The sequence below is a fragment of the Pseudorasbora parva genome, chromosome 25 (genome assembly GCF_024679245.1).
Source record: "Pseudorasbora parva isolate DD20220531a chromosome 25, ASM2467924v1, whole genome shotgun sequence".
Taxonomy (NCBI): Eukaryota; Metazoa; Chordata; class Actinopteri; order Cypriniformes; family Gobionidae; genus Pseudorasbora; species Pseudorasbora parva.
In genome coordinates, this window is record NC_090196.1 from 9,223,408 (window position 1) to 9,367,586 (window position 144,179).

General features: G+C 40.2%; 2 protein-coding genes across 4 annotated transcripts; both read right to left on the reverse strand.

Annotated features, from left to right (window-relative positions):
* Window positions 1-23,264: 23,264 nt before the first annotated feature.
* hic1l (hypermethylated in cancer 1 like) lies at window positions 23,265-35,609 on the reverse strand. The gene is made up of 2 exons (XM_067436118.1): window positions 35,484-35,609; window positions 23,265-28,726 (listed from the first exon to the last, which is right to left on the reverse strand). The coding sequence occupies exon 2, from the start codon at window positions 28,693-28,695 to the stop codon at window positions 27,328-27,330; it is 1,368 nt and encodes a 455-aa protein (XP_067292219.1). The 5' UTR covers window positions 28,696-28,726; window positions 35,484-35,609; the 3' UTR covers window positions 23,265-27,327.
* A 257-nt stretch (window positions 35,610-35,866) lies between these two features.
* LOC137064829 (FYVE, RhoGEF and PH domain-containing protein 6-like) lies at window positions 35,867-96,751 on the reverse strand. 3 transcript variants are annotated; one of them, XM_067436357.1, is made up of 21 exons: window positions 96,612-96,751; window positions 91,618-93,469; window positions 90,598-90,697; window positions 89,815-89,876; window positions 89,464-89,494; window positions 85,216-85,367; window positions 78,444-78,600; window positions 78,191-78,278; window positions 59,668-59,718; window positions 59,483-59,541; window positions 59,293-59,364; window positions 59,140-59,208; window positions 58,135-58,218; window positions 51,536-51,615; window positions 47,808-47,898; window positions 47,557-47,703; window positions 41,578-41,686; window positions 41,371-41,471; window positions 40,035-40,163; window positions 36,300-36,442; window positions 35,867-36,123 (listed from the first exon to the last, which is right to left on the reverse strand). In XM_067436357.1, exons 1-21 carry the CDS (start codon window positions 96,622-96,624, stop codon window positions 36,087-36,089), a joined length of 3,627 nt encoding a protein of 1,208 aa, XP_067292458.1. In that variant the 5' UTR covers window positions 96,625-96,751; the 3' UTR covers window positions 35,867-36,086. The 3 variants fall into 3 exon arrangements, with proteins under 3 accessions (XP_067292458.1, XP_067292460.1, XP_067292459.1); XM_067436359.1 differs by lacking the exon at window positions 91,618-93,469 and having other exon boundaries at window positions 96,612-96,690; XM_067436358.1 differs by lacking the exons at window positions 35,867-36,123; window positions 36,300-36,442 and having other exon boundaries at window positions 40,034-40,163; window positions 41,371-41,431.
* Between the last annotated feature and the right edge of the window lie 47,428 nt (window positions 96,752-144,179).

Here is a 144,179-nt window from a genome sequence, read left to right on the forward strand (position 1 = left end):
AGTTTTCATTGTTATGCTGACGATACTCAGCTCTATATTTCCTCACGCCCTGATGAAACCTACCAATTCACAAGATTAACAGAATGCATAGCTGATATAAAAAATTGGATGAATAGTAATTTTCTGCAACTTAATTCAGATAAAACTGAATTTTTAATTATTGGACAGAAAAGCTCCACAAGTAGTAACCGAGAATACTGTCTAACACTTGATGACTGCTCTGTCAAGCCCTCGTCGTCACTGAGGAACCTGGGTGTGCTCTTTGATACCAATCTTTCATTTGAAAGCCACGTCTCTAGCATCTGTAAAACTGCATTCTATCATCTTAAAAATATATCTAAATTACGGCACATGCTTTCAATGCAAAATGCTGAACAGTTAGTACATGCGTTCATGAGCTCAAGGCTAGATTATTGTAATGCTCTACTGGGTGGTTGCCCTGCTCGCTTAATAAACAAACTCCAGCTAGTCCAAAATGCAGCAGCTAGAGTTCTTACTAGAACCAGGAAGTATGATCATATTAGTCCAGTTCTGTCAACACTGCACTGGCTCCCTATTAAACATCGCATACATTTTAAAATCTTGCTTATTACTTACAAAGCACTAAATAGTTTAGCTCCCCGGTACTTAAGCGAGCTCTTAACGCATTATACCCCATCACGTCGATTGCGGTCTCAAAACTCTGGCCAGTTGATAATACCTAGAATATCTAAATCAACTGCAGGCGGTCGATCATTTTCCTATTTAGCTCCTAAATTGTGGAATAGTCTTCCTAGCATTGTTCGGGAAGCAGACACACTCTGTCAGTTTAAATCTAGACTAAAAACACATCTCTTTACTATGGCATACACATAGAACATTTTTAACTTTCATTATTCAATTCAATTGACTGATTGTTAGGCTGCATTAACTAGGTCAGCCGGAACCGGGAACACTTCCCATAACACCTGATGTACTCGTTACATCATAAAAAGAGTGACATCTACGCTAATGTTAGTCTCTCTGTTTATCCCGAGGTTTATCCCGGATCTGGGCCCTGTCCGGATCGGATGGTGGACCTGCCTGGACATGACCAACGCATCCTGGAGTGTCTGTTGAGCCGTGTCAAATGGTGTCTCCTCCGAATTTGCCTCACTGGCACGACATGCTCAAAACCCGTCTTCGGCGCAATAATTCCGATCTTTCATGTATTCATACTCTTGTGTAATTGACGCCCCATCCTAAATGAATCTGTCTCTTCCGTGATACCCTGAAAATTTTGAATAATCCGATCTAATATGATTTCCGACCTGTAAGGTTGCCAGAATAATAATCTTACACGGTGTGTTAATAGGCCAGAGGAGAACTGGCACCCCGACTGAGTCTGGTTTCTCCCAAGGTTTATTTTTCTCCATCATGCCCCGATGGAGTTTTGGTTCCTTGCCACTGTCGCCTTTGGCTTGGCTTGCTCAGTTGGGGACACTAAAATATGATTAAAGTTATTCAACTTATTATACAAATAAAATATATGAATTAGGTCTTATTTAATTCTATAAACTATAATACTGATCTGCCAACATTGTCGCTATATGATAAATTAAAATAAGCTGATAACATCACTGTTTTCTCCAGTACGACTGTACAGCCAAATCTAATTTTGTCGCAATATTATCCTGTTTGACACTGTGAAGCTGCTTTGACACAATCGTGATTGTAAAAGCGCTATATAAATAAAGTTGATTGATTGATTGATTGACTAAGGAAAGCATCGCAGTTCAAATGCATTGAACAGCGCAAGTATTAAGAGCACCTGCTGGGCAAGCTGCTTTAAACTAAACATGTTAACTATATCTTACCAGTTATTTTGAAGTCCTTAATATGTGTCATGTTTAGGACAAATTGTATCATTTTCCCTACATTAGCTCATTTTGCATACTCCACAATTTTCAGATGCGTTCATATCAATTGACTGTATATATAAATGGTATTGCTATACTGTTTTTTAAAAATATATATTATATTGCACAAACTTGATTTAGGCCTACTGCTCAGCCCTGTTTTAGTAGTGAGGAAATATATATATATATATATATATATATATATATATATATATATATATATATATATATATATATATATATATATATATATATATATATACAGGTCCTTCTAAAAAAAAAAGTAAATTGTAATAAAAGTTCATTATTTTCCATAACATAATGATAAAAAATTAAACTTTCATATATTTTAGATTCATTGCACACCAACTGAAATATTTCAGGTCTTTTATTGTTTTAATACTGATGATTTTGGCATACAGCTCATGAAAACCCAAAATTCCTATCTCAAAGAATTAGCATATTTCATCTGACCAATAAAAGAAAAGTGTTTTTAATACAAAAATAGTCAACCTTCAAATAATTATGTTCAGTTATGCACTCAATACTTGGTCGGGAATCCTTTTGCAGAAATGACTGCTTCAATGCAGCGTGGCATGGAGGCAATCAGCCTGTGACTTCCACTGAGGTGCCTTGATACAGCACTCTGGAAACAGCCTATTCATGCAGAAATTTCTTTCTGTGTCTTACCCTCTCACTTGAGGGTGTCAATGATGGCCTTCTGGACAGGGTTTGGGTCGGCAGTCTTACCCATGATTGCGGTTTTGAGTGATGAACCAGGCTGGGAGTTTTTAAAAGCCTCAGGAATCTTTTGTAGGTGTTTAGAGTTAATTAGTTGATTCAGATTATTAGGTTAATAGCTCATTTAGAGAACCTTTTCATTATATGCTAATTTTTTGAGATTTTTTGAGAAATTTTGGGTTTTCATGAGCTGTCTGCCAAAATCATCAGTATTAAAACAATAAAAGACCTTAAATATTTCAGCTGGTGTGCAATTAATTATTTATTTATTTATTTTTATTTAGGCCACTTATTGATTGTTATCAGGGTGAGAAGAGTTTTAACCAGTATAACAAAAAAGTGTTTATGGAAAAAATTGCCTACCCTACCTTTAAGTTTCAAGTTTAAGAAAATCTAGTCAGATTTTTTTTTTCTCCGAATTTTATTACAAATAATTTGACATGCATGCTTTTAACATGCTAATTTCATAAGAAAATCAATTACGGTTGCCAAAATCTGTTGCCAACATTAGTGAATAACTAGCCTGACAAGCCAAACCCACATCAAGATGTTTGGTCTGGAAACTCACCAAACTCACAAGAGCTCAATCATACCAGAGCGCAATGGATAGCGCTACAACCAACCAGAGCAACGAAGGTGAAGCGGAGCTCGTTGAAAGATTAAACTTTTGCGTCAGAAAGATTAAACTTTTCCGGTCAGCAAAACTCAGAACACCTCTTCCCATTTTAAGAATGACTTCAGTGCCGTTCTTTGTTCTTTTCTCAGAGAAAAGCTTAACTCCAAGTCTTCCAGAGTCGCGGTCAAAGCTAATTCGTAAGGCCGCCGTTCGCCAGCTTCTGTTTAGCACGCAAGTTTTGATTGATTGGGCCATCATTATGTTATTTGCAAAATGTTTAAGACTAGTTTTGTTAGATTTTGTAAGCAAAAAAAAAGGGATGTGCACTGATTGGGAGTAAAATGCATGTTATTCACTAGAAATCTAGATGCACCCTAGTGGCAGCAAATCTAATCTGCAGCGAGTGTCGTCTAGCAACTCTCAATACACATCTGAGCTGTAAAAGCCAAACTTTGGTCGGGCCAATCACATCGTGTATAGAGTCGGTGGGCGGGGCTTAACATAATGATGGCAGAATTGCACTTTGCATGCTAAACAGAAGCTGAAAAAACAGCGGTGTTTCGAATCAGTTTTGACCAGTACAGACTTCAGATGACCTTTGTAGTCCCTTCATTCTCAGCCTGCATTGGTTCAAAAAAGTTAAAGCTGCTATGCAAAACCTGGTTCTGTGTACTACCTGAGGGCTCAACATTTACAATTAACAAGCCTGTGAGAGCTTGTGCCGTTCTCAAGCACTAAAGGGTTTAGAGGAGAAGACTGGAACTTCCCTGACGTCAAACACACAGGAAAAAGAGTTAGCAAAAAATTCTGGAGGTCATATTACTGTCTATGAGAAGCTGAAAACAAACAAAATCTTATTGGTTGGGATGTGATTTTACAGAGAGAAATTGTATTGAAAATGCATTCCTATAGCTCAAACAGAGCATGACACTAGCAATGCCAAAGTTGGGTTCGAATAACCAGGGAAAACAAGAATTGACAAATTTGTTTAAAAAAAATATGTGTACCTTTAATGCATAGTAAGTCGCTATGGATAAAAGTCGCTGCCAAATGCATAAATGTAAATGTAAATGTAAATGTATTGCTCAGAGGTTGCACCGTTAATAGCTCAGGAGAAATAATTGAGGTCTAAGATATGTATCAATGTTTTTTGGTAAAATGAAAATAAAAACAAATTATTAATTTGTCTTTTTTTGAGATGTCTTTTTTGTGGCTTTATTATCTTGAGCACAAATCTGTGCACAGTTTGAGACATTGCTGAGATCTCTTTTGGCAAAAAGAAATGTGGGAGGTTACAGTATTGGGCACTTTCTCCATAGAATAAGTAGTCAATGAGAAACATATGAGAAAAAAATCCACTTTGGGGATTTTTCTTATGGCTTCTCAGCTCAGCAAGAAATGTTGTTGTTGTTATATTATTATTATAAAGATAACTGTTATGATACATTTATTAGAACTCTTACCAACAGAAAATAACTTTCTGTTAACTAAATGTTTATTATATACACACTGCAGTTATGTCTAGGACTGGGATTCAGATACAGTGTAGGTATTTTTTTCCTCAGGGGCAAATTGGAGAATCAAGAGACGTCAACACAAGATATTTGAGACATTAAAGAAATTTCATCCAAATCTTTTTTATAGTATATAATTAGGGAGCTTTTACAATGTATGGGCTGCAGTAACATCAGCATACAGATCTGTTACGTGCGTTGCCATAACAAGCTCTTCAAAATGGGCCCCCATTTGATTGCGTCTCACACTGGCGGTTGGGGAGTATGTGCAGTCATTTTTAACGAGCGAGGGGCCTCTTCGCAGTGAGTGCTGAATTGTACCTGACTAATTTGTGTGTGGAGGGACGTGCTCAGTATTGGGCTGCAGGCGCAAGGGATCTTTGTATCTGAGGCGGAGGCCGAGGTCGACCTCGCGGGGCTCTGCTAGGGGCTGGAACAAAAGCCACGGCAGGATAATCCACCCTGGGACAAAGTGTGTGATTAACATGAGAAAGCAGCTCGGCTTGGCACTGCTGCCTTGGGCGGAGAGGGAGAGGAGTGGTGGTCTACCAGCGTTTGAGGGGAGAGACTTTGGAGGCACAGATTAATGCACCGATGCGCAAACAAAAAGGCCTCGAAGGTGGTTCTGTTGATCTAAGATGTTTTCAGATGGTTGTTGGGAGAAATCTTCTCACTTGAATTCCAAACACAAAGTAAATGGATGCAGTTTGGTATCGATGAGTGAAAGACTCGGATCTATCACAAATCCCCAGCCTGCTGTGATGACTAAACTGATCCATTGAGTGTCCGCTGTCCTAAGCCCCCAGCATGTAGATTTCCCCCCTTTCACAAACTTTCTTGGTCCTGCAAATTAAGAGGATGAGCCGAACTCCGCTATGTAAACCCCCTCCACCTCCTGGGTCCCTGGTTTAGAGAGTCACAAGTAGCATTTGTTTTGTCTGGGAATAAATATCCTCTCAGTAAATCTCTTATTCTTTCCATCTTGTCTGAGAGCATTTGATGTATTGAAGCACCCTATCAGATGTCCTAGCAGATGCTGCGATTTCAATTTTGTATCAGTAGCTCTTTTCTCCTAGTATTTCTGAGGCTACATCCTTATTTGCATGCAAAGTAAAGTAGTTTTGAGTAACGTAATGGTCAATGACTTTCATCCAAGGATTACATTTGTGGCAGAACTATTCCTTAAAAGTATGTTTTGTATGTTACTATGACAGTAAAACGTACCAATAGAAACCAATGAAGGCTTGTACCAAAATCAAAGGCCTGTGCCAATAAACTTTTGATTGAATTAATCAGGTTCCTAGCTTATTTCCACTATGGAATAAAACAAGTATATATTACGTTTTAGTACATTTTCACAATTCTTTTTTTTCCTCCTGAATTCTTAGACACCTGACATGCAAAATTCTGAGGAGAAAATAGGCTAACACTTTAAATGGGAAAATAAATGAGGCATCGGTTACAGAAGTGCAAGCCAAAATTCACTGCATTAAAACCTTCAAAACTTAAATAGTTAATAAAAACGTCAAAGCGAACAAAGTCTGCGCAGTAGTGAGCATGAAGTTCTAGAAATGTAGAAATTAAAGTTAAATCTCCTCCTTTTCTTCCTCGAGATCAAGAAAATGTCCGTTAGTGCCTCAGTGACTACTTTGTTCAACTAAAACCAAACATATTTAAAGAACGAACACTTAATCTGATCAAAAAACTGATCAAAATGCTTTGGCTTCACTTTTCAGGACTCGTGTGGCACACTTTGAATAATGCTGCCTTCACGTGCTCACGGACTTATCATAAATGCGAGTTTCCTAGGTAAAAATTGCACATATATATGCGATGAGCTCGTAATTACGACTTCAGAAGTGGGAATTATCAAATTTCCTATAGCACGTGAAGGCGGCATAAACATACTTCAATGGGTACTTCAATACCTACTGCCTCATCATGCACATAGTCATTCAGAAAGACAAATTTACCATTTCATATTTTTTTCTCAGCCTCAAGCACATCAACATACGCCTGGTGCAGATACTTAAGTTAATTAAGCTAGAGGCTTGCATTCGTTCACAGTCCTGGTCCTGGAGTAACTCAAGCACTGCCTAATCGAGCACTCTTGATTTAACTTATGATTTGCATTCTGTTTAGTGTTAGCATCTAGCTAGGTTAGCAGGAAGCTAGGTTTATACATTGAATAACTGTTAGTGCAGCTTCAGGCTTACGATTTCTTTCCAAGTTCCTTTGACTGAAATGGTTGAAACAAACCATTACAAGCTATTTCTTTTCCATGAGGCAACGTTAGCAATATTATCTCACACAAAGTTTGAAATCATTCAGATGCACTAATACTAATGGGACAGGTCAGCACAAATGGGAAGACAGGGTGAGTCTGCCTTCGTAATGCATCAGTAACATGCAAATAATGACCAAATTGCCTTAAATGACTGACATCTGGAGTTATCCGAGGGGTCAGAAGTTCAGCATGCTGCCACCCTGACCAACAATATTTACAGATGCTTATTTGTCTGGGGGTTGCCACTTTGTTTTGCTGCGTGTGGGTGCATGTGCATTACCTTGTGATATTTTACGACTTCATTGTGTTCAGTCTTGTGTCTGCAAGCACCATCTCTTCCTCTTTGGGGTAGAAAGCAGGTCAAAGCTTAAGCAAGACATCTCTCTTAAGTGGTGCATTGTTCTGCTTTTGTCTGTATGAAATAGCTTCGGAGATCACTATAGTAACCTTTACTTGAAGTACAGTTAGAGGAAGACAACACAATTCAGAGTGACAAAGCCTCAATATGTATTGGGCAAAGAAACAGAGTTTTTTTTAACTTTAGATCTCACAAAAGATGTTGGTTGATAAAGTAACTCGTAAAAAGAAAGCGTGTCTGGATATGACTCGTATAGTTGCCAACCATTTGTTTACTTTTTAAAACATGGAAACGGGAAAACTAAAAATGGAGATACTTATTTATATATACAATATTTTACTGTAATTGCAATTCCCAAAATGTTAAAATTCCCAAAATGTTAAATTGTCTTGCCGCCGTATGGTTTTCCATTTTCAATTAACACAAATTCATAATGACTGATTATTACATATGAATAATAATAAAATTAAAAATGTAAGCACTTGACATGCAAATTCTATGCTATTTCAATTTTCCATTTATTTTCCAATGCTGTTTCATTTGAATGACCCCTACCCCTAACCCTGATCCTATACCCGTCACTGTGGTTTAGACAAAACGTACACTGTAAAAAATTGTGTCGTAAAATAACGGTAATCTACTGGCAGCTGTGGTTGCCAGCAATGTACTGCTAATTTACAGCCCTCTACTATTTATATACAGCTCTCCTTTTTTACAGTATTTTACCGTTATAATACCATGAAAGGTAACTTTTCATTTGGAAAACTGATTGCTTCAAACAGTTCTCATTTTAAAACTAGTATTTATAGGTGTTTGTATCGTAAAACTTCATTTGAGTCCTTTCACATGTGTAAGGTGTAGTAGTGAAAGAATTTACAAACATGACTTTAACTTCAATCTTTGCGGTTCATTGTGAGCAATAGCACACGTATGTGATAAATTACTCAACAAACAGCTCATAACTGCATTAGCAAACACAGTCACTGCCGTTAAATAAAGCATCAGGCAGCATATCATCAATGTTTCTCTGCTCATCCTGGACTGAAGCACAGGCTCTACTCTTCAGCACAACGGTAACCCACAAAACTAATGAATTCAACTAAAAGATCTCTTCTATATCATCTAGTGCAACAACACATAAACACAGGTCATTTTAATATTTACTCTCCTTATCAGTTACTGACGTTGCACAACTTTTTTCTAATAACTTTCACTAATATTTCAGTGAAAATATCTTGATTCATCTGGTAAATTTGACTATTACGTTTTACAGTATATTACTGTTTTTTAATAATACTGTAATTTAACGGTAATCTACTGGCAGCTCTGGTTGCCAGTAAAGTGCCGTTTTTTTACAGTACTTTTCCATAAATTATTTTTCAGTTTCTTACCGCTATTTTACGGTTCCCTCTGTGGGTTTTTTTCATCTAACCCCTTTAACCCTTTTAACCCCACAGCAAAATCTTCAGTTTTAAATGAACACTGAGGAGTGTACACACTACAGAGTGTTAGAGTAATTGAAGCATTGATGAAGTTCATGAGATAATTAAGAGATTAATTAAGTGATAACACATGTTAAGTGAACACATGTTAACAAGAATCACTGAAGGACAAAGAAACACAAGAACTACAACTGACTTCGGCCACAGCTTTAGATGAAATCAACTGAAGATAAAAGAAGACATTACATCTTTGAAGATCTCATCAGAGGATTAAACAACTCCACAAACAGCATTACCAGCTTCACACATTACTAACCAGACTGACTTTATTTCTGTCAGACGACTACAGAAGCTCTTATTGGGAATTATCAGATCTTTAGGTGTTGATGTTTTAATAGAAAATATTTGGTCACCATTATCGTGACCAGTGTTTGCTTCAGTTTGGCTTTGTAAAGATAGTCTTTGTAAAGATAGTCTTTCTTTGTCTGCTATAACTGTGTGTTTCTTAAACACATTTTTTGAAGCAAAAAAAAAAACAAGAAAAAAAAAGGGTCAGAAGTTATTGACTATGTTTTGCTATAATTGTAATAGGATGTGTAGTCTGTTAATCTTGTCCAGTGTTTCTTCCCTAAACAAACCCATTCTTTTAAAAACACATAAATTTACTCTTATTTTATGTTATTAAACTGGGACCCTTCTGAAATTATCAACCACTGATTAGGAATTAGTTAAGATTTATAAAGTCATGATTTCAAAAATTAGTTTACTCTCTGCTGTCATTAAGACTCACATAGACATGAAGAATCAGCATATGAATCTCAACAATGGTGACAATCAATAAAAAAAAAATGAACAGATCAATTCTGAACATCACGAAACACTACTTAAAGTCAACACAACAACAGCAGCAAAGATAAAGGCAAATAGTAAGAATTAAAGAAAATAACCAGGCTATTCAGCAGCATAATTGATTCGTGCCGCAGTGCATGCTGGGAGTTTTGAGTGTCACCATGGTTGAGATTCATACGCTGATTCTTGATGCCTATGTGAGTCAGATTGATTCAGATGTTTCGACCACAAGCTGTTCCCATGCTCTTCAAATTATCTGGTTGTTGCAACAATGATGTTATAAAATTGTAGGGTTCAAGTTTTGCAAAAAAAATAAGCATCAACTATATGTTTATAGATAAGACTAGTAAATTATTGGTGAATTAAACTATTATTAAATAGTCAACATAACCAACTCATGGTTTTGTCTCAGCTTAACTTGCTATAACAAATGTATTGAAAACACACCGTCACAGGAGCGAGAGAAAAACTAATGTTATTGTGTCAATGTTCAAGAGCCCAACTAAAGCAACTGATCACCATAATGGTAATGTCAGAAGAAACAATAAAACATCATCTGTTAATTCTCAATAAGAGCTTCTGTAGTCGTCTGACAGAAATAAAGTCAGTCTGGTTAGTAATGTGTGAAGCTGGTAATGCTGTTTGTGGAGTTGTTTAATCCTCTGATGAGATCTTCAGAGATTTAATGTCTTCTTTTATCTTCAGTTGATGAAATCAACTATCTTCTGTTGATGTTTCTCTTTCCTTCAGTGATAACAGCAGGTGTTCATCAGTGTCTGAATTCACTCTTTTCTTTCCTCTCTCGTTCTGTCGAGTGGTCTATATCAGTGAACTAGTGTAGGGAATAGTGAATAAGGGGATAGAGAGTGATTTTGAACACAGCCTCTGAGTGTCGACTTTAAGCGTGTTAATTCACATCATATTACTGTTGGCTATTTTCTCGAAAATGACAAATATTACCCAGAATGCATTGTTTTCTACGGTATATTACTACGGTATATTAGCATATTTACCGTAGTAAATACGGTATATTTCTACAGTATATTAGCATTTTACTGTCAAAATGTGGCCGTTTTTTACAGCATTTTTTTTACAGTGTCCATACAGGTCCTTCTCAAAAATTAGCATATTGTGATAAAGTTCATTATTTTCCATAATGTAATGATACAAATTAAACTTTCATATATTTTAGATTCATTGCACACCAACTGAAATATTTTAGGTCTTTTATTGTTTTAATACTGATGATTTTGGCATGAAAACCCAAAATTCCTATCTCAAAAAACTGCAGCATTTGAACCTATCCTCTTGAGCATAATTCACATACTCCTTATACAGTATAACTATACTACAGATCCAGCAAAATTCCACATTATAGTATTTTTATAATGGTTATTCATGTCTGCTTTGCTGAACGAGTCTGCTTTTGGTGGTCACAAATCAAAAACAAGGTCTAGGCTAAAAATACCTACCCTGGTTCCCCTTTCTCTCCTCTTTTTTCATCTGAATGCATTCATCCCCATACCTGTGGGGAAAAGATGGCAGAATAGTTGATTTATTGAACGAGGACGAAATGATTATGTATATAGTTTTTGGGAAAAAGCAAACAAAGTTTGAGAAAAGAACAAAGTCTAGAAAGGGGCATGATTCAGCAACAGATTAAAATTAAAAATTAATTAAGCAGTCTGCGATTAAATTATAAAACTAAAAACTGGTCCTCACAAAGATATAGCCACACACACACACACACACACACACACACACACACACACACACACACACACACACACACACACAGATTATGCCTATGGAGAGTCCCCACAAAGGTTCACTATCTTTGGGGGGACTCTCCATTGGTGTAATGGTTTTTATACCCTACAAACTGTATACTTTCTATCCCCCTACACAGCCCCTGCACCTAAACCTACCCATCACAGGAAACATTCAGCATTTTTACTTTCTAAAAAAAAACTCATCCTGTATGATTTATAAGCCTTTTGAAAAGTGGGGACCGCTGGCTGTTTCCCACAATGTAGGTAATCTCAGGTTTTACTATCCTTATGGGGACATTTGGACCCCACAATACAACAAGGGCACACACACACACACACACACACACACACACACACACACACACACACACACACACACACACACACACACACACACACACACACACACACACACACACACACACACACACACACACACACACAGGGGGCATGTTTTTGTGAAATATGAGGTAGGTATTACAAGGAGAGGGTGAAATTTGAGGAGACTGGCCATGTCCTCACTTTTGTTTCCTGTGATGGGTAGGTTTAGGGGCATGTAGGGGCAGTGTAGGGGGATAGAAAGTACGATTTGTACAGTATAAAAACATTATGCCTATGGAATATCCCTATATCCCTACATTTCACAAAAACAAACGTTCGTGTGTGCGTGCGTGTGTGAGAGAGATGCCAAAACTGAGCAAAAATATGCAATTTGGTGCATTTGCAACTATGGAATTCTTAGCTTGTAATGTAAACAAAATAGCAGACTACTTACATAAAATGGATATTTATACTTACATTTACAGATTTTCTCAATTGTTTACACACAAATTCTGGTACTTGAGACACAACATGTAACTCATTCACCAGCCCCCTGAACCAATTCTGCTAAACTACAAGCACAGTTTCCTGCTTTACACTCAAATTGCAGTTCTAAAACACACTTTTTTTCAAAACACTACACACAATTCTCTGCTTTTGGCACAAGTTTCATGCAGAAAATATCTTGTTTTCACAAGGAACACACTGCCATTCAAATATGCACACTGACTCATCACAAGGGCAAACACCTGTCACCCAGTTTTACAATTAGCAATCAAAGCTTTAGCATAAAAGGGCAACTTGATGCAGCATTTTTTTTTTTTTTTTTTACTGTCACTGTATACAGTAAATTCTTCTGCTGTTTTGTATGTAGTGTATGTGCAACTTTGTGTTGGTTGGGAATGGGATGTACGTGTACATTGTTTTTGCAGGAAAAAATAAAATAAAATTTTACTGTGTATTTGTGTGTTCTGAGTATAAAAACAATGTTCTCAGATATTTTACAACACACTTATGTTTGTACTGTCTGTAGTACAGTAAGTGTAACACTGAACCAAAAAAGGCTTAAGTCATTATGATGAATGGAGAAGTGTTTTACATTGAGCACATCAGTGTTCAGCTGGTTCTGATAAATATCTATACATATGATAGTTTGAGTGTGTCATTTGAAAACAAAATCCCATTTTGAGAAGAAATAACATTGATTTGAATGTGAAGTTTCATTTTGCAGGAGAATTGAGGGGTTTTGCACATTGTGTGTGGGTTTTTGGGGGATTTGTGTGTAGAGTTCTGAGAACATGAAGCATGCTTTCAGAAAAATTTGTGTAAACAATTGAGAAAAACTGTAAACATATCATAATGCAAAATCAGCAAACAATGATGATTGAGAGATTACTTTATAAAAATCTGAAACAGTTTCACAGCAAAAGACACATGCACCATGACCTGAAGGTTTGATCTAATCATAATATATAGAGGCCTGCATCAAATATAGGGTCAATAAATGCTCAGCTCTACATACAGCTCTGGAAAAAAAATAAGAGACCGCTTAACATTGAGAAATCAGAGATCATTGAGATCTCTTCATTTTTTCCAGAGCTATGATCCTGGACCACCAAACCAGTCATAGGTCACACGGGTATATTTTTGGCAATAGCCAACAATACATTCAATGGGTCAAAATTATACATTTTTTCTTTATGCCAAATCATTAGGATATTAAGTAAAGATCACAATCAATGAAAATATTTTGTACATTTTCTACAGTAAATATATATTTTAAATATTATTAGCAGTAATATGCATAAGGACTTCATTTGTACAACTTAAAAAGCATTTTTTTATGTTTAGATTTTTTTCCACCCTCAGATTTCAGATTTTCAAATAGTTGTATCGTGGCCAAATATTGTATCCTAATAAACCATAAATCAATGGAAAGCTTATTTATAATTTCAGCTGTCATATGATATGTCATATGATGTCATAAATCTCAATTTCAGAAAATGTTTTTTGCTTTTAAAAAACATTTTTGCTTTTAATCTATGCTACACTTACACCTTCGACTTTGACCAAAAAGTTAACATAAACAAACTATTGCATTTTTGCAATGTATATCATTATGATTTATTGGATATTTAATTTGCAATCTGTCAATTTTTTTTTTAAACAGGCTACATTTTTCATTTAAAAAACTTATATTTGTTTAATATTTGTTTATACCATTCTGTTACAGATGCTAAATCAGTCCTTTTCAATTATATTGAAAGCTTTGTTGATTATAATGGGAGCGTTCTAGTTGTGTCACGTCCCGTCAGTCACTTGCAGTGTAGACACAGCGTGTGGAGTGATGGCTGAGTTCAGGGGTGGATCCCACCGGCCCCTTTGACAGGCACAAACAGAGAGAATTGCTGGTGACCAGGACGGACTGAGGGTATGAAGATGCGGGGGGTGTTCGCAAAGCACCACTCCCTCCGCTGAATAGGCCTTCATTCCGCGCCGTTGTCCCGCTGAGGGGAGGGTGTCCCGGGCTAGAGCGAGGAACAAAAGCCCAACTCAAAACCGCATCAGCCCTCTCAGTGCTACACTTTCTGCCTTTTATTCTCCATATTCTTTTGTGTCTGTGTGTTTCTGACCTAGCTACACTCCGGACGTAGAAATATTTATAAAAGAACACACCGAAAGCAGGATGCTGATAAAGCTGTGTTTTTGATAAATGCATCTGCTTGAGCTCGAGAACATGGGCTACACAAGAGTATTCGGTGAGTGCGCACACAGCACATTGCATTTATTACTTATACAGAAACTCATATATCATGAGAAGACAAGAACAGGGCCTTGATAAAGTGTAACACTGGTCATTTGAAACCACACACGTTCTGATTTTACTGCCAACAACCTCTCTCTGCATTATGCGCTTGCCGCTTTCGTTGTGTAGCTTATAAGCCCCATTGACCCTTACACTGTCCTCTATTGTGTGAGGGCCAATTATAGCACATTTTTTGTCTTTTTCAGACAGTTTCCACCTTGCAACCTGGAATGCATAGAACAAAAGTTACATTCGGTATAGTTCTTTGATACGTGTGTCGTAAATTCACAGAACCCGCTTTGTGCTAATGATAGTACAAAACATTCTCTTTTTTACAGTGTTAGATGTGTAATTTATTATGCTAATTCCTGGCCTATTTTTGTCTACTCAAACATTTGTTGTATGGGGGATTTTTTTTAAACTTTTGTGAATACAATAAAGTCTTTAAAATGTTTCTCTTAAAAATAAAGCTTATTTACACAAAGGCCTCCCCAAACTTAAAGCCAGTTTTTCTTAAATAAGTTAATAGATTTCTTCATGGGTTTTTATTTATTTCTGTGGATTTTATTTCTGTATTTCTTTGTCTCAGAAAGAACTATAACTTAAGGCCACAAACATCAACTTGTTACGTCACAAACACACACACTTTCTTTGTGGGGACTCTCTATAGACATAATGGGTTTTATACAGTGCAAACTGTATATTCTCTCCCCTTACACTAACCCTATCTGTCTGTCTGTCTGTCTGTCTGTCTGTGTGCGTGCGTGTGTGTGTGTGTGTGAGAGAGAGAGAAAGAGGTGCTGATTAAGTGATCGCCTGAATACATTTTTATTTAAAAAGGAAAAAAAAAATGTTTTTTTAAAACACTTTGGTAATCACTATCCTCTTGCAGTAGAACTAGCTGAATGCCAAAAAAAGTGGTAGTAGTACCTCAAAAGCAATTTGAATCAAAAAATAACTATTGACCATGCTAAAAAAGTTGAAAAGGAAAGTTTTGAGTGAGAAAAAGAAGGGTTCAATTCTGGCTTTACTGGCAGATGGATACAGTGAGCGATGGGTTGCTTCCATCCTTAAAATTTCAAAGACGGCGGTTCATAAGAACAAGGTCAAGCAGCAGACATTGGGGACAACAAAACCGCCAACTTATTCGAATGTCACTAAACAACCGTAGGATGACATCAAATGACCTACAAAAAGAATGGCAAAAGGCAGTTGGGGTGAAGTGCATGGCAAAGGACGGTTCGAAACAGTCTCTCAGGAAGTCATGCAAAGCTAGAAAAAAGTCCTCCATCAATGAGAGGCAAAGAAGAGCCAGACTGAGGTTTGCAAGGGACCATAAGGATCAGACTGTAGAGGACTGGAGTAAGGTCATCTTCTCTGATGAGTCTAATTTTCAGCTTTGTCCAACACCTGGTCATCTAATGGTTAGATGGAGGCCTGGAGAGGCCCACAAGCCACAGTGCCTCGCACCCACTGTGAAATTTAGTGGAGGATCAGTGATAATCTGGGGGTGCTTCAGCAAGGCTGGAATCGGGCAGATTTGTGTGTATATATATATATATATTAGGGCCGGGACTCGATTAAAAAAATTAATCTAATTAATTAGAGGCTTTGTAATTAATTAATCGAAATTAATCGCATTTTAATTGCATATAAATATTTGACCTGAGAACAATGAGAAGTAATTTTTCACGTGTATTTTTAGTATACCATTGAATAATGACTGAATACATAAGCTTAATCAACAAAATATTGTTTATTTATTTCAGTCCAGCAGTGCAATGTTTGCCATTAAGTTTAGCAAAAGCATATTTCTGATATTTGAGGCTCGATGTGCTGCGGTGATACGCAAATTACTTGTTGTATAGCTTGCACACAACCTTGCTCTTGACGACGCTTCCATTCTTTTGTTTTTTAAAACAAAATTTCCCATCCACGGGGCCAAGCAAAGCGGTCTCATCAGCTTCTTCGTTCATGTTCCCTCATGCCCTGCGTCTCAATCAGCTCCCTAGTTCACTAGTCAGGGCACTGATCAGGACATAAGTCAATGGACTGACTCCCTGATCAGTGCCCTGACAACTGAACTAGGGAGCTGATTGAGACGCACCCATGGTTTGTTGTTGTCGTGACACCGGAGCGGAGCGCTAGTTGGTGTTCCAGTATAATCGGTCCGTCGAAACTCATTCATTGAAAAACGTTCCGCGGTGCAAAAATATGTGGTTAAATTTTTTGTTGTTGTTGCGTAATTAATTAACGCGTTAAAGTCACGTAATTAATTAATCTTAATTAACGCGTTAAAGTCCCGGCCCTAATATATATATATATATATATATATATATATATATATATATATATATATATATATATATATATATATATATATATATATATATATATATATATATATATATATATATATATATATATATATATATATATATATATATATATATATATACAGTCTTGTTCAAAATAATAGCAGTACAATGTGACTAACCAGAATAATCAAGGTTTTTAGTATATTTTTTATTGCTACGTGGCAAACAAGTTACCAGTAGGTTCAGTAGATTGTCAGAAAACAAACAAGACCCAGCATTCATGATATGCACGCTCTTAAGGCTGTGCAATTGGGCAATTAGTTGAGAGGGGTGTGTTCAAAAAAATAGCAGTGTCTACCTTTGACTGTACAAACTCAAAACTATTTTGTACAAACATTTTTTTTTTTCTGGGATTTAGCAATCCTGTGAATCACTAAACTAATATTTAGTTGTATGACCACAGTTTTTTAAAACTGCTTGACATCTGTGTGGCATGGAGTCAACCAACTTGTGGCACCTCTCAGCTGTTATTCCACTCCATGATTCTTTAACAACATTCCACAATTCATTCACATTTCTTGGTTTTGCTTCAGAAACAGCATTTTTGATATCACCCCACAAGTTCTCAATTGGATTAAGGTCTGGAGATTGGGCTGGCCACTCCATAACATTAATTTTGTTTGTTTGGAACCAAGACTTTGCCCGTTTACTAGTGTGTTTTGGGTCATTGTCTTGTTGAAACAACCGTTTCAAGGGCATGTCCTCTTCAGCATAGGGCAACATGACCTCTTCAAGTATTTTAACATATGCAAACTGATCCATGATCCCTGGTATGCGATAAATAGGCCCAACACCATAGTAGGAGAAACATGCCCATATCATGATGCTTGCACCTCCATGCTTCACTGTCTTCACTGTGTACTGTGGCTTGAATTCAGAGTTTGGGGGTCGTCTCACAAACTGCCTGTGGCCCTTGGACCCAAAAAGAACAATTTTACTCTCATCAGTCCACAAAATGTTCCTCCATTTCTCTTTAGGCCAGTTGATGTGTTCTTTGGCAAATTGTAACCTCTTCTGCACATGCCCTTTTTTTAACAGAGGGACTTTGCGGGGGATTCTTGAAAATAGATTAGCTTCACACAGACGTCTTCTAACTGTCACAGTACTTACAGGTAACTCCAGACTGTCTTTGATCATCCTGGAGGTGATCATTGGCTGAGCCTTTGCCATTCTGGTTATTCTTCTATCCATTTTGATGGTTGTCTTCCGTTTTCTTCCACGTCTCTCTGGTTTTGCACTCCATTTTAAGGCATTGGAGATCATTTTAGCTGAACAGCCTATCATTTTTTGTACCTCTTTATAGGTTTTCCCCTCTCTAATCAACTTTTTAATCAAAGTACGCTGTTCTTCTGAACAATGTCTTGAACGACCCATTTTCCTCAGCTTTCAAATGCATGTTCAACAAGTGTTGGCTTCACCCTTAATAGGGGCCACCTGATTCACACCTGTTTCTTCACAAAATTGATGACCTCAGTGATTGAATGCCACACTGCTATTTTTTTTGAACACACCCCTTTCAACTAATTCAACTAATTGCCCAATTGCACAGCCTTAAGAGCGTGCATATCATGAATGCTGGGTCTCATTTGTTTTCTGAGAATCTACTGAACCTACTGGTAACTTGTTTGCCACGTAGCAATAAAAAAATATACGAAAAACCTTGATTATTCTGGTTAGTCACATTGTACTGCTATTATTTTGAACAATACTATATATATATATCAGATCACTAAGTAAAAAACTAAAAAATATCTCTCTCATGTCCATATTGTTTTTACATGTTGTTAAAGGGTTAGTTCACCCAAAAATTAAATGTATGTCATTAATGACTCACTCTAATGTCGTTCGACACCCGTAAGACCTCTGTTCATCTTCAGACACAGATTAAGATATTTTATATTTAGCCAGAGAGCGTATCCAAGTGTATGCACACTATACAGTCCATGTCCAGAAAGGGAATAAAAACATCTTCAAAGTAGTCCATATGTGACATCAGTGGGTTAATTAGAATTTCTTGTCTTGATGCATTGAAAAAACATTTTTGTCCAAAAATAACAAACACTACGACTTTATTCAGCATTGTTCTCTTCCGCGTTTGTTTTAAATCCTCAAATAAAGATTCAAACGGTTATGAATCAGTGGATTGATACATGATTCGGATCACGTGTCAAACTGCTGAAATCCCGTGACAATGGCGATCCGAATCATGAATTGATTCACTGATTCATAACCATTTGAATCTTTATTTGAGGATTGAAAGCAAACAGAGAAGAAGAAGATAATGCTGAATAAAGTCGAAGTTTTTGTGATTTTTTGACCAAAATGTATTTTCGATGCTTCAAGAGATTCTAATTAACCAACTGATGTCACATATGGACTACTTTGATGATGTTTTTATTCCCTTTCTGGACATGGACTGTATAGTGTGCATACACTTGCATATGCTCTCGGATTGAATATAAAATATCTTTAACTGTGTTCCGAAGATGAACGGAGGTCTTACAGGTGTGGAATGACATTAGGGTCAGTCATTAATGACATCAATTTCATTTTTCATGCGGTTTTGAGTTCGGTTCTCTAACCCTTTAAAGAAAACCCTCTCTAACCCAAAAAAAGCTCTGTATCAGGCTCCTTTGTTATTTTAAAATTATGTAACAAAATGTCCACAGAACATTGTGAATTGGCATCTATAACAATGGTTATAACAAGAAAAAAACAATGTGGGTCACTGAAACTTTAACTATGCAAACCCTATGCAAAAGTGAGATAAGACCAAAGTGAGCAAAGACTTCTTATTCAACTGGTCTGAATGTTTCTTTCACTGTGTGCATGTCTGTGTGTGCATAGCACAAGCTGTCCGCTCTCTGATAATGCCACAAAGGGGATTTCTATGTTTGTAGATTTCTTAGTACGCAAGTTCCCACCCTGCTCAGAGTGTCTGCTCTCTCTTTTTGGAGGCTGCACGTGGGATGCTGCCAGCTGTTCTATTCTCTTAGCGACCTGTCCCTGCCACATTCTCTGAAGCCTGTCTGCTTGTCCTACATTGCAGGGCCTGCACGCCATCAGATAAGACCCTCGGCAGAGCCCCTCTGAGGCACTCTGTGCTAACAATACGGCACAGACATTTACATGTGAAAACACTGGGCCTTATCAGTTCAGTTAAGGTTTAGGACAAGAGGACTCAACTTGCTTGTGTGGGGATGCAGATCTGTAACAGGTAGGTCTCTACTGGCAAAATAAGGCTGCAATGAGGCTGCCAGTGCAACAAAGAAGCACTCATACTATAGTTTTCCCATAACCCACAATTTCCTCAAACTGCAAATCACAGAGCTTGATGAATAATAGTAATCACTTCCACCAGTTGTGTGGAGTCTTGCTGCCACCCACTGGACAAGATATGAAACCCCTGTTAGAGCTTTTGACTATTAGTAGTGGACTGCATTTTGTGATGTATTTACTGTATACATTTTTTTATGCTATATAAATGCTATAAAGTTTTTTAGCAGTAAAATCTATTTAGTCATGGATACAGAAAGTTGTTGTTTGACCTTTTTTTATGACTAGCTAATCTAGAATTCAGTTTTGCCCACAAATCATCTAGAATGCTAAAAAAAAAAAAAAAGAATCTTGATCTTTATTTTTATTTAAAAAAAAATATATTTTATATTTCCTTATTTTATTTTATTTAAAAATATTTTACTTTTACTGCATACATTTTTTGTATTGATTTATTGATTTTATTCTCAATAGCCATTAATTATCCCCAAAAATATCTATTTAAATATTATGGTCAATTGCTGGTGACAAATAGTTTTTAAAGATGTTTTAATACTTGCAGTCAGTGCCAGCCCTAGATAAAAAATAAAAAATACCACATATACCAAAAAGTATGTAATATACATTAATTTCATTCTAAGTATACTACAATTTTATTAATTTGCCTTTTTTCCAGCTACAACTGCGTTCCCACGGGACTTCAGCGTGAGACAACAGCTAGCCGTCTAAAACAGTATTTAGGTGATTTTATCGGTTAGGCTGATTCTAAAGGCACATGAACTTTTGGGGCCCCCAGAGATTGGTTTTATTAGTAGTAACAGTACTAGTAGTACTGAAATTGTCTTATTTCTGCATTTCTGGCAAAAAAAAATCCCCAATTCTGTATTTGAATGTATTTTTCACTTGTAAGCAGCAGATCCTTTAAGTCCTGTAAGTTGCAAGGTGGGGCCCTCCATATTCAGACTTGTTAGTACAGCATCCCACAGATGCTCACTTAGATTGAGGTCTGGGGAATTTGGAGGCCAAGTCAACACCTCAAACTCGTTGTTGTTCTCTTCAAACCATTCCTGAACCATTTTTGCTTTGTGGCAGGAGACATTATCCTGCTGAAAAAGGCCACAGTCACCAGAGAATCCCGTTTCTATGAAAGGTTTCCATGGTCTGCAACAATGCTTGTACGTGTCAAAGTAACATCCACATGGATGGCAGGACCCAAAGTTTCCCAGCAGGGCATTGCCCAAAGTATCACACTGCCTCCACCGGCTTGCCTTCTTCCCATAGTGCATCCTGATGCCATGTGTTCCACGGGTGAGAGACAGACACGCACCCGGCCGCGATATTTTTTTCCCCAGGATGGTAATAGGGAAGGTACCGCCTTTTTCGTCTCTGGTTGGCTAGAACGGCTCTCCTCCTATTGGTTATACGTGCGTAATGCTTTCGATCTTGATTCAGTATCAAATTATATCTAGTAAACACTGTAAAAAAAAAAAAAAAAAAAAGAGGCAAATTTTGAACTTTTGCAGTACAATCGACTTGGATGTTTAAGTTATTTCCACTTAAATTATGTTAAACTGATTTTTAAAAATGAGTTACATCTTCTATAACTAATAAAAACAAGTTTAACATTTCTTAACTTATTTGTAAAAACATATGTTGTCATAACTTATTGAACATATCATTTTTACAGTGTACTGTAGGCTACATAATACGAAAAAATATGTTTGTTTTAGCACTAGTTTAAACATTTCTTAGGTCAAATTATGTGCCATTCCTTATTATTCACTTGTGAGTGCTTATATAAGTATCATTATTCATTAAAAATATTAGGATGCAAGTTATTCAAGTTTTGAAATTTCACATTTAAGGAAATCTAGTGTTTGATCATCATATCTAAATATTTATTAGAATGCAAAGACTGCAATATATTTTTGAGCAACTAGATTACATACATGTATATTTATTAGTACATACATACAAGAGCCATAAGGCACCTACTGGGTAATGGCATTACAAATAAACATTAATATTTTTTTAGCCACAAAATGACTCTAATTTGCCTCTTTGAATTGGAATTCTCTATTTTAACCTTAATTACTACACTAATTGTAATATAAATAATAAAAATATTAGAAGAAAAATATTTTAAGTGGTCATTTATTGACAATTATTGCAGGGAGACCAGAGCATGCAACTCCGCCTTTCAACGCCTCTGGCTTTAACATTATGCCACATTAGCGCCAAAACGCTATTTATTGTTTGTAGTTCACATTAAAAAAATAAAACAAAGCTTAGCTTTGTTTAATATCAAAAGCAGGTTTGGCAATTTGGCGTGAGATAGAGTTGGGCGGATTGAGAGCGTGACACAGAGCCTGAAAGCGTGAGTCTCACGCCAGATGCGTGAGAGTTGGCAAGGTTCACAATAAATAAAATCTGTCATAATTAAATCATAGCTACTGTGGTGTCTCTTCTATGAAATTGGTCTCTTCTATTAACTTGACTATAAAATTGTGAACTTAAATCATAAATCTGAACTTCGTTCACTTCTGTTGTAAAGACGATCAAAACCGACTTGGCTGACAGCCTGCAATGAACGTGAGATATATAACCAATCGGAGGACAGCCCTTCTAGCCAATCAGAGACGAAAAGGCGGTACCTTCCCCTACCATCCTGGGGAAAAAAATATCGCCACCCGCCATCCACGTGATTTAAAAGAAAACATGAACGCTTTCAGTGGTGGACAGGGGTCAGCATGGGCCCCCTGCAGGCGGATTTCACGAAAATGCGTATAAATAGTACGAGTGTGGAATGTATACGGCAAAACTCATTTTGGTGTTTTCTCATTACGCTGTTTTTCGCGTGCATATCATACGCACTTTATGGTGTATTATACACACAAATAAATGTATTTAAAATTATGTATTGGAATGCTTTTTTCACTAGGGAGATTATACATATGAAGATATATTTCAGGAGCTTTATTTATTTTGTACATACACATCAATAAAAAAAAAAAAGCAAAAGTGGAGTTATTTGATCAGCATTGAATTTTATTTCATGTCATAAATGAGAACATGTTACAACAGGACCTTAAATTCTTCAAAGAGTGAAAATGTGCTTTGGTTTTCATAAATAGGTGGCAAATACTTTAGTATCATTATTTCTGAACAAAGTACTTGACATTTCAAAAGCATTTGAAAACCACATCAAAACCATACACGTACACACACAAACCTGTACTGCAAATGGAAAGAGCTGCCAAACCTTCTGAAGGCGTATTGTGTCAGTTGTAGAGAATATTGAAACGTGTCTAAAATAAAAAAGCTGCAAAAATATTGGTTAATGGCGCTTTATGGTTCAAAAAGTTAATTGGGATGTACCCTTAAAATCTTCCCTGAGGTTTGCAGAGGATGCAAATGAAAGTGTTGTCACAGTTTTGAAGTTCAGTTTCAAGACCCATTATGTAATAAAAAGTTCCTGAATATTCTAGAATTGTATTGATTTACAGACAAAGTCAAATAATCATCTCAATATAAAGCAAAGAGAGAGAAAGGGGGAAAAAGCAAGCACAAACTGAACAAAGAGTGCCTGTAATGGCAATTCAGCAAATGAAATAATTTGACTAGTTTGTCTATTATTTAAAAGTACCCTTTTTGATATTACCAGAACAGGCAACTAGCTACAAAACAATCTCAAAATTAGGTATTGTTTAAAAAGCCCTCAAAGCATGATGAAAACCTTTGGTACGTACAAAATACCCAACCAGAGGTAGTTTAAAATAAACATGGTTTAGAGATATTAAACATAGAAAGAAAATCATTTAATAACTGAACAAGTAAAAGTTTCAGCAATATATCAACTGATAACATTAAAATGTCATTTACATTAAGATACCCAAAGATATTTACAAGTAGGTTTTGATTTTAAGCTTTTGGTCTCATTTCAACACTAAATGCATGAATACAATTCTGTTAAACCTTAAAAAAAATAACCATAAGAACAATGCACATGCCACAAGCAACATGGACAACATGCTGTATAAATTAAGCCATTGGTTGAAGCATTGGGAAATAATAATAAAATAAAAACCAAAGGAAAGCCCCTGAAAAAAGAAATGAAAAAGATTTATAGTATAAACCTGAATTGAAAGAAGCATAAATTAGACTTAAATATTTAGCAAGAATATAGATTTGGTTATATAGTTTTACAGTATTTCTTCAGCATTTCAACATTCAATATTTCTTTGGAACTGTACATCGAAACACCATAATTGCTCAAGCAATATGACTTCACTCTCTCAGATCGCAACCCTACAGTGAAGTATTACCTGACCCCCTGAAAAGTGTACATTAAAACAGGCAGTGTTTTCTCCTCTGTTCTGGATCATATGTCAGTTTAAGATCATTAATGAAACTAGACAGAGTGACTGTATTATGGAAGACAGCATGTAGTTTTTCTTGTCCAACATGTAGTCTTTAATCTCATACAGGCTAATCAGAGGGTTTGGTTTAATCTGAGGTAGCAAGTTTGTGTATTCAAGTAAACAACCAGATAGCTTTATTATAGCGGTCCGTTTCTGAAGCCTAAACTAGATCACGATTCCTAAATTACATTCGAGAGGTATCGCAAGTCACTGCTGTAAAATAACTGGCATTACCAGGAACATTCGGTTGTTTCAGTTCTGAGAGAATTACTAGCTATTTGAGGTAATTTTTGTTTTAATAGATCAAACTACATCACTAAGAGGATAAACTTGATATTTGTTTAGCTACACACTAACAATAACAAACAATTCATGCACAAGAAGAAGCTTTATAGAAATTCATAGAAAGAGGTATAACAGCAGGTACTGGCTGAAGTTGGCATTTTTATACTTATCAGGAAATGGCGTCGCCATTCTTCTACCAAGATCAAGATAATTCTTTGCAACATTCTAGAGGATTTGCGAGCAAAATTGAACTCTAGATTAGCTTAAAAAAAAGGTAAACTGTAGAGAAACCTTACTGAATCCTAGATTAGACAACAATGGTCTTTTTGAGAGTAGAAAAATGGAATCCTACAAATAATCCTCTAGATCTCTACAGAAGTTTAATTTGCAGCTAGACTGATAGTGGTGTGGGCGAAAATGAAACCTAAATTTGCTCAAACAAAAAGCTAAAAGCAGTGTAGAGAAGACTACCCCGTAAACATTTTTTTTTATAGAATCCTAAAGTACTTCTGTTCCAAACTGAATCCTATATTAGCTCAAGTGGTAAACTCAATTAATCTTCATATAAAGTAATCTAGAGGATTTGTGGCCTAATCTGATCCATAGAATAGGCTACAGATGTTTCCTTTTGAGATAATGTTCCGTTTTATTTAGGGTTGAAGCTAAACTAGATCGGGTTCCTCAAATCCGGCTCTGGAGGGCCACTGCCAAGTTTAGCTCCATCCCTAATCAAAGATATATGAACAAAGAAGTCCGCTGTGCCCTCGTTCAGTACATTACTCCACTAATATAGTCCATTTGAAAGAGTGAATGAAAACGAGTGAGTGAATTTGTACACCGAGTGTGAATAATCATTTGAAATTGGGGCGATTGCGGACACAGCCAATGCCTTCAGTTACAACTAGTTTAGAGTTCACTTTGAGCTGAAATCTGCAGGGCAGTGGCCAACCCTAATCAAACACACCGGAACCAGATAATAAGTTGATTTGAGCAGGGTTGAAAACCAAGGCTGTCTCTGAAATCGCCCCAAGCAGTTTAAATAGAGGACAGCCATTTGTAGTGGTGTCCAAAACCATAGTGGACGCTATCAAGTGCACTTGTTCAATCCCACAATGCATAAGTATACAACTGATGTACGCTCAGTGGTTACGTAGAGAATACCCATAACACACTGTGACGGTCACACTGAATGAATTCCCATGTCTCTTCAGAAGATGGTGCCAGCAGCTGAATCAATCAACCATTTTCCAAACTGAGCTGGTCCATCTTAATAATACAGGTATAAATTCCTTTCTAATTCCATTTTAAATTGTTTAATTACATGCTAGTTTCCATGGCAGAGCTCAAAATAAATCTTTTCATTACTACTGGAGCTGCCAGTTTGATACATTTCAAATAATTGCAAGCTATGCAAAAGTGTTCGCACCCATTTTCATTCACTCTTTCAAGTGGACTATATTAGTGGAGTAATGTAGGGAACAGTGAATGAGGGCATTGGGGGCAATTTCGAACACAGCACAAGTCTTGGAGGTAGCCCTACATGTTGGCTACTCCTAAACCTAGTTCAACCTGTGAGTCCAAATTCAATTTGTGCATATCAAATTAGAATCTGATCATATTTATTAGCAAGTCTGGACGACAAAAAATAAAAATAAAAAATTTACAAATCCATTTTGAACGACATTCATATGTGGGTTGAAATTCTATTCAAATTGCGTTTGAAATCCGTTTCAGTCTGGCCGGCTCTAATCGGATTGAGCATGGTTTATCAATTTCTCTCAGTCACCACAAAAAGTGTAAACATGTCAGACCTTGTTATAAGAAGTATTCAGAATGTCAATGCAAGGTTGTGTTGTTGCAAAGTGTCTGTCAAGCAGAAAACACAATATAATGGATATGTTGAATTTTAAAACTGGCAGAGATGACACAGAATAAACCGCAGCTGTTGTTTTTGCCGTATGCCTACGTCATTGAACCCAATGCAGATTATCATATTACCGAAAATGTGAACATACAATAATTTAGATGCAGAGAATAATTTAGATCTAACAATTGGATGCACAAATATTTGGATTTGGACTGACAGTAAACATAGCCTTACTCTAGATCTTAAGAGGCATCATTTTTGAGCTAGAAGAATCTTTGTAGAATTTAAGAATCTGTGGCAGAACTGTACCCTGGATTAGACTACAGAGGCTTTTGAGCTAGTGGACTCTTTAGAATTGTATAAGATTTGTGGATGAAGCTAAAATTAGCTAATAAAAAAGGAAACCTCTAAAGAAGATCTAGATGAATCTTTGTAGTGTTTTTGAGGGACAACTGAACCCCAATTAAAAGAACATTTGGTATCTGTATTATCCAAGTTTGGGGCTCTTTGACCTGTTCTAAGATGCTGAGGTATGCATCCGCATGTGACTAATGAGGTTTCTTTGTTGCGTAAACTTCCCACCACAGACCTGGCACTTGTACGGTTTCTCCCCTGAATGGACACGCATGTGCTCAGTGAGACGGTACTGCCTGGTGAAGCGCATACCACACTCCTCGCACGCAAACGGCTTTAGACCGAGGTGGCTGCGCATGTGACGGGTCATAGTGCCACGCTGTGTGAACATCTTGCCGCATATGTTGCAAGGGAATGGACGCAGCGTGTCAACATCTTTGAGGGACTTTAGTGGACTTTGCTCCAGGCTTTCAGTAGCTTCTTGCGTGACTCTGGTGACTCCAGGGTCTCCATCACGTTCCTCTTCCTCCTCATCCTCAACCTTCACATCTAGGTCTTCATCTAAATGACTTTCCACATGGGACTTGAGACTCTCGGAGGAGGGAAAACCCTTTTCACATGGTATACAAACGTAAGGGTTGTCCCCTTCAGCTTCTTTGAGAAAGGTCTCCTTTTGATATACAAAATTGGTGCTGCCATTGCTTGGTTTTTGGCTGTCAGTTTCATCTGTTGTCCCTCCAATCCCTTTCTCTTTCTTTACAGACAACTGTAAAGTGAAAGTCTGATTCTGGCTTAGTTGACTTCCAACCCTGCTAAGAGGAATGTAACCATTAACCTTGGATTTTCTTCGAGATCCCTCCCTTTTTCTTTCCTGAGCACCATCCAAAGGAATTATCCACTTCTCTTTCTTTGGAACGCACTTCCCATTTATTCCTAGCTGCATATTATTGGAGATGGTTCTAGAAAGAAAAAACTCATCATTAACTGTTGTCTCAGACTTTACATTTTTCTTAGACAAATCCAACCCCAAGTCCTGCTTTTTTCTGCCTTTACTTTCAACATTATGCCTTTTTTTGGGAGGAGTCATACTGTATGTTTCAGTGTCTGATGAGTGGTCTTCGTACCGGTGAAATGAAGATTTGGAGCTCCCACAAGCTAGGCTATTGAGGGATCCATTTTGGTTAATCTTACTGGAGCACAGGTTTGCGAGGTCATTGAGCTGGAGAAAATTAGCTGTGGTGAGCAGAGAGCTTAAATCCAGACCATCAAATGTGTCATCTGACAATTTGCCGGTGTAAATAAAATCCAAAATTTGCTGGAAAACAGCTGGATCCACCATATCAGGGTCGAGGTGGATAAGGTTATCATGAAGGACAAGGGACTTAAAGTAGTGGCTGGTGGCGGCGAGGACACTTTTGTGGGCTCGGAAAAGCGTATTCTCAACCATGATGATGACATCGCACAGGAAGCCCTTGGAGCGTTGTTGATTGAGCTGGAGAAGCAGTTGACTGGCGTAGTTGGGGAGCTCCATCGCCTACCCTTGATGTTTTGCATTGGTGTCACTGTAAGAAAAGATTACTAAAATGTTATTTTGGTGTGACATGGATCATCAAAAACATCTGCTGTCTGGTGCATCAAAAGATTTTCAAAAAAACGTAGACTTATACAAAATAATGTACTTTCTTATTTTCTTCTTGGATTCCCGTGCTTGGGATATTGAGTCTCCACACAAAAACAATTCGCTAATGTTGCTATTGCCTGTTATCTGTAACTGGAGTCAGATTATTATTATGCATTGTAATTGTTATGATGATGACAATAGTTATTTGTGAACATATAACTATGCATGAAAAAAGGGCAAATAGCTCATCACGCATCTTCCCCGAGGTAGACTTGAGACGGCTGTGTTCTGGTGCTGTTCCGCCCATGAGGAGGGGCCAAGTATGGATGTTGTGTTTACAAACAGTAACTGAAAATCTTGCATAGTTAAACCGTTAACTAAAAAAAAAGGGGGCGACAAGCTGAAGAAAATAAAATACTTAAATTATTGTTTTCAGAATGAGTCTTCACTTTGTATGTTTCATATTATGCAGTTAAATACACCCAGTGTACACCCACTTTTTCAGTGCCCTTGGTCCTAGTATACAACAAGACTTAGTGGCCCTCATATATCAAAAGTGCATACATCAAATTTCCAGCGTACACCCAAAACCACGGTGACTTTGAGCAGGGGCGTAGCCATCTTTTCAGAAGTGAGGGGGACAGAAATGTCGTAATGACATTTTTTTTTTTTTGGACCAATATAATTTATCGCATCTCTTGCTTTTAATTTGGCAAGATATCAAATACACTGCTGAACAATAACCATTAATTAATATCTATAATGTTATTCTCCTATTTTTTATGCCAATTTTATGATTGGTTTATATACTACAAACACTTCTGCATTAAGACTTTACAGATTTTATGCAATGTAAAAAATAAAAAGTATTCTAATGTAAACCATGCTGTTCTCTATGTGAAGATATAGTAAAGTGTAATTTATTCCTGTGATCAAAGCTGAATTTATCATCATTACTCCAGTCTTCAGTGTCACATGATCCTTCACTAATCATTCTCATATGAGGATCTGATGATCAACACACATTTATGATTATTATCAGTTGTGCTGCTCATGGTGATGCTTAATTTTTGTGGAAACCATCTAAACATTTGTGGTAAAATTAAAAAAAGAGCTAAATTAATACTTTTATTGATCAGACATGCATAAAATTGATCGCAAGTGATATTTTTAATATTACAAATTAGATAATAATTGATTTAATAAATGCAAATAAATGCTGTCCATTGAACTTTCTATTCAAAAAATTATATTCAAAAATTCTATAGAATCCTGAAAAATAACATGAAGGCTATCATGGTTTCCACAACATTTTTAAGCAGCACAGCTGTTTTCAACACAGATAATAATCATAAATGTTTCTTGATAATGAAATCCTCATATGAGAATAATTAGTGAAGGATCATGTGACACTGAAGACTGGAGTAATGATGATAAATACAGCTTTGATCACAGGAATAAATTACTATATATTCACATAGGAAAAAGCTGTTTTAATTTGTAATAATGTTTCAAAATATTACTTTTTAAACTATTTTTCATTACATAAATGCAGCTTTGGTGAGCAGAAGATACTAAACATTAATCACATGATAGCCTACTTTATTGTCAATAAATAGCCTACATTCGAGATGACTTGAAAAACACACAAGCATATATTGTCGCAATCGTCTGATTGTCGTCGTCACGTTTCATCTCTCATAACGATTGTTTTCCTTCAGCAGCGTGACTGGGTATTACGAATCCACTATTGGACTTTCTATGTGAGCGCCCTCCTCATATTAGGAATCGAAAAAAATTACAGGTCATGCATAGATTATTTTTTGTCTCTGAATTTAAATCTTGATGTATTCACATTGGTTTCTATGTAAATACACTTGCCCGTGACCTCAAGAAGCACGCTATAAACCGAGGTTAGAGAAGGCTGTTTTTAGTGTCCCTGTTAACTTGGCCGTCGCCGCGTAGGGTAACGCCGGATCGAATCCCGCTCGGAGCGGGTCGACTAGGATCGGTGAGACCCAGTAAAAGTGCGGGGGACGAAAATACATTTTATTAAAAGTGAGGGGGACATGTCCCCCGCGTAATCTACGCCTATGACTTTGAGATTTATCAATATGGACACCCGTTTCTACGCAAGATTGATTAATGAGGGCCATTGAGCTTTGAGATACATCAAGGCTTAGAAACAATCTCAACATTACAATGACAAACTCACTTAAATTAGGCTCTTTTACATTTTGCTTTGAAAACAAATCTTTCGCGATCATCTTGTCTGTCAATTCTTCGATCCAGTGATGAATGAAATCTGCCTACTGCTGCGATTGTGCTGCAACACTCGTTCGGATCATGCTTTATTAAGCAGACACAATCAGTTTTTATTTGTATTGTCTGTGCTCTAACATAATTATTTTATTACTATAAAAAAAAAATCAAAATCACGGTGGGGGGCGGTGCCACAGTGGTGAAGTGATGTAACCGGTGTTGAGTCTGAAGAGTGTAAAAAGGTTTTGCAGAGTTAAGCACTAAAGCCAATTACAGCCAAAAATATGTATTCAAGTTTCTCTGAATCCACTCAACACAGCTGAAAATGCTGGAGTTAGTGAGCTGAGTTCAGCCAAAGCGCATTCACGAATCCTTTCATTATAAAAACACCACAATGTAAATAAGATTGAGTGCAGTCAGATTCACTGATTGGAATGAGAGTTTGTAAGTCAGTGTGTGGGGGGTGGGGGCTTATTTGTATACACTACACATTTGTCATGCTGTTAACTAGGGTTGGGCATCGAGAACCGGTTCTAACTTGGAACCGTTTAAAAAATAACGATGCCATTGGAATTGTTTCGAAACTTGTTTTCGATTCCAAACATCTGTACCAAACGCGCAAGTTTTGGTTTCCGTAGTAGCCACCTGCTTGCCACACCCGCTTGTTCTTGCAGCCATTGAGCACGGTAAGCGGCGCTGTAAAGTGTGGATTTATTTTGCTTTTAAAAAGCCTGGGTGGGCACAGTGCAACTAGTGTTAAAAGTCAAAAATATTGATACTGAAATATCTGAAAAGATACGAAACTCAGTTTCTACAGCTATCGATACCAGCTGCACTCTCCTCTCCGGCTGACAGAGAGTTGACACGCACCCACATATTCTTATTCAGCCCGGTTAACCCTTTGAACACGGCGAATGCGCATTCTGCTGGACTTTTCCTCATGACAGCGTGTCTTTTTAAATTCGTCTTTTTAAATTGAATTTACCATTTGAAATCAAGCTTCTTTGTGCTGTGTGTAAGCTATTGCAACACAATTACCCATTGTAAAAAATACATTGAGTTAGCAAATATTTGAGAGATAATTTTAATAGTAATTGGTCAATGTTTATATATATATTTTTTTAAATGTGACGTGGGTGGAAGGGATGCGGCGGCACCGGGACAGTGTGTGTGTGAGAGCGGCAGAGAGATGCGAATGAGTTGCGGCTCGCAGCTGTTATTTCAAATAGGAAATAGCGCAGCATATTCTAAACTAATCGGTTTCATCCAGCTAATGAGGCTCGGTGGTCGGTCAAGAAAATGTTTAGTTTTCGGCATCCCTAGTTGTAATCAGAAAGAAGGAATGCTTCTCCAGAGAGGATTCCTTTTTTATATTTAAAAATGATCATGTGCCCCTGTGTGTGTGTAATAAGCATAGTGTGCACATGTTGTGCACCCGCACATCATATTACTAACACACTCTCTAAATAGCAAAAAATACTGCGCTATTGACTTTAGCCCAATATTTTCAGTTGGTTGATTAGAATCTGAAGCATCGAAAATAAATTTTGGTCCAAAAATAACAAAAACTACGATTTTATCTTCTTCCACATTTGTTTTCAAACCTCAAATAAAGATTCAAACGGCCATGAATCAGTGAATCGATCAATAATTCGGATCGCCAATGTCACGTGATTTCAGAAGTTTGGCAGTTTGACACGTGATCCAAACTGCTGAAATCACGTGACATTGGCGATCCGAATCATTGATCAATTCACTGATTCATGACCGTTTGAATCTTTATTTGAGGTTTGAAACAAATCCGGAAGAGAAGACGTATAAAATCGTAGTTTTTGATATTTTTGGACCAAAATGTTTGATGCTTAAAGAGATTCTAATCAACCAACTGATGTCACATATGGACTACTTTGATTATGTTTTTATTCCCTTTCTGGACATGGACAGTAAAGTGTGCAAAAAATGCATATGCTCTGGGACTAAAATATAAATTATCTTAAACTGTGTTCTGAAGATGAACGGAGGTCTTACGGGTGTGGAGCGATATTAGGGTGAGTCATTAATGACATCAATTTCATTTTTGGGTGAACTACCCCTTCAAGAATTTAATTCTGGCATCATACAAGTCATACATAAAATTAGCTACAAATCATTTATTCCATATTGTGAATTAACTTATAAAAAAATTGTTTCACAATAAATTTGTTAAGATGCATTTAGAAAATATATAAATTTACATTTCATATCGATTTTAAATTATTTCATGATACAAACTATTCCCATGAATTATTGGAAATACTTAATCAAAAGTTATGGTTAATTAAATTTGAGTGTACCAACTCAAACCGATTACAATGCTTCATGAGGGTTTGGGGGTTGCTGCTGAGTTTGGCTCATAGGCCTGAAAAGTGTATACATTACAATTTTCTCTACTGAAACAAAAAAAGTGTAATGTGTACAGGTGCACCCTATGTGGACAATTGTTTTCAAAGCATTAAGATTAGATAGTAGGGGTGTCAACAATAATCGATTCGGCGATGCATCGCGATGCGGGGCATGAACGATTCAGCATCGATGCGGCAAAGTGCCATAATCGATTATGTCACTGTTTATTTTCTGGCGGACAATAAAGTTGTGAAGTTTCAAATACTTCCGGTTCCGAGCGCAATTCACCTTTATTCCACAAGGTGGCAATGTCTGATACCCAATGATGAAGTGACGTTTCACTCATAGTTACCTCTGACAGAAAACGAAACAATAATTATAATCTGCAAAACTTGAAATGGCTTAGTGATTTACTTCAGAAAGCAAGTACTAAACACAATCATATGTTAGTGTCACTGTCTCTTGATGATGGATGTGGTCAAGAAGCTGTCAGTGATCAAAATATTGATTTTGAAGACATTGAAAATGAGTTTGGAGAATATGCTGGAGATCGCGAATATTAGGCAGACGCTGAAAGTACTGGTAAACGAGCTCTGACGAGGACATATGATGATGGTATTAAACATCTGCTCAAACTGAATCCTTCCAAGCTCCAAAAGGTAACGAAATAGGTTTTATATTATTCCTCTGTAGCTGTTACTCTAACAACAGGAGTTTTATATATTATCACGACAGGTAGAGGTCTATCCATGTTAAATATAGATCTTGGTCGCTAACGACCTGAATATGTAAGAATGTTTGGTGAAACAGTCATGCATTTAAGGGTTAATTGCATTTTATTTAATTACATTTTATTTTATTTAATAACTTTTATGTCAAAGATACAGGAGACACATAGCAGCCAATACAATCTGTTGTTTAATATCTGCTTGTATTGCCTCATGACTGATGAAAAATTTGCTTTGTGTGCAGTAGAATTTTGATGCATCACAATGCATAGTAGAATCGAATTGAATCGAATCGTTACCTGGTGAATCGTAATCGAATCGAATCGTGAAGGCAGTGCCAATGCACACCCCTATTAGATAGATAGATCTGTGTGTGTGTGTGTGTGTGTGTGTGTGTGTGTGTGTGTGTGTGTGTGTGTGTGTGTGTAAAACACCCATAGTAACCAGTTTTTGCCACATGTCACTCAAGCTATTGTCACTAAAATAAAACAGTGGTAACTTTATATCAGCCAAGACTGTCAACAAAAAGGTAAACAGTGAAAAAACAAAGAAACAGATTTATAAAGCTTACACTATTTGAAGTGTAGTGAAATAGTTATGATTTTACAGTACTGATAAAAACGGCACAAACCACGGCATTTTAGCAGAAGCTATGGTCATTTATAAAAGCAGATGGGCATACTTGTCATAAAGTATATTAAGAGTCACATTTAAACACTATGGGTTACAGATTACGAGTAGGCTACATGATGTGGACGACCAAACGCGCATGTGCTAATTAATTGGGGCTGGTCTTTGATTAAAATTGCGAAAATATACGCATTTTAAAATGTGTTTTGGTTTAATTTTATTTACAAATGTTATTACAAAAACATCAACATATACTCGTTGGAAATATCGTGTCGGTGACGCCCGGGCTCGTTAAAGCACACGGTGGGTCCGAGGTAAAAACACACGTAGCCTATCTGTGTCTTAATAAATGCGGAACTGCGGAAACCGATCGTTTACCGACTTGCTTAACGTTACGCGTGTATATCACAAATTAATTATTGTATACTCTCTGCCACGCCTAAATAGTATGGATGGTGGTCTAGATGTTTACAAAGAGACAAACACTGAACAAATTAAAGCTCGTTTAAAGTAAAAAAAACAACAACAAAAAACAACAGGAAATGATACCTTGGACGGCTGCTGTAAGCGGTTTGCGCAATGCATTCAATGCCGTTTGTGTTTTAATAATCAATATTAGTTCTTCAGTTCAAAACAATGCATTTGATTATATTATATATATTCGAAACCAAATATATATGTATTATTTTCAAATACCTTTTAAACAAGGGCAGGGGTCCTTACTTCTCCCGTCGTCATCAAAACGCCATCTTAGGAGCTTGTGACGTAGGTTTGACCCCTGACCCAGTTCAGATCAGTCTCACCCCCCTACCTGTCCTTCTGGAGGCATTACTATAGTATTACCTCAGGTTATTCTCTCGGAGTGACACATAAGCCTTGTAATACTATAAATACGTTCACTTGAGCCTGATGAGTGATAGTTGAATAAAATAAATGAATAATTATCTTAGACTAATTACAATACATTATAAAATATTCTAAAGGATACAAATATTTTAAAACAACATATTCTACAATGACAAAATACTGAAATTAAAGGAAAACCTACATTTATAAAAAATACATTTATTGAGGGCAAATACTGGTTACAATGAATTTGCCATATAAATATAACAGTGTAATAAAATTATCAGATATATTACAAAGCATTTAGCAACTCACTTTACAACACATGCAAATGTGATGAGTCACACATTTAAACAAGATAGTTGTGAGATAACTAATGTGGTATTGTATGATTTTGTTTATTAAGATCTGCTCTGATAGTTATGAAAGTATCACATGTTAAGGAAGAAAAGGTTAGAGAACTGTGGCTTCCTGGATAGCTTCAATCCACCTATAAGAGAGAAAGAAAAAACAAATTATATATATATATGTGTGTGTGTGTGTGTGTGTGTGTGTGTGTGTGTGTGTGTGTGTGTGTGTGTGTGTGTGTGTGTGTGTGTGTGTGTGTGTGTGTGTAATAGAATACAAACACTAAAAGTGTTTGAGTATTTTAAATAATGTATTCACCTTTCACAGAGCTGGCTGTCACTTGCTCTGAAAATGTAGTAGAGGGTGTTTTTATGATAAAGTTTAAAATGCAATGAAGATTCTGGTTTCTCTGTTTGGAGAGAGAATCCGAGAAGGGGTTGACTTTCCAAAGCTGCTACATCCTGGATACAACCAATAAAATAATATAGAAATGCAAAGTAAATAACACAAACATTTATAAAAGGGTATAAAATACATTTATTGAGTGCAATGAACTGGTAACAGTAGATTCATTCGTTGATTATGTGTGGTCATAAAGCAAAAATATAACAGCATAACATGATTTTGACTATATCATGAAAAAAAAAACATCAGATAAATTAAGGAAAAGCACTGAATAACTATAAAACCCTCACTTCACAATACAGTGAGGAAAATAAGTATTTGAACACCCTGCTATTTTGCAAGTTCTCCCACTTAGAAATCATGGAGGGGTCTGAAATTGTCATCGTAGGTGCATCTCCCCTGTGAGAGACATAATCTAAAAAAAATCCAGAAATCACAATGTATTCTTTTTTAACTATTTATTTGTATGATACAGCTGCAAAAAAGTATTTGAACACCTGATAATTTTTTTTATATATATATTTGGTACAGTAGCCTTTGTTTGCAATTACAGAAGTCAAACGTTTCCTGTAGTTTTTCACCAGGTTTGCACACACTGCAGGAGGGATTTTGGCCCACTCCTCCACACAGATCTTCTCTAGATCAGTCAGTTTTCTGGCCTGTCACTGAGAAACACAGAGTTTGAGCTCCCTCCAAAGATTCTCTATTGGGGTTAGGTCTGGAGACTGGCTAGGCCACACCAGAAACTTGATATGCTTCTTACAGAGCCACTCCTTATAATAATAATAATAATAATAATAATAATAATAGTAATAATAATAATAATGCATTCGATTTATATATATATTTATAATATATATATATATATATATATATATATATATATATATATATATATATATATATATATATATATATATATATATATATATATATACATTGAAGGGGGGAATCTTCTCAACCACCACCAATGTGCAGCATCCACCTGGATGATGCGACGGCAGCCATATTGCGCCAGAACGCCCACCACTCACCTGCTGATTGGTGGAGAGGAGACCTAGTGATGAAGCCTATCAGGAGAGGGGGATTAGTTGGAGGCCATGATGGACAGAGGCCAATGGGCAAATTTGGCCAGGATGCCGGGGTTACATCCCTACTCTTTTTCCGAAAGACATCCTGGGATTTTTAATGACCACAGAGAGTCAGGACCTCGGTTTAACGTCTCATCCGAAGGACGGTGCTCTTTGTCAGTATAGTGTCCCCAACACTATACTGGGGTGTTAGGACCCACACAGACCACAGGGTGAGCACCCCCTGCTGGCCTCACTAACACCTCTACCAGCAGCAACCTGGTTTTTCCCAGTTGGTCTCCCATCCAGGTACTGACCAGGCTCAGCCCTGCTTAGCTTCAGTGGGAAACCAGTCTAGGGCTACAGGGTGATATGGCTGCTGGTGTACCACTCCTTGGTTATCCTGGCTTCAGGTCATTGTCATGTTGGAAGACCCAGTCTCGACCCATCTTTAATGCTCTAATTGAGGGAAGGAGGCTTTTCCCCAAAATCTCACAATACATGGCCCCGGTCATCCTTTCCTTAATACAGTGCAGTCACCTTGTCCCATGTGCAGAAAACACCCCCAAAGCATGATGCTACCACCCCCATGCTTCACAGTTGGGATGGTACTCATCATTCTTCTTCCTGCAAACACGTTTAGTGGAATAATGACAAAAAAGTTCTGTTTTGGTCTCATCTGACCACATGACTTTCTCCCATGACTCCTCTGGATCATCCAAATGGTCAATGGCAAACTTAAGACAGGCCTGGACATGTGCTGGTTTAAGCAGGGAAAACTTCATATTTCCCCGTAGCCCTTTCCAGCCTTGTAGAGGTGTACAAAGAGGTGTAGAGATGTCTCTAGTGCCTTTGGACAGCTCATTGGTCTTGGCCATGTTAGTAGTTGGATTCTTACTGATTGTATGGGGTGGACATGTGTCTTTATGCAGCTAAATACCTCAAACAGGTGCATCTAATTTTGGATAATAAATGGAGTGGAGGTGGACATTTTAAAGGCAGACTAACATGTATTTGAGGGTCAGAATTCTAGCTGATAGAAAGGTGTTCAAATACTCATTTGCAGCTGTATCATACAAATAAATAGTTAAAAAATCATATATTGTGATTTCTGGATTTAAAAAAATATATATATATATATATTTCTCTCACAGTTGACACACGCACACACAATGACAATTTCAGACCCCTCCATGATTTCCAAGTGGGAAAACTTGCAAAATAGCAGGGTGTTCAAATACTTATTTTCTTCACTGTATGTAAAAGATACATTTATATTGATAGATTTGCAGTGTACTGCACAAAAAAGTAAAAACCTATTTTTTCTTAATTTTTTGATGAGAAAAATTTAGCTATTCAAAAAAATTGAAACTAAACTGAAAAAGTTCACTCATTTGCTAGATGCACATTAAATTATGATTGGCCAGATTTACTATGTTTGTGCTCAGAAACTTGACTTACCAAGTCACAGAGATAGTGATAGATACTATCATTCCAAAAAACCAGAAGCACTAGAAATAGGGTTAGCATTTTTACCTCCCTGATCATTTCAGTCCAACTTCAAAGTCTAGATGAAATTAAAAAGGACTCCACCTTCTTGGTATTATTGTGCACAATTCATCTGTGCATGCCATGCCAAATTTGAAATGTTTGTCTTAGTCTTTCATCAAAATCTGACTTTCATAAAAATTTATCTATAATTTTCAGGATGACATGCCATGTTCATATTGTTGGGATTTGCAGCAAAATGTCTAATTTTATGAATAGAGATCTCCAAATGAGATATACGTATTTGTTGTCAGAATTATTGGCGCTCATGGTAAATATGATCAAAGAATGCTGTGAAAATAAGTCTGCATGATCCTTTGATCTTTCATTAGCAAATTTAGCCTTTCATTGAAGTTAAACAAATGAAAGTGGAGGAAGATTATATTTTGATGTGTTCCTCTAATATATTTTGGTCACAATGGGAAAAAGCAAAGAATATAGTTCTGATATGTAGCAAAAAGATGTGTTGAGCTTCACAATAGGTCTTCCAAAGCACAAGAAGCTCATTTAGTATATTCCAAAACTGTTATTAATAAAATATAGACTGTTATTCCACTATTCCGTCTCATGAGGCCAAATCAATCCATTTGGATCTAACAGCACCCAAAATATATCGCATAGCAAGAGGGAGGAGTACAGTGAGAAGGGCCTGGTCCCCACAAAATTCGGTAGTAAATAGTATGTCACCCATCAAACATCAGGGCACTAAAGGAAGTCATACCCCAAGAGTTAAACTATATGTGAACATTTGTTGTAGATTACACACTCAATGTCAAGAGCAAAGAGACAAAAATTTTTGGAGGACATACTAGAATATTGCATGTTTCTTTGATTTAAACAAGGTTGACTCCTTTTTGCATCTTTTAATTTAAGCTAAATTGGATAACTTACTTATTTTACAGATACTGATGATATTTTCCCTTTTTAATAGTGATCATTAATACATATATCAATAAAAACATCTTTAAGTTCAGAGGGTGTGTACTAAGTATTTCATAATATGCAATTTTCTGTATTTATATATTCTTACCTCACTGGCAGCATACGTGTACAGAACTTTGTTCATGATGACAAACCAGAACCGTTTCCACTGTTTCCTGTTGGCCTTTGTCCTCTCCAAGTAGCCGCTCATCGAGGACCCATCTGTGTTAGCTGAAACCTAAAATGAATGAATGGATTCAATAAACTGACATGTGGAATATGTTCATAAGTTTGGGATTGGTAAAATAAAGAAATAAAAAGTAATTTTTAACAATAAAAACAATATACACTATATCATGACTAATTTGTATGTATTTGTACAAAGTGGCTAATTTGTATGACCTCACTCGTATTCATACGATTTGTCTAAAAAATGTTACAGTCTACAATCTAAACCTCAGTGACAGGTAGGTTTAGGGGCGGGGTTAGGGGTAGGTAATTCATACAAAATCATACGAATTGGGCAACTCCTCAAAACCGTATGATTTGGCAAAATTCTTATAAAGTAGCCACCTTGTAAAATACATACAAATTGTTGTGAGATTGGGTTGTATAATCAAACAGTTGTGCTGCTTAATATGTTTATGATTCAAAAGAACAGCATTCATTTGAAAATTGTTTGTAACATAATAAATGCATTTATTGTAATTTTTGAGTAATGTAATGCATCCTTGCTGAATAAAAGTATCCCTTTCTCATCTTCAAAAAATTTGACCCCAAACATTTAAACAGTAGAATTAACTCTTTAGCTCAGATTTAGATATCACAAACTACATGTCTTTAAAGGAACACGCCAACTTTTTGGGACTTTGGCTTATTAAGTGTATCCCCCAGAGTTAGATAAGTCCATATTTATCATTCTCATCTCAGTGCATCCCATAACTCAGTCTGACATGCACGCCCGCTAGCCTAGCTTAGCACAGAGACTGGAGGTATATGGCTTCAGCTAGTCTATATTGCTCAAAAGTGACAAAATAATGCCAGCATTTTCCTATTTACATGTTGCAATGTGTATAGTCACAGCGCGTACAAATAACAAGGTTACATGAGACACAGCTATCTTATAAACATATACATACTGTGGACTATATTCTCAGAAGGCGCAGTTCTACGTGTCAGACTGAGTTATGGGATGCACGGAGATAAGAATGATATAAATGGACTTATCTAACTCTGGGGGATATACTTAATAAGCCAAAGTCCCAAAAAGTTGGCGTGTTCCTTTAAGATAGTTTGATGCTTAAGGTGGCACAAGACAATTGTCAATGGCTTGAGCAAGGCAAACCTCAAGTACACTGTGAAGTGGAAACTGCTTTTATAATATAAGGTCAGATTAAGTCAGCTTTGATTGGCATATGAAAAACAATTGGAGTTTTTTCGATCACCTCTTTTAGGGCTGCTGGTATTTTCTTCTGCTTTCTGAATGGAAAGGAACCAGGAGACTTGCTAGTAGGCGAAAGAGGCATATTACTGGGTGCTTGGTCACCTAATATGAGTAAAATGTCATACATGCTCTTATTTGAAATCAATACAAATACATACAAATAAATTAAAGCATACAGAGTTTCTGTGTGAGTGTTTGCATGATAAACCTGAATTGCTCTGTTGCAAAGCAGAAAAGCAGAGATCGCAGACTCGAGCTAGGCCGTTCTTCAGATATTTCAGTGGCTGTTTGTTAGATGAACAGGTCTGACACACAACCTACATGGCAAGAAAAAAGAATGCATAAATATAATTGAACAAACTATAGTCTCATATACCCAGATCTTTATACTCAATAGTCTTAAGTAAACTTCATAATCAAACTATTATAACAGTGCAATTTAACTACCTCATCTCATCTGTCAACATGATACAGGTGAATTGCAGAGCTTGTGCAAACATGTATTATCGAAATATTGCAAATGTACATAATGTGATATGCATATAGCAACGGCTTGCAATACCTTAATGATTGACGAAAAGTCAGTTTTAGGTTGATGCATATAGGAGAGCACAGATTACTTACCTGTGACTTGCTTAAGTTAAAAAGAGTTATTGAGTGCAATAAGTTGGGGAAAACCACTTATTGTAGTTCTCGTGCTGTCTAACAAAAAAACACACACCCAAAGAAAACTGCCTCTCAGGCAGCAAACAATCCAGAATTAAATTCTCTTTTATGGCTTACTGCACATTTGAACGGTCCAATTACACACAGTTATGTCAGAATGCCTGTCTTGGCGAGTAGTGAACATAAGTCAATGATGATAATGATGACGTGCTGCTGTCTGTCAAAAAATAGAAATTCACTCACTGCTCTTGACTGAATAATGTTTGTAACTTTAATATGAATCATTGTATATTTAATAAAGACTATGCTGTGTTTTATTTTTACATTTGATTATTCTGTTGTTTCTATTTTTTTTTTACATTTTCCCCACAACCTCCATGCAAACCCTCTGCCCACCCGTGGAATCAGGTATGTGTCACACAGCACACTCACACCTCTCTTTGGGCCGCGTCCACGAGACAGCCGCCCCGGACCGGTGCCTGTATTCCACCTCGCGTCCCCAGCTCCCCAGTCTGTCTCGCTGGCTCATTCGGACCATCAGGCTTGGCTATGCGATTCAGTTCACCCGGCGTCCCCCGCAGGTTCACGGGCGTCCGCTTCACCTCGGTGAAAGCGACAGAGCCCATGTCCTGCGTGCTGAAATCGCAGTCCTACTGGCGAAGGACGCGATAGAGCTGGTCCCTCCAGCGGATTTGAGGACAGGCTTCTACAGCCCATACTTCATTGTACCCAAGAAAACTGGTGGGTTACGGCCGATCTTGGACCTGCGAGTTCTGAATCGGAGCCTTCACAGGTTACCTTTCAGGATGCTCACGCAGAAACGCATTTTTGAGTGCATCCATTCCCAAGATTGGTTTGCAGTGATCAACCTGAAGGGGCGTGTACTTTCATGTCTCGATTCTCCCCAGACACAGACCATTACTCCGCTTTGCGTTCGAGGGGTGAGCATATCAGTACAAAATCCTACCCTTCGGGTTGGCCCTTTACAAAGGTCACGGAGGGGGCCCTTGTGCCCATGAGAGAACAGGGCGTTCACATTCTCAACTATCTCGACGACTGGCTCATACTAGCACAGTCCCGGGAGCAGTTGTGTGAACACAGGGATATGGTGCTCAGAAACCTCAGCCAGTTGGGTCTTTGGGTCAACTGGGAAAAGAGCAAACTTGCCTCTGTGCAGAGGATCTCTTTTCTCAGTATGGAGTTGGATTCAGTCGAGCGGACTGCGCTCTTCACAGTAGAGCGCGTCCAGTCGATGGTAAACTGCCTGAACACGTTTCAAGGCAGGATGGTGGTTCCACTAAAACAATTTCAGAAGCACCTGGGGTATATGGTGGCTGCGGCAGCAGTTAAAACGCCCGACCTGCTTCATATGAGACCGCTTCAGCATTGGCTTCACGCCCGAGTCCCGAGATGGGCGTGGCAACGCAGCACTCACCGGGTGAGCATCACACTTGCCTGCCGCCAAACCTTTATCCTGTGGTCGGACCCCTTGTTTCTTCGGGCCGGAGTGCTTCTAGAACAGGTGTCCAGGCATGATGTGGTCTTCCCGGATGCCTTGGCCATGGGCTGGGGTGCCACGTACAATGGGCATGCAGTGTCAGGGGTTCGACGGGCCCGCACCTGCATTGGTGCATCAATTGCCTCGAGTTGCTGGCAGGACATTGTGCGATGAGCCGCCTCAAAGGCTGGTTACGGGGCAAAGATGTACTGGTCCGTATGGACAACACTGCGACCATTGCATACATCAACCTTCAAGGTGGTCTACGCTGCCGTCGCATGTCGCAACTTGCCCGCCATCTCCTCCTCTGGAGTCAGAAGTGTTTAAGGTCGCTTCGGGCCATTCATGTCCCTGGTGGGCGCAACCGTGTGGCCGACAAGCTATCATGAGCTGCGCTCCCGGGAGAGTGGCGGCTCCACCCCCAGGTGGTCCAGCTGATCTGGGTTCAGTTCAGGGTGGCACAGGTCAATCTATTTGCTTCCCCAGAAACGTCCCACTGCCGGTGGTTTTTTTTGCTGACCGAGGGCACACTCGGCACGGATGCACTCGCGCACAGCTGGCCCCAGGGCCTGTGCAAATATGTGTTTCCCCCAGTGAGCCTACTTGCACAGACACTGTGCAAGGTCAGGGAGGATGAGGAGCAGGTCCTGCTGGTGGCCCCGCATTAGCCCCACCGGACTTGGTTGCTGGAACTCATGCTCTTGCTCTGAGGAAGGATCTTCTGACTCAAAGACGAGGCAACCTCTGGCACCCACGTCCAGACCTCTTGAAACTTCATGTCTGGTCCCTGGACGGGGCGTGGAGGTTCTAGGTGACTAAGGTAGTTAACACCATCACTTAAGAGGTAGTTAACACCATCGCTTCGGCTAGAGCACTGTCTACAAGACAGGCCTTTGCCTTGAAGGGGAACCTATTCGTCGATTGGTGTTCTTCCCGCCGAGAAGACCCCCCGAGTTGTTCAGTTGCGTCTGTGCTTTCCTTCCTGCAGCAAGGGTTGGAGTGTAGGCTGTCTCCATCCACCCTCAAAGTTCTTCACCCATGGACTGAAAATGAGGGAAGCAGGACTTTCCCTCTCACGTTTTCTGTGTCAACCATAGTAAGGATATTCAGAGAACAGAACAGGTACAGTACACTACTAATTGCAAATTTACTGTACTACACTTTGCTGCTGTTTCAATAGACATTTGTAAAGTTCATCACTGTATATAGTACTGCATATTTTTTTTTTTTTTGTGACTGCACCTCTACTTTTTGTAGAATTGCAAGGCAAAAACAATAAGCACTTTTCACCTGTTTAGACACCACTTGCCAACACATTTTCATTGTGATGCACCCATGCCGCATAATGGTGAGCACAGGTGACAAAAGTCCAACACAATTAAAGCACAGATGTCACCACTTGAAGACAACAACTCAAAATTGATCACACTTATGGCTAATGATGTGAGGGAACATATACAGTGAGCCAGTTCAGAGAGCACTGGTTTGTGAGGCCCTACAATGGATAGAAATCTGAGAGGAAGTGTACTGTAGACAAGTGGCAAACGCATAAGATTTCTTTTTTCAAGTGCTAAATGCATTTTTTTTTTTGCAACATGCATTTAGCCTACAGTGAACAATAAACATTTATTTCTCCAGCTTCATGTCCTGAGCATTGTGTTTTCTATTTCCCTACGTAGTGTTTAGTGACTGTTCAGTAGTGTTTTTAATTTTGATTGACTTGGGGGACGATCTGACAACAGTTCAGTTTTGAGCACAGATTGAACTGTTTTGAGATGAAAGTTTGGCTTTGCAAGAAGAATCTGAGGTTTTGTGAATGTAGGTTGAAAATTGGGTTTTGTGTTCACAGTTTAAAGAAAAGGATACCAGCTTTCAAGATTTGGGTTTTGCAATCGAGAAAAACTGTAACACATACTGTGTGAATCACATTACTCTTCAGTACATACAATGTATGTGTGAATCAGATGTGCATAAAGTAGTAGTATGTGCACTAATTGTACCCTACAGTATAGAACTGTCTCTGTACAACTTACAAAATTCTAAATACAGTATAGTGTATTTCTTCACAGACAATATTTGACTTGGAATCCTTGAACAGACCCCATGAGTTCATCTTTGTCGATGAAGCAGGCAAATGTAACCTAGAGGAGAAGGAGAGGCCGAAACATAATTGGACAACGGGCCATTGTTGAAGTCCCTTCTGCATCACCATGTTACACTCGGGTTATATACTACCCAGCTTCTTCTTAGATTTATTGACAATCTTAGAGATATTTTATTTGAGCAGCTTGTCAAGAGCAGCAGGTTCAAGCGCTAGATGAGAATCCCATTCCCACCTATGTGATATTGTGGGATAATGTCAGTTTCCACCAAGCTGCTCAAGTAAGGGAATGGTTTAACAGCAATGGGCAGTTTATGAACCTGTACCTCCCTCCATACTCACCTTTCCTGAACCCGATTGAGGAGTTTTTCTCCTCTTGGAGATGGAAAGTTTATGATAGACAACCCTACACAAGAGTAAATCTACTACGAGCCAGTGATTTAGCCTGTGGTGATATAGGTGAGGAATCATGTCAGGGCTGGATATGGCACACAAGAGGTTTCTTCAGGAGGTGCCTCAGGAGGGACAATATTGCTTGTGATGTCAATAAAGTGCTCTGGCCTGACCCAGCTCAAAGACAAGAAGCACAATGATCATCACATGTTTACTCCATTCATTTATTAATTAGATTTTATTACAGTACATTGTAGGTTGTATACTGTACAATAAACTAATTGTTTGTACTCTTTGTTTAAAGGTTAAAAAAATACTTTTCCCTGAGAACTATGTTTTGAGCAATGTGTTTTCTATTTTTTTTTACTGATTGCTTGATAGTATTTATCATTTTGATCACTTTGTTTATGATTTGAGAACAGTGATTGATTTTGAACACAAGTAAAATTGTTTTGAGGCGAAAGTTTCATTTTGCAAGATGAGTCAGAGGTTTTGTGAATAGTGCTTGAAGAGGAGGTTTTGTGTTTAATGGTTTCAGAAAATGGAGCAAGGTTTCAGAAATAGTGTTTTAGCAATTGAGAAAAACTGTAAATAGGGAAAACGTGGAGATGTTTGGTCGCTTCTAACTTGAACTGGGCTTAGTGGGCTAAGCGCTTTTAAAATGTCACCGCACATCAGAGCGATTAAGTGTACGCACTGAGACGAGAGAGGAATGTATCAACTCGTTTTAGTTATAAACATAGTTTAATATAAAAAAGGGGTAGAGTATCCCTTTAACCTGGACACTATTTTCTTCTAGAGCTGCTGTAGAGCCCAAACAAACATTGCTGCATTATTTTCCTGTTATCACTGTAATGCTGCTTTATAACAATCTGTATTGTAAATGGAATTATCATGTGCTTTAATGGTCTGGTGGTAGAACTATTGTTAAGCATGTCAGAGAGGTTCTGGGATCGAATCTACCCGTGTATAGTTTTTTTCCCCCATTAAAACCAAAGGTGTTTATCAGTTATTGTATATCAAGAGTATGGCCACGTTTGTGTGCATTTTGTTTTGTGATTTTACTATCATAATGAACAAAGTCTTTGCAAGTGTTCATCTCTGTGAAGACTGTGCACAAGCACCTAGAGTGCACAGTTGCCTTCCGAAACTAATAAGAGTGGCAACGAGCACTCAGCCTTTCAAAAACTACATATTCCAGCGCCAGATTGACTCCACAAACTTTTTTTTGTGGATTTTTTTACCACAAACAAACAAATTGCTAATCAAATGAACATGTTCCTTTTGTAGACTAAAAACAGGTACATCCATGCCACAAGATGTTTCAAAAAGTGGTGGGGACACTATCGACCCTGGCAAAAAGTGTTCTATCCGTCCCATCTGCAAATTATGCCTATGTCAGATAGTGGTTTGACTGACTGGATCACAGTGAACATGCATCACCACACTGGTTTTGCTGGTTGTGATCAGATTACAAAGAATGGATAATATGTGGTCTTTGTTCACTAAAGGGAGCCAGATCTTCTCACCTTCCCACAGGCTCTGCAATGGTGACGCCTCCAAGTGAGGGTGAACTCACAGGTGCAGATCATACACATCGTCGCTCTGGGATCTGGGATCCATATTGGGGCTATAGTTCCCAGCTGGGCCCCAATGTCTAGAACGTCTTGGGTTGCCTGGAAAAGTTATTTAGTTGACAACAAAATTGCACACATGAAAAATTATTATAAAGTTCATGATTTTAAACTCAGTTACAGGTAATTTTAATCAGTCAGTTTACCATCTCATGGTTTCTAACTGAGGTGAAGGTGTTATAATCATTGATTGCTGTAGAAATAGCCTGAAGCCACTCATCTCGACATGCAGCAGAGCTTTGTGGGGAAAAAAACATGAAAGTTTATAAATCAGAAACATATACATTCAATTGTATTGATTTGTTATGGGGCATGAAATAAATAAAGGTCAGTATTCACATATTGACCAGAAAATATTAAAGGTCCTATGGCATGACATTTTTATTTTATGAGGTTTTTCAACATTAACATGAGTTCTCCTAGCCTGAATGTTGTCACCAAGTGGCTAGAAATTTGGATCTGTGTAAACTGAGTTCTGGCTGTCTTTCTCTGCCTTTGGGAAAATGAGAGCCCAGACGAGCTGATCTTGAATTCTCCTGTTATGACATACCAGGAAAGGTTACCGCCCCTTCCTCTGCTTTGCCCACTCAGAGAATTATAGTAGAGAATGGATTCAGTTTATCAGTGGATGTCAGCAGCACAGACTTTACTATATGGATTTAACAGCACCGCCACAAACAGTGAGTAACAGTGTTCATTAATGCCTGATCTGGGATCAGTGAGTTCTGATGTGTAGCTAATCATTCTTTCTAAATCGTTTAATACTGTCAGTCCCGCCGCTGGCCGTCTTGATGCATCAGTGAATTAAGCCAGTGACTAAAACCATTAACTTCACTGGTTTCTGTGAGCAGCATGAAACAAATCTGTTATTTAAACGATTAAACTACAGAGAGCGATCAAAGAACACTCTTTATAATGTTCGGATCGGTCTATCACACGTATATCTCAGTGCACACTTGCCCAAACTGCCATTTGAATGACGCTGCTCATTATGCTCAACAGAAGCTCTTACTGTATTCATGTCGTGTGCTTGCTGTTAGCTGTGGTGAAAGCATTTTGTGAGAGAAATAATGTTGCAAAGTTCACTCGTGTTTATTCAGAGCTCTCAGATACAAACAAAATAAACTTGAGCTCTCAAAAACTCTGTACAGTAACACTTCCTCAGCAATCTTTCCCCTGCTCCTTCTCTTTCTGTGTCTCTCTCTCTCGACTGGCAGCTGCAGCTGCCTGCTCGTGCCTGACTAAACCACGCCCCCTCCGCAGGCAATCTCATTTCAAATGCAAAGATGTCAGCCAATCACAACAGTGGGTGTTTTCACTGAAGACTCACAGCAGACACGCCCCTTGAAACAGAGCATTCAAGCCAGAGGACTAATATCAGTATAGAAAAAACACCTTTTATTTCTAAATTATGACATTTTTGGATGTAAAAACCATACTAACAATATAAGTACACCCCAGGGGACAATATAAAATAATAAAACAACCCATGCCATGCAGGGCTGGACTGGGGCAAAAATTCGGCTCTGGCATAGCCAGCACATCTGGCCCATGAGTTCCCTGTGAATGTTTTTGCTGGGGTTGGGGCCTTAAATTGGAGTATATAAATAAAACTAGGACAGGGACAAATAATGATAGATATTATCGAATTTGCTGCAAATGCAGATCAAATTAATATAGCTTTTTTGTCACACAGAAATGCAACTGACAGTAAAGCACGGATGATTTTGAGCTAGGATTCAGTAAATTTACTTAAATGCTGTCATCATTTAGCCTACTCACTCTCGTGTCCTTCCAAACCTGTATGACTTCTGTGAAACAAAAAAGAAGATGTTTTGAAGAATGTTGGCAACCCAGCCATTTGGGTTAGGCTATTGTATGAACAACAAAAAAAAACAGACAAACATTATTTTATTTTATGCTACACAGCAAATTCACACAAATGTATTTATTCATTTAGGTTTGGAAGGACAATAGGATGAGTAAATGATCACATTTTTGGGTTGAACAATCATATTTTTTAAGAGTTAACACATAATTTAAGAAAGACACTGATATCTGTCTTCCATGAGGCTATTACATTTCATTAAATCTATTTTAAAAAGTTGATAAAACTTTTAAAGAGGAAAAAAAAAGCTTTGTCCTTAATTCATGTTATCCAGACTTTAAAACTGTTTTAGACTGTAGTTTAACTGTAGGCCAGTTTCATTTAATGTAAGATCATGGTAGTCACAGGGTAAAACACATAGACTGTAAAAACCTTGCTGCTCATATGGCTACATGGTTTCTAAAACTATATAAAACATATATAATAAACTATTATATTTGTAAGTTAAAAAAAAGTTCACTTGTAGAAAATACGAAAACAGCCTCTATAAAAGTGATTTATATTCAGCAATATTAATTTAAGTAATAGGCTATAGCAACATTTTTAATAAATGTTTCTTCCAAAACACCATATTTCTTCACTGTTAGCTGCAATGTAAATTGTGGTTCTGCTAAAGTGAAACATTTGTGTGTAGGCTATTGCTGTTTTACACTTTACCTCGTCATGAATACATGCTCGCGGCTGTTTTCAGCTGATTCAACACAGAACCTGTAATGTTTCCATATCATACGATTGTATAAAATTCAGAGTTAAAGTGCCGTATAGAGCAGCATTTAAACAGAGTACGTTCGTCAGCGGCTGTGCGGATATTCGCCTTTTGCAGTTACATGCGCTCAAATACTAATAAATAAATAAATAGAAAAAAGCACCTAATATGGAAGGGAGGTCTCTCTCGCTTCGGCTAGTCAATTCAGAAGACAAACCAATGGGCCCCAAAGTGCATCGGCCCACCGGGCAAATGCCCGGTATGCCAGATTACCAGTCCAGCCCTGATGCCATGGGACCTTTAAAATGTAATCATAATTTGTTTACCCTTTAGTCATACCAGACCTGTAGATTTTTTTTGCTTCTGTGATACACAGATGTAGACTGGGTAAATCCAGCCTGATCTGCCGGTGATTTGATTCCGCCCGACAACTCAGTCTGGAAACCCAAACATTAATTTCTGCTGCTTCTGTTACAATTTTGCGGGAACCAATCACAGACTGGTAGCCTGACAAGCCAGACCCACATCAAGATGTTTGGTCTGGAAACTCATCATAGACAGGGCTCAATCCGAGGGGCGGGAAAACGGTTGTCTTTCAAACTCCCTCTGCATGCGATAGGATAGCGCTACCACCAACCAGAGCAACGAAGGTGAAACAGAGCTTGTTGATAGATTAAACATTCAACGTATCCGGTCGGCTAAACTCCGAACACATCTTCCTTTTTTAAGAATGACTTCGGTGCCGTTCTTTGTTCTTTTCTCAGAGAAAAGCTTAACTCCAAGTCTTCCAGAATCGCAGTCAAAGCTGATTCGAAAGACCGCCGCTGTTCGACAGTTTCTGTGTTTACTAGAAGCACGCAAACGCAACTCGGCCGTTGTCATTATGGCCCTGCCCGCCGACTCTATACACGATGTGATTGGCCCGTCCAGAGTGAGGGGAATACAGCTCAGAAGGGTATTGAGAGTTCCTAGACAACACTTGCGGGCAGATTAAATTTGCTGCCGCTAGGGTGCGTCTAGATTTCTAGGCTAACAGACTGGCTTATCCACCTGGATTGGTGGGTTTAACACGATGACAGATAGAGAAACGATCTCACACCTCTTGTGGTCCGATTGGTCATTGAGCATTGGTCTGGGGAGTCTGCTCTGTGTTTTCTACTGCACAAGAGGCATGATCAATGAGCATTATTTGAATGACTCTATATGCAACTGGACCTATCATCAAAAATGAGCATCACATCATTGACCCACATGATTTAAAACATTTTAAAGATTCTCACCTGGCAGATAAAATGAAAGATCGTTCAACACTCTCAATGTTCAGCTCATTTTGATACCCCTCTTGACTAGGTTTACTAACCTGAGGAAAATACAAACAAAAAATGATTTATGACAGGTATTTAATTTTAAATAAAAATAATAAATGGTTACACTTTATTTGAAGGTGATGTTGTTACAGTGTAATTATGCAAATTATTGATTATTACAAAGTATTGAGCTTTCCTGTATCTCAACCAGTAGAGCGTGGCGCTAGCAACGCCAAGGTCATGGGTTCGATTCCCAGGGAGAGCAAGAACTGACAATAATGTAAAAATGTGTACCTTGAATGCAATGTAAGTCGCTTTGGACAAATGCGTCTGCCAAATGCATAAATGTAAATGTAATGTAATATTAATTAACTACATGTACTAATGGTTTAGGTTTAGTTGATTGTAATTATTGTTTCAATTACTCTACTACAGTGCTAATTGCATGTAACTCGATTTTAGAACTAAAGTTTAGAGAATCAGAAGCACTTCAAAGAAATTTACAGAACTTAAGAAAATGGGCACCAAAGGTTTTAATTCTGATTGTAAAGTTCATCAGCAACTTGACCGGCTACGAACAAAGAGAGAAGCTGAAAAATTAAAAATTCTAGCAGTTTATGCTGGATTTCTAAATTTTTATGGATTTGTAAAATTGGTGGGGTTTACCCCTGAAAGAAAAATACCAAAAGTTACTGAGGGATGGTACAGTCTGATTGCCAAACATGATAAATTGGCCAATCTGTGTGGTCTGAGTAAATGGAGTAAAAACCCTAGAAGCTGATGTTTTGGTTTCAAAAGATAAGATTGAGCTATGCAATAAAACAATTCGCTTATCTGAATCTGGCCCCCACCATGGCTTGATGTGGCTGAAATTACAAGTGTAACAGACACTCAATCTGAGTGGAAATTCATTGTATGGGCAAAAGACAAATATTAAATTATGTTTATTTGAAAAAAAAACATTTAATTTCTAGCCAGGTCTTCTCGCTAGTGTGAAAAGTTATAAGTTAAAAATGCAGTGTACAGGTCCTGGGTTTCTCACAGTCTCTCTTTCAATCAAATAAATTGAAAGCTGATATCTGAGCCTGTGTCATAGGTGATAAGATATGTCTAGTAAAAGCATGAGTGTGAAGCAGCTGTCTGTGAGGCCAGCAGCATCATCGGGGGAGTTGTCACAGATACAGCAGTCTGCCCCAAAAATGTTCCTCCATACCACTCACCTCAAAAAACACACATTTATCGAATTTCTTGTATTTGAATGCTAGAGAATCACCCTGAGGAAAAGTGCTATAATGGGAAGGATTTTTCAAGAGCTGGCTGAGACCATGAGGTAATTGTCATTAACTTTTGTGGAGACCAGAATAAAATGTATTAAACAGTGTCAGTAAAACTGTGTAATATTGAACTCATGTGCCTATCATGAGTTTTACTCCTGAAGGTCATCATCGTCAATCTGCACTGACATTTATATGTGCAAAATAACAGGGTATTGTGGCTTTGAAATCGAGTCCTTTAGGGCTTATTTTTCCAAACTGTCAGTAGTTGTCAGCAAAACAAATGGTGCCTTTTTTCACCTGTCGATAAATATGGAATTACCTTTGTCTCAATAAAACTGAACGAAACTTTATAAAACTGAATGAAATTTTTCAGAAACTATCAAAAATATGCCATTACAAAAGAAGAAAAACACATTGAAAATGAAAAAAATGAACTCAGTCGCACAAATGTAACAGGATATTCAGCATGCTTCATTCTTTGTTAACCCTCTAGGCGCCACGGTCGAGTTTACACAACAAGATGTGTCACTGAATAAAACGGACGATTTTGTCAAATAGGGTGTCAAATTTCATTCAACCTCCCCTCCACTAGATGGTAGACATGTCGTACTTCATCCCTGACTCTACAAGCTACAAGCAAGAGCTTGTAAAATCTACAAGCAAGAGCGCATTCAATCAGTGTAAACAAAAGCGGAGCTGACGTGCGAGTGAGCTGTTTTATCAGAGCATTGTCAACGTCAGCGAGTATTTGCATTAGATTATTATTACTATTATTATTATCTAATGGCATCAATAAAGCTTACCCGCAATGAAGTGTCGGGGCTTCTATTCGCGGACCCTGATTCTGAATGGAAATATGGGATGATGGTGATTCTGAAAGTGAAACTAAACCTAACGTTACACTAAGCACAAATGGTACTCATTTGCCCAATGTAGATGGTCCTTTGCCCCATTTCAATGGTGGGAATAATGTTTCCCAGGGTCAGAGTGTTCAACGCGAAGTTAGAAGGTGTGTTAGTGTTAATATTACACTGTAACTCAAACATACATGTGCACATCTGCACATGTGGGATGTTTGAGTGTGTTTTAAGTACAATTACAAAGCAATTCATTGGTTTTGTTTAACTCTGAAACAATTTTCGAGTTGCGTTGTGGTAAAAATAGCTACAGGTAACGCCAGCTGATTGAGGAGTGCAACCATTCTACGTCATCAACCTAGAACGCAAACAAGATGGCGCCGCCCATTGTCCAAATATAAAATCGATTTTTTAAATAACGCAGATCTTTCATGGGTTTTCTACTACATAATTCAGTAAGAGACATCATTTATGTTATATTAAGCCATACAAGTCTCAACACCAGGGGATCCCTTTAAGGATCAGACCTGTTTGCCCAATAGTGGCAAGACATATATATATATCCATAATTGAACTTGCGCACCTGCTTTTAAAGGGAATGTTGGATGACGCTCTGATTGGTTTATTCACGTTATGCCCAAACCACACCTATGAAAAATGAAGCTACTTCAGACCAATCTATTTTAGATTTGCGCCGGGCGTTTCAGATTGTTAAAATAGGGCCCATTGTGCGATATATTGATATATTGATTATTGCGACAGGCCTACATTGAATAATTCCAAGACATGGTGGTGTCTAAAGATGAGGAAAGCTACTGAAGTTTAAAGAGAAGGTCTGAATTACCAAAGGAGGTAACGCTGTAGATTACGGCCGGGAAAGTACTGCAAAATTAAAGTGAATTTACAGCATACACTCTAAAAAATAATTCAGTGGCTTAGTAAATATCACAGTAATAATTAACTTTATTAACTTAATAAAATTTCTCAATATCATTTACTTGATGGTTTTAGTTAAACATACCAAAATAATTGACTAAAAATCCAACAGTTAATTTTGTCTAAAATGTATAGTTATATTTAAGTTTTTTTCACTAAAATAATTTAGTATTCAAATAACCAATTCTTTATTTTAAATATACTTAATACATTTGTGAAATTTATTTCAAAATATTTGAGAATGGAGAATTAAACCGATCTGTTTCAAGAACCACAAATATTACTTAATTAAAATCAAGATTATTAATATTTAACACACACTGAAGAAAATGAGTAAGTTTACTCGATTAAAACAATGCACCCCTCCCCCACCCTCTGACGCCACGACAGCTCGACGGTTGAGTGCGCGGATATTTGAATTCTCCTCAGTCACCAGAGCAGTTTCTTCTTCTCAGCGTCGCAGAATTGGGGCATTTCCTCTGAAATTCAGGTTTGTATGTTTTTTTTTTTTATCTATATAATCATTACTGTGCTAAAAGGCATTTTATTTAATTCAAAACAACATACAGGGACAGTTTGAGTCACCTTAAGTTAACGTGTGGCGTTGGTCTTTGAAACGCCTGCTGTGTGGCTCAAAACACACAACTTTATTTGTAAAGATAATGAATATAATGAATTTGGACGATAAAATCTTATTAAAACTGGGCACTGTTTGTTTATTGTCAGGTTATGGAGTCTGGCGCCTCGCAGCATCTTTCAGCTACAAATGAAACGCAGGACAGCGGTCTCAAGTTCAAAGTCCACCCGCAGACCGCTAACGTTAGTCCATCTCAGGCTCGAGAAACAGCGCTGATACGGTGGAAATGGGATAACAGACCGGTTGATTACACTTGAATTACTTTTAAATGTTTAATTTTTACTTCTAAAATGTTTTTTACATGAGTTTAAATGTTGTAAAATAACTGTTATTATTTACATGTCAAAACAGTAGCCTAATAACTGTTATATGCTGTAACGTTATTGCTGTACTCGTTGACAATAAAGGCCATGTCATGTATAAGTGTGTTTGTGTGGACTGTGGAGTATTTTACAAAGGTTTAGAGGAAATTAAAGTTATACTATACAAGTTAGTAATACTCATAAATAAAAACAGTTCATATTAGTCATAAATATTGGTTTTTAAAATGCTTTTTACCCAATTTTTTCTACTCAATTGAATTTGTTAATGTAACAAATGCAGTTACTCAGATCTACTTAATTTTTTTACTTACATTTACTCAGTTCTTATGGTGTCTATAATTGATTCCACTGCTTTAAAATGTACTCATTTTTTTAGTGTAAAAATGTTTCACCAAAAAAATTGAGTAAATCATAGTATTAGTTTTTAGAGTGTAATGTTCGGTAATTATAGTGTAACTATTAAAGTAAGTACGTGTCGGTATGAGGGAACAATATAAAAATATTTGGGGAATAAAGGGGTACTATCAAAAAAATTAACAAATTATTTATACTGTAAGTATTTTTTAATTAAGGGGTAATTATCAATGTAGTTACAGGGTAAGTATGCATGTGCGGGCTGTAAATTAAAGTGGCTTTTGTTCCCCTCTTGTTTCATGTAGTTATACACTGTAAAAAAAAATTGTTGGTTTTTGTTGGTTTAACTTAAAAAAGTAAGTAACCTGGTTGCCTTAAAAGTATGAGTTTGAGAATAAATAGAAACTCAAAATATTATTGTATCTGAACCACATAAAAAAAATTGATAAAATAGCACAATTTGGCTGCGTCATCACAAATAAAACATACACAATTACCCAATATGCTTACAAAATCTTTTAATAATACTTTAATAAAGGTTGTCGAATTTCAATTAACTCAAAATTTTAAGGCAACCAGGTAACTTTTTTTCTAAATAATTTTTTACAGTGTAATATACAATAAAAACACAAATACAATCTGATATCACTCATAAATATTAATTTGAAAAACAACTTAATTCAAAACAGATTTATAACCCTTATTCTTTTATTTTTTATAAACTTTTCATTTCATATTATTTATTAAAAGAAAAAGTAGTACACCAAGAAATGCTGTCATAATTTAGTAATCGTTTCATATCCGATCAGCTGTTACCAGGCGTGCATGAGACACTTCAAGCTTTCATGACATTCTCATGTACGTTTTATCTGAAACACACGCGAGAACTGGGGTCTCGTCTTTTATTCTTGTTTGTTTCTAATTGCTAATATCATATATTATGTTATTGTTAGTATACTGTTGTGAGAATTTTTTTTAAAATGAAACCGACAGCATCAGACATCCACATGACCAAAGTTTTTCGATGTGCGCACGTCACGCTTCAAGTTACGTCAAGCGTGAAATCAACCCTCGCATGCACATGCAGATGACTACTGGATGCGATATAGTCTACAGTTTAAAAAATGTAAAATATTGTTATTTTTCTTACAAACACTTATCGTTTTACTTAAGACATTGATTTATCCATTGGGATTGTATGGATTACTGTAGATATTGCTGTATGTGCTGTTTGATGCCTTAACTCTTAGAAACCCAAATTAGTTTGCAGAGATTATTCATTTCTCTGTGTTCATCTGAAGAAAAAAAAAGTTGTATACATCTCGGATGGCATGAGGGTAAAAGAATACTACCATGTGGGATCCTTCTTAAGATTCTTAAGAGGCAAGGAAGAAAAAGAAGAGTCACAAGAGGAGGATGAAGCCAAGCAAGAGAAATGAATGTGTTCTAAACTGAATGTGTGTGAGAAATTGTGTGAGAAAAAGTTTTTATTTTTTTACTTTTCATTTTTTAAATCAAGGCTTCTGAGTGATATCAGATTGTATTTCTGTTTTTATTACTTACCCTGTAATACATGAAACAAGAGGGGAACAAGAGCCACTTTAATATAAAGCCCACACATTCATACTTACCCTGTAACTACACGGATAATTACCCCTTAATTAAAAAATACTTACAGTATAAATCATTTGTTAATTTTCCTGATAGTACCCCTTTATTCCCCCAAAATTACATATTGTTCCCATATACCTACACGTACTTTATAGTTACACTATAATTACCAAAAGATATGCTGTAAATTCACTTTAATTATGCAGTGTCCGGGCCGTAATCTAAAGCGTTACCCAGAAGGTATTGAAACTAAAGATATAAATGGGGGGGAGAGAGAGAGAGAGAGAGAGAGAGAGAGAGAGAGAGAGAGAGAGAGAGAGAGAGAGAGAGAGAGAGAGAGAGAGAGAGAGAGAGAGCTTGGAAGCAGGGATGGTACTCAATACTATAAGAAAAACTGAATAAAATGGATATTCAGCTTGAACCATATAGACAGGTATTTACAGTGCATTGTGGTAACAGTTAATATGACACCTCTTTCAGTAACTACATCACCTTAAAATAAAGTGTTACCTAATAAATAACTGTATTTCATTTTACTATGATAAAGAATAATATCAAGAAAGAATAAACATCTTACCTTTATCTCAGCCAATGACAGTATGTTGTTAAGTTTGAAATTGCCCGATGCTACTATTGTAGTGCAAAGAAGACTATCGTTCAACTATTCAAGAAAAACAAAAATGAGTATTTATAGAGAAAGAAAAACAAACTATTATATATATTGAAAAAAATACCTGTGCAAAAGTTCACATAAGATACATGAGATAAACAAAATAATAAAAAACACAACAAATTCTGCTTTTGATTTTCTTTTCTGTATTGCATAGGCGTGAATAGCATGGGGGTCAGGGGGGTTCTAGACCCACCCCAGCTGAGGATTGCCCTCCCCCCCATCATTAAAAATGTTTCGTTATGTATTTAATCCTCAGTTATGTCCCCTGAAGGAAGGAACGGAGACATGTGTCAGAATGTGAACTGACGAATTGGGATATCACATGAGAGCCTTATCACCTTTGAGTGTGCACTAACTGGCCAATGAATATTGGAACATTGCAGAATTTACATGCAGCACTCCGCCCCCACAGCGCAGGTATAAATAGGAAGTGCCAGCAAATGCACATTTGTCTTTCGTTTTGGAAACGTATGTAGAACGTGACCGACCGAAAAGGAACCACATTTTGTATTGTAAACAATAAGATGATATTTGCTTAAAATAAGAAAATATGTAGTAAATATGAAGTAAAACGATACAAACTCCCCTCTCTCTTGCCTCACAATGGTTTGGTCCACCACGTACCTCATCTACACACACACAAGTCCAATGGATTTACTGCATATTTTACACCCCAACTGTTAGATGAATTTTACGCCAATGCAGTAACCCTAACCCTAACCCTAACCTATTCTATATATATTATATATTCACTTATACTTTTATACCCAAACATCTATGATCAAATAAAGTCCTGTGGTAAAATGATGAAACCCCGCCAAATGAATAGAGCACTTGGAAATATGTCTCAAATACAAAAGTTGTAATTTTTAATCAAATCAAATGAGAAGTTTGACAACTGTCACTTACTAAGAAGAACATTCGAGGCTGCATCCCTTTCCTGGAGAGCTTCATCAATATTCCTTCTTTTAACAAAACCTATAGAAACATGCATGTATATTACAAAATCATTTATTTTTGCAAATAGTTCAATAAAAGAGTGAACCGATGTTGTTTACCTACCCTTCCTGGTTGGACAATCATGTGATTCCCAATTAAGCGGCATTGAACCTCATAGAGCTTCTGGGAGTTATCCTGTAAAAAAAAAAACTTAGCATTTCTCAAGATTTACCTCAAAAAAACTAAAACAACAACAACAACAACAAAGCACAGTTATAATTATTTTAGAAAGAAACAATTAGTTCTGATTTACCTCTTGTCTTACAAATTCATTTGCATGATTAGCCACCTCCTTAACTATCACCAGGGCAGCTGAAAAGATTTATAAAGATAAGAAAATGTCATATAATAGAAGATTCAGATTAAGTTTTTGTTGTACTGTATGCATAGATGATTTAAAGGTATTTCTAATAATGGAATGGAATTTACTAATTTCACCTTCTGCATCTCTGTAGCCTGGGGATTCTTCATCTAGATTTTTCAAATATTCTGAGAAAGAAATATGAGAGTCATTTATAACAAATAGAAGTTGCTCAGTTTTCATTCTAAGCTTTAATTATAGTTTCTGAGTGGCCATTTCCTGCTTGCTATCTGATCTTGCTTCTATGCTTCTAATTTTCAACTTTTCAGCTAACCTAGTCCCTGTTGCCAATTCTGACTGAAATCCATGATGGTGGCCTTCGTTTTACAGTTATGTAATTCTATCTACAATAATCCTTAGATATGGAATCAGTGCATTAGCACTAATAAGTACATTTTTCACATTTTTGTACCATTAAGCCTGTACTGCTTACACAAAAATGTGGCCTGTAGTTCACAAATCAGATTTCTGCTTTGTAAATCTAATTATGTGTTTGCCGTAAAAGCATTAATGCCAACATATCTGACATATACAATTTTATATATTTTTTCTGAAAATATATCCTTATGTTTATATATTTTAATGTTACAACTGTTCATCAGTTTTCTGTTCACCATCAGCTCTGTTCCTGTTCACCATCAGCTCTGTTTCTGTTCACTATCAGCTCTGTTCCTGTTCACCATCAGCTCTGTTCCTGTTCACCATCAGCTCTGTTTCTGTTCACTATCAGCTCTGTTTCTGTTCAGTTTTCTGTGTTGGTTGATTGTTTGTAGTATTTTACATTTTTACTTGTTATTCTTTTTTTTTCTTTTTTTTTCTTTTTTTTTTTTTTTACCTTTGTTGCACTTTGAGATTCTTTAGAATGAAATGTGCATTATAAATAAAATGTATTATTAATTATTTATTATTATCTGAAAGTTTATGTGTCTTGTTTGTTATGTTTCTATACCTTATGAATAAAAGAGGAAGTAAAAGAGTAAGTGGTAGATTCGAGCAGTAGCTTTTCGGATCTGTTGCGCATTGAAAGAGGAAGTTTGGTTGGTAGGAGGAAGATAGGAGTGGAAGTGGATCCGGTGGTGGGGCATAAACTGATCTGTGAATGGACTAAGGATGGCAGGTAGTAGTGATGGTGAGGGTGGGCATGAGCATATGGGTTTACATGAATGGACAGAAGTACGGAGAAATAAATGATTTAGGAAAAATAGTAGTATAGGAGATAGAAGTTCAGATGGGAGAGAGGAAGTTAGGGTAGTGAGTATTTTTTTATGTAGGAAGAGTTTGTATATTTATTGGCTGAAGTAATTAACTGTACGTTCCAAGCAAAAGGGAGATCTGAGAAGATTGAAATAATTGTAAAAAGTGCTGCAAGATACTTAAATATTCATGGACTGACTGAGAGAGGGATTCAAGAAGGGCTTAAAAAACAAGAACAGTTAAGTAGGGAATCATGGTCACAAGATTCATTTTATTTTTAATTTGAATGTTAGATCTTCAGTGAAATGCTAGGAGTCTACTGTTGAATGGGCAATAATTTAAAGAATTTCTTGAGGATATAGAATGCAAACCTGACATAATGTGTGTTGAAGAGATATGGCTTAAACCTAATTTAGATTTTGTGATACAGGGCTATATGTCCATAAGAAGGGATAGAGAAGGGGGTGATGGAGGTGGATGTGCTATCTGAATGAATAAAGAGATAGTGGTAGCTGTGTTTGTGGAAATGTGGAAATATCTATGTATGATTTACGTATGACTTACTATGGAAAGAGGGATTAGTGATTAAAATGAAAATATTAGGAATATCAGGAAAAATGTTTAGATGGGTGAAGGAATTTTTATATGGACGCTCAATAGAGGTGAGAGTAGGTAAAACCTTGTCAGTAAGCTTTGCGTTGGATAATGGAACGCCACAAGGAAGTATTATAAGTCCTTTATTGTTTTCTATAATGATTGATGATGTGTATAATAATATTGGGCAAGGTATAGGGAGATCTCTGTTTGCAGATGATGGGGCACTGTAGAAGAGGTTGGAATGTTGAATATATTGTGAAACAGATGCAGGAAACAATAAAAACAGTGGAGCAATGGTCCTGGGAATGGTGATTTAAACTTTCTGTGGAAAAAAACTAAAACTTTTGTTTTTCTGAAAATATTGACCTCTTGTTTTGCCTCATTTGTTTTTGACCTTTCTGATGTCTCTTCAGATGCATCATGTTTATCAGCTTCATCAACATTGCTTTTTGACAATCCTCCTAGAATGAAATCAAGGCTGACAGATGACTCTGCTTTCTGTTCTGCAGCAAAAAAAGGTATGTATGTGGTATAAAAAAAAACGTGTAGTGCTTGTCGTGGAAGATTATTGCTCAATATATGTGCTTTAAGCACAGATATTGACCAATAATATTTATTTACAACAAAGCACAACTAATGACCTCTGTGCATACCAATTCAAATCACTTATTGACAGGTTTTATAGTTAAGGACATTTTTTTCCCCATTCTTTCATGATAATTTTGTATGGACATTTTGACAGAATTTTCAATTTTGGGTGAATTAACGCTTAAAATGTATGGTTCACAAATAGATGTATATGTTTTGAAGTCCATAAAAGGGCATCTATCCATCATAAAAGTGCATCCATCATCATAAAAGTGCATCTATCATCATAAAAAGTGCATCCATCCAAGAGCATCTATCCATTATAAAAGTGTACCTGTCCGTTATAAAACAACGCACGCCAGTGATGGATGGATTCACTTTTATGATGGACAGATGCAAGATGATGATTGATAGATGCACTTTTATGATGATGGATGCACTTTTATGATGGATAGATGCACTAGAGTGTTAAAAACAAATTCGTTTTAAAAAAAATTCTGTTTTTTAGTTGTGTTTAAAACAAATGAAAAATGTATTCTTTAAGACTGTCTTCATCCTCAAACTATCTTTTACTTTTGTTTACCAGCACACCTACCATATATCTGAAAAACAGAAGATCATCTCCACAAACTGCAGACCAAGAAGGCACTTGAAAATCTCACTTTTTTTATTAAGTCATTCTTTCAGAATAAATATGTATGCAAAATGTATTTATCATTTTAACTTTTGGTTAATGTTTGGATATACCTTCATGCTTAAATGTATTGTTTTTGCTATTTGTGTTTTTAGGAGAATTTCTATGATGCATCAAGTAAGGGTACCTGGCTTGGTGTTTGAAGACTGTACAGACTAGAACATGGTGATGGTAAGAATTAACAGATAACATATGAGAGAATCATCTGCACAAACATAAAAAATTAACATAGCTTTGTTGGTAATTGGTTAACAGAATTGAGTCAAACTAATTGTTTTCATGATTTGACAGATAGATTTTTTTTCAGGATCACCTGCCCCCAACATCACAAAGTCAAGAAGAAGGGAACAAAAATTGTTACTGCAGCTGACTAGTAAGTGAGCCTTCTTAAGGTGTGTGTCTTAATTTATTCTTAAAGCTGCAGTCCATAACTTTTTTTTTTTTTTTGGTTTAAAATGATCCCAAATCAATTTTTGAGCAAGTACATTACCAGCCAGTTTTCTAAACGATATATTTATTGTAGCATAGTCCAAATCACAATTTTAAGCTTGTAATAATATTTTATAATTTGAGTGGTACTGGTTGGATTTTGTGGGAAATATGAGCCTCCGCCATTAGTCTTTGCACCATCACGTCACCTGTGTGTGGATGCAACCGGTGGTGGATCGTTTGTAGCCTCTTTTTACTGCAGCTGGAATGTAATTAAACTTGTCATTTTGATGGTGGTTTGTAATCCAGCAAGTTTAAAATGACATTAGACTCTTTAGATTTCAGGGTTCAAATAATAAAGGGTAAGCTCAACCAAAAAATTAGAAATTTTGTCATTAATTACTCACTCTCGTGTCGATGCAAACATGTAAGACTGTCTTTCATCTTCAGAACATAAATTAAGATGAAAAAAAATGGTGTTTGAGGGGTAAAATGTGTGTTATTTTGGCAAGGTTGACTGCTAAAATTCGCACTCATGGGTCTATATATCACATAATAGTCGCTTCAACTTGCTGACATAGAAAACAACCCATGGAAAAAATCGCGGACTTGGCAACACAGTGCAGTTGAGCTCTGTTAACATTTGACAATGCGTCGCTTCTTTGCTCTGATTGGTTGTAGGTCTATCCAATTGAGATCTTACCTGTTTCGGTTGAAACACACCCCATAATCACAGCCCAATGGAGCAGTTTCAGACTCATATTATAAAATGAATAATAAAATAATAATTTCCAACATGAGAAGTAATTCATGTTGTTGATGCGAGAGCAAATTGTGTAGAAGACCATGAAGATATTTTGTAAATGGAGTCGAGAATTGTTATTATTATTTTTTTAGCAAATAAAGCACTTGCTTCATAAAATTGAGGTTTTTAACCACTGGAGTCACATAGAAAACTTATGAATCCTTTGTACCTTTCTGGGCTTTGGAAGTGGAGGTTGAATAAGCTGTCGATGAAAGGACAGAAATAAATTAGATTTTATTAAAATCTAAGATCATTAAATGATCATTAAATTTATTAAGATCATTAAATGTTCTGAAGATGAGCAAAAGTCTTATTGGTTTGGAACAACATGAGGGGGTAATTAATAACATATATTAACATTTTTGGATGAAGTAAGCCATTCATTTCCTTGGAAATATTTTATTGTTTGAGTCACGAAATTCCAAGATGATTATTTTTTTTTCCACCTAAAATTTGCTGTATTTATAACATAATACTAATAGTATTAATTGTAATTGGTCTGGTTTTGTGTTGTCTAGGGAAACAGGATTCCAGGATTTTTCAAGAGAGTTGGATCTGCACAGCCTTTCCTGCTCTGTGAAACAACTGTGCACAGAACTGTATTGTTAGCAACTGGACACAACTGATCCACACATTTCCTGCAACTGTTTTTCATCTGCTGAATGTTGTGTTGACTCAAGCACTGCTGTTCTGTTGCAAAGTTGAAGGTACTGAAACAACTTCACTGACACATGACTTATATTCACTGACATGCAGGACTTGAAATATTACCATTTGATAAGCAGTTTATAAGCTATAATATAATTCTGATGACAGAAATGCCTGTGCCTTCATCATTTATTTTAAAAGTTAACTTTTAATTATGTGAAGGGGCTTGCTCATTAATAAAGGACTAGTTTGTTAAAACAACTGTGTTTCTTTATTTTTGAACTTTATACAATGAACAGAATTCTTTTATAATCCCAATTTAACATAACCCTTAATGAATTATGACTTTCCATTTTGGAGTTAAAAAAAGTAAGTGTGAAATGGATGGGGTCCTATACTGTATAAACTCACCTAAAGGATTATTAGGAACACCTGTTCAATTTCTCATTGATACAATTATCTAATCAAACAATCACATGGCAGTTGCTTCAATGCATTTAGGAGTGTGGTCCTGGTCAAGACAATCTCCTGAACTCAAAATTGAATGTCAGAATGGGAAAGAAAGGTGATTTAAGCAATTTTGAGCGTGGCATTGTTGATGCCAGACGGGCCGGTCTGAGTATTTCACAATCTGCTCAGTTATTGGGATTTTCAGGCACAACCATTTCTAGGGTTTACAAAGAATGGTGTGAAAAGGGAAAAAACATCCAGTATGCAGCAGTCCTTTGGGCAAAAATGCTTCATTGATGCTAGAGGTCAGAGGAGAATGGGCCGACTGATTCAAGCTGATAGAAGAGCAACTTTGACTGACATAACCACTCATTACAACCGAGGTATGCAGCAAAGCATTTGTGAAGTCACAACACGCACAACATTAAGGCGGATGGGCTACAACAGCAGAAGACACCACCGGGTATCACTCATCTCCACTACAAATAGGAAAAAGAGGCTACAATTTGCATGAGCTTGCCAAAATTGGGCAGTTGAAGACAGGAAAAATGTTGCCTGGTCTGATGAGTCTCGATTTCTGTTGAGACATTCAGATGGTAGAGTCAGAATTTGACGTAAACAGAATGAGAACATGGATCCATCATGCCTTGTTACCACTGTGCAGGCTGGTGGTGGTGGTGTAATGGTGTGGGGGATGTTTTCTTGGTACACTTTAGGCCCCTTAGTGCCAATTGGGCATCGTTTAAATTCCACGGCCTACCTGAGCATTGTTTCTGACCATGTCCATCCCTTTATGACCACCATGTACCCATCCTCTTGGGTCCATCTATCATCTTGAACATGACATTGAGTTCACTGTACTAAAATGGCCCCCACAGTCACCAGATCTCAACCTAATAGAGCATCTTTGGGATGTGGTGGAACGGGAGATCCGTGCCCTGGATGTGCATCCCACAAATCTCCATCAACTGGAAGATGCTATCCTATCAATATGGGCCAATATTTGTAAAGAATGCTTTCAGCACTTTGTTGAATCAATGCCACGTACAATTAAGGCAGTCTTGAAGATGAAAGGGGGTCAAATGTGTTAGTAAGGTGTTCCTAATAATCCTTTAGGTGAATGTACATTTCAGGTTAAAACATTTTTGTTAAATGTATACTGGCTTTTTTGCTCTGTAAGGGAGTAACACAGTTTAGAGTCATACTATTTAAATACTATTTAAAGTGTCATAAAATAACACTGATTGTTAGGAATTAACACTCCCAGTGAAAAGGAATAACACATTTAGTGTAAAAACACATTTAGTGTGTATAGTGACACTCTGAGTGTTACATTTTTAACACCATAATGGAGTTAAAATATTAACACTATACAAAGTGTTAATTTAGCACTGAACTGGTGTGGATTATACACACGTAAAGTGTTAAATTTAACACTATGGGAGTTGAAATAACACTGATGTTTTATATTGATAGTATTGTAAATAAGTGTAAAAGGGTATTGAATGTGATGAGATGTTTAGTGGGAACAGAGTTGGGAGCCGATAGGTCTGCTTTGAAAACTATATATATTGGCTTAATAAGATCTGTTCTGGATTATGGATGTGTGGTGTATGGATTAGCATTAAAAACCTTGTTGAAAAAATTGGATGTAATTAAATTGTAGTGGGGCTTTTAAAACAATGTCTGTGGCAGCATTACAGGTGGAAATGGAGGAAAACCATTGGAGTTAAAGAGACAGGAAATCATGACAACAAACTTTACAAGGACATAGTAACCACCCCGCAATAAGTGCTATTGAGCCATGCTGGGAACATGAAAACAGGCAAACAAAGAGCTTAGGTTGGATAGTTAGAAAAAAAGCATGCGAAATGGGTATACTGGATAGGAGTAACTCTCCAACTGCCTGCTATACCACCATGGTTATTATTGCCACATCCAGAGATAGATCTTATTTTCCTTGAATTTATTAGAGAGGTAAATGAGGGAAGTCATACATTTTTTAATTCATATATCAGAAGAAATTACTATGGGATTTTACCAATGTACACAGATGGTTCTAAAGACCCTACGACAGGTAGAACAGCAGCAGCAGTAGTAATCCCTGATTTTAATGTTGAATGTGGAAAGAGACTTACTGATGATATATTTGTTTTTGCATGTGAAATGATGGCCATTGTTATTGCATTGCAATGGGTAGAGGTCAGAGAGAGTGGTAATAGCATCCGATTCATGTGCAGTATTAATGAGTTTAAAATTTTGCAGTTCCAGGAGTAGAGAGGATTTATTGTGTGAAATACTAAAATCATAATTTAGAATCCAAAAAATGTATTTGTCTGTTAGGTTTGTGCACATTTTGGAGTTGATGGGAATGAAAAGGCAGATAAAGCAGCTAAAGTTGTTTGAGGATTGGGAATAAGAATATAAATGTATTAGTAAGTCAGAAGCTAAAGTGGTGATTAAAGGACAAATAAAAATGTGGAAAAATTAATGGAACACAGAACGTAAAGAAATATATCTATTAAAAAATAATCAATTAGTTGGTACAGGGTCTAGAAGACGAAATAGAATAGAGAAGGTTATTACAAGAATAAGGAATGGGCATACTGGGTTAAACAGTTCTCTCTACATGATTGGAAAACACATTGATGGGAAGTGAATATTGTGAAGAGCAAGAAACAGTGGAGCAAGAAACATCATGTTTTATTATATTGTCAGAAGTATGAATCAGAAAGAGAAGATTTAAAGCATGCACTAAGAGAAAATAGAGAGGAAAATATCAGTAATATTCTTAAAACATCTGCAGGTGACAAGGTTTGGAAACTTATTCTAGAGTATTTAGGATCAATAAGATTAATGAATAGAATTTGAGAATTATAATTGTATTTATTTATATTTGTTTAGGTTTGTTTATTTGTTATTATTTTATTTATAGTTGTTTGTTTGTTTGTCTGTTTATCTCTTTTCAAACTTAGTTCTCTTTTTGTCCTTATAAATTGGGTGTTTATATAGATCATTAGTCAATACTCCATATCAGAGGGTGGTGCACCTGAAAGTTGTTTGCCAACTGACAATAAAAACAAAAGAAGAAGAAGAGGTAGATTCATGCTGCGTTCCACTTCACTTTTAGACATGCACGCACTTGCGAACTTCCCTAAGCACTTCCCCTCGGGGGAATCCCCGCCCCCATTTTGAAGTGCGTTCCACTTCATGAAGTGGACAAGGGAAGTTTATATGGAAAGATTTTCACAGAGGGAGGGAGTCTACTTCATATGTACACTTCAGGCAGCTTTATATACCACAATGCAATGCGATTGTGACGTCACCGCATATTGCATTTAATTTACCCCTCCACAAACAACTTTCTGATATTTTAAATATTTTTTAAAACATTTAAAACAACCCAAATACACATATATACATATATAATGTTGCATTAAACAATTTCGTAAAGGAAAAAAATATATAATAAATACACTCCATAATGGATTCCAAGTGATCAAGGGCATATTCAGTCCATTGCAAAGTTTCCGCCTGTAGTGGGTACTCATGCAACGTAAGCAATGACGCACATCCGAGTGAACGAGACAGAGGGAAGTTTGCGAGTGAAGGGCATATTAAAAACGAACTGGAACACAGCATCAGATTGATAAACCACATGTTGCCTTTCGAGAGGTTCCTTGTATCGCCTTCAGCCACCTGCGTTCCAGCTGCGCCATCCGGTGTTAAATATCCTTTATTCTGTGTGTCTATGTTGTGTGTGTGTGTGTGTGTGTGTGTGTGTGTGTGTGTGTGTGTGTGTGTGTGTGTGTGTGTGTGTGTTTGTGTGTGTGTGTGTGTGTTGCCACTGCAACGACACTTCATAGAGCGCATAGATGTGAGGACTCTCTCGTTTCGCCGCTCCGAAGAAGCGCAGCGGAAAGACGGAGCTCTCCTCACTCTCCCTCTTCTCTCGTTCCGTCGCGCTAAAGAAGCGCTGCGGAGAGAGAATGTTAGAGGACATGAGCAAACTCAAGCCGAAGCTCTCTTCACTCTGCCACCACCGCGGCTCTTCTTTCCGCCGCCGCAGAGCTCTCCTTACTCTTCCTCTTCTCGTTCCGTCGCGATAAGAAGCACCGCGAACAGAGAATACTAGAGTAAATAAACAAACTCGAGCCGAAGCTCTCGTCACTATGCCGCCGCTGTGCTGAAGAAGAGCTGTGGACAGACGGAGCTTTCCTCACTCTTCCTCTTCTCGTTCCGTCGCGCTAAGAAGCGCCGCGGACAGAGAATACTAGAGTAAATAAACAAACTCGAGCCAAAGCTATCGTCACTATGCCGCCGCCGTGCTGAAGAAGCGCCGTGGACAGACGGAGCTTTTCTCACTCTTCCTCTTCTCTCGTTCAGTCGCGCTAAGAACCGCCGTGGACAGAGAATACTAGAGTAAGTTAGACAAGCGAACTCGGGCTGCTGGATATGTCAAGAAAACGGCTTACATCACAGCCATTTCTCACTGCAGCGCACGCTTACTGCCAAGGAAGTTGTAATGGCTGCCTTGTCATGATAGCGCGCGTCCTTTCCACAGTGCACGCAAAACATCGACGCACACTCGTAGTGGCGAAGTGGCGGAACTGCTCGCTTTTCTCCAAGAGCTAATGAACGCGGGTCATTCCCCCTCCACACTCAAAGTTTATGTCGCAACCATAGTAGCTAACCACGCTCAGATCGCGGGACATTCACTGTCAAAAAGTGATCTTGTACGTTTTCTTAAAGGGGCCAGGAGATTAAACCCGCCTCGCCCTTCCTCAGTCCCTATTTGGGATCTCGCCGTGGTTTTAGAAGCCGTGAAGGGTCCCCCCTCCTAACCACTTCAGACCACGAGCTTGAAGCACTTATCACTCAAAACCTCTTTTCTGCTGGCTTTGGCCTCGGTTAAGCAAGTTGGTTGTCTTACACGCACTCCCCGTGAGCCCTTTCTGTCTTGTGTAATCGACGCCCCATCCTATATAAACCCGTCTCTTCCAGGATACCCTGAAATTTAGAATATTCCGATCTAATATGATTTCTGACCTGTAAGGTTGCCAGAATAATAATCATACACGGTGTGTTAATAGGCCTGAGGAGAACTGGCACCCCGACTGAGTCTGGTTTCTCCCAAGGTTTATTTTTCTCCATCATGCAATGGTGGAGTTTTGGTTCCTTGCCACTGTCGCCTTTGGCTTGGCTTGCTCAGTTGGGGACACTAAAATTATGATTAAAGTAATTCAACTAATTATACAAATAAAATGTATGAATTAGGTTTTATTTAATTCTATAAACTATAATACTGATATGCCAACATTGTCGCTATATGATAAATGAAAATAAGCTGATAACATCACTGTTTTCTCCATGGTTTTATACCCAAAGTGCTATCAACCCCTTTCAGTATGCAGGTCATTTTACATTGCGTTCTTTACCTGCGTCTCAGAGAAAATAAGACGCAAACCTATTCTGCCCAAGTCAGAGAATTGAGATTGTATCTAGAGCATTCCACCCCCTTCAGGCAGTCGGATCAGCTCTTCAATGCTTCAGTGGCCGCACTAAGGTTGTGCTGTCATGAAACAAGACTCACACTGGATAGTGGATGCGATCTCACTAGCATATAGGTCTAGAACCTAAACTGTCCTACAGGCATTAAAGCCCACTCCACTAGAGGCATGGCCTCGTCTTGGGCTTGGTCGTGCTTCTCAGGTATCGCTTCAGTCAATTTTTAAAACCTGACACCTATGGCGAATCAGGGTCTTATATAGCCTCCTGCATGCTATATAAGCCCCTTTTTCTGCGGTCTCTCTGGAACGCCCCCATTGGTTCGTTCCTCTCAGCCGCCTCACCATAGGTTCCTGCAGTTGCAGCGGCTCGGCCAATCAGAACGCTCCTTGCGCCGGGCTATTGCCATGCAGCTGCACTGTGCTTTACATAGATACCTTTATTAATAAAGTTTTGCTTCATATTCTCAAGAAAAGGAGTTTTTCCCATACGCAATACTCATTCTCTCTCTCAGGGAACCAAGGTTACGAAAGTAACCGAGTACGTTTTCTGTTCTCCTTAATAATCCTGGTTTGAGAAACGTTGTTTGCAGCTCAACCACGAGTTTGACGTTCCTATATTGCATATTATATGTATGCTTTGGTAAAGAGTTTGTAAAATGTTAATGAGTTGTTTTCTTTTGTAAAGTGTTTTTTTGTTACATGTGGCTTAACACTGACATGTGATTGCACTTGAGTGCTGAATTGATTCATGATTTGGATCCTGTGTCAAACTCATAGACCGTAAAAGAAATGGACACAGCAACCCCATAGACTTCAACGGCGGAAAAAATGAAGTCAATTAGAAGCACTCACTTCCTGATGGCTGAGCGTACTGCGCAGGCTCAGACTGAGCTTGACGACGTAGATGTGACGTAAGCAACCTGTCTGACAGCTGACAAGTCTTCTAGTAGTTGTGGAAAGTGAAATCTGAATCACGTTGTTTAAATGTTTTGTCCCGTTGCTTTTGGCTCACTATGGGCTTCTCCCCATTCTTCTCCCTCGACTTTATCAGACTTTACGTCTCCACGTCCCCCCGACTGTCTCATAGACAGTAAAAGATTTCTCCCGAGCGTCTCCTCCAATCTATACAGTAATTTCTCTACTGTGCGACAGAGTCGTGTTGGTTATGGCACAATCGTTAGCCTATTTTTACAAAAACAGCTTCTATAGTGTAAGATACAAGGTAATGGAGCCTTTTATACATTGTTGTGTTTCTTTATAAATAAACAAAGGATGAATGGAGTCTTTAAACACCTCAGATGTAAAGTTATTTACTGTCAAAATGAATGGGAGTCAATGGGATGCTAACAGCAGGTGATGGCTTGATTAGCAATGGCCGCCCCTACGGGTGGTATGCTTTTCGAGTGCTAGATTACCCCCTTGGTCAAACTGCCAAACTGCTGAAATCACGTGACATTGGCGATCCGAATCATGAATCAATCCGCTGATTCATAACTGTTCTAATCTTTATTTGAGGGCTGAAAACTAACACGGAAGAGAAGACAATGCTGAATAAAGTCGTATTTTTTGTTATTTTTGGACCAAAATGTATTTTTGATGCTTCAAGAGATTCTAATTAACCAACTGATGTCACAAATGAACTACTTTGATGTTTTTATTCCCTTTCTGGTCATGGACAGTATAGTTAGGGTTGCCACCTTCAATACAGAAAAATAAGGGACGCCTGCCGCAGTGGTGGCTACACCCCTTGGGGCCACGATGACCACAGTCCCGATAGTGTGCCAGTGCAGTGGTGGTATATCATAACTTAAAATATGTTTTCATAATTTGTATATATATTAAGATTATAATAGGATATCTGCTATTGAAATCGGTGTGAACAGATGCACTCAGTATAATACACAGCTATGACAATGGAAAAACAAACTCAACTGCAGTAACCTGGAGGGGAGTAGGATAAGAAATTGCTAATTAACTCGAGTAATTTTATAGTGTTGTGAACAAAGATTTTGACTAAAATATTTGTCATTGTTTGCAGTAATACCATCCAAACAGTGAAACCACACCTAAATAACTGTAAATGATATAATATCTACAATCATTTCTTATTTTAATAAAACACTTAACAACATTTTTATTTTTGGTAAGTTAAGTAAATATATTTATGTATTATTCCGTTTTTTATAGTATATTATTAATTCTATAGTATTGGATGATGCAATTATTTAAATTTGTTAAGCATAACAAATTGTTGTTTATTTTATTCCTAAAAGGTCCTATTTTGATTAAATATGTATTAAATATAGTTATATATCTTATCTCTTATTAAAGTAATGCTTGTGTCTGACTGTACAACTTAACCTTAATAAACAAATCATACCATAACATCATTAATGTAGCCTACATTATTAACATTATTTCTTAATAGGCAGCATATGAAATCTAACGTTATCAATCAAAAAATTATTTTAATATAGGGTATTTGGACCTGCCTCCATCGTTTCAAATGGATTTTGCCCATATAGAAAAGAAGGGGTCCCCTCCTCTTCTGACTCTGATTGGCCGTGATTCACGGCCCGTGAACCTGAAACAAACCAATCAAACAAACCAACGACGGCAGCGACCCAATTAGGGGCAGAATAGGACGTGTCTTCACACAATGCGGATGGACCTATGTAAAATACGGGACAAATCGCGTCCCGTATTGCTTTGATACATATATTTATATGAGCTAGCTGTTCATTTTATTACATTTTATTTGGTAGAAAATTTGACTATTAGTCAAAATAAACTTTTTAGTAATGAAATGTGATGTTCAAACTTGTGACTACTTTCTTTAATAACTACATAACATAATACTTGTACTTTTACTTTCAATACTTGTGTAGTACATTTTTAAATAAACTACTTGCAATACTTAAGTACACAAAATGTTGAATACGTTTGTACTTCTACTTAAGTCTGGCACTTAAAAGTCACTTAAGTCACTTTTTTATATGATTTTTATTTTAAAAAATACATTATAAAAATTAAACTTTCATATATTTTAGATTCACACCGACTGAAATATTTCAGGTCTTTTATTGTTTTAATACTGATGATTTTGGCATACAGCTCATGAAAACCCCAAATTCCAAAAAATTTGCATATCATGAAAAGGTTCTCTAAATGAGCTATTAACCTAATCATCTGAATCAACTAAGTAACTCTAAACACCTGCAAAACATTCCTGAGGCTTTTAAAAACTCCCAGCCTGGTTCATTACTCAAAACCGCAATCATGGGTAAGACTGCCGACCCGCCTGCTGTCCAGAAGGCCATCATTGACACAGGGTAAGACACAGAAAGAAATTTCTGAACGAATAGGCTGTTCCCAGAGTGCTGTCTCAAGGCACCTCAGTGGGAAGTCTGTGGGAAGGAAAAAGTGTCGCAAAAAACACTGCACAATGAGAAGAGGTGACCGGACCCTGAGGAAGATTGTGGAGAAGGACCGATTCCATACCTTGGGGGACCTGCGGAAGCAGTGGACTGAGTCTGGAGTAGAAAATCCAGAGCCACCGTGCACAGGCGTGTGCAGGAAATGGGCTACAGGTGCCGCATTCCCCAGGTCAGGCCACTTTTGGGCTACAGAGAAGCAGCACTGGACTGTTGCTCAGTGGTCCAAAGTACTTTTTTCGGAAATTTTTCGGATGTCATTCGGAAATCAAGGTGCCAGAGTCTGGAGGAAGACTGGGGAGAAGAAAATGCCAAATTGCCTGAAGTCCAGTGTCAAGTACCCACAGTCAGTGATGGTCTGGGGTGCCATGACAGCTGCTGGTGTTGGTCCACTGTGTTTTATCGAGGGCAGGGTCAATGCAGCTAGTTATCAGGAGATTTTGGAGCACTTCATGCTTCCATCTGCTGAAAAGCTTTATGGAGATGAAGATTTCGTTTTTTCAGCACGACCTGGCACCTGCTCACAGTGCCAAAACCACTGGTAAATGGTTTACTGACCATGGTATTACTGTGCTCAGTTGGCCTACCAACTCTCCTGACCTGAACCCCATAGAGAATCTGTGGGATATTGTGAAGAGAAAGTTGAGAGACGCAAGACCCAACACTCTGGATGAGCTTAAGGCCGCTATCGAAGCATCCTGGGCCTCCATAACACCTCAGCAGTGCCACAGGCTGATTGCCTCCATGCCACGCCGCATTGAAGCAGTCATTTCTGCAAAAGCATTCCCGACCAAGTATTGAGTGCATAACTGAACATAATAATTTGAAGGTTGACTTTTTTTTAACACACTTTTTTTTTGGTCGGATTAAATATGCTATTTTTTTTAGATAGGAATTTTGGGTTTTCATGAGCTGTATGCCAAAATAATCAGTATTAAAACAATAAAAGACCTGAAATATTTCAGTTGGTGTGAAATGAATCTAAAATATATGAAAGTTTAATTTGTATCATTACATTATGGGAAATAATTAACTTTATCACAATATGCACATTTTTTGAGAAGGACCTGTAAACCATGTGGCAGACAGTGACTGTTACATATTTCCCTCCTTAATTAGAAAAGGTTTGCACAGTACCATGAAAAAGTTTTGAATATGAAAATAATCTATGAGCAGGATCATCAACAAAGGACACAAAGTAATTCACAGGCCCAAGACCTTTGATCACTCTAACAGGACCTTTCCACTTTGCCGCAAGCTTGGCCATAAAACCATCCCTAGCCCATGACAGAAGATGACTACGAGCCCAAACCAAGTCTCCAACCTAGAAGTGAACTGGTCGTCTTCGTAGGTTGTAGTAATGACGTTGTTTCTCCTGTGCTCGTGTTACATTTCTACATTTTCCTTTTTGTTGTCTTTTGTTGATTTACGCATACCATGAACACTGTCCAATAGGGTAGTGTGCAAGATTGATTTCCCCCTCATTTTCTGTAGCAGACATCATTTGAAATAGCTTGGAATGTTATGCTGACTCTTCAATGCTCAAGATCATTACAGCAGGATCAGGGTGGATTCTGATTCGGCCTCTGTGCCATTATTTTTATAGCTGTGGTGTGAATTTTACTATTCTTTAATATTGAGAACAATTTTTAGAACTATAACTTTATCATTATCTTTATAGTTATCGTCCTTGAAATCTGCATTTATACTGCCACACAAATCACTAAACCAGATTTTATTTTGATTTACATTTCGGTTTTATTTTTAATCTGATTTGACAGAATTCATTTTGGTCCATGTCGATTTTGCTTGCGTATGAAAGAAATTCTCTCTGCCCTGAATCATGTACACCATTAGATGTAAATGATTCAGGGCACACTATAATAAAAAGAATGTCTCCAATTATACATTTTCAAGTGCTTGGTCACATCAAAAAATTTCAGTTGGCCGAATTTAAATTCTGTGCTTTAATACATTTTTTAAATGGCTGAACAAATTTCTCAGTTACCTGAAATTATTTAGCTAATTATGCAGTCTGTTGTCAATACCTTAAAACATTTCACATGGTAAAACACAATTTGCAGAACTCACTTAGACTTTTCAGTAAAACTCTGAACACATCCTCATTCTCAAAACACATTCTGCACTCGAATGCATGTCACCCATACTGGTAAACACAAGTGGCAACAATCAAATACAAATGGAGAAAACAATGTCATTAATTGAATACAACCACTCAAAACTGATATAACCTGTTTCAAATTATGAGACACCACCAATATAAGTACTGTGCATTGTGGGCTGTACACTGTACATTTTACAAATTGTGTGGCCCTGAACATTTTGCTTTCCATTTGCACGAGTTGGTAAAAATAGGGTTAGCCTACAAACAGGAGGAAGAACAAATAATTGTCTTAATTTCTGATCAATTTATGATATGATAGAACATTCAATGATAGAACATTGTTTTCATTCATCAAAAGACAATGACAAAAAATATAAAATTTGTTGGAGATTAAAATTTTACTTCTCCCTGAGAACTATATATTCTGAACAATGTGTTTTCTATTTTTTGATGTATTGTTTACTAATAGTGTATGTGTTTCTGTTCACCATTTTGATTATTTTGTTAATGATTTGAGATCAGTGTTTCATTTTAAACACAGTTAAAACTGTTTTGAGGCGAAAGTTTCATTTTGCCAAAGGAGACGGGTTTTGTGAATAGCGCTTGAAGATGGGGTTTTGTTTAATGTTTTCAGAAAATGGAGCAAGGTTTCAGAAATAGTGTTTTGAGACAAATTAGTTGTTGGAATCTACAGACTACACTGGTTGCATTGTATATTTTTGATAAGCAACACCCTGGCAGGTAACCGCACTTTAATGTGCTAAAAAAACACTCAGAAAACTGCATATCAATGTGCTTACAACCCCTTGGACCACCACATAAAAACACCCTGACAACCACCAAAACCCTATACTGCACTGCAGTGTGCTAAAACACTCATATCTCATATGTACACATAAGCAACTGAGTAGCAACACCCTGGCAACCAAATATAACGCTATAGAAACTTCAATAAGCTTGAAGCTGTTGGAACACCACATAAAAACAACCAGGCAACATCACCTCAAAATTCTAAAAACCCTCAGAGCACCTTAGTAACACCCTAGAAACTGCTCCTCATTGTGCTAAAAACCACTCAGAATACCTTAGCATTGGATAGCAAAAACCTGGAAATGCCCCACAATACCCCAGCAACTGCACTACACTGTGTTAAAAACTAATTGAAACACCACATTGAACAACACAACCTAGTCAAAAAAATAACTGCAACCAAATCGTCACCTTTATTTATATAGTGATTTATACAATATCTGATGGAGTTTTGGTTCCTTGCCACTGTTGCCTTTGGTTTGGTTTGCTCAGTTGGGGACACTAAAATTTCAACTAAATATCCAAATAAATGTAATTTCTAAACTAAATTAACTATATCAACTAAATTACTGATCTGCTCACATTGTCGCTATACAATTTAAAAATTTAACTGAGCTGGTTGACATCACAGAGGTTGTCTGAAGAGACAGAGATCACAGACACATTTTCTCCAGAGTGGCTGTACAGCCGGATCAAAATCTGTTGCATTATTTTCCTGTTTAACACTGTGAAGCTGCTTTGAAACAATAGTCATTGTAAAACGCATTATATAAATAAACTTGACTTGACTTGACAATACAGATGGTTTCAATGCAGCTTCACAGTGATAAACAGGAATGATGATGATGATGCAAACAGAATTCAATTCTGATGTAAAGCTGCTCTAAAAAAAACAAAAAAGTGTCATTATTTAGCTGTCAGCTCAGTAATTAGTTCAATAACTGTGTAACATTCATCAGTTATAAAAAGAGCTCAATTCAGCTTTGCAGAAAACAGTGATGTCATTGTCCAACTCAATTCAGTTTTCATCCAAAAGTGTCAGTTTAGTCAAACACAAAAAACACACACTTAAAACACCTTAGTGACAGCATGGTAACAAGCCAACACACTAGCAACAGCACCACGATGTGCTGAAAAAAACTACTCTGAACGCCTTAGAACCATCATAGCATCACCCTGGAAACCACCCACAATAACGTAGCAACTGCATAGCAACACCCTAGCATTGTGGCATTGATTTTTGTATGGGTACTCCCATTAAAGCACTCCCATTTCCTTCATAATTTTTTTTTTTTAAAAAGTTAAACAATTCTCACCAGTTAGGAGGAGTTGATATTGTGGAATCCTCTGGATAGGTTTAAGCATGTAATGCTTCACTGCAAGGTTAGCACAGCATGGTTTGCTCTGAATCAGAAAGTAGAACAGAGAAAGAAATACAGGTGATGGCCTGAGGGGAATTTTTGTCTGTAGTTTTTAAGAATGTATAAAAAAGAGACTATTCACATCCCTACAAAGGCTGTCAGCTGGGTATGAATTAAACCGAAAAACAGGTCAGAGTGGTTCTGTTACCTCAAACTCTCTGACGACTTTGGCAAAGGCTGGGTTTTTCCGGCAATGTTCTTCTAGAAGTTCCACATTCTTGTCGAACTCACGAATATAAGTGGAGTACATTTTAAGATAAGGTCCTTTCTTCACAAATATATCTGCTACACAACAGTGGTTGCTCCTGTTTGAACAAGGAAACTTCTATAAATAGACCAGTTCACATAAAAATACTATCTGGCATCAGTTTACACGTGTTATCCAAACCCATGTAACTTTGGATCATCCACAGAACTCAAAATATATTTTGAAGATCGCACTTTTAATTTTGTTATTAACTGATTCATTGAAAAGACATGACACTGCTAATTCTCAGGGAGGGATAGTGTAGATGTCAAGATTTATAATGGCTTGAGATTGTGAAAAAAAAGAGATTTGTATTCTGCAGAAGTCATGGTAGTGATTAGTGAGTAGATGATAACAGAATATTAACATTCAAATATTATTTTTAATTAAACCCTTTATAATATTTATTTATAAATATAAATATTTGTAAATTTATAAAAGAAAAAAAAAATGTATGACTTAATATTTATAAAAGACAGATACATCAGTGCCACATCTTTCTGATAAAAGCACCTGGAGGTGTTTCATGAACCGTGGAGTGACCCGAACGAAGCATGTAGATGGTCGTGATCTTGGGGTGCGTTTTCCAAAAGCTAAAATTTGGGGTGCGTTTTCTAAAAGCTTTGTTAGCAAACTAGGTCTCAGTTCCCAGCATTATCAGCATAGTTTGCAGGGTTGTTTTTACAACTGTTTACACACAAATACACAATTCTCTGCATTTGGCACAATTTTCATGCAGAAAACCTCTTGTTTCTTGTTTGCATGACTTGGACTTAATAAATCCTTATCTTGAGCAAAATAAGCAAGCTGATATTCCGTACAATCTATATTTTTTTATTTTAAATACATACAAATGTCATTTATGTCTTTAAGTTTGTCAAGAGATCGTGTATTTGTTAAGAGTGTGCATGTGCTCTATCAAGTAAGTATGAGGCAAGCCTAATTGAATCTGGAAATCAGCAAAATAACTGAGAAAAATTATAATCTAGCATGAATAGAGGGTATGCACTGATGTCACTTTCCCGCCGGACACACCCCCTCAGCCAGGGCTGGGTGGCAGAAGAGCTGCTGCGTGACTGGATTTAATATGGGAAAATGTGAGTAAAACAAATGGTTGTCAGATTAAACTAAAGGTTGGACTTGATATAGTGTTCTTACAACTTATCAAAGATTCAGTGATCAATTTATATTGACATAAAGCCAAAAGTCGTTTTTTCTTGACATTTATGAGTCTGATTTCGACACATAAATTTGTATCCCTGTCAGTCATCACAATTTAGTGAATCCTGCATGTATATGGGTCAATGTATTGAAGCATGTATGTGGCCGCTTGTCAAGAATGGAAAACAAAAGTTTTATTCAAATTCTGAACATATTATAGAACTATTCATAAAAAATAAAAAATAATTATATTGCCTAGACAACGCGCAAAGAGTGCTCCCTTTATAATCACTTAAAGCTGTCACTCATTCAATAAGCACAATCTCACAAAGTTCTGCTATATAAATCAGTGAAGCTTTTATACAATGAATCTCTTATTTTCCCAATGTCTGCACTTCCAGAGGATTAATGCATATGCTAACCGAACTCAGCACCAGGACAAACACTCGAGCAGTAAGAGGATTCCAAATTCAACACCTGTGATTGGCCAATTGCGTTGTAGAAATCTATAAACATGTCTGTGATTGGCTACATTACTCACCGAGGCGAAAACACGTCGGAATTGTAATCATTTGACAAGTGCAAATACAGATACACACTGGATCTTTTGCTAGCTCATTTTTGCTAATAATATGCTATTATTACAAATTCTTACAGAGGATTACAGATCATAAACAAGCAGTTATGGGCAGCTTCTCCCTCCAAAAGCAGAAGCAGCAACAGGTGCCAGTGGTTTGAGTGAGCTATTGTCAAGTCCTAGCCTAGAAATCAAGACGCACAAATCTAATCTGCTGCGAGTGTCGTCTAGCAACTCTCAATACACTTCATAGCTGTAAAAGCCAAACTCTAGTCGGGCCAATTGTGTACAGAGTCAGAGGGCAGGGCTTAACATAATGATGGCCAAGTTGCGCTTGCATGCTATTAATAAACACAGACTCTGGCGAACGGCGGTCTTTCGAATCAGCTTTGACCGCGACTCATTCTTAAAAAGGGAATGGTCATTCTTAAAAAGAGAATGGTGAGTTTCCAGACCAAACATCTTGATGTGGGTCTGCTTGTCAGGCTAATCAAGTCCGTCTCAAGTCTGGAACAGCGATGTCTAACGGGGAGCACATTCTCCCGATTTCTAAGAACTTGACAAATTAGTTTAAAACATTTTTTTCCTTTTAAATGCCACTGCTATGTGCCCATTGACACATGTATCTGATTTCTTTCTCTAGCCTAGCCATAACAAACAAGTTGTGGTTTTCTACACTTTCTACAATTATATTTTCTATAAAATTATGACAGTCCAACAAATGCACCGTATAGCTAAAGTAATGTATATTACAATAATATTACAGTTAAGACATTAACATGCTTTTGCCTTGATTCTTTGGGCTATATATAAAAGCGTCCACAGCTGTTCTCACACAAGTAGTAGTCCGCACCAGCGGGAGATTAGCCCTCGTGTTCAGCCACCTTGTGTGAAGACCGACTCGGATAAAGACATCTTCATTCGACTCTACCTGCGATCGACTCCACCGAGACTGAACACCGGTATGGCACTTATAGGCCCACTGAAGTGCCTTCAACGCATTATTCAATGTGTTGACATAATTTCCCCTGAAATGGCTCCAGCTGTTAGTAGCTCCTCCCCTTTTTTGAAACAGCCAATAGCGTTTTGTTAATATACAGTTTGTCATACAGTTTGTCATCATTCTTCTGATGATGTAACAAGTACATCAGGTATTATGGGAAGTGTTTCCAGTTCCGGCTGACCTAGTTAATGCAGCCTAACAATCAGTCAATTGATTTGAATAATGAAAGTTAAGAATGTTCTCTGTGTATGCCATAGTAAAGAGTTGCATTTTTTTTAGTCTAGATTTAAGCTGACAGAGTGTGTCTGCCTCCCGAACAAGGAAGACTGTTCCAGAGTTTAGGTGCTAAATAGGAAAAGGATCGATCGCCTGCAGTTGATTTAGGGTGCGTTCACACTTGTCATGTTTGGTTCGATTAAAACAAACCCTGGTGCGGTTGCTCGGTTAGTGCGGTTCATTTGAACATATGTGAACGCTGCCATCCGAACCCTGGTGCACACCAAACAAGCGGACAGAGACCGTTAAAAAGATGGGTCTCGGTCCGCTTCCAAACGAACTCTGGTGTGGTTCGATTGATATATGAAAGCAACACGGACCAAAAACATGTAAACGGACCAAAAACCGGACGTATAATGTCACAAGATGCGACGCATAATGCAGCTGATTTGACGACGCGGAAAGATCGGTGTATCCAAAATGAGTAACTTTAACGTTAGAGGGCAAACGTGGAGCAACGAGGAAGTGCCTAATCAATATTTGGTCGGACGAGCATGTTTCGAAAATGCTAGAAAAAACACAAAAAGCATACCTGGCTCTTCTCATCAAAGTTCAATGTGTTGCTATTAGCAGGTACAGACGACAGAACGGCCGTCTCTTTTCTGCACAACGGAGGAAATCCTGCTGCTGTTTTGAATGTTTTGAACATTTTATGAGCTCTTCATGAGTTCTCAGCGGGTAAAAATAATGTCAAATGTACACGCATAAAATGATCGCGTTTAATCCAGCACACAGCGTTGTTTTGAATGTTTTGAACATTTCATGAGCTCTTCATGAGTTCTCTGGTTAAAAAATAATGCCATATGTACACGCATAAAATGCCCGCGCATGTAATCCGCACACAGCATTGTTTTGAATGTTCGGTAAGCGAGCTCCTACGTCATATAAACCGACCAATCAGGTTGTTACCGTCTCCCTATGCCTTTTGTTCGGTAACTTTAGGTTCGCTGTTAAAAATGCCAGGACTATTATGTTTTGTTTTTGTTTTTTGGTCCGGACCAAACGAACCGAACTACAAGTGTGAACGCACCCTTAGATATTCTAGGTATTATCAACTGGCCAGAGTTTTGAGACCGCAATAGATGTGATGGAGTATAATGTGTTAAAAACTCGCTTAAGTACTGGGGAGCTAAACCATTTAGTGCTTTGTAAGAAATAAGAAATAAAATGTATGCCATGTTTAATAGGGAGCCAGTGCAGTGTTGACAGAACTGGGCTAATATGATCATACTTCCTGGTTCTAGTAAGAACTCGAGCTGCTGCGTTTTGCACCAGCTGGAGTTTGTTTATTAAGCAAGCAGGGCAACCACCCAGTAGACCATTACAATAATCTAGCCTTGAGCTCATGAACGCATGAACTAACTGTTCAGCATTTTGCATTGAAAGCATGTGCCGCAATAAAGATATATTTTTAAGATTGTATAATGCAGTTTTTACAGATGCTAGAAACGTGGCATTCAAATGAAAGATTGGTATCAAAGAGCACACCCAGGTTCCTCACTGATGACGAGGACTTGACAGAGCAGTCATCAAGTGTTAGATTGTATCCTTCTCAAATTATGTCCATGCGGCTAAATCATAATATTTCCATAACAAAATCAACAGCACCTTAAACACATGCACACTTTTCAGAACGTTCAACTCTCCTATGTCTCCATCCACCACCTCTTTATCTCCAGATGATTTTTGCCCATTTTTTCCACTGATAAAACAACAATAATCATCAGTCAGTTCTCACCTCCACACACGCATGATTTTACATCAGCCACATCTACAGCCAATCATCTCTCCTCCTTCTCTACTCTCACTGAGTCTGAAGTATCTAAACTTCTCCTCTCCAGCCACCCAACTACCAGCCCTCTACACCCTATCCCCTCACACCTTCTACAAGCAATCTCCTATTCAGTCCTACCAGCATGCACACACATCATAAACACATTTCTCTGCACTGGCATCTTCATTACCACATTAAAGCAGGCTCAGGTAACCCCACTGCTTAAAAAAAACACATTAGACACATCCTTTGTAGAGAACTACAGACCTGTTTCTCTCCTACCATTCATAGCGAAAACACTTGAAAGATGAAACACTTGTTTTCAACCAGGTTTCATCTTTTCTCTCACAGTTTAATCAGCTGGACATAAACCAGTCAGGTTTCAAAAAGGGCCACTTAACAGAGACTGCATTACTTTTGGTCTCATAAGCCCTACGGATGGCAAAAGTTGCTTCCAAATCATCAGTCCTCATCCTCCTCGATCTATCTGCTGCCTTTGACACTGTGAATCATCAGATTCTTCTGTCCACCCTCTCATCACTGGGCATCTCAAGGATTTCACTCCACTGGTTTGAGTCCTATCTCACAGGTAGGTCTTTCAAGGTTGCCTGGAGAGGGAAGGTATCCAGTGCACATCAACTGACCCCGTGGGTTCCTCGGGGCTCAATGCTAGGACCTCTCCTCTTCTCCATTTACACTACATCATTGGGACCCATCATTAAGGCACATGGCCTCTCATATCATTGTTATGCTGATGACACACAGCTCTACCTTTCATTTAAACCAGATGATCCCACAGTACATGCACAAATCTCAAGCTGTCTAGTGGATATCTCAGCATGGATGAAGGAACATTACCTGTAGCTCTCAACTAGGCAAAGACTGAGCTTCTCGTCTTCCCTGCTAATCCGACCCTACAACACGATTTCACCATCCAGCTAGGTTCATCTTTGATTACCCCTTCAGGGTCGGTCAGAAATCTTGGAGTAATCTTTGATGACCAGCTGTCCTTCAAAGACCACATTTCAAAGACAGGTCATGCAGGTTTGCACTGCAAAACATCAGGAAGATCAGAACGTTCCTTACAGTGGTTGCAACACAGCTTTTTGTCAAAGCCCTGGTCATTTCTTGGCTTGACTACTGCAATGTGCTTCTGACTAAACTTCCATTGTGTGCATATCAAAACACTTCAAATGATGCTGCGGCACGTCTTGTCTTTAACGAGTCCCAAAGGGCCCATGTCAAACCTCTCTTCATCTCTCTGCACTGGCTACCACTTGCTGACTGCATCCAGTTCAAGGCTTTGACTCGTGGTTTTGGATCCACTACAAGCTCAGCACTCGCATACTTCGACTCGCTCCTACGAGTCTACACAACCACCAGAAGCCTTTGCTCAGCTAAGGAGCGGAGGCTTGTGGTATCATCACAAAGAGGCATGAAATTGCTCTCCAGAACTTTTTCATTCACCGCTTCTGGCTGGTGGAATGATCTTCTGACATTCATCCGAATGGTAGAATCACTGACACATCTAAAAACTCATCTCTTCTGTGAGAACTTAATCTTATCATAAAAAAACATATTCTTGTTCCTCTTTTTTTTGTGTTCCCTCCCTATTCTAGCTTATGTTGCTCTGAGTAATGTCCAAAGCTCTGTATCTAAACGTTGCATATATAAAGTTGTATATAGTTGTATAAAGTTGTATGTGTTTCTTCGCCTCTTCATGACGGATCGCTTCCTGTACTCCTCAGTTGTAAGTCACTTTGGATAAAAGTGTCTGCTAAATGCATGAATGTAAATGTAAATGTAATGTTTAAATATTAATAAGTATATATGCAGGATTGTTTCCTTCTGGTATTTGTTGATGTTGGTGCAGTTGCATTACCAGTGAGCAACCCGTTCTTCCAGCTCATTCAACAGGTCGCAATTTAGCTTGTACAGCTGCGGCAAAGAACACAAGATCTGGTTCACGACTCGCTCATCGATTACGGCTTTTCCCGCCTGACAGGAGGCCTTCAGTACCGCTTCACGAAAATCCTGCAAGGTTTAGAGGAGTGAGATTAAGTAACAACAAAAGCACTGATAATGGCCAAAGTCTTAGTTTTTTTTAACACCATAAAAACACCATGATAGATGTTTAAATGTAATTTTCTATGTAAGAGGGCAAGCAAGAGAAGGAGGAAGAACAAAAACAATTGCAAAAAGCAAAGCATAGTAATTTCCGATCAATTTTGAGCTAATATGATAGAACATGTTTTCGTTCATCAAAAGAATGAAGAAAAAATATGAAATTTGTTTTGAGATAAAAATGTACTTCTCCCTGAGAACTAGGGTAAACATACCTATTAAGCTTGCGTACCCATTAAGCACACTAGTAGCTTTAAGATAAGATTATAAGAATAAAAAAAGATTCTATCATCTTACTTGATGTTTTAACCAACTGTTGTGTTTGTTACTGTATACCTTCTGTAGTTTTAAGCTAATCAGAAGATTGCACACTGAGATATGGATATCTCTGGATGCTTCTCAATATCCCTCCTCGTTTCCTTGCTCCTCGAGGCGAGGATTGAGGAGTGAGGAGGCTTCCTGAGGAGTCGGGAGCGAGGATACACAGGTGTATTCTTTGCGGAATTGTTTTATCGACTAAACATCATGAACGCATTAATTCTCCTCCCCCTTCACATCGTGTCAAATAACAACAACGACAGTTGCAGAATTATATCAAAGCACAAGAAAAATAAATAAATAGAGAACCAAATATACTAATACTATACAATGAATAAAAAGCAGTTAATAACTGGGAATAATTTGTTGTTAATAATAACTGGTAATATTAAATAAAATATGGATACTGATAATGATCAGTAATCGCTTTGAAGTGATGTTAAAGGGGGAGTGAAATGCTGTTTCATGCATACTGAGCTTTTTACACTGTTAAAGACTTGGATTCCCATCCTAAACATGGACAAAGTTTCCAAAAAATAAGTTGGATGCTTGATGGCGTATTTCTTTGTCAAAAATACTCCTTCCGGTTTCTCACAAGTTTCGGGGAGTTTTTTTCGAGTATGGGTCCACTTGACGACTACAGAGCGGAATGTCCTTGTATGGGTCGTACGGGCTCTTCTCCCGGAAGGGTGCGCGCGAGCAACCAGAGCGAGAGCAAATGCATGGCGCCCATAAACACTGCTCTCACTGCTGTCTCAGGACTTCACCAAATCAACAACATCACCAAAGAAGTGTGTTTTTGATGGAGCGGTGACGATAAAGGTTCACGATCGTGCTTTGGAAGCAGGTGGTGAGTAAAACTGCTTGAAAATGTGTATGTTGTTGGCTATCGTCACGTGAGTAAACAACAGTAAACAACATGATCGTATAGTTAATTTATCAATGGAGCATGCGATGTAACTTATGGCGTGTGTTTAAATACATTTGTTTAGCTGACCACTATAGTTGTCTTTTTGTTTATTGTAAAACCACCCCAAACATAAACCTAGGTGACGTTCACACAAAGCACATTCAAATGTGCTACTCCATTGTTTTTCTATGTAACGTTAACACTATAACACAGTCTGACGTGCAAAACCATTTTGGTTGCTACTGCTAAGGTTTAGTCGCAAACAATAGTCCATAAACCAAGTCATGTCCTCACAATCCACAAGTAAACAAACGCAAATGTTGACAAGCCGCTAAATACAGTACATACCACACAGACGGACATCCTGATGTTGATGCTTCTCCTGGTCAATTTATTTTAGCCTCCGGATCCGATTCTGGATCATATATGTATTAGTTGAATCTGATTGATAGCCATGGTTTATTTAGGGTAACGTTTTATTTTCCACGCTTGGCGATGTCAGCTTTCAGACGCTCTCGTGCAGTAGCTGCGCACGCTCTTCATTCATTAGCTCCGCCCACACGATACGCCTCCAGCCCCTCGTTTTTTTTTTCGGAAACAGTCGGTACAGCCTATCTTTCTTTTATAAATATATTAAAACCAAAAACTTTTCGGAAATATGAAGGATGCAATACTACTCTATAGGTACTCAAGATTGACATGAGATTGACTGAAACTGAGTGTTTCACCCCTTTAAAGGAAATGAGGATATTTTTTTGCTGTATTGCCTTGTTACAGTAGCAGAACAAACTCTACGGTAATGCAGATGTGTTATCAGTCCCATTTATGTGATTGTCATAATGTCAATTGACATATTTTTTCATCAGGAAAGCTCTTTAGTGTTAAACAGAAGTCTCCCATTGTAGATATGGTCATGCCAAACAATGCGTGAAATCCAGGCAGCAGATCGTGGCGCATTTAGAAATCTAAACTGTGTGAGTTTGGCAACTGTTGATCGAGTCCTTAAACGAAACCATGTCAGAATGAAGCAGCTGTCCAGAGTTCCAGTCCAAAGAAACTGACATCTTAAATGAGGCAAGATTCTAGCATGTGGAGGGACAGTTGTTGTTATTGTAATGCCTTGTGTTACCATACAGTTCTGCCAGAAAGACTCGGGAGAATAAATACTTTTACAATTATCCATTTATTAACAACCCAGCAAGCAATAAAGTACTTTGGCATAGCTCGCAATCAGACGGTACGGACTCTGCATATCCTGCCTGAAGACAAAGGCAGAGGCGTGGGGAGGATGGCCGTGAATTGGGGCGTCAGCATCTGCAAACTCAAACATGAGTAAGTACCTATCTTTTATACCCAAGTAATAGAATGTGATTGGATAGATAAAAGTTGAAGTGACATAACAATTAAGTCTTCCCGGTAGAACTTATGCTAAAGCTTTCATTTACATGCGACTGAAATAATTTGCTTTATAAATGTGCTTTTTCTTAGAGAATAATGGAGCTTGAAGCTGAAGAGGCACATCACAAGTTAATTTATGTGGATGAAGCCGGTTTCAACCTCTGTAAAGTGAGGAGCCAGGTCAGCGGGTCAACAATCACCATGTGTGCTGCCATCTCCAATGATGGTAGCCTTTGCCACATACAACCTATTGGCCTCATGTGCCTCATCACATTTCTTGATGCACTAAATGAAAGACTGGTTCCACCTGAAGAGAGAGGACTGTAGAGGCCTGGCATGCCTCTGTATGTCGTCATTTGGGACAACATCGTCACACGTCATTTACCTTCCACCACTCAAATCTTGTGACTGTATGGTTTGCAGCACAGCCTTGTATGATAATGCAATTTCTCCCTGCACACTCCTTTTCTGAACCCAATGAAATAGTTCTTCTCTGCTTGGAGATAGAAAGTGTATGATCACCGGCCATATGGGCAGATTTCCCTCCTGGAGGCAACGAGTGTTGGTTGGCAAAAAGGTACAGAGGTCTTTTCCTCTGAACATTCAATGCGATGTTGATGAGAACTTGTGGCATGAAAGTCAGGACCAACTGGATTAAATGTGAAGTTCTAAACATTATATTTTAAGATATTTCCACCAATAAGTTTCCTCTGGTTGCTTTTTTATTTCTTTCCAGCATTTGAGTTTAAATATCATTGATAGTGGTATTTTGTCTATTGTGTCCATGACTGATTGAAAGAATAAACTGATTTGACGAAGTTGTGTGGTGTTTGGAAATATTAGCTTATGTTGCATGTTTTAATGTTTGCAACTGTTAAAGCATTTTGCTAATGAGCTCCAGATTTATCCTTTGCCCCCCCCATACCACCCCTTCCTCAAAATCATTGTCAAGATTTCAAGATTCAAGATTTTGTATTAACTCTCACAATGTTGTATGATTTCATGAAACCAGTAATCAGCACAACTCCCCTATAGTTTCAGCACTCATAGATCCCTATATAAGAAGATTACTACCACTGCACTTCACATATATACAACATTTGAAGCTCCTGAATTGTCATTTGATTAAAAAAATCCAACACAACACTGGTGATAAATGCAGTACATTTCCAGATTCCCAACACAGACTGCAAGTACTGTAATTATGATTTCCACAATAAAGTATAAGAAGCAGATAAAGCAAAAAAAGCAGATTTAGAAAAGAACCCTTGTGACTGATTAACTCCCATTTCATGAAATGGGTGAAAAAGTAGGGCTTTTATGTAATGTTTCCTATTAAACATGACTGTAGATAAATCACTTCAAGTTATCGTAACTTACTATATGGAGGAGCTTTAGTACTTGCACAAATCTGTAAATAAAGAGAAATTATAAATATAAAAAAGAGAAACATCCAAAACATGAGAATTTTATGAAACTCTTTCCAGACAGCAACATCCAGATACAAAAAAAAAACTTGATGCATACAGTAACCGGAAACTGAACAAAAGGGCTGGGTGGAAAGGGGCTAAATTCTACTTGTATGTTTCACAGTAAAAAACGAAATGAAAAAAATAAAAATAAATGGCATGCATGTTATTTAATGTTATTTCTGTTATGGTGGTGAGTAAATTATACAGCATTTTCCTTTTTTTCCTTTAAAAAAGTTTTGACTTGATAAAACAGACTTACATTTTCTCTGAAGACAAGATCTCATTTACAATGTGTGCAACATTGGTGTTCTTCGCTTCAGCCTAGAAAAATAAATACATATTGCCATCAAAAATAAATATTTAGCTCTAGTTAAACAAACTATTTATACAATTTTATCTTTGCATATGCTGTTCTGTAATATTGCACTCATGCACTCATACACCTATATCATCAGAGATGCAGGCTTCTGAACTGAGCGCTGATAACAACTTGAGTTGTCCTTGTCCTCTTTAGTCCGGATGACATCGCGTCCCAGTTTTCCAAAAAATAACTTACAGTTTTGATTCGTCTGACCACAGAAGTTTTCACTTGACAGTTCCATTTTGCCACAGTCCATTTTAAATGAGCCTTGGCCCAGAGAAAACACCTGTGTTTTAGCTGGCAATGGCCAATGGCACAGTGGATTGTGTTCACCTACAATGTTTTCTGGAAGTATTCCTGAGCCCATATCAGTGGGCTCACTTTCAACATTTGAAAAGTTATCTATATTTTATTGTGCATAAAATGCAAGTTTATGAGACTTGTACATTATTGCATGTGTCTCAACTTTTTTGGAATCGGGTTTGTATGTTTTTTTTTAGAGAATTGTACCATTAGCTGTGAGTGAACCATACTCTATGGATGATGGATGGTCTCGGTTTGCCTCGCTTTAAAAGGGTCTGAGATCCTTTAGAGTGTTCCCATTTGTGAAACCCCCCTGATTTTATTCTTAATTATAATGAATAAATTCTTATATGAATACAGTAAATGTGAATGCAGTACCTGTTTTTCTCTATTAAAGGTGTTATCCTCCTCTTCTGAGCTGCGTTCATTTTCTTCTAAATGCATATCCTTCAGTTCTTGCACTTCTTCCAACACATTTCTGAAAAGAAATCAAAAAGCATCCCAGATTTTAAAAGCATATGAGTGGAACTGAAGGGGTGTCACATCCTAAAAACACTAAATTTCTGTTCTTCCCGCCATAGTAGCAGAACCCTTTCTCCAAGCAGAAGAGTTAATAGTAATGTCTGGGAATATGTAGTATGAATTAGATGTTGGTCAAGTATAATTATTGCAATATAAACAAGAAAACAGCCCTAAATTCCTGCATGTAACCTGCATTTAAAAATAGCCCTGGCTCATTTCCAGCTAAATCTATTTGTTTTACATTCATAATTTTTTGTGTTGCTTAAGTTTCCAAATACAGTTTGGGGCCATTGTATTTTTTAACCAAGACTAAGGGATCTTATTATTATTATTATTATTATTATTATTATTATTATTATTCAAACTTTCAAAGCCTTGGGAAAAACTTTTCAGCAAATTAGTTTTAAGTTCAATTATTTTTTACTTAAATTCAAATTTGATTTGCAATTCTGTATTTTGTCAATCAAAATAATTTTGGTACTTCCAATTCAAATTATTCAAGAACTATTCAACTTTCTCATTAATTATTCATGTGAAAAATAAATCTATATAATATTATCTATATAACATATAAGCAGGGGCCTTGGGTCCACTTTCCTGCTTTAGCCCTAACTTAGATTAAACTCTTCTGCCTTTAACGTTCTAGTAATTTTGAAGTCCTTGATTACCTTGTTCAGTTGTAATTAGGGTTCTCAAGTTGAGAATCCCAGATGTACAGTGTGCCTTAATTTAAGCATTACAGTATTGACTTAACCTAGATTTAGTTTTTAGTCTGTGTTTTCTGGACAGAATATAAATGTGACTTTACTAAAGTAAAAAAAAAATACTTTTAATATTGGTCATTTATCACTTTATCAGTGTCAGCTAAAAATGTACCTTTTAAGAAACTGCTGCTTTTTGTTGTCTGCATAGTGTTCAGGGAACACATCTGGAATTTCATAAATATCATCATCCTCAGACATGGTTGAGAGAATTTGGTAATTATTGACATCCTGTGCCTTTGCCGTGCTAAAAGGAGGCAGATTTTCATATTCTGGGATATCTTCATATGCATGTTCAGATTCAGCAGCATTCTCTAGATGTTTTGCAAAATCTTCATCTACACTCTGCTCAACTGCTAGTATATTCCCATCGAGCTGACCACTGTGCAGTGACACCAGGTTATGAGGGCTGATTTCACACTTGCTTTCCTCTGTATCCACTGACTGCTCATTCATAACTGGAGTGAGATAAAGGGCCTGCCCACTGTTGACAGATAAATTGGGAACCTTTTTGACAGGGTCAAGATCCATGATCCTTAGAAAGGACGTCTGCTTAAAGCCATCATGTTTACGTATATCTGCTGAGGACAAGGACTTTGATTTAGGCTTGAGAGTCAAGCCCGTCTTCTTGTTTGGCACATCACTTGCTTGGTTCTGATTGGAAATTTGTCTTTCAAATACAAGAGGGGGATGCCCTTCAGTATCACCATCATCTCTCAGTGGATATTTGACTGCCAGAGTCTTTTTAAAGAGTCTATCTACTGAAAGTTCTGTAGACCCAATGTTATCGTGTCTACAGTCATCAGGCTGAGGTTTCTGAGATGACTTCTTCAGATGGGTATCATTTGATACCTTAGGGGATACACACATATTTTGTTCTTTATTTTCAGTCCCCTGTATACCAAATTGCTGGGTTTTATTTTGTTGCTGAGGGATCTTCTGGCGTGGGACAGCTGCTGGGGTGCCCTGACTGTTACACTCTGTACATGTAAAGCTCTTTATGGTCTGAGTACCTTTGTTCTCTCTAGAATGTCTTCCAGCATTGATGCTCATCTTGTTAGGACTTTCTCTCCATAATGGATCTGGATTGTTAACATCAACAGGTAAGACAGTAAACTCTGGCTTGGTAAGGCCCGCTGACTCCTGATGGATAACTTTTGGTTTATTTTTGCGCTGCAAGGGTACTGGTTTCTTAAGAGGCTTACTAGGGGATGGATTACAATGAACACTACTTGCAGTTTGCTGACATTTTATAGGCCCTGGTGTTTGACCACTATCAACAGATGAATCAATGCTAAAGACAGTGTTGTTTTGGTGTTTCCTGGTCGTTTGTATTGCAAAATCACTCTGATGTGCCTTCAAAGGCTCCTTGTTCTGAATCTTGGATGTTCTCTGAGTTTTTTCAATTGGATGGAAATGGAAATTATTATTATTAGATGAGCTGTGTCCAGAGATGCATTTTGACAAAATAGGTGTCGTCAAATGCTTTTCTTCCTCTGGTGTTCTCAGTGGAGGTTTATATGAATTCTTTCTTGGAATTTCAGTATTTCCTGCTTCACATGGATCAGGACTGTTCCCATGTTGATTAGGCTTGTTATCCTTTGGTGAGCAATCAGCACAATTTCGGTCATTGCATACACAGATTGGAATTATGTAATCCCACTCTGGTTTGTTGTTCCCAGTATGCATTCCATTTCTGAGATTTAGAACGCCAACATTCTTTGCTGTGTCAGACTTTTGTTGTAAAACCGGTTGATGCCCCTCCTTGGATGTGAGATGTTTTGAATAGAAAGGAGGGGGGTGTTTGAAAAGGCATGGTTTTGGTGCTACATCAGGCTTAACTTTACTTTTAACAGCTGGTAAGGTATGTTGGTAAACACGCAATTTGGAAGCAGGTGGACATTTTGTTCGCACTGGTGCTGGGATAAACTTTGGTTTGGGAGCCAAAGGTGGTTTCTGATCACCCACTGAGGGAAAAAAGCACATGAATACATGAAAACAAGGAAAGAACACTGGTTGAAATACAGTTGGTAGGCCTATGCTTTAACCACCAAAGGTGTCATGAAGAGTGGCTATGTTTATTTTTTTATACTGTTGTCTGAGGTCAACTAATGACACTAATGTGTGTTTTTACATTCAAAAACATCATAATGAATAAGTACTAGGCTATTTTCTACACTGGTTTTGAGGGTCTCTCCAGAACGCTCAGTTTTGATGGGGGTGCCACTCTGAAGACTTAGAAGTAAACGCCCACAGCTAGGATTGGAGAATACTTGGATATTTAATGAGCTTCTGCTCCCCTGTCAGTTCACGGGAGGGATTGTTTAGAAAGCAGCAACCAGAATAATTATCTGTCAGGGCTCTCAGAGCATATCAAACAAATACAATGATTTATCTCTCATCCCCCTGTGATTTTTTTTTTTTTTTTAATTACTTGGCCTGCCAGATCGGTGGTAAGTAATAAGTGGTAATTGATCGGACTATAAGTGATAAGTGGGTGCATGCTCTTCAAATATCAAGTCAAGAGAGTGAACATTAACAACGCAGATCAAGAAATTAATGTTATTTCACTATTTAAGGTTCACCGGTCTGCCGACGTGCTTACGCTTTGGTCTGGAAAACACATTAGTTAGCCCTGGAACGTTGTTGGGCTTTGTGAGCCCCCTGGCCGCCCATAAAAACATGTTTTACTTCAGACTGATCTCATGAAATGGCGTGTATGACACGCCAATTCGTATGCCATTTTGGCGTGCTATAAAGATGTATAATCGCTTTTTAGCGTGTTTATCAACGCCGTTTCTTTCTACCCCCCTACACTGCCCCTACCCCTAAACCTACCCATCACACACACACAGCCCCTAAACCTACCCATCACAAGAAACATTCTGCATTTTTACATTTTCAAAAAAACATAATTTAGTATGTTTATAAATCCATTTACCTTGTGGACACACACATATTCAGACACATTTTGAACGAGTAACTCAAACGCTTCCCTAAACCTACCCATTTGTGTATTATAAAAAACAGGATAACAGGCAGATACGATTGCAGGCACAATTTATTCAGAAAGTACAAATATCCCGAGGCCAAACGATTGATTTGTGTGAAGAAAATCCCCAAAAGTGATCAGATTGTCGAGTCTATCCGTCAAAGATTAATAATACATTTCAAATATTGCCGCCAGAAGAAACGTCACGCCAGCTTTGACAGCATTGGCTGTCGTGTGTCCGGTGACCAATTGCATAATTACGTCAGCTTTGATTGTAAAATGCCATTGGCTCTCGTGACCGATCGCGTCATTCTCATCATTGTCGTCTCGTATCATTTGTATCAGAAATATTAACAAGTGCGTGTGTGTTCTGTTCACGAAGGGGTGCGATCATCATTTCAACGACTAAAACATTAATATCAACTCTGTTCTTCACGTGAAGATATCGTATGACTTCAGAAGACTTGGAATACAACATGAGTTAATACTTTTATACTGTTTTTCGGTCCGTTTCTGCAATAAATACATGTAACTGTACATTTATTTGCTTGTTAAGTATTTACATTGTTGAGAGTGGGTAGGTGTAGGATAGGAGTGGAGTTAGTTGCTCCAAAATATAAAATTAGGCTATAAATATTAATTCTGTCAGATAAGGTTGGCGGAATCACATGGCGTAGACATACACACGGAGAAAATGGTTCGTTTAGGCATAGACATACACACGTAATCACACGGCATAGACATACACGTGGATAGCTCAAAATGTGTATAGATAACACACCACTTGCCTTTAGAAATTGCTGTGTAAGTTTACGCAAAGTCATGATGTCATGTTGTTTACTCCACACAAGTGTTGCACCATTCCTGTCGGATCCAATATAGAAGGAGCATTGTGTTTTAATCTCAATATGTCTGCAAATCCAGTGTCGGCCTCTGTCTTGTTCACAAACGATTATCTTGCTATCTTCGGCGTGTTTATTGCTCAATAACACGATTATTTTAGCTTCACAAGGTGGTAGGCGGGGCTACAAAAGCAGCATAACACATAGAGGCGGTGTTTCACCCTTCTAATACGTCATTGATTTGAGAGCCTCATTTTCTGGGCCTGGTGTCTATAAAAGCTTTTCTTTTAATAACAAGGACGTTTTTAGCTCCGAAACTTACAGGATAATCTTATATTACCATGACCTTTTACTGTATATATCAAAGGCTTAAGGGAAAGTTAATTTCTCAATTCATCACCCCTTTAACCAAAATTTGTCATCGAGACACATTTTTCTGTTTGTGTAATTGCAATTTTTAAATATCCTACTACCAAAATAATAATAATAATAATAATAATAATAATAATATGAAATATTTTTTCTCTGAATTAAAATCTAATAGAAGATTTAACACATTACAAAACAAAAGAAAACCCAAGTGTATTTTTTTTTTACCTGAAATGTAGTAACATTTTCAGAATTTTTGTCAGTGATATAATATACAAATATTCTTTAAGTTGTTAACCTTTAAAATGACGCAAAGTCATTCAGTAAATAAACTGATATATCATAGTAGGAGTTTTATTTTATTTATTTTTTTAAACATCTATGAAGCTTGGGGTCCATCAGAACCCAAAACAGAAAGGATCAGGTCTTGAAAGGTTATAGAAACTATTTTAAAAATTAATTTTCGGTTTCTACATTGATCACTACATTGAGGGATTGTGCTAGGCTACATGGAAAGTCCATAGCTTTAATGGAATTAAGCAAGATTTACATAGCATATATTCTACTAAAACTTTATTAAATTAACAAAGAAAAGACCCATTAAATAGAAATGCTATACACTCTTTATCCAGTGATTATTTATAAAGATAGGTAACTTCTAGAGAAAACTTATTTGAAACAAAAAATATTTTGATATCTTATCCGTGTGATAACTCAGTTTCTCTTTACTTTTACATTTAAAAAGTCAAGTAAAAACAATAAACGAATCTTTCCAGTGGGGACTGAGATATATTTTGCCCAATTTGTATTTTAAATAACACAACTTTTATTAAAAATCATTTAAAAGTAAGCATCAGCTTACTAATAAAATAGTTGTGACTTCTCTATTAAAATGAAAATTCTCACCTGCACGCTTCATGGCCCCACAATATTCACTTATTCATTAGATATTGGCTACGTGACCACAAGCAAATATCCTTTGTGCGTTTGTTTTCCCGGTAGTCTGCCAATTTTCAGCTCACAGCGTCACCATCCAAGGCGTTTTCAGTCCAGTTTAATGAGGAAAGACTGATCAAATTCTTTCAGAGGCTCAGAGAGGGCGGGGTACATATACCACGTGCCATTGTATAAGCTATGAACTAGTAAGTAAGGTTATTCGAGTTTCAATAATCCGTATCATTGTGTGCGTGCCTGGCTGTGTTCATCCGAGTTAATATTGCTCATGGTAAAGTTACAGTGAATACAAAGGAAATTAGTATTAGGCCTACTTTAACGAAACGAAACTCCTTTACTTAATCTTTTTTTGTGGTGACTGTATCCATATCTGTAAAACATAAATAATTATGTTAGGCTACTATCACAAACCTAAAGACGAAATCTAGAAGAAATAGAGTAGGCTATTAGTAATAGGCTAAATGTGAGAAAATTCAGAAAAATCTGGATTTCAGCTTGTTCTATTAAACCAGACATTTTAAAACGTCTTTTGAATCAGACTCATAAACCAATCTGAAAGAATTTGTTAATTGTAAAAACTTAAATCAGCTACCCACTGATTGATAGAAGATATTTTTTTACATGTTTAAACTGAGTGAACTGACAGAAAGAGATTTTGAAGTGAATGTAGCCTAAGTGTGGCTGTTTTCTGGATATGGTCTTATTTCGATAGTTTAGCATGTAGGCCAAGGCTAAACACGGATGACAGCCTGTAGATCATTTAAAAATGTTAAATAGCTACACAAATAATATGTTTAGAATTTACAAATACATCTGCCTCTGAGGGGAAAAAAGAAAAAAAAAACTGGAGTGATTGATTTTTATTCTTTTCAAAGATAATTTGCAAAATAGACAACAATTATAGTGTGTGTGTGTGTGTATGTGTGTGTGTGTGCGCGAGCTAAAATCTTAAATAAAAACAATTAATTTAACTCAGTTGAGGAATCAAGTTCATAGATGTCTCATCCTGAGACGCCCTCTAATGCATAGCATTAGCATTACAGCCATAATTTCTCAGCCAATATATATATTTGTTATTAATTTAATTATTATTATTTTTATTTAGTAACTATATTTAGTTATATAATTTATTATTATTATTATTATTATTTGTAATACATTTTTGTAAAAAATAATAAATAATAATTTTTTGGTCAATGAATGTAGTTACTCTCCAGACAATTAACACTACAACTTTAGTATTCACTGCATAATTAAGCAATGCATTTTATCCTAGTAATTCTTTCTATAAAAAAGAAATAGTAACATAAAAACTATGTGTTCCCTTTCGAGAGAGGTTCCTCGTATTACGTATGAGAAAACTCATTTTCTCGAGAATATGAAGCAAAACTTTATTAATAAAGGTATCCATGTAAAGCGTAGTGCCGCTGTACGGCCATAGCCCAGCGCGAGGAGCGCTCTGATTGGCCGGGCCGCGGCAACTGCAGGAACCTATGGTGAGGCGGCTGAGAGGAACGAACCAATGGGGGGTGTTCCAGAAAGCCCGCCGTAAAAGGTGCTTATATTTGCATACAGGAGGCTATATAAGACCCTAATTCGCCATAGGTGTCAGATTTTATCTCCTTCAGCGACACCGTCGCTGACCTCCGGAATCAAGCAAACCGCCGTCGAAAAGCAACCAGCGGAACATTCCTGCAGCCCTGAGGACGCCGGATTCCCTCCGAGTCTCCGCCTTCAGCCACCTGCGTTCCCGCTGCACCATCCGGCGTTATATATCCTTTATACTGTGTGTCTATGTTGAGTGTTATATGTGTTTGTGTGTGTGTTGCCGCTGCAACGCCACTTCTAGAGCTTACAGGCTTGTTCTATTCGAGGACTCTCTCGTTCCGCCGCGTCGTTTAGCGCCGCGGAAAGACGGAGCTCTTCTCACTCTCCCTCCTCTCTCGTTCCGTCGCGCTGAATAGCGCCGCGGAAAGAGAGAATGTTAGAGGACATGAGCACTGTTAGAGGACTCAAGCCGAAGCTCTCTTCACTCTGCCACCGCCGTGGCTCTTCTTCCGCCGCTGCCGCAGAGTTGTCCTCACTCTTCTCTCGTTCCGTCGCGCTACAGCCGCGGACAGAGAATACTAGAGTGAATAGGCGACCTCGAGCCGAAGCTCTCGTCACTATACCGTCGCGCTGAGGAGGCGCCGCGGACAGACGGAGCTTTTCCTCACTCTTCCTCTTCTTTAGTTCAGTCGCGATATCGCCGCGGACAGAGAATACTAGAGTGAATAAACAAACTCGAGCCGAAGCTCTCGCCGTGCTATAAGCGCCGCGGACAGAGTTTTTCCTCACGCTTCCAATTCTCTCGTTCAGTCGCGCTGTCGCCGCGGACAGAGAATACTAGAGTGAATAAACAAACTCGAGCTGAAGCTCTCGCCGTGCTAGAAGCGCCGCGGACAGAGTTTTTCCTCACGCTTCCAATTCTCTCGTTCAGTTGCGCTGTCGCCGCGGACAGAGAATATGTGGGCCAGTTCTGCTTCATGCGTTTTGTTCATGGCTTACATGCGGCGTTGCTATGGCTTGATTGCGGCCTAAATCTGGCAAACGGGAGCGGACCGCCCAAGTGCCATCATTCCACGCGGGTAGTGGGCCAGATGAAAGTGTAAAGTGTGGGCCGGATCTGGGCCAGAGCAATTTTGCTATCTGGGTACTAGAGTGAATAAACAAACTCGAGCCGAAGCTCTCGCCGTGCTAGAAGTGCCACGGACAGAGTTTTTCCTCACGCTTCCAATTCTCTCGTTCAGCCGCGCTGTCGCCGCAGACAGAGAATACTAGAGTGAATAAACTAACTCGAGCCGAAGCTCTCGCCGTGCTCATTCTACCGCCGCCGTGCTGAAGCGCTGCGGACAGAGAATACTAGAGTAAGTAAGACGAGCGAGCTCGGGCTGTTGGGTATGTCAAGAACAATGTCGCTGCAGCGCGCGCTTACTGCCAAGGAAGTTGTAATGGCTGCCTTGTCATGATAGCGCGCACGTCCCCTTCCACAGCGCGTTGCTGACTAGAGCGCGACTTACGTCATAGCACGCGCTCACTGTCAGAGCATAAGAGCGTTGGAAAATGGCTGCCAAGCTAAGCCCTTTTTTCGCTCTATCACTTCCAGTCCCCTTTATTCAGGCGGCTGGAAAGGTTTTTACACTTTAGACAAAGTGTCCACTACACAGTGTGCACCCCTACATAAGCACTGTTAATTCAGCCCCACAAAATCACAAATAAATCCCGCCGCGGCCGGATTACACCATATAAAGTCAACTAGCCTTATTGCAGTCAACTAGCCTGTGGTCAAATACGCTTGTCTGCACGCGCGCTTTCAGCCCCGCGCTTTCGCGCCGTGGTCGAGGCCTCGCTGAAAAGCAGCGTCAGTCACATGCTTCGCACCGAGATTTCGAAACTGTTAGAGAAGGGAGCGGTGGAGCCCGTTCCCCTATCCCGAAGCGAGTCGGGCTTCAGCCGATACTTCTCGTTCCGAAGAAGGATGGAGGGCTCAGGCCAATCCTAGATCTAAGGCATTTGAACAAAGCTCTAATGTCTCACTCTTTCAAAATGCTGACGGTGAAACAGATCCTCGCGCACATTCGCCCCGGGGACTGGTTTTTCACGATAGATCTGAAAGATGCATACTTTCACGTTCAGGTAGCCCCCCACCACAGGCCATTCTTGAGATTCACTTTCGAGGGGCAGGCTTATCAGTACACGGTCCTGCCATTCGGGTTATCCCTGGCGCCCCGCACGTTTACGAAATGCATGGACGCGGCATTAGCCCCGCTCAGGCTGAAAGGGATGCGGGTGCTCAACTACCTCGACGACTGGCTAGTGATAGCCCAGTCTCGAGCACAACTACTAACACACAGATCCTGGCTCCTCAACCATTTAGACTGTTTGGGTCTCAGGATCAATATCGCCAAGAGCTCGCTGTCCCCCACTCAAAAGATATCTTTTCTGGGGATAATTCTAGACTCGAGACTCATGAACGCGCGGCTAACGACACAGCGCGCGCTATCAGTCCAGAACATGGTGGCTTCATTCAAAGCCGGGACTCGTGTTCCCCTGAAACATTTTCAGAGGATGCTCGGCCTTATGGCCTCGGCATCGTCAGTGCTCAGGCTGGGACTGTTACACATGCGTCCCCTCCAGCGTTGGCTACACGCCCGTGTCCCTCCTTATGCATGGAAATGGGGCGGTCTTCCCGTCAAAGTGAACCACAGCGTTGTCAAAGCTCTGGCTCCTTGGACGGGGACAGAGTGGTATCGGAGGGGCGTGCTTATGGGCACGGTTACGAGGTTGAAAGTGGTCTCGACAGACGCCTCCACTCGAGGGTGGGGAGCCCTACACGAGGGCAAGCCGATCTCTGGCCTGTGGACAGAAACAGAGAAACGGCTGCACATAAACTGTCTAGAGATGAAAGCGGTCTCCTTATCGCTGAGAGCTTTCCTTCCACATATAAAGAACCACCACGTCTTGGTTCGTACAGACAACATGTCGGTGGTAGCGTATATAAATCGCCAGGGCGGCCTGAGATCACATTCTCTTCACCGCATGGCGAAGCATCTCCTTTTATGGGCAGAGCACAGCCTGAGCTCCCTGAGGGCGGCTCACGTGCCAGGTATTCTGAATCTGGGTCCGGATATATTATCCAGGGGACCCATTCCCCCAGGGGAATGGTCTCTTCACCCGCAAACGGTTCTCTTAATTTGGAACACCTTCGGCAGAGCGAAGGTGGATCTCTTCGCCTCAGAAGACAACACTCACTGCCCAATATTTTTCTCCAAACGCAGGGACGCCCTGGCCCATGTCTGGCCCAGTCTCCCGCTATATGCATAGCCCATTCCGCTGAGGAAAGACCTCCTCACGCAGGCGAAGGGGAAGATCTGGCATCCCAGTCCCGAACTATGGGCCCTCCACATATGGCCCATCAACTGGTATCGGGAAACCTCTCTGACAGAGTTATGAACACTATTGCGGAAGCTAGAGCCCCCGCGACTTGGCGGCTCTATACTCTGAAGTGGTCTGTGTTTTCTAACTGGTGTGCCGTCCGAAATATCGACGCACGCTCATGCGAAACAGCAGAAGTGCTCGCTTTTCTCCAAGAGCTACTGGACGCGGGTCGTTCCCCCTCCACGCTCAAAGTTTATGTCGCCGCCATAGCAGCTAACCACGCTCGGATCGCTGGACATTCACTAGGGAAAAGTGAGCTCATTGTATGTTTTCTTAAAGGGGCTAGGAGATTGAACCCCCCTCGCTCCCCCTCGGTCCCTATTTGGGACCTCGCGGTGGTTTTAGGCGCTATGAAGGGTCCCCCCTTCGAGCCACTCCAGACCGCGACCATAAAGCTTTTATCACTCAAAACAGCGTTTCTGCTGGCTCTGGCCTCGGTTAAACGTGTGAGTGACTTACACGCACTCTCAGTGAGCCCGTCCTGTCTCGAGTTCGGGCCTAACAACTCCAGAGTTGTTCTCAAACCGAGACATGGTTTTATTCCCAAAGTACTTCTACCCCTTTTAGAGCACAGGTTAATACTCTGCTTCCATTACCCGCGTCTCAGGGTGAACAGGACGCGAACCTACTCTGCCCGGTCAGAGCTTTGAGACTGTATCTGGAGTGCTCCTCCCCCTTCAGGCAGTCGGACCAGCTGTTTGTCTGCTTCGGGGGCCGCACTTAAGGTTGTGCTGTCACGAAGCAAAGACTCTCACACTGGATAGTGGACGCGATCTCGCTGGCATATGAGTCTAAAAACCTGACTTGCCCTATAGGCGTTAAAGCCCACTCCACTAGAGGCATGGCCTCATCTTGGGCTTGGTCGTGCGGCATTTCTTTGGAAGATATCTGGGCGGCGGCAGGCTGGGCCTCTCCGTCCACTTTTATCAGATTCTACAAATTGGAGGTTCCAGCTCTGCAAGCAGGGCTTCTCTCCAACTAGGCTCTATCTTGACCCTGACAAACAGATTGCCTTACGTTTTGGCCTGTACACATTAGCCCTCAAGCACTTATTCATTCATCATAAGATCCGACTATGTCCGATCAGCTGTTCAAACGAACCGACTCTTCCGGTTCTTCATTCCCCTTATAAGCCGCCTCTGTCGGTCTATCGGGGGTATCAGTCAGCACACACACGGCGCTTTACATTGTGTTCCCATACGTAATACGAGGAACCTCTCTCGAAAGGGAACGTACTCGGTTACTTTCGTAACCTCGGTTCCCTGAGAGAGAGGAACGAGTATTACGTTCCGTGCCGTGTTTATGCTTCTCAGGTGACGCTTCAGTCGATCTTAAAACCTGACACCTATGGCGAATTAGGGTCTTATATAGCCTCCTGTATGCAAATATAAGCACCTTTTACGGCGGGCTTTCTGGAACGCCCCCCATTGGTTCGTTCCTCTCAGCCGCCTCACCATAGGTTCCTGCAGTTGCCGCGGCCCGGCCAATCAGAGCGCTCCTCGCGCTGGGCTATGGCCGTACAGCGGCACTACGCTTTACATGGATACCTTTATTAATAAAGTTTTGCTTCATATTCTCGAGAAAAGGAGTTTTCCCATACGTAATACTCGTTCCTCTCTCTCAGGGAACCGAGGTTACGAAAGTAACCGAGTACGTTTTCTGCTGATTTGATAACAAATTCAGCTGTAGATAAACAAATGAATAAAAATACAAATTTCTGTGTTCTTTAATGTTTAGTGGTAACATTCTTATAACATTATTCCCTAACGTTTTTATAATGTTTTCAGCAGGTAGTTGTATTTTTGTTCTTAGAATGTTCTTTTTAAAGTTAGGATAACATTCTATAAAAAAAATTATTAATGTTTTGTGATATTCCTTAAATGTTTAAACATAACATTTTTAGAACATTATTGTCAGAATTTCTGAAATGGAGGCTTGATGTTCTCTCTCAGAATCAGCTCTAGTGTTTGCTGTCAGGCAGTAGGGGATAGTGGCCAGGGAAACTCAGGGCAGGAACCAACACAAGACAAGACTCTAGACAAGACAACAAGAAATAGCAGACAAACGTACTCGGTTACTTTGGTAAACTCGGTTCCCTGAGAGAGGGAACGAGTATTGCGTATGGGAAAAACTCCTTTTCTCGAGAATATGAAGCAAAACGTTATTAATAAAGGTATCTATGTAAAGCGCAGTGCAGCTGCACGGCAATAGCCAAGCGCGAGGCGCGCTCTGATTAGCCGGGCCGCAGCAACTGCAGGAACCTATGGTGAGGCGGCTGAGAGGAACGAACCAATGGGGGCGCTCCAGAGAGACCGCCGAAAAAGGGGCTTAAATTTGCACACAGGAGGCTATATAAGACCCTGATTCGCCATAGGTGTCAGGTTTTAAAAATCAACTGAAGCGACACCTGAGAAGCACGAACACTGCGCGGAACGCAATACTCGTTCCCACTCTCCTGGGAACCGAGGTTAGGAAAGTAACCAAGTACGTTTCCTATCGAGAGGTTCCTCGTATTGCGTATGGGAACACAATGTAGACGGAGAAAAGCACTGTTTGTAAAGCTGGGACCTCCGAATGGTAGAATCTGATAAAAGTGGACGGAGAGGCCCAGCCTGCCGCCGCACAGATATCTTCCATGAAAGTGCCACATGACCAAGCCCAGGACGAGGCTATGCCTCTAGTGGAGTGGGCTTTAATGTCTGTAGGACAGGTTAGGTTCTTAGACCTATATGCTAGTGAGATCGCATCCACTATCCAGTGTGAGAGTCCTTGTCTCATGACAGCACAATCTTAGTGCGGCCACCGAAGCAATGAAGAGCTGATCCGACTGCCTGAAGGGGGCGGACTGCTCTAGATACAATCTCAATGCTCTGACTGGGCAGAATAGGTTGACGTCTTATTCTCTCTGAGACGCGGGTAATGGAAGCAGTGTAATGACCTGCACACTGAAAAGGGTTGATAGCACTTTGGGTATAAAACCATATCTCGGTTTGAGCACAACCTAGAAGTTGTTGGACCCGAACTCAAGACAGGAAGGGCTCACGGAGAGTGCGTGTAAGCCACCCACTCGCTTAACCGAGGCCAAAGCCAGCAGAAAAGCGGTTTTGAGTGATAAGTGCTTCAAGCTCGTGGTCTGAAGTGGTTAGGAGGGGGGACACTTTACTGCTTCTAAAACCACTGTAAGGTCCCAAATCGGGACTGATACAAACATAGGATATCTAATAGTGTCTTTTAAACAGCTTATTTTACATTAAATTCAATAATAAAAAATCTTCTACATTCCCCCCTCTGGGGCTTACCTAAGCCCCATTTTTTTTTATCTTTCTTCCAGACGTGTAGCTTCAAAATCTAGCTTCCTTAGTTATGCTACCTTATGATTAAATTAAGTCACTCACGCTTCATTGCCAAAGACCAGATTATGCAACCACACTCTGGATGAGCATCAGAACCAAACATCTCTTTTCAGACATTTTTCTTTCTTTTTTGGTGTAGTTTTTCCTTTTCGTTCTTTTTCTTTTTCCAAAAAGAGTAAAAGATTATTTTGCTCCCTTTAATACTAGACCATTGTTGTAAGCATGAACATACAATTGGCTCAGCCTTGTAAGTTATTTTCACAATTATGTAGAATATTATCAATGCTTATTACACGGCTCTGTGAAAAACTTGATTCTGATCGGTCAATCGCGCATTCCAGCGGTATGTTATTTCCAGATAACACCCGCTCATACGGGTACTACGAGTTATCTTGACCGGTACTACTTCTAAGCTTAACGCTGGCGCCATCTTGTGGCTTAAACAGCCGTGGGTTACAATGGAAGACTTCAAGGCGGGTTTCCTTTATAACGTTTAATATAGATATTTTTCTTTCACAAACGCATGGTTTCGAATCAGAAGGCTCTATTAACCCATCGGAGTCGTGTGGAGAACGTAATTTGACGGACAGCTGCATTTTTAATGGACTTCAAACACAACTACTACTGCTGGGATTAACGTTAGCCTGGACTTTTTAAATACATCTCCGATTGTATTTGTCTGAAAGAAGAATGTCATATACACCTATAATGACTTGAGGGTGAGTAAATCATAGGCTTGGTTTCATTTTTGGGTGAACTAACCCTTTCAGCATTCATTTTCAACATTTAGCAAGGGCATATGGCAAATCTTCAGCAATAGATAAAGGCTTAAAGCAGGTTGGAACTGTTTTTCTTCGCGGAAGCTTTGCGTAAGAGCTAATAAAATATTTAATCTCAAGACAATATTTTGTGTCTAATAATTATTTATTTGAGACTAGTAACCGTGTAATAAGCGGGATAATGTACACCCAGCCGGTTGTTATCGCAGAGTAAACCCCAACAGAGTGATCAGGGGCCCTGACGCGAAGCGGTGTACATTATACCTTACATAATACTAATACAAGTTATTTTTGGAATGTAGACATCCTTAACCCAGACATTGTTCTCATATTCGTCTTCTTTGTCCTCATTAGATATACTTGAATCTACATCCCATGTTTGTACATTTCAATTTGGTTTGTCAGACCAATCTTAACATACTTTGTTTGCCCTCTTAATTGTTGTCTCATTATCTTAACCTCTTAGCATTTCCATGTTCCATGGCTTTGACAATTAGTGATATTAATATGGAAATTTCTTTTAAAACTTTTAAGCAACTTTTAAAGACATGTCACGTCACAGACAAGGGAAAATGGTGCGAGGACTCAAGTGCAGGAAGAAGTGATAATTTATTAACAAAATAAAACAAATACAAAACAAACACCCACGAGGGGGCAAAACACATAATAGAACATAAACTAAAACTCAAAACATACCAACAGAAGTCACTGGGGGAACGGAAGACATATACATGAAACAAGGATCCAACACAGACTGTTCTTCTTCTTCTTCTTTTAGTTTTTTTTGGCAGATTACATCATTTGTGTGTTGTATACCGCCACCTACTGTACAGGAGTGTGTAGACTAAAGTGTTGCAGTATTCCTTTGGTTATACATGGAAGAAAAAAAAAATTGTAAACTAAACAATCTTTATATTCTTCTTATTAAATTACTATCTTTAAGGAAAATAAACAAGGTCCTAATTCTTTCACTTTGCATTCCTTGTTCCCCAAGAATATCCTCAATGTTATCGTCCATTTCTTTCCACCTTTGTCTCTGTTCACTGTACCTTCTACATCTAAATAAAACATGTTTCACATCTTCCTGTGTTTGGCATTCTGTGCACAGACCATTTCCTTTTCCTATCAACTTCAGTGTTGCATTCAATCCAGTATGTCCCATTCTTAGTCGTGAGTATATTATTTCTTCTTTCCTATTTTTCATATTAATTATTTTTCCTCCAACTTTTTTCTGATTATTGTAATATTGCCTAGCCTTAGGTTCTGTATCCCATTCCTGTTGCCATTTTTTTGTTATTTCCATCTTTATTTTTGCTTTCACTTCTCCTTTCCCTATTAGAACATTAATTTCTATTTCTTAATTTTTTTAGTGCCTTTTTAGCTAAATCATCTGCCTTTTCATTACCTCTAATTCCAATATGTGCCGGAACCCAACAAAATTGAACTGTTATTCCTAGGCTTTGGATATTTAACAATATATTTCTAATCTCTATTATTAAATCATCTCTGCCTAAAGCTCCACTTTCTAAGCTCTGCATTACAGCCATTGAATCTGAGCATATTAGAGATTTTAATGGTTTTATCTCTTCAATCCACCTTAATGCTGTTATTATTCCAGTCATTTCAATTGAGTATACTGAAAGGAAATTATTTAATCTATATTTTAAACTTTTTTTAAATTCAGGAATATAAATTCCTATACCACAATGACCATTTTGGTCTTTTGATCCATCAGTGTAAATATTAATAAAACCATAAAATGAGGAAATCAAATATCTTTCACTATAACATGCAAAACTCTGTTCATCTGAATGTTCTCTCTTTTCTTTCAATAATTCTATGTTGACTTCTGGCATTGGGAGCATCCAGGGAGGAACTTCACTCAGAGCTATTGCAGGACTAAACTCTAGCTCTTTAATGCCGTACTGTTCTACTAAATGGCGTATGTTCCATCCAAACCCTTTTCCCATTGTTTGATATTCCCAACAATCGTTTAATACTGATATTGCTGGATTATTTTTACTCCCTAGCAATCTAATCCTATGTCAATGCCAATTTAGTGAATCTTAATGCAAGTGGGGCTTCTTTGGTCTCTACTAGTATAGCACTTGTTGGAGTTGTTTTAATAGCACCTATGACCATTCTTAACGCTCTAAACTGAATTCTTTCTATCTTTGTTAAATTTGTTTGGCATGAAGTGCTATATACTATACAGCCATAATCTATAACTGACCTGATTAATGCTATATATATATCCATTAAAGATTGTTTATCTGCTCCCCAGCTATGTCCAGTAATCATTCTCATCATATTTATGACTTTTTTACATTTAGTTTCAATGTGATTAATATGAGGCTTCCATGTACATTTTTCATCCAGCCAAATTCCTAAATATTTAAATTTCAGGACTCTCTCCAGAGTTTGTTTGTAAATATACATTTTGTGATTAACGGCAACTTTCTTTTTTGTAAAGAACATAACATTAGATTTTTGTCTAGAAAATTTAAATCCCCAATGGACTCACCATTGTTCTAATGACTGAATATTTTTTTTGCATGATTGTTGTTATGTGCTGAATATTTCTGCCTCTTTTCCATATTACAGCATCATCCGCATACAGTAAACCTTCACTTTTGGGTTCTAGTTTTACAAATATATCATTAATCATCAAGTTAAATAAAATTGGACTGATCACATTTCCTTGAGGGATTCCACTCTCGACTGGAAACTCATCTGAATTTTCGAAGCCTACTCTAACTCTAAAAGTGCGTTGTGAAAGAAAGTCCAATATATAATTGTACATTTTCCCCCCAATTCCCATTTTATCTAATTTTATCAATAGTCCTTCTCTCCACATAGTATCATATGCTTTTTCTATATCTAAAAACACAGCCACCATTACCTCTTTCATGATAAATGTTTTCTCCACTTCATTACACAACTTTATCAAAGCATCTACTGTAGATCTACCTTTTCTGAAACCAGTTTAGTAATCTTTGAGTAAACATTTCTTCTCCAAAAAATAATTTAGTCTGGCCACTATTATTTTCTCCATTAACTTCCCTAAGTGTGATGTCAGTGCTATAGGTCTGTAATTCTCTGGATTGCTTGGGTCTTTTCCTGGCTTAGAAAATGGAAGAATAATTGCCCTCTTCCATATCTTTGGAAGTTTGCCCTTATCCCATACTTCATTAAATAATTCTAGAACCTTATTCAGTATTTCATCTGGTAGTTTCCTAAGCATAGCATAACATAAATAGTCTGTTCCTGGTGAGGAGTACCCAGTGTTATTTAAGGCCATTTTAAGTTCTGTTATAGTTAATTCAGAATCTAGTATAGTATTCGTCTTTTGTTTTGCATTTAGTATATCTTTATTTTCTTTTAATATTTCATCTTTTCTCTTTTTAAAGATTTCATCTAAGTGGTTACCTTTATGAATGTCAGCAAACTTTTTACCTAACATATTTGCTTTATCAACATCTGATATGGCATGTTCCCTTTCAGTCGGTCACGTTCGACGTACGTCAGAACTGAACCGACGAATGGGATCTTACTTTAGAGACCAATCCTACTTCGAGCATCTAACAACGAGCCAATGAAATTTGGCATGCGATCATGCATTCCACGCTCCGCCCCGCAGCGCGGGTATAAAACAGGAAGTGGAATGATAGATCAGCGCTTTCTACTTCGGAGCCGAACAGTTTCATTGCTGTTTCTACGAAGAGCTTTCTGACTACGAGTCAAAACACATTCCTGTGAAAGAGAGTTTGCCAGTGCGGGTGATACGGCGCGTCAGCGAGAGACCGTCCACATCAGTGATTGAGTGTACAAAGAGCTGTTGGTTCGCTGAGCGTTTCCTTACACACATTACAGTTGGTTCGCTGGGCGCTACACACACATACATATCACTGAGAGCTCACGCAGGCTTGCACAATCGAACTGCGTGGAGCCGCGGTCATCTCCCTGAGTGCTTCAGCACTAAAAGAGCAACTTCCATTCACAAAAGAGCAACACGGTTTGACCCTGCGTCTTTTTCAAGATGTCAGTCAAGCCGTGTGTTTCTGGGTGCGGTCGATTTCTGTCTCCGCTTGACGGACACGTTCGTTGTCTCTCGTGTCTGGGCGCACAGCACGCTGAGGCTGCGTTCGTGGATGAGACATGTTCCCATTGCGGGAATATGTCCATTGCAGTGTTGCGGTCCCGTCTCCAGTACCTCAGAAGAGGTGGAACACCATCGTCCATCCCCCGATCTAGTGGTCCTCCAGCTGCAAAGCAGAGGGCTACTACTTTGGCTGATGACCTTGGTGGGGACCTGAGGGTGTCGGTCAGGGTAAACCCGACGGGTCTCACGGCTCCTCGGGCCCCTCCCCCCTCCACTGTACCGGTGGAGCTTCCGGAAGGGCGCGCTGACCTCCCACGTGGAGCGCCAGTCGTCTCTTTTGGGGCTCCGGCGGAGGACCAGATGTCGGTTGCTGCATCGGGGGATGAGCTAATGGGTTCCGAGGATGAAGACTCGGCTGTGTTGCCCCCTTCGGGTGTGACAGCGTTGCCCGAGTCTGACCCGGAACTTACGGCTATGCTTGCCCGGGCCGCCGCAAGTGTCGGGCTTGAGTGGAACCCTCCACCACGTCCCGAACCTTCGCGGCTGGATGATTGGTTTCTCGGGACGGGTCGCCCTGGTTCTCAGCGTCCCGCCCCGGTGCCATTCTTCCCGGAAGTGCATCAGGAGCTCACGAAGTCGTGGGTGGCGCCGTATAGCGCTCGCCAGCGATCGACTGACTCCTCCATCCTCACCACTCTCGATGGTGGTGCAGCTAAGGGCTACGAGGGGATCCCTGCAGTCGAGCGGTCGGTTGCGATGCACCTGTGTCCTAAGACCGCTGCGGACTGGAGGCACGCCCCGCGTCTCCCCTCCCGGGCGTGTAAGTTCTCGTCCGGCTTGACGGGCAAGGCTTACTCAGCCTGCGGAGAAGCTGCATCAGCTTTGCACGCCATGGCGCTCCTGCAGGTCCACCAGGCCAAAGCGCTCATGGAACTGCACGAGGGTGGTTCCGACCAGGCAGTTATGCAGGAACTGCGGGCCGCGACGGACCTCGCCCTCCGGGCGACGAAAGTCACGGCTCGCTCCCTGGGTCGGCCGATGTCCACCTTGGTGGTCCAGGAACGCCACCTGTGGCTGAACCTGACAGACATGCGGGATTCGGACAAGGTTCGGTTTCTAAACGCCCCTGTCTGTCAGGCCGGCCTCTTCGGCGACGCCATCGAGGACTTTGCCCAGCAGTTCTCGGTGGCCAAGAAGCAGACGGAGGCCATCAAGAATATCCTGCCCCGGCGGCCCGCTGCTGCCTCCACCCAGCCGCCCGGGGCAGCCCCCCAGTCTGCTCGTCGCCGAGGGCGTCCTCCAGCGTCCGCCTCCCCCTGCCAAGCCCAAGCAGCAGCCTCCACCCGCGAAGCAGGGTGCCGGACGCAAGGGGGCCGCCCAACCCGTCCAAGGGCCCGCGAAACCTGCCGGCAAGCGCAAGGGGAAGCGGCCCTGAGACGGGCAGCCCAGGGAGAAGAGGAGCTGCTCTGAGGGCGATGATGTCCGCATCCCTCCCACCCCCCCGGAGGAGGACCGGGGGGGCATCACTGGTCAAAACATCTCTGCCGCTGGCTCTCCGGAGTCCAGCGGTACCCACATTTTCACCAAAAGAGCAATTTCCTCTCTCTCTGGGCCCCAAGAGGGTCAGGTTGGCAGTGTGCGACGCCCACGGGCCTTGTCACTCCTTTCCTACCCTCCCGTCGCCAGGGGGCAGCTGTGTGGGCTTCGAGGACGCCCCCGGGCCTTCTCACCCACACACTGCCTCTCTCGTGAGCACTCAGTCAACACTCCGGGCCGCCCACAGGCCTTCCGGGTCGGGGCTGAGTGCTTCACTTTCCTGCCTCCGGGCAGTGGGCAGCAGAGTGGGCTCCGAGGACGCCTCCGGGCCTTCTCACCCACTCTCTGTCCAAACCAGGAGTGCTCAGGCAACACTACGGGCCGCCTCCGGGCCTCCCGAGTCGGGCCAGAGTACTCCGCTTCGCTGCCCCACCCCGGGCACGTCTGTGGTGCCGTTGGTCCCGCTTGTACGGTCTCTGGGGGCCTGGCTAGGTCTCCCCAGGCCGTCTCGCTGGCTCATCCGTACCATCAGACTCGGCTACGCGATTCAGTTCGCACGCCGGCCGCCCAAGTACAAGGGCATCCTCTTCACCTCCGTGCAAAGCAGCGATGCTCAAGTCTTGCGGTCAGAGATCGAGGTCCTACTGGCGAAGGACGCGATCGAGCCGGTTCCTCCAGCCGATATGAAGACGGGGTTCTACAGCCCCTACTTCATTGTGCCCAAGAAAGGGGGTGGGTTACGACCAATCCTGGACCTGCGAGTTCTGAATCGGGCCCTGCACAAGCTCCCGTTCAGGATGTTGACGCAGAAACGCATTTTCCAATGCATCCGTCCCCAGGATTGGTTTGCGGCGATCGACCTGAACGACGCGTACTTCCATGTGTCTATTCTCCCTCGACACAGACCGTTCCTACGCTTTGCGTTCGAGGGGAAAGCATATCAGTACAAGGTCCTGCCCTTCGGGCTGTCCCTGTCGCCCCGCGTCTTTACGAATTGTTCCGCTCAGAGAACGCGGCGTTCGGATTCTCAACTACCTCGACGATTGGCTGATCCTAGCCCAGTCGAAGGACCAGTTGTGCGAACACAGGGACCTGGTGCTCAGTCACCTCAGCCAGTTGGGCCTTCGGGTCAACCGAGAGAAGAGCAAACTCTGTCCCACACAGAGGATCTCTTATCTCGGTATGGAGCTGGACTCGGTCAACCGGACGGTGCGCCTCACCGAGGAGCGAGTCCAGTCGGTGTTGAACTGCTTGAATATGTTCAAGAGCAGGACAGCGGTCCCACTGAAATTCTTTCAGAGGCTCCTGGGGCATATGGCATCTGCAGCCGCGGTCACGCCGCTCGGATTGCTTCATATGAGACCGCTTCAACGCTGGCTCAATGGCCGAGTCCCGAGGTGGGCGTGGCAGAGCGGTCAGTACCGGGTCCCAGTGACTCCTTACTGCCGCCAAACCTTCAGCCCGTGGTCCAACACTTCGTTTCTCCAGGCCGGGGTGCCCCTAGAACAAGTGTCCAGGCATGCTGTGCTATTCACGGATGCCTCCACCACAGGCTGGGGGGCCACGTACAACGGGCATGCAGTTGCTGGTCTGTGGACGGGGCCGCAATTGCATTGGCATATCAATTGCCTCGAGTTACTGGCAGTACATCTGGCACTCCGCCGCCTCAAGGGGCCGCTGCGTGGCAAGCATGCACTGGTCCGTACGGACAGCACCACGGCCGTTGCGTACATCAACCGTCAGGGTGGTCTACGCTCCCGTCGTCTGCTCCAACTCGCCCGCCACCTCCTCCTGTGGAGTCAGAAGCAGCTGAGGTCGCTTCGGGCCATTCATGTCCCTGGTGTGCTGAACCAGACAGCCGACGAGCTCTCTCGTCAGCCGACACCTCCGGGAGAGTGGCGACTCCACCCCCAGGCGGTCCAGCTGATATGGGACCAGTTCGGAGCCGCACAGGTCGACCTGTTTGCCTCTCCGGACTCGACCCATTGCCAGTGGTACTATTCCCTGACCGGGGGTACCCTCGGCACAGATGCACTGGCGCACAGCTGGCCCCGGGACCTACGCAAGTATGCGTTTCCCCCAGTGAGCCTTCTTGCACAGACTCTGTGCAAGGTCAGGGAGGACGAGGAGCAGGTCTTGTTAGTTGCGCCGTATTGGCCCAACCGGACCTGGTTCCCAGAACTCACACTCCTCGCGACAGCCCCTCCTTGGCCGATTCCCCTGAGGAAGGACCTTCTTTCTCAGGGACGGGGCACACTATGGCACCCGCGTCCAGACCTCTGGAATCTTCATGTCTGGTCCCTGGACGGGACGCGGAGGTTCTAGATGGACTACCACAAGCTGTCGTAGACACCATCGTTTCAGCTAGAGCCCCCTCTACGAGGCGCCTCTATGCTCTGAAGTGGAACCTGTTCGTTGAGTGGTGCGCTTCCCGCCGGGAAGACCCCCGAAGGTGTTCGATCAGTGTCGTGCTTTCCTTCCTGCAAGATGGGTTGGAGAGAAGGCTGTCTCCCTCCACCCTCAAGGTATATGCTGCAGCAATAGCAGCGTACCACGATGTAGTAGAAGGTAAGTCCGTGGGAAAGCACAACCTAATCGTCAGGTTCCTCAGAGGTGCGAGGAGACTAAATCCTCCTCGTCCATCCTCGATACCCTCTTGGGACTTAGCTCTAGTGCTCCGAGCACTTCAGAGCCCTCCCTTCGAGCCTTTGGCGTCTTGTGAGCTGAAAATCTTGTCAATGAAGACAGTGCTCCTGACGGCATTGGCCTCGATCAAGAGGGTAGGGGACCTGCATGCACTTTCGGTCAACGAATCGTGCCTAGAGTTCGGGCCAGGTAACTCTCACGTTGTCCTGAGACCCCGGCCCGGATATGTGCCCAAGGTTCCTACCACTCCCTTCCGGGATCAGGTGGTGAACCTGCAAGCGCTGCCTTCGGAGGAGGCAGACCCAGCCCTGGCTTTGTTGTGTCCGGTCCGCGCTCTTCGCGCTTACGTTGACCGGACCCAAAGCCTTCGGACCTCAGAGCAACTCTTCGTCTGTTACGGAGGCCAGCAGAAGGGAAAGGCTGTCTCCAAGCAGAGGTTAGCCCACTGGATAGTGGATGCTATAGTCTTGGCCTACCAGTCCCAAGACGTGCCTTGCCCGTTCGGTGTAAGAGCTCACTCCACTCGGAGTGTTGCTTCTTCCTGGGCGCTGGCTCAAGGCGCCTCGCTGACAGACATATGTAGAGCTGCGGGCTGGGCGACACCTAACACGTTTGCTAGATTCTATAGCTTACGTGTAGAGCCGGTATCTTCCCGCATCCTCGCCCCCAGTGGCCAGGAGCGCTAAGTGCCCGTTCTAAGTGTCGGCTTGCGAAACGCCACTCCCGCCCTCTGGGCCGGATACGTGCGTCTATTGTCTCCAGTTGTGTTCCCCGGGAAACCGGCTAACCCTGTCGAGCTCCTCCGTCACCCCTCCGGTGTCAGACGTTGCGGACCGTCTGACGCCAGGCCTGCACCCGTATGCTTGTGAAACGTGGCTGTAGGCTGGGTTCCATATGTAGCGGTTCCCTCACGGCAACCCCATATGTGTTTCTTCCACGGTATCAGCTACCCTTCGGGCTAGCCCCGTGTCTTTCCCTCGACAGAGCCCGCTCTGTCGTCTCTGGGCGTGTTCTTTCCCCCCTTCAATCAGGCTGGAACCACCCCAGAGACTGCCATATGTTGCACTACACTGCCAGGTTAGTCCTTATGTGTATTCTGCCACCTCTCCTTCCCTGAAGGACGTGGCCCCGCAGCGTACCCTCTCTCTCAAGAACGAGGTAGGCACGCTTTCCCAGCGTTATCCAATAGTCATTCTGAGTGGGTCTTGCAGAAACAGCAGTGACTGTACTCCCTGCTTGGAGCCCTGACTTCCGTACCATACTAGACGGTGCATTGCGCTCAAGCAGGACGCTGGAAGGGCCAGCATCCTGGCGTTTTCCATAGGGATCCCATTCGTCGGTTCAGTTCTGACGTACGTCGAACGTGACCGACTGAAAGGGAACGTCTCGGTTACGTATGTAACCCTCGTTCCCTGAAGGAGGGAACGGAGACGTACGTCCCGTCGCCAGGTGCTGTGCTTCCGCTGGGAGTCCGGTCACCTTTCGGCTCCTCAGCAGGAAAAGCGCTGATCTATCATTCCACTTCCTGTTTTATACCCGCGCTGCGGGGCGGAGCGTGGAATGCGTGATCGCATGCCAAATTTCATTGGCTCGTTGTTAGATGCTCGAAGTAGGATTGGTCTCTAAAGTAAGATCCCATTCGTCGGTTCAGTTCTGACGTACGTCTCCGTTCCCTCCTTCAGGGAACGAGGGTTACATACGTAACCGAGACGATTTCTTCCATCAACTAACACTGGTATTTGTGACCTTTTATATTTTCCTGTCATTTTCTTTACCATCATCCACATCTTATCCAAAGTTGTTTCTCTCCCAATTGTAGAACAAAACTGTCTCCAAGTTTCTTTCTTGGCTTCTTTAATTACCTTCCTTGCCATAGCTTTTTTCTTTTGATAATCTACCAAGTTATCCATTGTTAATGTTTTGCGTAAGTTCCTAAATGCTTTATTTCTATCTGTAGTTGCTTCTGTGCATTTTTCATTCCACCATGGTACATTTTTTCTTTTGTTTTGGCTTTTGCTGATTGGAATACTCTGACTTGCTGAATTTAGAATGATGAAACTCAAATAATCATTATTTTTATCTATATTTTCATCCAATCCACATGAGGAATTTTTTATTTCCTCATTAAAACATTTAAAAAAAAAATCCCAGTTAGCTTTCTGAAAGCACCATTTTTGACGTATATTATTTTGTTGTATATATATATTTGTCTCTATTTTGCAGAAAATTGGGAAATGATCACTACCAATATTTGTATTTTGATCTACTTCCCATTCACATCTGTTAGCTATTTTCCTATCTACAAGTGTTAAATCTAAGCAAGATGTTTCATTTCTATATATATTTATACGTGTGCCAGTACCATTGTTTAAACATACCAACCTTCTATTATCCATCATTTCTTCCACCACTTCCCCATTTAAGTCTGTACTTCTACTTCCCCATAAAGTATTATGGGCATTAAAATCCCCACACCATATTTCTTTATGGCCTTTTTTATGAATATTTTCCATTAATTCATTTGTTAATGTTTTACAAGGATTGTAATAATTTATAATTATCATTTTATCATAATTCTCATTATTAAATACCTCAGTCACAACACATTCATACTCTTCATCTATCTTGATTGGGCTGTATGCTATTCCTTCCTTAATAAACATCAAACATCCCCCACCTCTATCTTTTTGTCTGTCACATCTTATACTATTGTATCCATTTAACACAAAATCTAGTTGTGGTTTTAACCATGTCTCTTGAAGGCATATAATATCGGGTTTGCTTGGTAATTCACTAACATATCTTTTGAATTCTTGTCCATTTGCAACTAAACTTCGTGCATTCCACTGAAGAATAGATAACACCATAATCAATTCAACTATTTTGTGTTCCTTCATGATTAACATTTAAGATTTCATGAACTTCATCAGCCTTTGCTATGATCCCCAAATAATTTTTTGCTGCTTCCACAACTGATTTTATCCTATCACTTTTCCTAGTGTGCTGTATTGTAACATTAACTATTGAACAGATAAATGCAACAAAACTGTTCTTATTTACCAGCATTGTCTCTTCTGATATTTTTATTTTATATTCATTTACTTCTGGGGTACCCAGATAGCAGACAAACAGTGAATCAGCGTTGAATCAATGTTAATGCATCAACTAAAATATCATTGAATCAATGTTGAGATCTCAATGTTGAGAATGTTGATTTTTCATCAGGTTTGCACCCTGAAATAATGTTATTTCAACGATGAAAAATAGATCAAGATGGGCTTAAAATCAATAGTTTTCCAACTAAAATTAAACCACTTATTTAAGTGAATCAATGTTGAATCAATGTTAATGCATCAATCAAAATATCATTGAATCAATATTGAAATATAACATTGATTTTTCATCAGGTTTGCACCCTGAAATAAGGTTATTTCAACAATGAAAAATAGTTTAATCTTGCTTTATGTACAGCAGGATTCTATGCCAGTTAATTTGTCTCTTTATTTTATTCATTTTAATCAGAGACCATGTGGGGCTGCAGTCGATATGATTTTGCATCAAAAAGTCACTCAAAGTAAACAACATCCTTCAGTTTACATGCAAATGTATTTATTTATGCCCCCACAGTTACAACAGGAAATCTCACATTGACTTGAAACAATTACATCTGAATTTATGACACAAATGAGAAGAGCCTGGAAAAACATGACAACCTGCATCTGCAAAATGGAAGTAAATACAAATGTAAACTTGCCAATAAATACAGAAATGACACAGTACTACTGAAAGAAAGAAGGTAGAAGAAAGAATGAAATACTCCACACTCAGGGGTTTCCACCATGAACAATGTCCCGAAGCCTTTCAGGGGTGTAACAGAGCCAGTTCTGCACCGTCCCAGCAAAGATAAACTCTGATGCCTCTTTTTATTAGCATTCACCGCATCTAAAACAACAAGGAGTTAGTAAATATTTGGAAATGTGATTAATTATACATTACAAATATAGCCTACTAAAAATGAAGTGAAACTTGAAATTTAATCAAAATCTTGATATCCCAGTTAAAACGGTAACATTAAATTCAGGACTATTTAATGCATTTTAAAATAGACTTTAAAGGACCTGCAGACACACAATGAATGAAAAAGCAAAGTGACTATATCCGGTGTTTTATCTAATAATATTATTGTATTTAATAGTAAATAAATAAAGTGTGAAAATGAAACAAGTCAATGAATGACCAAATAGCTAAATTAAGAAAATAAAAGAGGAGCTGTATAGGCTACATGGTGGTTTGGAAGAGATTTTTTTTTCCATTTACAACACGAACTGGAGGCACAACTGTTTACTAAAATTTCTGTAGTTTGATATAGCTGCCTACAGAACTTAAAGATCTCACTCTTTTCTTTTTTCTTGCTGCATTAAAGATTAAACTGTAATGATGTAAATGTGATCTGAATGATCTCGTGATGATATCGTACAGCTGAAGCAGATCTATGAGCTGATTGTATTTCCCCTCACCGCGCTAACAGGTCAATCAGTTCTAGTTCTGCTTCAGCTGTGAGATACTCTCACGAGTGGCGAACACAATTACTGACAAGCCAGAAATTCATCTAACCTTCTGATCGCCTCTCGTTTATACACTGGACGAATATAGGGTGATTCAAAATGATTCATCTGTGTGTGCAACGAGTAAAATACGTTTGTGGATCCGCGCCGCGCATTCATTGACTTGTGCGTCGATCCTATATGGCCTCAAAATCCAAATGAATCAAATAGGATCGACTGACAAGTCAATGAATGCATGTGCAGCACCGTTTCCACAAATGCACAGTTTACTCGTTGCACGCACAGATTAATCATCTTAATACTAAAATCATCTCATAAAATAGATGAACACCTCACAACAAACGACGCACGACAAAAAAAAAACTTGTTGCACGAGTCAGAATTCAGAAAAAAAAATGAATACAAATATCATATGGTTTGGTGAAAAACAAAGTGAAACTCAATGTATTAAGATTATCCTGGCCGTTGGTTGTGTAACTTACGAGGGCGCTCATGTGATTATTATTAACATTGCAGTTCACTCTAACTCGCTGAGGAGAAGCACACAAGTTGTAAAACATAAAGATGAATAAAAACACTAAATTAAAATTGAGATGAATTTTATAATTATATTTTTGTAGGCCACTTACCTCTAAAAAAACACGGCCGTTGTCCCTGTGTCTCTTTTTTCGCGATTGAAGTCTGTTCAGCTGCGCTTGCTTTGGTTGATTGGTGGATGTCTTGAAGGTGCATTACCGCCACCTGCTGGATTGGATTGTGGCGCATTCGATAGGGACACATATTCTAAATTCTTTATTAACTCTGTATTCTTTAGATAAATAATGAAATGCATGTACATTCTACATGATTTAAATAATAATAATAGGCTACATTTTTATTTATTTAAAACTGATAGACTACATTTATGGTAGAAGTTCTTTGGTTTTTTTTTATTTGTTTTTTACATTTTTTATTATAATAACATGAAACACAGAATGACAACATTACATGCCAGTAAGCAGGAAAATAATATACATTTTAAAAAGATTCATAGTTTGTACAGCTTTCTTATTGGAAGAGTCAGAAATCAAACATGCATACAATTTTAACTCTTCCAGAAAAATTTAAAGAAAGGCTTAGAATTACAAAATTTACATTTATGTATTCTTTCTGAATCCACATACTCGTTGGTGTACTAATCGTATCCTTTGAGGATAATAAATGTGCTCACATTCACACAAATGTAGCCAATTGATTTGGACTTGCCTTAACATGTTGAATAATGGGACAGATAGATTGACCGTAAGCCTCACCAGAGGAGAAATAAGATGACCAAACATCAGCATTGATTCAATGTTTGTCTTTTCAACACTGAAAAGCATGGAATTATCAACATTGATCCAATATTATTTAGCAGTGAATTTTCAACATTGGTCCAGTATGGTGTTAGCATTGAATTTTCAACATTGATCCAATATTACTTAGCATTGAAATTTCAACCTCAACCAAAATGATGATTCTGATGGAATTTCAACATTGAATCAATGTCACCATGCTATCTGGGTAGTGTTTATGCTAGCCTGTTGAGTTTGCTCCTTGGCATGTCTTCTGTCATTCCCTCTATCTTTATCCACATTTTCAGTATTCTCTTTCCTTCTGCCCTGTTCTGGTGGATAGGTAGGCCTCTCACTGTTTCGGTTGTTATCATTCACTTTTTTAAGTGCCTCTGCATATGATATCTGATGTGTAATCTTACATTTCTGAATTTCTCTTGCTTCCTTTTGTTTTTCACAACCACCATAAGCTGCACTATGTTGACCTCCACAATTACAACATTTTAATTCAGCTTTTTCCCCACAGTTACCATACTCATGCTCCCCTCCACATTTAGCACACCTACTCTTGCCTCTGCATTGAGCCGCAACATGACCAAATCTTTGACATTTAAAACATCTTAATGGGGGTGCCCATACGGAAATGTAATATATGTCTATATATGAAATATCAATATATGCGATATATGTGATATATAAAGTAAAAACATATATGAAACATATTAGAAATTGGAACAATTCCATATATTGACATATAAACAAATCCCATATATTATATATGTTAATGTATGTATAATGCATATTTTGACATATAGGTCTCATATATGAAATATCCTAATATGCTCATATAGAGTAAAAACATAAATGCACATATATGCACAGCATCAGAAATTCCATATATTGACATATATCTTTAGTCCACATATTATATATGTTTAAATTATATATGTGACAAATCATTATCACTGTCAAATGTCGTAGAGTCTTAAAATCTATACTATGTATAAAACAAATGACATTTAAAATATAAAATATTTATAATGTTACTTATTGGCAGGTGAGGCAAGAGATGAAGGACTCAAGGGTGCAGAGGTTAATGGGCTTTTTATTAGACTTGAAAAATAAACAATCGAAACAATCAAACCCCTTCATGCTTGTAACTGGCTCGCCTTAGTTTTTATACAATAAAAAATCCTCAAAAAAAAAACGGGAATTCACTTTTGCCAATAGTTTGTGTTCAAACTAACTGTAAGATTCTCAATGAGGGAGTAAAATAAATTGTATCTATTTAACCACTGAATGAGATAACATAGCAACAATTAGCACATGGATGGAAATCCAAGACAGCATTGTGAATATCAAAGCTCAACACTATAAGTAAACAAATAAACAGTAAATCAATTCCAAACCCAAAATACCAGTGATACACAAAAACAGTACCAAACAATTCAAAATGGCGTAAAGGGAAAAGGATATACAGTCTGCAATGCAAGTCTCTTATATGAGTGTTGTAGAAGGCCCAGTCCCAGCAGGCAATGAAGATATACAATCCTAAATCCTAGATTAGGCACTGGCACAATCCAACACAGGTCAGAAGTAGGTATCAGTGCACTCAAGCCCCATAACAGAGTCCTCTGCGAGCTTCTCTGCAAACTTCCAAACACTATGAATTAACATTTTTATGGTACATAAAAATGTGCATTTGAACAAGATTGTAAAGCATTAGAATGTACAATTCACTTAACTCTCAAATACAATGTGATTCCAGGCATTTTCACACATGCTCCATTCCCATGCCTCTCCTCTATGCTACTCGTAACCTTAAAACCACTTCCTCCATTTGTTGCCCTCTAGAGGACAGGATGAAAAATGTCACCCATGTACCAGAGTAACCGTTGCATGCTAGAACAAAACATGAAAGTACACGCCTTGGCTAATGATGAGCACAAGCCGCATGCTAAACAAACAACCCTAAACACATGGACAAAAGAGTGAATACTGCCCAAGCAAAACTAGATGCTCACACGAGACCAAGCGAATGCTCAAACTGTACACTTACAACGGAGAGAAAAACACACATGGAGCTTTTAATGGCCGAAGCCTGAACCAAAACCAAATTATGAAATGCCAAGATTCAAACACCACTATATTAATCCTTATAAAATCCTATACAAGCATACTGAATGTTTGCATATATTATGTTTAAATAAACTTACATGTATAAATTTGACATATATTGTTTACATATATGGCATTAACATACAGTACCATATAAAAAAATCATCATATAAATAATTTTAATATATGTATATATAAGAATTATTCTATGGGTATTTCATACATGGTATAAACCTATATCTTCATATATCGTGAGAATGTATATATGCGCTAATAATGTATTGCCTTATATGAAACATATATGACATCACCAGAGGTGGAAAGAGTAACAAAATATTCTACTCAAGTAAAAGTACTGTTACTTCAATGAAATTTTACTCAAGTACAAGTAAAATTACTGGTCTAAAAATTTACTCAAGTAAAAGTAAAAAGTAGCTCATTTAAAATGTACTCAGAGTAAAAGTTACTTAGTTACTTTTTTAACAGTGGGGGTGGGGGACTCTACCCTGTAGGGTTGTGATAGAATGAGATTTTCACGATATGACAACTATCTCAGAAAACATCAATTAAACATTTACTGTACATATTATTAAATGATGGTTATTATCACTTGTTAAAATGATGTTAAATGAATGAAGAAGATTGGTCTTTTTTTATTTGGTTGAACAAATGCTTTATTATAACAAACTTAAAACCATTTGTTTATTTTGTTTATCAAAATTTCAATAAAACATGTCTAATAAACTAAATTCAATAAATTATTATGAATTAGATTAACAACTTATTTTTATCATTAATTCGTAAAAATGTTTAAGAATAACAGAGTCCATATGTAGTAGACGGAGCAGCTCATTCACAGAGAGAGAACAAGCAGATCATATATTCATATAGCATTCCATGTGTAGCGAGTAGAAATATAGTGTGGCCCCTTTAAGAGCTGCGCGCGCTCCCTGAAAACGAGTTCTGCATCTTTTGTATGTGCGCACTGAGTTTTGAGCTCCTGTGTGGGGATTATTCTCTGTTTTTCTGTTGCTAACAGTCAGTTATTTTGTTTTATTGAGTAATGCTGTGGACGGAAAGGGAGTTTGTGATGAGAGTTCAGCGGGAAATAAAGCGCGATCTGTTTGACGTCAATTGCCTCCGTGTTTGCATCCACTCCAGATATATTAAGTGAACTATCCGCATTTTTCACCCGGACACAAGCGTTACAAATGTTGTGCTTTAATGTTCACAGACCATGTCGCGATTTGATTTATTTCTAAGGCCTACAGCTCTACATTCGAGTTTTTCGTTCATCCACCAGTTTGCGTGTATTACACCAAATCTACGTTATAATGTAAAGTTAATGTTCATGACTGGATTCCGGGATTCCCTCTGCGTCACAGAAATCAATCGGCCTAAGTTATAAACATACCTTTATTTGCACAGAGGGATGTATGCCCGAACATGTTCTATGTGTTTCTTCATTTGCATCCACATTTTGTGCAAATTTGATATCCTCCAGGACAACACCACATTATTTTTTTCTATATCCAAAGTATTTCCATACTAGCCAGGAGTTCACAACGGCGTTTTGCTTTCACCTGGGTCTGCGTCACTGACGTCTAGTCTTGTCTCCATCTGATATTTGCGCGCATGTTCTCTCCCGCGCCCTCTATTCAATATTAGTCATTTCCGGATCGCGGTCTTTTTCCTCCTCTCTTTGCATTAATGATTTATTTTTACTCAGTAACGGATGTGGTTTAAAATGTAGCGAAGTACAATACTTTAATCAAAATGTACTTAAGTAAAAGTAAAATTACAGATTTTTAAAACTACTTAAAAAAGTAGAAGTACACAGAAAAACTACTCAATTACAGTAACGCGAGTAAATGTAATTCGTTACTTTCCACCTCTGGACATCACTACTCGGATATAGGGACATATATGTACATATATTACATTTCTGTATGGGTGGGATGTATTCTCTCACTGGATAACTCATATATCCCAAATGAACTTTATTAGGCATTTCTGCCTTAAAGTATAGCAGGATTGACAAACTGTAATTTTTCTCTTTTCCTTTAGTCAGCCTTTTTGCATCCATTAAGGTCCTTTCAAATTGGTCTTGATTTCTTCAATGGAAACTGATATTGGTATTCCTGTTATCACTCCTCTTGCTTTTGCTGCTGTACCTGGTATGTGTGAAGTAATCTTGATCCCATTTAGTGTCTCTTTGCTTAAAACTTGTGCACGCTCTTCTTCTGATGCTGCAAAAATAAGCAATCTACCATTTCCCATGAACCTAGAATGAGTAATTTTGCCTATTTATTTCACAATTGCTTTAGTCACATGTATCGGATGTAAATCAGGCCCTCCATGCTGGTCAAACACTACAACTACTTTAAATGTTTCACTTGGTATTTTATTACCATTAATCCTTCTAGGTCTGCTTTCTTCAGTTTTGCTTCGTTTGACAGTATCTACTGACTCCACACTACTACTGGAGTCTGATCGTTGTCTAACTTGTTTCTTCTTTCTTACTTCTTCCCAAAACATTTCATCATCTTGATCTGCTCTCATAGGATCTAAATCTTTGAAATCCTTTACATAACCATCGGAATGTTCTGCCATTTTTCCACTCTACATTCACTGTACAGTAATGTTTTTACCGGCTCCTTGTGATTCAAATTTTGAACGATTCCAAGCTCCACTCCGTCCCTTACTCATACACCTCTGTCCCAACACAGACTGACAAACACAAGGAGCTTATAAGGGGAAGAAATTAAGAAGGAGCAGGTGGGAGAAATCAACACTAATCAGAAAACAAGGGCGAGGGATCAGACAATTACATGAGCACATGCTCAGAATGACAAAACCCACATGTGCACACAAGACAGGACAGGCATGTGACAAGAGTATTTAGCAAATCAATCTTCAAACTTTTAGAATTAAACCAGTTTTCTTTAACTTCTGCTTTTACGCCTCTTGTTTAACTTACTCATAACTTTGTCTGCCAATAATCAATAATCAACTAAGGGCTTGCCTATTTTGCCTTGTCATTCTATTTGTTTCATGTAATTGTTCTTCTATAGCACAGATAAAGCATCATCTCTAAATGCTCCGGGGAGCCGTCCGGCCTGCAGCCCCCCCCCCCCCCCCCCCATTTCTGGAGAGGAAATCGGCCACAGCCATCTGAGCACCCGGCCTGTGGACCACCTTGAACTTAAACGGCTGAAGAGCTAGATACCAACGGGTGATCCGCGCGTTGGTATCCTTCATGCGGTGGAGCCATTGGAGAGGAGCGTGGTCCGAACAGAGAGTGAACTCCCGCCCCAGGAGGTAATAGCGGAGAGTGAGAACGGCCCATCTGATGGCCAAACACTCCTTCTCTATGGTGCTGTACTTAGCTTCCCTCTTAGAGAGCTTACGGCTAATGTACAGCACCGGCCGCTCTCCCCCCTCCACCTCCTGGGCCAGGACTGCGCCCAGCCCCCTGTCCGACGCGTCAGTCTGCAACAAGAAAGGGAGAGAAAAGTCAGGGGAGTGTAAAAGCGGCCCGCCACATAGAGCAGCCTTCACTTGGGTAAAAGCCTGTTGACACGGCTCCGTCCACTGGACCGTATCTGGTAGCCCCTTTCTAGTAAGATCAGTCAAAGGGCTGGTGAGGTCCGAATAATTTGGTATAAACCGTCTATAATATCCCGCCAGCCCCAAGAACTGTCTTACCTCCTTTTTGGTCTTGGGCCTCGGACAGGTTGCAATTGTGGCAGTCTTATCAATTTGGGGACGCACCTGATCATGACCCAAGTGGAAGCCCAGATACCTTACTTCCACCCGCCCAATCGCACACTTCTTTGGATTGGCCGTGAGCCCCGCTCCCCTCAGCGACCTCAGGACCGCCCTCACATGCTGCATATGCCGCTGCCAATCGTGACTATAAATCACTATGTCATCCAGGTACGCAGCAGCATATGCAGCATGGGGACGCAAAATCCTATCCATGAGTCGCTGGAAGGTTGCGGGCGCCCCGAACAAGCCGAAAGGAAGCGTGACAAATTGGTGTAATCCAAACGGCGTGGTGAAAGCTGTCTTTTCTTTGGACAATGGAGACAAGGGGATCTGCCAATAGCCCTTTGTTAAGTCCAGTGTCGAATAAAATCGAGCCGTGCCTAACCGATCAAGCAACTCGTCAACCCGCGGCATTGGATACGCGTCGAATTTCGACACAGCGTTCACCTTGCGGTAGTCCACACAGAACCTGACCGAGCCGTCTGTTTTGGGGACCAAAACTATCGGGCTCGCCCAGTCACTGTTGGACTCCTCGATTACTCCCATGTCGAGCATTGCGCCTAATTCTTCCTGAACTACTTTTTTCTTGTGTTCAGGCAAGCGATAAGGCCGGCTGCGAACTACCACGCCCGGCTCGGTCTCGATATGGTGCTGAATCAAGTCGGTACGTCCCGGTAGGGGCGAGAACACGTCAGTGAACTCCGCCTGCAATTTCGATAAATCAGTGAGTTGTAACGGTGAGAGGTGATCTCCCCCCGGGGCCAGCGCGACTGTTTGCGCTTTAATGCTCGCCTCTGGCCCGAGATCATCCTCTCCCCCGATCACCGTTGCCAACAACACTGATTCCACCTCATTCCATTTTTTAGCAGGTTGAGGTGGTATATTTGACGTGCCCCGTTCCTATCGGATCGTATCACTTCATAATCGAGCTCTCCTATCTGTCGTGCGACCTCAAACGGCCCCTGCCACTTTGACATTAATTTTGAGCTCGACGTCGGGAGTAGAACGAGCACTTTCTCTCCCGGTGTGAATTTGCGTAGTTTTGTACCCCTGTTATATGACCGGCTCTGGCGGTCCTGGGCTTGCAACAAATTCTCCCTAGATAGCCGCCCCAAGGTGTGGAGTTTTGTTCGCAAGTCCATGACGTACTGAATTTCGTTTTTGGCCGAAGAAGGTCCCTCCTCCCAAGTTTCTCGTAGGACGTCCAGCACCCCCCGTGGCTGCCGACCGTAGAGAAGCTCGAAGGGGGAAAACCCCGTGGAGGCTTGCGGGACCTCTCGCACAGCAAATAAGAGGGGTTCTAACCACCGATCCCAATTTTTGGCGTCTTCCTGTACGAATTTACGGATCATGGATTTAAGAGTGCGATTAAATCGTTCGACCAAGCCGTCTGTTTGTGGGTGATAGACGCTGGTTCGAATGGATTTAATGCCCAATAATCCGTACAATTCGCTTAACGTGCGTGACATAAACGCCGTGCCTTGATCAGTGAGGATTTCCTTCGGAATCCCCACCCGGGAGATTAAACGAAACAGTGCGTCCGCAACACTCTTCGCCGAGATGTTGCGGAGAGCCACTGCTTCCGGATATCGTGTTGCGTAGTCCACGATAACTAGCGCAAAACGATGTCCGCGTGCGGATCGCTCTAATGGCCCGATGAGGTCCATCGCAATTCTCTCGAAGGGGACCTGCATTAATGGAAGGGGGCGCAATGGCGCTTTTGGGGCGGCCAGTGGATTCACCAACTGACATTCCGGACAAGACGCGCACCACCTGCGCACATTGTCATGAATGCCTGGCCAAAAAAATCGGGTCATTAAACGATTCAGCGTGGCCGCCTGTCCCAGGTGGCCCGCCATTGGGTTAGAGTGAGCCGCCTGGAAAAGCATTTCCCGGCGGCTCTTTGGTACTAACAGCTGGGTTGTATCTACCTTTGTCTGAGTGTCTTGGGTCACTCGATACAACCGATCCTTGATTATGGCAAAATATGGATACGAGACAGGCAAGGCAGGTTGGAGAGACTGACCGTCAATCGATCGGACCTGTTGGAAGGCATTTTTGAGGGTCTCATCTTGTGACTGCTCCAGCGGAAAGTCATCGCGGTCCGAGAGAATCAGTCTCTCGATCCCGCTCGGTTCCGCTGAAGCTGTCCCCAAGGGTCCCGTCTCAGTCTCCCCAAGCTGCACTCGCGCCGCCCCCCTCCTCGCCTTCTTCTCCCAAGCGGCATCCGCGCATAACGACCCCAATAAAGCCGAAAAGGCGGGCCAATTTGTCCCCAGAATTAGCAGATGCCGGAGGTGTGGACTAACCGCCACCTCTATACTATGCTTTTTCCCCCGAAACTGTATCGTGACCGGGACAACCGGATATTCCACCACATCCCCGTGCACACACCGCACCTTAACCATGCGGCTTGTATCCAATGCCCCAGGCTGCATCAGGCTTTGATGGATCGAGGTTTGGTTACATCCTGAATCCACCAAGGCCTGATATGTACCCCCCTTGATACTCACAGGAATTTGGTACTCTCCTGCCTGATCGGGGGTGGTCCGCTGGACGTTCGGGATCCGGATCATTGTTCCGATGTCCATCATCGGACATCGGTCCACAAAATGATCCGGATCGCCGCACGGCCAGCAGGCCAGCCCAGGCCTACCCGCCGCCCCGGTGGGTTGGAGAATGAGCGCGGAAAGGGGGGCGGAACCAGAGCCATTGTCACTACCAGCCCCCAGCGGCCCCGCCCCCCTGGGCGGGGCCCGCGAACTCCCGGACGGTCCAAGGCCCATCCCACCCCGGCCTCTGGGGGGGACGCGAGGAGGGCCTGGAGGGCGGGACCTGGGGAGAGGGACAGGGCGAGAGAGAGAGAGAGAGGGGGGAGAGAGAGAGGGAGAAGTTAATGGGGGCTCGCCGACCCCCGAGCACGCCACCAGGTGGTCCTCCGCCAAGTTGATGGCCGTCTCCAGAGACGTGGGCCGGTGGCACTGGACCCACTCGGCGGTCTTCCTTGGGAGCCGAGTGATAAATTGCTCCAGCACCACCAGATCGACAACATGGTCCACGTCGCTGCCGCCGGCCAGAAGCCATCTGCGGCACTCGTCCCGGAGCTGTTGGGCCATTGCGAAGGGTCGACCGGACTCACCCCACTCCAGGGAACGGAAACGCTGTCTGTGTTGTTCCGGGGTCCGGCCGACCCGCTGAAGGATGGCCCGCTTCAGGTCGTCGTAGTCCAGGAGGTTCGTGACCGGTAGTTGTTGCGCAGCCGCCTGGGCTTCTCCGGATAGTAGCGGGATGAGGCGCACCGGCCACTGTGCCCGGGGCCACCCGCAGGCCTCCGCGGCCTTCTGGAAGAGATCTACGAAGGCCTCCGGGTCGTCTTCCGGCCCCATCTTCTGGAGGGGCACGTGAACCGGTGCGCTGGCCCGCCCGGCGGCCTCGGCGCGAACCTCCCGGTCCATCCAGCTCCGGAACCGCTCGCGGTCCTCTTGCTGGCCTTGGACTATCGCCTCGAAGCGGCGCTCCTGTTCCGTCCGAAGGTCCAGCATCGCCTGGTGTTGTTCTTGGTGGAGGACCGCGAGGGAGTTGATGACATCCGCAAATGGCGAGGCGGAGGGCGTCTGCATGGCGGCGGCTCGGTCCTACTTCCTTCCCGGGTTTCGGCACCAGTGTAGCAAAGTTCGGATAGAAGGAAGGAAGAGGACACGGGGGTCGGCAGGACTGTTGATGCTCTTTATTCTCAAAACTTAAATCACAACGTGCACACTTCAGCGTGTGTCTTTTCTCATATGCTCAGTCTCAGTTTTACTTCCAGGTCACACAACTTCCGGGTTCCGGATAACTCAGGGTCTCTTCCGGTGTCGCACCAACAGTCCGACTCTCTCTCTCCCTGGTCTCTGGTTCCGCTGGTGTTTTATCCCGTCTCCGCGCTCATTACTGGAACAAGAGACAGGTGTTATTACTCTGCGTCCAACCCACTCACTTACCGCTCGTCCCGCGGCTCTCTCTCCCGCTGCAGACCTCGCTGAACCACGCCCCCCTTGCCACAAAAGTCTTATTAATTCCTTAATCTGAAGAATCAATCTTTTAGTCAAAATCATTTTTAGATGATGAATGATCAGAATATTGTCATGCATCTGTTATCACAATACACTTAGTTTTTTGTTAGATTGTTTAAATTATTGTATTTATTTATTACAATTTATTTAAATTATTATATATTAAATTATTATTTATTTATTTAAATTATTATATACGAAATCTAACAATAAATATAATTTTAACTTAAGTTTAATGCAGTCTGACTGATTGCTTTAGCGGCTCAGTTCAAGCTGCTCATGAAGCAATCATTTCTTCCTTTTTACTACTAACAAAACTCTAAAACTTGATTAGAAGTAGAAACATAATTATAAAGGTATGATTATAACAATTATAAAACTCCCTTGTGTGTAATTTAAGTGTTTGTTCACTAATCATTTACTTTTCTCTTTTAGTACTTTTGTTTGATATTTTGGCACAAATGTTCACAGTTCAGACTGAACATTTTCTTAAATTGCTTATAAATAGCCATTAATCTTTCCTTATCTTATAAATATCCATTAATCTTTCCTTATCATATAATATCTTAATTCCCCCCTCAACATTCTTAGGCCCCGTCCACACGGAGATGCGTTTAGCTGTATACGTATACATTTTGTACCGTATCAGCGTTTCGTCCACACGGATCCGGCGTTTTAGAAGCATGCATCCGATATTTTTCGAAACCGGGTCCCAAAAATTGCAATGCATCTGCATTGTTCTGTATCTGCATTGTTGTAAGGGTATGTTTTGGGTTAGGTGTAGGCATTAATAAAACACATATGTTAAGTAGCAAATGTATTTATTGTTATTGTGAGATTTTGCCTCACCTCCGACCTCTGTTATACCCCTGCTAGCCACAACTCTTCTTCTCCGTTTTTAGTGTATTTCTGTGGCAGAATTACAGCGCCACACACTGGCCTGGCATGCAAACTACATCGTTTTTAGCCCGTTTTTGTAATCTCGTGTGGACGCAGATATTTCTTGAAACGAGGGAAAAAAAAGATCGGATTGGGAAAGCGCAGGCTTCGTGTGGACAGGGCCTTAGATGTCACAAACCATGCTCATCCAAGAATGTTTAAAAGGGTTGTTGCAATAATTTGTCCTTTATCTGAATGGCAAATATCTTTTTGGCCCTCTTTTGTTGCCTTATAAGGGCCTACTTTTTATTAAATTTGAATAATATCTTTCAATTGTGGTTGTGGTTAAGCACTACTTGATAAATATTCAAATTAGTTGTATCATATTGTCATACTAAATCAAGCTACAAGCTTTTGAATTGAAATTTGTGGTAATACCTATAGTCCTAATTAAAACTTTCTTTTAACTTTAGACTGAAATTTATTAGGTATACTTCTGGAGTCATCTATTTTATATTAGGATCTTGTTCATAAGCTCTTTAGTTCTACCTTTGTAAGCCTTTATAAGTTGTTCTGATTCTCATTGGCAATGCTTTAATTAGCCGTACTCTAGCGCTCACAATACTCACAATACCGTACTCTTATGAGCTCACAATGCAAACTCACTGGTTCTTTTTGTTGGATCTTACTGGAATCCTTCCTGGAATTGAGCTCTTGTCACCTATGATTGAGACTAAACCTTTTCTTGTTAGTGACAACAACATATATAAAAATCATCTGCTCATTTGCCCCTGTGAAAAGCTTTTGTGAGGCTGAGCGCTGTCCTGTCCCCTTTTAGGGCTCTCAACTTATCACTAGTAGGGCTTAAACCCCTATTCATAATCATTTTTGTGTCATATCATTTTTCCCTAAAGAGTTTCAAATTTATTCTGTACAATTAGCCAATTCAACACAGTTATCTAATTGTTTTGAGTCTCATTATTCTTTCACAATTTCTTATGCATATGGAAAGCACTCAACCCACTTTGCTCAGGTTAACAGTTACATGATATTATACTTTTGAATCTGCTCCGTCAGCTCCATAGCGATATGCTGAAAAGAAAAGTAGATATGTTATGCGCTGCGCAAATGTGGCAATATTTTTCCCTCTTTTTACTTAACCTAATTAAGTCATGGTCATTGTTTTATTGGTCAAAATTTGCCCTGTGGGCCCACATACTAAATTTAAATACAGCTGTTTTGGCAAAATATATTTTTGCCTTAGTGTCTCTTCAGACACTATCTCTCATTCACTCACACCCCATAGCCATCAATCACACCACCATCATGTATCTTTGTTTCTGCTTCAGCAGGTTGTGTTCTCATTGAGGAACATCAGGAATGCCACAAGGTCTGAACATGGCACTGTAGCATTCCCTGTGCATGAACCTTTCTTTTTTCCACGAAATCTAATAGATAGTAGACCTAGTAGACAGATGATTGTAATTTCTCAAGTGCATTTGATAATTTGTTCTTCTCATTTTAAGTTTGTAATTTTCTTTTTGTTGTTGCTCATGAGCTTTTTTAAGAAGAATATTGGAGATCATCCTTGACAGCATCCTTGGCCACTAATATTTGTATCTTGTTATCCCACTGATGACAGCATTCTGACTTCATGTTTTTGACTTTGGAGTTATTATTATTTAATCCAGCTCTAGTTAAAGTTATATTTATTAAACAAGATGGAGTGACCAACATTCAGTTTACCTACCATATTTTTCTGTGAGACATCTTGTGTCTATTTTCTTAACCAATGAATACATATGTTATGCTTTTAGCCCTAGATGTTTAACATTCTAGCCTTTACTATACCAAATCCACCCTCAGTTGTAACTATTAGGTGAGTTAAACACCCATTATTGTCTGTCAATGCACTGTCTGTTTTCTTTTCTCGTTTTTTTCATCAGACATAGGGCTGGACTGGTACCTATACTGAAAAAGCAGAGAAGGTAAGTTTAGCAGAGAATACAAAGAACTGCTATGAGACCGGTGAAATATCAAGATGAATTAAGTGAATATCATAACTAACAAATTTGAAGCAGACTCTAGAGTGATCATTGTAGATGCCGCACCTGTGCCACCCATCAGGGAATCGATGTCAGTCCTTCTGTATAGATCATCAGTCTTTTGAAGCTCCTTGGCTGTTGTTCTGCATGTGTCGTCAGCCGGATGTCACTCAAAGGCCTGTTGCGAAGTCCTGGTGTTGTCGAGTGGAACTTAGGCTCTGTCATTCCCTATCAGGGAACTCGAGCTGTGTCAAAACGCTGTGAGAACGCCTCTGCGTGATTGCGTCATGAAGCGCGTGTCGAATCAGTCCAATCGGAAGATGGAACGTCCTAGGCGGGTGACCGGAAACTATAAAGCACCCGCGAACACAAACAGAAACTAGATTCTGTGCCTTCAGTAAGCAAACTGTGTGAATCTGTCTGTCTATTTGGTGTTTTTGTCTGTCCTTAGTAAGAAAATTAAGTAAGAATTTTCCACCTTTGTTATATATATATAGTTTTATAACTATATATAAAACTTTTTATATATAGTTATAAAGCAGTCATTTTAACGGTATAGTAAAAACCGTAATTTTAACTATATATATATATATAGTTAAATGTGTTCTCATGTGTTCATAAAGTAGAGCCATCTAAAAAAAATTATGAACAAATTACCACATTTATTTAAATTCATTATTAAAGGAAAGTGACAGAGAACACTCTAAGAAATGAAATGTTGTATTTTATTAATAAAGTTATGTCAACCGGTCCCACAAAACTTAGTTGCTTAAATGGTAAAGGTAATATACAATTAATTGTAACATAATGTTTTAAGTAAATCGTTCATAACGGTGTTAATTAAATGGTACATTACACAATTATTTTGAATAAATGTAAATTATTGTCTTGAATTTAATGACTATTTCTTGAACTAACATTACCTGATTAAGTTCAATTTATTAAACAGAAATAAGCTTTGCTAATGTTATCCATTTGTGTTGATTATACTTGCTCGGTTTAAAAAAAACAAAACTACTCAAGTCACTTTAATTAACTTTATTCACCTTGGGTTTTGAAATGTAATTAAGTCAAGAAGTAATTTTGACCTTTAAGGTACATTACTATATCTGGGATTATCATGACAGATACAATTATTACAAATATGTAAGCAAAACTTATATACGAGTACAAAGTGTACAAATACAATTGGAAGACACCAACATAAATCCAGGTATAAAATGCAAATAGACCAATATAAATAATAATTCAAAAATATAAAACTTGTTTGCGAATCTCTGTCACCATCTGATAATGTTAAATCCCATTACAGCTTTATAGTCCCAAAAGTGAATCTGAACTCTGACAACATCAATAATGTTTATCATGTATTGCCTGCCGCAATAAAAAATAGAGGCAAATCCTTAGTTTTTAGCTTAATAAACTCATTTAACTATAAACTTTCCTCAAGGAAAAAATTTGACCACTCGGACTAACATGACTTTCAAATAAATGGAAAAAATATTTTTGCACTGCATGTCACTATGTGCCAGATTTAATTTGATGTGTCTCATCAAATTCTCACAAAATACATCATTGGCATTGGGACAATGAGATATACGGTCATTTATCCTTCTTCTTTTTTAAACTGTCAGAAACACAATGAGCCTAAATAATCATGTATATGCAGTAGCCTAATATATTTAACCATTCCATTTCAAATTTTGAAAGCCAAACTCCTGCAAAGAACGTCCCCGGTTACGAATTTAACCTTAGTTCCCTGAGAACAGGGAACGAGACGCTGCGTCAGCTGACGCTATGGGGAACGCCTCCAGCGTTACCGGTGTCTGAGCTACTATCAAACCACAGCAATCCTATTGACCGGCGACAGCCTATGATGTCATCAAGGTGCGACCAGGAAGTATATAAGGGCGCCTTGCAAACATGACACCAGCTTCTTCGTCTGAAGGGACTGTTCGCAGGCAGGCCCCGAGGCATGGCAAAAGTGACGCAGCGTCTCGTTCCCTGTTCTCAGGGAACTAAGGTTACATTCGTAACCGGGGACGTTCCCTTTCGAAAGGGAACTCGAGCTGCGTCAGCTGACGCTATGGGGAACGATATACCCACGCCGCCATGCCGAGGGGAGTGCATGCCTACTGGCAGTGACAACTGTCAGGACAAGCAAATTCAACTGAAATGCCTGAACCACTCCCCCTCTGGTCACATTAGGCTGTCAGTGACAGCATTCCCTACGGTCATAGCCGAAGCTGTGGCCTTGGGGCACCTTCATGTACCCTACCCCGGCCGCTCAAAGGCCTGGAATCAACCTGTTCGACAGAAGGGGTTCCTTTAAGGGAATGTGGCTAGGGGACCCGAGGGTGCCCCAGCCAGTCACTATTCGGGAAGAACTTCACCGAATGCCACCAGGGAGGCTTGACCTGGCGTCACTATGCGGGACGCTTCCGTCTGCCAGCCCAGTCTGTTAACAACAGAGCCTCTGGAAACTCGCCTCTGGAGAGGCATCAAGCTGAGGGACTGCAAACTGGCAGTGTCCGCCTCAGGCCGGAACTCAGAGACGGGCTATCCTGGAGAACAGCGCTCAGCGTAGTGCTTTCCCACCCTTGCTAGCGAGGGGAGTTAGCTGCTCGATCCTAGGATCTACCGAGCACATACATTACAGGGGTGCTCAGGAGGCCTAAGAAGGCCTACAGGCTGATCTCACAGGGAGGCCCTGAGGGGCCTACGACCAACTGACCAGGCCCAGGCGGCCGTAAGCTCACAGACAACCCTCCTAAGAGGGGAGCTCTTAAGCCTGCCTGGTAGGTACCATGCTGTAGGCAACCTATGCAAGTCCCTGTCCTGTAAGGACCGCATAGCAGCAGTGTAAACTCGTCGTGCTAGAGTATGCGCCCGCCATCAGGTGCTGCCGGCTAGGACCGAAGCCTGATGGCAGGAACCACTAGCTGTCAGCTTGAGCCAGTTATGTGTCTCCGTCCAAGGAACTCATTCCCCCTGGGAGGCCCCGCAGGGCCTACTACTTGCCAGGCTACTCGTAGCCAGCACTGAGACCAGGGAACGACCTCAGGGAGGCCTGGTGAGACCTGCTACCTGATAGCAGATCATGCTAGCCGCCCTGGCTAGCAACCATGCTCACTGTCATAGGAACCGGGAACCGGGGCTCACCCTCCGGGAGGCCTAGCAAGGCCTAATCCCTGTCACCCAGTGGCCGAGGCCCTGGACCACCCCCTCAGGGGAATCCAGATGAGGCCTGCTGCAACCCAGCAGGCCCTCCGGGAGGCCTGGTGAGGCCTGCTACCTGCCATCTGGTGACTGGAGCCCAGGAACTGTTATCCAGCGCTAGTTCCCTGGAGTACCCCCTCAGGGGAAGCCAGATGAGGCCTGCTGCATCCCAGCAGGCCCTCAGGGAGGCCTGGTGAGGCCTACTACCTGCCGTCTAACACCTGAAGCACGGGAATACCCCCTCAAGGGAAGCCCGGCAAGGCCTGCTGCACCCCAGCAGGCCCTCAGGGAGGCCTAGGGAGGCCTACTAACTGGGCTTGTAGCCATGCCAGCGACGAATGCTCGCTGGCAGGTCGGATGAATGCTGGCCGCTCCAAGTCGGGCTGACAGTGGCTGTCTGCTTGGCTGACGAAGACCTAGACATCCAGTTACCACCTGGGGAATCACCCCAGGGAGGCCATGATGGTCCTGCTTGTCGATGAGGTACTGCTGAAGCCGACATCGTCGGGGATATTCCTCCCAGGCGCACATTGGCCCGATGTCGCGACTCACCCGCAAGGAGGCCTGCTGAGGCCTCCTGCTCAGAGTCCACTGCCAGGACTGCCCAAGCTGGCTGCTCACAGCCAGCTGGTAGCCCATGCCCCTCCCGGGGCTGGCTTCATCCCGGAGGCTCACGGGGTCCTCCATGCGATGACGCAGTCCCATCCGGCAGTGCCTACAGACATAGCCTAAACACATTGCCAAAAGCAGTGTACTCAGCAGAAAGTACCTAGACCCTCAAAGCGAGGGGAGTACAACTTACGTCACCTGCGTCAGGGCGGCCGCTCTTCCTTCATGCAGCGGCCTACCGTTCACGCTAGGGCGTCAGCCATGGCAATGCTTCGGCTTCCAGGGGAGCATCCGACCGAACCATTACGAAGCACGCAGGTTGCGAATGCAGCTCAACCCGAGCCCTAAAAGGTGGAGCAGAAGACACAGAGCAGAGGGCAAAAAATATTCACAAATATGCTACCCACCGGCCCAACATCCTCCAGGATGGGGCCAGGGGCCGCCAGAAGGTGGCAGCCACAACAAGCTCTGGAAAGCGGGGTTTTCGCAAAACTAGCCCACCTGCGTACAAGCGTGGGACGCCAAACCCCGCCCCACGACCACTGGCTAAGTCGCTGTTCATTCTGCTTCACACCAACCTGCATTACTAAAAACCCCAAAACGCAGAGAAGGGGGCGGGCCTTGGCCGGACGACTCTAATGTAAGAGGAGGCTGACTAGGGATGCGAAAGAAAATGCCCTGCAATATTCAAACCGAGGGCCTCGGGCGATAATTACTTTCCTTCTTTGGAAAGAAATGCCCCCCATCCCGCAAAAGCCTAGGCCAACCGATGCAGTGGCCCGGAGAGGGCCAGCCTACATAAGAGTATTATACGCGGCTCGGGGGAGCGAAAAAACCTCAATAATACTCCGTCCAAGCCCTGCGAGGCTAGACATAAATCTGTAGTTTGTGCGTAAGCCTAAACTCACCCTCCTGTCTATGAAATTCCACGAGGGGCAACGTTTGACCGCTTTACCCTGGGGTGGCTAAGAGCTTCCTGTTTGACTAGGAGAGCACACTCGCCTAAAACAACAGCCCATTCCTACAAGAATGAGCGGTTGCCTCAATACTGCTTCATCACACAGAGAGAAGGCAAAAAAACTGTTCGCACAGCTGTACATACAATGGCGGCTATTCTCTCCTAGCAAAGCTAGCTCTAGACAAACCACATAACGGCATCTAAAAAATCGTTCTAGCCACCGGACAGGGGAACTACAGGGCCCTATGGTGTCCTCCATCGATACCGTGATCCCCAAACCCTTGGCGGGGAGCATTGAGTCTCACACAACATAAATAATAAATGTTTCCCTCGCAAGGGGGACTTACCAGCTCGCCTCCTGCGCGACGATATCCACACATAAGTTTTACTCACAGTATGCATGTTTAGGAGCGCAACCGCCTGAGGGTGCGCTTCTCACAGCCCAGCCAGGCGGGGTCAAGAGTATCATCGTCATGGCCCCCCTCAGGGCCGGATGTAAGAAGCGACTGGGGAGAAAATGAAGAAGAGCAGTAAATGAGATGTAATTCTTAACTCACCCACCTAAGGGAGGGATATTTCATTCACGCCAACAGCGTTGTGATACTATTCCTCTTATGTGGGAGTCCGCCTCTTTGCGCCCCGCCCTTAACCGCGGGGAGCATGAGAGGCGATGTTGGCACTCAGGCCCCGTCACTGGTCCGTATACCGTGACGCCTCCCGCCTGCCTGGGACCCGGATCTCAGTGGTGTGCGGGTCCTCGGACACCACCACCCGCGCTTCTGTGACACTGGCCCTCAGGCCCTGCTATCGCTGATATGGCGCACAGCTGCGCCGCGGGTCAGGGTATTTTCCCTGATTGAGATCCCTCAGCAGGTCTTCCCAGCACACTTGCAACACCGACACGGCGTAAAAGTAGCACCAGGCTGACCCGCTGCCGTGTATGCCCCGCCATCTAAACTTCTTGAAACATAGTTGAAAGAAGCTCAGATGGCAGGGTTGGAGCTAGAACACATACCCATATCCACCCATCCTCCAAACATCAGCATTTAACACCCGCTGATGTCCGTGAATACACTGAATATGGGTTCTTCCATACCCTCACGATCTCAGTCAGGAGATCAGGAAGGAATGGAAAAGCTCAACTGAGCCGACGGTTTTATGGCCGGGGAGAAATCGATCGTTCCGTTTAAACGAGCGATCTCTCCTTTAATGCGCCCACATGACGGCCGCAGCCTGCATGCAGCGCGCTCATAACAGCCATCGGCTCAGCATACACAGTCAGGATGGCTGAGAAATTAATTTCCCTTCTCACCAGCCATCCCTACGAGCATTCGTGATTAGTCTCGTCAGTCGCTAGATCGCCGGAGGGAAACATCCCCTCGCGGCGATCGGCGACCCCATCCGAGGGACTGTGACGTGCATCCGCACTCAGCCTCAGCGTGAGCGGGGATCACATCACTAATCTCAGAGGCAAAAACGCTCTTCCCTCAGGAAGAGCGCTAGACGAGAACGGAGCGATCTCGGATTGAAAACTTCGCTCACATTACACACAATCAAACAAATGACTCCACAAGAGCTTGACTGTGCATGCTCTTAATCCCAGGCAGAAAATAAATGAATCTGGATTACCTTTGACTTGAAGCATTCAGACAAAAACAGTCCCTGAAGACGAAAATGCTGGTGTCATGTTTGCAAGGCGCCCTTATATACTTCCTGGTCGCACCTTGATGACATCATAGGCTGTCGCCGGTCAATAGGATTGCTGTGGTTTGATAGTAGCTCAGACACCGGTCACGCTGGAGGCGTTCCCCATAGCGTCAGCTGACGCAGCTCAAGTTCCCTTTCGAAAGGGAACAAAATATATCTTTGAACAAATAACTTTTTTTTACCTCAAGGCCTCAGTAGACTTTAGCACTTCACATGTTTCAATTCCCATCAAAAAGATGAATTCCAAAAAAAAAAAGAACAAAAAAAAAAATGATGTGCAAAGAATAGACCAATATACAACAATTCTCACTTCACCATCAGAACATATTAAGTTCAGACTTTACATACATGCTGACTTATCAAGAACCTTTTTATGAAAAATACAAGGTTTTTAGTTTGCATCAACAGGAGAAATAGAAAATCAGCAATGTTTACGTAACAAAAAACAATCTTCACCTTAAATTGTTTGAGATGGTTTCATTATAACAAACCAGTGTTTGTTGTATTTCACATCTTTTGATTCTTAAGAAATCATAAAACAAGAGAAGTTTAAATGCCAATTACCACAACCAACATTGTCTTTAGATTGCTAGATGTTTTGTCCAGCAGCAGTCCAAAATCAAAAGAACTGAGCCTCCCCAAGCAGGTCGATGACCAAATGCAGTCCTGTCTGCTTATTACAAACCATCATTGATCACAGCTTTATTTTGTCTAGCAGCAGTCCCAAAATAAAGTAACAGTCAACACAACTAAAGTGTCCAAAGTCAGGTGCAGGTGATTTTACTCATGCAGTTTGTTTTTGAGGACCTGCACTTTAGTGGAGAGCTTGTTCCCATCCAATTCCATAAACACTTCCTGAAGAAATTCGAAAGTGTATCGCAGCTCCTTGGGATAGCTCAAGTTTAAACAGTAGATCAAGCCAAACAGGACTGCACATCCATTTGCAACCTCTCTCAGATCTCGCAGCACTGTGCAGCCTTCAATGACGACGCCAACATCCTCAGGTGGATCTGAAGCATCTGCTCCATCATGTCGAACAATGTAGACACCCAAAGCCAGTCTCTCCATTTCCGTCATTGCATCAATACCAATATCCTCAGTAGCCTATGACAAAGAAAGAGACCCATTATTAATTATGCATCTATGACACTAGAAACAAACCCAAAAGATGTTAAGTTTACAATTAGAGAATACAATACTAATTCCCAAGAATAGTATATTTGCTTATTATTTTGCCTGTTTTTAAATAAGAAAGATTTTTATTTCTTTGGCTTAACATTATGTTTTTGGTTGACCAATCATCATATTATAATTTTTTTAAAGTTTTATATATTGCCAACATTGGCAAAACTCAATATAGTATAACATGCATGTTCTGAGCCTACAACACATTTCAATTCACAGGTTTGTGAAATTAAAATATAAAAATACATATTTTCTGTATCAATTTGTTTATGATTGACAAATAATGCGAGTTACCCAGTACTACTTAATAAGACTGTCAGGCTTTTCATTTAAGTAGACGCACAACGCCTTTAGGATGCATGTCCGTCGTACTTCAACACTGGGATTCTGTGGGAAACCAACAACTGATTTTGAACATTTTATTGGAGGAAACTGTCATCACATTGACAAATCTATTACGACCTTATTCTACCATGCTTTTAATTAATTGATTTGTGCAATTTTCATGAAATGTCAGTTATAAATCTGCAGTTCAGCTTGTGGTGTTGAATCTGCATTTGTCAATTGCCTGATACACACTCATTCCTTTTAAGGACATCATTTTGAGAAAATATTAATTTCACTGTTCAGCGAGCCACATTTTACATAAATAGCTCAAGTGTTTCTAAAGCTTATACCATTGACACCTTGAAGGAGGCAGTACTGTTCAGTTTGAACTAAAATAAACGTAATTGAATGGACCAATGAAAAATTGCATCAGACAATTCAGAAAAGCAGATTCAACACTTCACAAGCAGAGTTGCAGATGTACAATTGACATTTCACGAGTTTGTGTGCCCATATAATCTTAGTGAAAGTGGTAAACAGATTTGGCTTGCTGTCTGCTATAGAGGGGCTCGGAGAGGATATTCTACCCGAGCTCCGATTGCCCCCCTATAACAGGCAAATTGAATGAATAAAATAATGAATGAATGAGTCATTTATATATCGCTTTCATAAGTACTACTATACACCTAAAGCGCTTTACACTCATGTCAGGGATCTCTCCTCAACCACCACCAATGTGGTGTACAAAAGGAGGAGCAGGGGAGGAGGAGGGATGCTTCAGAAACCAAAAAGGGGAAGAGGTAAGCTGCTGGTTTTATACCTTGGTATTAATTGAAAGATTAGATGGGCGTACTCCTCCCGAAATTACGTTTATTAACTTCACTTCACGAGTTTGTGTGCCCATATAATCTTAGTGAAAGTGGTAAACAGATTTGGCTTGCTGTCTGCTATAGAGGGGCTCGGAGAGGATATTCTACCCGAGCTCCGATTGCCCCCCAAAAACATAATGCAGAAATAGACAGCAAGCAAGAATCATGGAAATTTGAACAGCTCATGATTACGGGAGGAGTCTGCATAATTATTCCAGAAGACCCCCCAAAATTGTTAAATAGACTGAATGGAAGATGGCACTGTAGCAGTACTGAGGTAGGTAACTGCTGTGTCAGTTTATGAAGTAGGTGAGGGGTTGCAGCAGCATCAAGCAGAGCACTGCAGCAACATTCTCAAATTGACGGGGCACTGCAGCAGCATCAAGCAAAGCGCTGCAGCAACAGTCTCAAATTGGCGGGGCACTGCAGCAGCAGTCTCAAAAATGGTGGGGCACTGCAGCAGCTTTCCCAAATTGGCAGGGCACTGCAGCGGCAGTCTCAAAATGGCGGGGCACTGCAGCAGCATCGAGCAAAGCACTGTGACAGCATTCTCAAACTGGCGGGGCACTGCAGCTGCCTCCAACATTCTCGAATTGGTGGGGCACTGCAGCAGCTTCAAGCAAAGCACTGCAGCAGCATTCTCAAAATGGCGGGGCACTGCAGCAGCATCGAGCAAAGCACTGCAGCAGCATTCTCAAACTGGCGGGGAACTGCAGCAGCCTCCAGCATTCTCAAATTGGTGGGGCACTGCAGCAGCTTCAAGCAAAGCACTGCAGCAGCATTCTCAAACTGGCGGGGAACTGCAGCAGCCTCCAGCATTCTTAAATTGGCGGGGCACTGGGGCGGCAGTCTCAAAATGGTGTGGCACTGCAGCGAGAGTCTCAAAATGTCGGGCCAATGCAGCAGCATTGAGCAAAACACTGCAGCAGCAGTCTCAAGATGGCGGGGCACTGCAGCGGCAGTCTCAAGATGGCGGGGCACTGCAGCGGCAGTCTAAAAATGGCGGGGCAATGCAGCAGCATTGAGCAAAACACTGCAGCGGCAGTCTCAAGATGGCAGGGCACTGCAGCGGCAGTCTCAAGATGGCAGGGCACTGCAGCGGCAGTCTCAAGATGGCAGGGCACTGCAGCGGCAGTCTCAAGATGGCGGGGCACTGCAGCGGCAGTCTCAAGATGGCAGGGCACTGCAGCGGCAGTCTCAAGATGGCAGGGCACTGCAGCGGCAGTCTTGAATTGGCGGGGCACTGCAGCGGCAGTCTCGAATTGGCGGGGCACTGCAGCGGCAGTCTCGAATTGGCGGGGCACTGCAGCGGCAGTCTCGAATTGGCGGGGCACTGCAGCGGCAGTCTTGAAATGGCATGGCACTGCTGCGGCAGTCTCAAATTGGCAGGGCACTGTAGCAGCGGTCTCAAATTAGCGGGGCACTGCAGCGGCAGTATCAAGCAAGCATGGCAATGGCAGTCACAAATAACGAAGCACTGCAGTGGCAGTATCAAATTGAGAAGCACTACAGCAGCTGCATCAAATTGGAGGAGCACTACAGTGGTAATATTAAATTGTGGAGCACTGGGCACTGCAGCGGCAGTATCAAGCAAAGGATTGCAGCGGAAGTCACGAATTAGCGAAGTACTGCAGTAGCAGCATCAAATAGGAGAAGCACTGCAGCATAAAATTGGCGCAGCACTGCAGTGGCAGAATCAATTTGCGGAGCACTGCGGCATCGAACTGCGAAGCACTGCAGCGGCTGCATCAAATGGTGGAGCACTGCAGTGGCAGTATCAAATTGTGGAGCACTGGAGGGGCAGCATCAAAAATGGAGGAGCAGTGCAGCGGCAGCATAAAATTGGAGGAGCATTGCAGCGGCGGTATCGAATTGCGGCTCACTGCAGCATCGAAAAAGGAGGAGCACTGCAGTGGCAGCATCAAATAGGAGTAGCACAGCAGAGGCAGCATTAAATAGGAGGAACACTGCAGCGGCAGTATTAAATAGGAGGTGCACTGCAGTGGCAGTATTAAATAGGAGGTGCACTGCAGTGGCAGCATTAAACTGGAGGAGAACTGCAGCATCAAATTGGTGGAGCACTGCAGCAGCGTCAAATTGCGGAACATTGCAGCAGCAGCAGCATTAAAAAGGAGGAGCCCTGGAGTGGCAGCATGAAACTGGAGGAGCACTGTAGCGGCAGCATCAAATAGAAGGAGCACTGCAGCGACAGTGTCAAAAGGAGGAGCACTGTAGCATCAAAATAGGAGGAACACTGCAGCGGCAGCATCAAATAGGAGGAGAACTGCAGTGGCAGAAACAAATAGCAGGAAAACTGCAGCATCAATATAAGAGGAGAACTGCATTGGCAGTGTAAAAATGGCGGAGCACTGCAGCGGCAGTATCAAAATGGCAGAGCACTTTAGCATCAAAATAGGAGGAACACTACAGCGGCAGCATAAAATAGGAGGAGAACTGAAGTGGCAGAATCAAATAGGAGGAAAACTGCAGCATCAAATAGGAGGAGAACT

Bases quoted from the DNA above. Each gene is read 5' to 3' on its own strand.
- hic1l (XM_067436118.1), bottom strand. From the start codon at position 28,695: ATGGAGCTCCCCAACTACGCCAGTCAACTGCTTCTCCAGCTCAATCAA.
- LOC137064829 (XM_067436357.1), bottom strand. The intron at 78,601-85,215 runs GTAATGCAACTG...TTGTTCAAACAG, and splicing joins GAAGAACGGGTTGCTCACTG to GAGCAACCACTGTTGTGTAG. The intron at 59,542-59,667 runs GTGAAATTAGTA...AAATCTTTTCAG, and splicing joins AGGCTACAGAGATGCAGAAG to CTGCCCTGGTGATAGTTAAG.